The sequence below is a fragment of the Carex rostrata genome, chromosome 17, assembly GCF_964058835.1.
Source record: "Carex rostrata chromosome 17, lpCarRost1.2, whole genome shotgun sequence".
NCBI classification, from domain to species: Eukaryota; Viridiplantae; Streptophyta; class Magnoliopsida; order Poales; family Cyperaceae; genus Carex; species Carex rostrata.
In genome coordinates, this window is record NC_135934.1 from 1,911,666 (window position 1) to 2,021,490 (window position 109,825).

Sequence of the window (109,825 nt, forward strand, 5' to 3'; positions counted from 1 at the left end):
TTTTTGTACCTTACTGTTAGAGGACTTGTATTGAACTTCCGGAAAAAAAACAAAAAAGAAGGCCTTTTTAAATAATACAAGTACTGATGCTTCATCTGACCTGAATCCATGTGGAGTTGCCATGTAGATTACTGTTGCATTAGACTAGCCTGATCTGATCCGGGCCTCTTTAAATAATATAAATATGTGGCCAAGTGGCACCCTTGGTTTGATGTGACCATAGATTTAATTAGTTTGGGATAATATGAATATCAGTTCTTGCTTCAAATGCAGGGAAAGAAAGCAACATGCCATCCTTCCATGTTTGAAAAATTATCTGACAAATCTGAGAGTAATAACCGAGTGGTGGTAGATGGAAACCTAATCACCAGCCAGGGCCCCGGTACCGCCATGGAGTTTGCGCTGTCCATAGTTGAGAAATTATATGGCCGTAATAGGGCAATGGAACTTGCTAGGATGATGGTTTTTGTTTGAAGTCTCTTTTAGATTTGTAGAGAGAGGTTCAATGCTGGAGAAACTCTCATATAATTACTTAAAATTAAGCTTCAATAAAGAAAAGAAACATAAGATTAAGAAACACATTCTGTATTATTTGCCGTAATTTTTCACATTCAGTAATGTATGAGGATGCCTTTTATGATATCATGATATTTTGTTGGCATGTGAACATTATATTATCCCTGTTAGGTTCTTGCACTGGTGTGTACTTTACTATATATATATATATAGAGAGAGAGAGAGTGACTAATGTGCATTCGAATGTATATGGACCGAAATACATATGGTTCAAATTTGACTTTTCAAAATCCAAACGGTCGATTCGAACTGTTCATCTTGTTCTCCATATTAATATGTGTTTGGAGACCAAATTTTACATTTTTATGAATTTTTTTATTATTTATTAAGTATTTTACAAAATTGTTGATCCAACGGTGGCTTAACAAAACAGTAAAATCAGCGGCCACCATTGGATCAACAATTTTGTAAAATACTTAATAAATAGTAAAAAAAATCATAAAAATGTAAAATTTGGTCTCCAAGCACATTAATATATGGAGAACAAGATGAACGGTTCGGATCGACCGTTTGAATTTTAAAAAGTCGAATTTGAACCGTATATATTTCGGCCCATATACATTCGAATGCACATTAGTCACTCTCTCTCTCTCTCTATATATATATAGAGTAAGGTTACCATACATTGCAATATATAGGTATTTTTGTACATTGAACTATAAATAATAAGAGGAGGGTTCAAATGCCTCCATATTTTTGTGCCTCCATCTCTCTCTATCATTTTCAAAATTCAAACAGTCGATCCGAACCGCTCAACCTAACCTCCATACTAAAATATGTTTGGAGACCAAATTTTATATTTTTAGGAATTTTTTTACTATTTTTTTAGATAGGTAAAAAATCAGTAAATCTGAACCATCTAAAAACAGTATTTTTGTACCTATCTAAAAAAATAGTAAAACAATTCTTAAAAATATAAAATTTGGTCTCCAAACATATTTTAGTATGGAGGTTAGGTTGAGCGGTTCGGATCGACTGTTTGAACTTTGAAAATGATGGAGAGAGATGGAGGCATGATGGAGGCATAAAAACATGGAGGCATTTGAACCCTCCTCAAATAATAATGAGGAAAAATAACTTATCTGATTGAAAAGATATAACCAATGAGGAGGGTTCAAATGCCTCCATGTTTTTGTGCCTCCATCATGCCTCCATCTTTCTCCATCATTTTCAAAGTTCAAACAGTCGATCCGAACCGCTCAACCTAACCTCCATACTAAAATATGGTTGGAGACCAAATTTTATATTTTTAGGAATTTTTTTACTATTTTTTTAGATAGGCACAAAAATACTGTTTTTAGATGGTTCAGATTTACTGATTTTGTACCTATCTAAAAAAATAGTAAAAAAATTCCTAAAAATATAAAATTTGGTCTCCAAACATATTTTAGTATGGAGGTTAGGTTGAGCGGTTCAGATCGACTGTTTGAACTTTGAAAATGATGGAGAGAGATGGAGGCATGATGGAGGCACAAAAACATGGAGGCATTTGAACCCTCATCATAACCAATTTACATTAGAGATTAGTTTGGTGAAAAAGATCCAAGCCATCCAGCAACAATGAAGGAACTTTATGCAGTACAATGTCTCATGTCCCTCGATTAAGGACGTAGTGGTTTAAAAGAAGAAAAACATAGTGAAGTACCTAGATGATTAACCCCTGTACACGTAATAAATAAGTTTTTACTCCCTAATTTTTTTCTTCTTCTTTTCATCTTTCACTTGGGGTTGCTTGGTCTTGGTGGTCTTTTATAGAGATACAAGTTAATCGAGTTTGGTGAACTTTTCTTACGAGAGATATCTCACATTTATGTGTTGGTACTTCTATTAATTAACCAAGCTAGGGACTCGAGGAATCATTATACCAAATGGCGTACATATCGGGAACAATTAATAAAGAGTAAATTCCATTTGTTATATATATAGCTTCTTGACTGATATTAATTGAGCATAGGATGCGGGTGCAAATAATCCATAATGAGTTGTGAAAGTTACAATGATATATAACTACGTAACAATGCATAATCTGGCATATTAAAGATTCTTCTCAGAAGTTCCAAAAAACAAAAGCATGCATAATATGGCACACCATACATTACATGATCATTCTCTTTGAGAGTAATGACTCAACTTCTACATTTAATTGCTATTAATATGAACTAACAATTTTGCATTCATACTTGCAGTTGTGAACTGCAACCAAAACTTTCAACTACCTGGGATATGAAGGATGTAAGGAGGCAATTATTTGTAGAGCATTCAAAAAATCATGTACAAGGTTATTAACCAACTAATCTCCAAAAATATATAATACGAAAGAGATTAAAAGACTATTTCCATCAGTGATAAGATGTGTTGTTTCACCAGAAGTATAATTGCATATTTGAAGGTTGCCATAACAACATCAGCATTATTTATTTTGTTATTGTAAATAATATTTCGTTTATTAATTATTCCTTAGCGTAGCATGCAATTTAGTTAGCAGATAGGTACTACTCAGAACAGAGTGGCACATATTACTATCCAATTGATACAAGGTACATCATACTTTAAGAAACTAAAGTCTTTATGATGATTAATTTGTTCTCAATGCAGTGCTACTATGCCATTTGGACAAATTAATCATCATAAAGACATCTTAACTCAGTTCAGTTCGAGAGAACAATTAAACTCCAAACAATACATGCCATAATATCATCTACATAGGAAGGAAGCAGAGTCACTAATATGAACCTTTTCAGCAATAGACAATCTACCTCGATGATACAAACTATTATTCTTCTAGCATAAAATAACCCCACAACAGATTGGATAAGAAAAGGAAACTTAATACAACCCTAAAAGAAGGATGTCTTCCCCTCCCACTTGCGAAGTCATCAGAGTTGCTCTTGTCAGTTGGCATCAACCAATCCATGTTGAATTCATTGCATCTTTCAGCTTCAAGAAAAGAAAAAAAAATAGTTAGAAGGGTGGGTTTTATTTCAAAATAAAACAACAGCAGGTTAGATAAGAGAAGGAAACTTAACTTCGTGCAATCCTAGAAAAACGATGCCTTCCCCTCCCACTTGCGAAGTCATCAGAGTTGCTCTTGTCAGTTGGCATCAACCAATCCATGTTGGATTGATTCCATCCTTCAGCTTCAAGAAAAGAAAAAAAAATATAGTTAGAAGTGTGATTTAGTTTCAAAATACCGAAATTAATTATCAAGGTTTTTCAAAGAAATAGAAGCCATTCGGTGAAATTTACTTCTCACGCTAGCATGCAATTTAGTTAGCAGGTAGGTACTTCAAAAACAGAGTGGCACATATTACTATTCAACTGATACAAGGTACGCTAAATTTATAGAAACTAAAGTCTTTATGATGATTACTTTGTTCTCAATGCGGTGCTACTCTGGATGTCATTTGGACAAATTAATCATCATAAAGACATGTTACCACAGCTCAGTTCGAGAGAACAATTAAACTCCAAACAATACATACCATAATATGATATGCATAGAAAGGAAGCAGAGTTGCTAATACGAACCTTACCAGCAACAGACAATCCACCTTGATTATACTAACTATTAATCTTTTAGCATGAAATAACCCCACAACAGATTGGAGAAGAAAAGGAAACTTAACTTCGTGCAACCCTAGAAGAATGATGCCTTCCCCTCCCAGTTGCAAAGTCATCAGAGTGGCTCTTCTCAGTTGGCATCAACCAATCCACGTTGAATTCATTCCATCTTTCAGCTACAAGAGAAGAAAAAAAAATAGTTAGAAGAGTGGTTTTATTTCAAAATAACCTCACAACAGGTTAGATAAGAGAAGGAAACTTAACTTCGTGCAATCCTAGAAGAATAATGCCTTCCCCTCCCACTTGCGAAGTCAGCAGAGTTGCTCTTGTCAGTTGGCATCAACCAATCCATGTTGGATTCATTCCATCCTTCAGCTTCAAGAGAAGAAAAAAAAAAAATTATCAGGGTTTTTCAACGAAATAGAAGCCATTCGGTGGAATATACTTTTCACGCTAGCATGCAATTTAGTTAGCAGGTAGGTACTTCTCAAAAACAGAATGGCACAAATTATTATGCAACTATTACAACGTACGCCAAATTTATAGAAACTAAAGTCTTTATGATGATTACTTTGTTCTCAATGCGGTGCTACTCTGGATGCCATTTGGACAAATTAATCATCATAAAGACATGTCACCTCAGTTCAGTTCGAGAGAACAATTAAACTCCAAACAATACATGCCATAATATGATATGCATAGAAAGGAAGCAGAGTTGCTAATACGAACCTTACCAGCAATAGACAATTCACCTTGATTATACTAACTATTATTCTTTTAGCATGAAATAACCCCACAACATATTTGGACAAGAGAAGGAAACTTAACTTCATGCAACCCTAGAAGAATGATGCCTTCCCCTCCCACTTGCGAAATCATCAGAGTTGTTCTTGTCAGTTGGCATCAACCAATCCATGTTGAATTCATTCCATCTTTCAGCTTCAAGAGAAGAAAAAAAAATAGTTAGAAGAGTGGTTTTATTTCAAAATAACCCCACACCAGGTTAGATAAGAGAAGGAAACTTAACTTCGTGCAATCCTAAAAGAATAATGCCTTCCCCTCCCACTTGCGAAGTCATCAGAGTTGCTCTTCTCAGTTGGCATCAACCAATCCATGTTGGATTCATTCCATCCTTCAGCTTCAAGAGAAGAAAAAAAAAATTAATTATCAGGGTTTTTCAACGAAATAGAAGCCATTCGGTGGAATATACTTTTCACGCTAGCATGCAATTTAGGTAGCAGGTAGGTACTTCTCAAAAACAGAATGGCACAAATTATTATCCAACTATTACATGGTACGCCAAATTTATAGAAACTAAAGTCTTTATGATGATTACTTTCTTCTCAATGCGGTGCTACTCTGGATGCCATTTGGACAAATTAATCATCATAAAGACATGTTAACTCAGTTCAGTTCGAGAGAACAATTAAACTCCAAACAATACATGCCATAATATGATATGCATAGAAAGGAAGCAGAGTTGCTAATACGAACCTTACCAGCAATAGACAATCCACCTTGATTATACGAATCTTTTAGCATGAAATAACCCCACAACAGATTGGAGAAGAGAAGGAAACTTAACTTCGTGCAACCCTAGAAGAATGATGCCTTCCCCTCCCATTTGCAAAGTCATCAGAGTTGCTCTTCTCAGTTGGCATCAACCAATCCATGTTGAATTCATTCCATCTTTCAGCTACAAGAGAAGAAAAAAAAATAGTTAGAAGAGTGGTTTTATTTCAAAATAACCCCACAACAGGTTAGATAAGAGAAGGAAACTTAACTTCGTGCAATCCTAGAAGAATAATGCCTTCCCCTCCCACTTGCGAAGTCATCAGAGTTGCTCTTGTCTGTTGGCATCAACCAATCCATGTTGGATTCATTCCATCCTTCAGCTTCAAGAGAAGAAAAAAAAATAATTAATTATCAGGGTTTTTCAACGAAATAGAAGCCATTCGGTGGAATATACTTTTCACGCTAGCATGCAATTTAGTTAGCAGGTAGGTACTTCTCAAAAACAGAATGGCACAAATTATTATCCAACTATTACAAGGTACGCCAAATTTATAGAAACTAAAGTCTTTATGATGATTACTTTGTTCACAATGCGGTGCTACTCTGGATGCCATTTGAACAAATTTATCATCATAAAGACATGTTACCTCAGTTCAGTTCGAGAGAACAATTAAACTACAAACAATACATGCCATAATATGATATGCATAGAAAGGAAGCAGAGTTGCTAATACGAACCTTACCAGCAAAAGACAATCCACCTTGATTATACTAACTATTATTCTTTTAGCATGAAATAACCCCACAACATATTTGGACAAGAGAAGGAAACTTAACTTCATGCAACCCTAGAAGAATGATGCCTTCCCCTCCCACTTGCGAAGTCATCAGATTTGTTCTTGTCAGTTGGCATCAACCAATCCATGTTGAATTCATTCCATCTTTCAGCTTCAAGAGAAGAAAAAAAAATAGTTAGAATGGGTGGTTTTATTTCAAAATAAAACCACAGCAGGTTAGAAAAGAGAAGGAAACTTAACTTCGTGCAATCCTAGAAGAATAATGCCTTCCCCTCCCACTTGCGAAGTCATCAGAGTTGCTCTTGTCAGTTGGCATCAACCAATCCATGTTGGATTCATTCCATCCTTCAGCTTGAAGAGAAGAAAAAAAAATATAGTTAGAAGTGTGGTTTTGTTTCAAACTATCGAAATTAATTATCAGGGTTTTTCAACGAAATAGAAGCCATTCGGTGGAATATACTTTTCACGCTAGCATGCAATTTAGTTCGCAGGTAGGTACTTCTCAAAAACAGAATGGCACAAATTATTATCCAACTATTACAAGGTATGCCAAATTTATAGAAACTAAAGTCTTTATGATGATTACTTTGTTCTCAATGCGGTGCTACTCTGGATGCCATTTGGACAAATTAATCATCATAAAGACATGTTACCTCAGTTAAGTTCGAGAGATATATTAAACTCCAAACAATACATGCCATAATAAGATATGCATAGAAAGGAAGCAGAGTTGCTAATACGAACCTTACCAGCAATAGACAATCCACCTTGATTATACTAACTATTAATCTTTTAGCATGAAATAACCCCACAACATATTGGAGAAGAGAAGAAAACTTAACTTCGTGCAACCCTAGAAGAATGATGCCTTCCCCTCCCAGTTGCAAAGTCATCAGAGTTGCTCTTCTCAGTTGGCATCAACCAATCCATGTTGAATTCATTCCATCTTTCAGCTTCAAGAGAAGAAAAAAAAATAGTTAGAAGAGTGGTTTTATTTCAAAATAACCCCACACCAGGTTAGATAAGAGAAGGAAACTTAACTTCGTGCAATCCTAGAAGAATAATGCCTTCCCCTCCCACTTGCGAAGTCATCAGAGTTGCTCTTGTCAGTTGGCATCAACCAATCCATGTTGGATTCATTCCATCCTTCAGCTTCAAGAGAAGAAAAAAAAATATAGTTAGAAGTGTGGTTTTGTTTCAAAATAACGAAATTAATTATCACGGTTTTTCAACGAAATACAAGCCATTCGGTGGAATATACTTTTCACGCTAGCATGCAATTTAGTCAGCAGGTAGGTACTTCTCAAAAACAGTGGGGCACATATTATTATCCAACTAATACAAGGTACGCCAAATTTATAGAAACTAAAGTCTTTATGATGATTACTTTGTTCTCAATGCGGTGCTACTCTGGATGCCATTTGGACAAATTAATCATCATAAAGACATGTTACCTCAGTTCAGTTCGAGAGAACAATTAAACTCCAAACAATACATGCCATAATATGATATGCATAGAAAGTAAGCAGAGTTGCTAATACGAACCTTACCAGCAAAAGACAATCTACCTCGATGATATTAACTATTATTCTTCTAGCATGAAATAACAACACAACAGATTGGATAAGAGAAGGAAACTTAACTTCATGCAACCCTAGAAGAATGATGCCTTCCCCTCACACTTGCGAAATCATCAGAGTTGTTCTTGTCAGTTGGCATCAACCAATCCATGTTGAATTCATTCCATCTTTCAGCTTCAAGAGAGTAAAAAAAAATAGTTAGAATGGGTGGTTTTATTTCAAAATAAAACCACAGCAGGTTAGATAAGAGAAGGAAACTTAACTTCGTGCAATCCTAGAAGAATAATGCCTTCCCCTCCCACTTGCGAAGTCATCAGAGTTGCTCTTGTCAGTTGGCATCAACCAATCCATGTTGGATTCATTCCATCCTTCAGCTTCAAGAGAAGAAAAAAAAATATAGTTAGAAGTGTGGTTTTGTTTCAAAATAACGAAATTAATTATCAGGGTTTCTCAACGAAATAGAAGCCATTCGGTGGAATATACTTTTCACGCTAGCATGCAATTTAGTTAGCAGGTAGGTACTTCTCAAAAACAGAATGGCACAAATTATTATCCAACTATTACAAGGTACGCCAAATTTATAGAAACTAAAGTCTTTATGATGATTACTTTGTTCTCAATGCGGTGCTACTCTGGATGCCATTTGGACAAATTAATTATCATAAAGACATGTCACCTCAGTTCAGTTCGAGAGAACAATTAAACTCCAAACAATACATGCCATAATATGATATGCATAGAAAGGAAGCAGAGTTGCTAATACGAACCTTACCAGCAATAGACAATCCACCTTGATTATACTAACTATTATTCTTTTAGCATGAAATAACCCCACAACATATTTGGATAAGAGAAGGAAACTTAACTTCATGCAACCCTAGAAGAATGATGCCTTCCCCTCCCACTTGCGAAGTCATCGGAGTTGTTCTTGTCAGTTGGCATCAATCAATCCATGTTGAATTCATTCCATCTTTCAGCTTCAAGAGAGGAAAAAAAAATAGTTAGAATGGGTGGTTTTATTTCAAAATAACCCCACACCAGGTTAGATAAGAGAAGGAAACTTAACTTCGTGCAATCCTAGAAAAATAATGCCTTCCCCTCCCACTTGCGAAGTCATCAGAGTTGCTCTTGTCAGTTGGCATCAACCAATCCATGTTGGATTCATTCCATCCTTCAGCTTCAAGAGAAGAAAAAAAAATATAGTTAGAAGTGTGGTTTTGTTTCAAAATAACGAAATTAATTATCACGGTTTTTCAACGAAATAGAAGCCATTCGGTGGAATATACTTTTCACGCTAGCATGCAATTTAGTCAGCAGGTAGGTACTTCTCAAAAACAGTGGGGCACATATTATTATCCAACTAATACAAGGTACGCCAAATTTATAGAAACTAAAGTCTTTATGATGATTACTTTGTTCTCAATGCGGTGCTACTCTGGATGCCATTTGGACAAATTAATCATCATAAAGACATGTTACCTCAGTTCAGTTCGAGAGAACAATTAAACTCCAAAAAATACATGCCATAATATGATATGCATAGAAAGTAAGCAGAGTTGCTAATACGAACCTTACCAGCAAAAGACAATCTACCTCGATGATATTAACTATTATTCTTCTAGCATGAAATAACCACACAACAGATTGGATAAGAGAAGGAAACTTAACTTCATGCAACCCTAGAAGAATGATGCCTTCCCCTCACACTTGCGAAATCATCAGAGTTGTTCTTGTCAGTTGGCATCAACCAATCCATGTTGAATTCATTCCATCTTTCAGCTTCAAGAGAGTAAAAAAAAATAGTTAGAATGGGTGGTTTTATTTCAAAATAAAACCACAGCAGGTTAGATAAGAGAAGGAAACTTAACTTCGTGCAATCCTAGAAGAATAATGCCATCCCCTCCCACTTGCGAAGTCATCAGAGTTGCTCTTGTCAGTTGGCATCAACCAATCCATGTTCGATTCATTCCATCCTTCAGCTTCAAGAGAAGAAAAAAAAATATAGTGAGAAGTGTGGTTTTGTTTCAAAATAACGAAATTAATTATCAGGGTTTCTCAACGAAATAGAAGCCATTCGGTGGAATATACTTTTCACGCTAGCATGCAATTTAGTTAGCAGGTAGGTACTTCTCAAAAACAGAATGGCACAAATTATTATCCAACTATTACAAGGTACGCCAAATTTATAGAAACTAAAGTCTTTATGATGATTACTTTGTTCTCAATGCGGTGCTACTCTGGATGCCATTTGGACAAATTAATCATCATAAAGACATATCACCTCAGTTCAGTTCGAGAGAACAATTAAACTCCAAACAATACATGCCATAATATGATATGCATACAAAGCAAGCAGAGTTGCTAATACGAACCTTACCAGCAATAGACAATCCACCTTGATTATACTAACTATTATTCTTTTAGCATGAAATAACCCCACAACATATTTGGATAAGAGAAGGAAACTTAACTTCATGCAACCCTAGAAGAATGATGCCTTCCCCTCCCACTTGCGAAGTCATCGGAGTTGTTCTTGTCAGTTGGCATCAATCAATCCATGTTGAATTCATTCCATCTTTCAGCTTCAAGAGAGGAAAAAAAAATAGTTAGAATGGGTGGTTTATTTCAAAATAAAACCACAGCAGGTTAGATAAGAGAAGGAAACTTAACTTCGTGCAATCCTAGAAGAATAATGCCTTCCCCTCCCACTTGCGAAGTCATCAGAGTTGCTCTTGTCAGTTGGCATCAACCAATCCATGTTGGATTCATTCCATCCTTCAGCTTCAAGAGAAGAAAAAAAAATATAGTTAGAAGTGTGGTTTTGTTTCAAAATAACGAAATTAATTATCAGGGTTTTTCAACGAAATAGAAGCCATTCGGTGGAATATACTTTTCACGCTAGCATGCAATTTAGTCAGCAGGTAGGTACTTCTCAAAAACAGTGGGGCACATATTATTATCCAACTAATACAAGGTACGCCAAATTTATAGAAACTAAAGTCTTTATGATGATTACTTTGTTCTCAATGCGGTGCTACTCTGGATGCCATTTGGACAAATTAATCATCATAAAGACATGTTACCTCAGTTCAGTTCGAGAGAACAATTAAACTCCAAACAATACATGCCATAATATGATATGCATAGAAAGTAAGCAGAGTTGCTAATACGAACCTTACCAGCAAAAGACAATCTACCTCGATGATATTAACTATTATTCTTCTAGCATGAAATAACCACACAACAGATTGGATAAGAGAAGGAAACTTAACTTCATGCAACCCTAGAAGAATGATGCCTTCCCCTCACACTTGCGAAATCATCAGAGTTGTTCTTGTCAGTTGGCATCAACCAATCCATGTTGAATTCATTCCATCTTTCAGCTTCAAGAGAGTAAAAAAAAATAGTTAGAATGGGTGGTTTTATTTCAAAATAAAACCACAGCAGGTTAGATAAGAGAAGGAAACTTAACTTCGTGCAATCCTAGAAGAATAATGCCATCCCCTCCCACTTGCGAAGTCATCAGAGTTGCTCTTGTCAGTTGGCATCAACCAATCCATGTTCGATTCATTCCATCCTTCAGCTTCAAGAGAAGAAAAAAAAATATAGTGAGAAGTGTGGTTTTGTTTCAAAATAACGAAATTAATTATCAGGGTTTCTCAACGAAATAGAAGCCATTCGGTGGAATATACTTTTCACGCTAGCATGCAATTTAGTTAGCAGGTAGGTACTTCTCAAAAACAGAATGGCACAAATTATTATCCAACTATTACAAGGTACGCCAAATTTATAGAAACTAAAGTCTTTATGATGATTACTTTGTTCTCAATGCGGTGCTACTCTGGATGCCATTTGGACAAATTAATCATCATAAAGACATGTCACCTCAGTTCAGTTCGAGAGAACAATTAAACTCCAAACAATACATGCCATAATATGATATGCATACAAAGCAAGCAGAGTTGCTAATACGAACCTTACCAGCAATAGACAATCCACCTTGATTATACTAACTATTATTCTTTTAGCATGAAATAACCCCACAACATATTTGGATAAGAGAAGGAAACTTAACTTCATGCAACCCTAGAAGAATGATGCCTTCCCCTCCCACTTGCGAAGTCATCGGAGTTGTTCTTGTCAGTTGGCATCAATCAATCCATGTTGAATTCATTCCATCTTTCAGCTTCAAGAGAGGAAAAAAAAATAGTTAGAATGGGTGGTTTTATTTCAAAATAAAACCACAGCAGGTTAGATAAGAGAAGGAAACTTAACTTCGTGCAATCCTAGAAGAATAATGCCTTCCCCTCCCACTTGCGAAGTCATCAGAGTTGCTCTTGTCAGTTGGCATCAACCAATCCATGTTGGATTCATTCCATCCTTCAGCTTCAAGAGAAGAAAAAAAAATATAGTTAGAAGTGTGGTTTTGTTTCAAACTAACGAAATTAATTATCAGGGTTTTTCAACGAAATAGAAGTCATTCGGTGGAATATACTTTTCACGCTAGCATGCAATTTAGTTCGCAGGTAGGTACTTCTCAAAAACAGAATGGCACAAATTATTATCCAACTATTACAAGGTATGCCAAATTTATAGAATCTAAAGTCTTTATGATGATTACTTTGTTCTCAATGCGGTGCTACTCTGGATGCCATTTGGACAAATTAATCATCATAAAGACATGTCACCTCAGTTCAGTTCGAGAGAACAATTAAACTCCAAACAATACATGCCATAATATGATATGCATAGAAAGGAAGCAGAGTTGCTAATACGAACCTTACCAGCAATAGACAATCCACCTTGATTATACTAACTATTATTCTTTTAGCATGAAATAACCCCACAACATATTGGATAAGAGAAGGAAACTTAACTTCATGCAACCCTAGAAGAATGATGCCTTCCTCCCCTCCCAGTTGCAAAGTCATCAGAGTTGCTCTTCTCAGTTGGCATCAACCAATCCATGTTGAATTCATTCCATCTTTCAGCTTCAAGAGAAGAAAAAAAAATAGTAACAAGTGTGATTTTATTTCAAAATAACGAAATTATTTATCAGGGTTTTTCAAAAAAAATGAAGCCGTTCAGTGGAATATACTTCTCACGCTAGCATGCAATTTAGTTAGCAGGTAGGTACTTCTCAAAAACAAAGTGGCACATATTACAATCCAACTGATACAATGTACACCATATTTATAGAAACTAAAGTCTTTGTGATGATTACTTTGTTCTCAATGCGGTGCTACTCTGGATGCCATTTGGACAAATTAATCATCATAAAGACATGTTAACTCAGTTCAGTTCGAGAGAACAATTAAACTCCAAAGAATACATGCCATAATATGATATGCATAGAAAGGAAGCAGAGTTGCTAATACGAACCTTACCAGCAATAGACAATCCACCTTGATTATACTAACTATTATTCTTTTAGCATGAAATAACCCCACAACATATTTGGACAAGAGAAGGAAACTTAACTTCATGCAACCCTAGAAGAATGATGCCTTCCCCTCCCACTTACGAAGTCATCAGAGTTGCTCTTCTCAGTTGTTATCAACCAATCCATGTTGTATTGATTCCATCTTTCAGCTTCAACAGAAGAAAAAAAAATAGTTAGAAGGGTCGTTTTATTTCAAAATAACCCCACAACAGGTTTAGATAAGAGAAGGAAACTTAACTTCGTGCAATCCTAGAAGAATGATGCCTTCTCCTCCCACTTGTGAAGTCAGCAGAGTTGCTCTTGTCAGTTGGCATCAACCAATCCATGTTGTATTCATTCCATCTTTCAGCTTCAAGAGAAGAGAAAAAAATAGTAAGAAGGGTGGTTTTATTTCAAAATAACCCCACAACAGGTTTAGATAAGAGAAGGAAACTTAACTTCGTGCAATCCTAGAAGAATGATGCCTTCTCCTCCCACTTGCGAAGTCATCAGAGTTGCTCTTGTCAGTTGGCATCAACCGAGCCATGTTAAGTTCATTCCATCTTTCAGGTTCAAGAGAAGAAAAAAAATTGTCAGAAGTGTGGTTTTATTTCAAAATAACGAAATTAACTGTCAGGGTTATTCTACAAAAGAAAAGCCATTCAGTGGAATATACTTTCTCATGCTAGCATGCATTTAGTTAGAAGGTAGGCACTACTCAGAACCGAGTGGCACAGATTACTACCCAACTGATACAAGATACGCCATATTTATAAAAACTAAAGTCTTTGTGATGATTCATTTGTTCTCAATGCGGTGCTACCCAGGATGCCATTTCGACAAATTAATCATCATAAAGACATGTTAACTCAGTTCAGTTCGAGAGAACAATTAAACTCCAAACAATACATGCCATAATATGATATGCATAGAAAGGAAGCAGAGTTGCTAATACGAACCTTACCAGCAATAGACAATCCACCTTGATTATACTAACTATTATTCTTTTAGCATGAAATAACCCCACAACATATTGGATAAGAGAAGGAAACTTAACTTCATGCAACCCTAGAAGAATGATGCCTTCCTCCCCTCCCTGTTGCAAAGTCATCTGAGTTGCTCTTCTCAGTTGGCATCAACCAATCCATGTTGAACTCATTCCATCTTTTAGCTTCAAGAGAAGAAAAAAAATAGTTACAAGTGTGGTTTTATTTCAAAATAACGAAATTAATTATCAGAGTTTTTCATCAAAAATAAAGCCGTTCAGTGGAATATACTTTCTCATGCTAGCATGCATTTAGTTAGCAGGTAGGCACTACTCAGAACAGAGTGGCACAAATTGGTACCCAACTGATACAAGGTACGCCATATTTAAAGAAACTAAACTCTTTGTGATGATTCATTTGTTCTCAATGCGATGCTACCCTGGATGCCATTTCAACAAATTAATCATCATAAAGACATGTTAACTCCGTTCAGTTCGAAAGAACAGTTAAACTCCAAACAATACATGCCATAATAAGATATGCATAGAAAGGAAGCAGAGTTGCTAATACGAACCTTACCAGCAATAGACAATTCACCTCGATGATACCAACTATTATTCTAATAGCATAAAATAACCCCACAACAGATTGGACAAGAAAAGAAAACTTAACTTAATGCAACCCTAGAAGAAGGATGCCTTCCCCTCCCACTTGCAAAGTCATCAGAGTTGCTCTTGTCAGTTGGCATTCCATCTTTCAGCTTCGAGAGAAGAAAAAAAATTTGTTAGAAGTGTGGTTTTATTTCAAAATAACGAAATTAACTGTCAGGGTTTTTCAACAAAAAAGCCATATAGTGGAATATACTTCTCATGCTAGAATGCATTTAGTTAGCAGGTATGTACTACTCAGAACAGAGTGGCACATATTACTATCCAACTGATACAAGCTACGGCATATTTATAGAAACTCAAGTCTTTATAACAATTAATTTGTCCAAATGACATCCAGAGTAGCACCGCATTGAGAACATGAATCATCATAAAGACTATAGTTACATACTGTTCAGTTGAGGTACATAGTAAGAAAAGGTCACATGAGTTGCTAATACCTTTTCAGCAATAGACAATCCACCTTGATGATACTAACAATTATTCTTCTAGCATGAAATAACCCCCCAACAGATTCGATAAGAGAAGGAAACTTAACTTAAGGCAACCCTAGAAGAAGGATGCCTTCCCCCCTCCCACTTGTGAAATCGGCAGAGTTACTCTTGTCAGTTGGCATCAACCAATCCATGTTGAATTAATTCCATCCTTCAGTTTGAAGAGAAGAAAAAAAATATAGTTAGAAGTGTGCTTTTGTTTCAAAATAACAAAATTAATTATCAAGATTTTTCAACAAAATAGAAGCTATTCAGTGGAATATACTTCTCACGCTAGCATGTAATTTAGTTAGCAGGTAGGTACTTCTAAAAACAGAGTGGCACATATTACTATCCAATTGATCCAAGGTACCCACATATTTCAAGAAACTAATGTCTTTATGATAATTAATTTGTGCAAATGACATCCAGAGTAGCACCGCATTGAGAACATGAATCATCATAAAGACTATAGTTACATACAGTTCAGTTGAGGTACATAGTAAGAAAAGGTCACATGAGTTGCTAATATGAACCTTTTCAGCAATAGACAATCCACCTTGATAATACTAACAATTATTCTTCTAACATGAAATATCCCCACAATAGATTCATTAAGAGAAGGAAACTTAACTTAATGCAACCCTAGAAGAATGATGCCTTCCCCGCCCACTTGTGAAGTCATCAGAATTGCACTTGTCAGTTGGCATCAACCAATCCATGTTGAATTCATTCCATCTTTCAGCTTCAAGAGAACAAAAAAAATAATCAGAAGTGTGCTCTTATTTAAAAATAACGAAATTAACTATGAGGGTTTTTCAACAAAAAAAAGCCATTGAGTGGAATATACTTCTCAAGCTAGCATGCAATTTAGTTAGCAGGTAGGCCCTATGCAGAACAGAGTGGCACATATTACTATCCAACTGATACAAGCTACGGTATATTTATAGAAACTAAAGTCTTTATGATCATTAATTTGTCCAAATGACATCCAGAGTAGCACCGCATTGAGAACACGAATCATCATAAAGACTATATTTACATATTGTTCAGTTGAGGTACGTAGCAAGAAAAGGTCACATGAGTTGCTAATATGAAGCATTTCAGCAATGAACAATCCACCTTGATGATACTAACTATTATTCTTCTAGCATAAAATAACCCCACAACAGATTGGATATGAGAAGGAAACTTAACTTAATGAAAAACCCTAGATGAAGGATTTCTTCTCCAACCGCATGCGAAGTCATCGGAGTTGCTCTTGTCAGTTGGCATCAACCAATCCATGTTGAATTCATTCCATCTTTCAGCTTCAAGAGAACAAAAAGAAATAGTCAGAAGTGTGGTCTTATTTCAAAATAACGAAATTAACTATCAGGGATTTTCAATAAAAAATAGCCATTCAGTGGAATATACTACTGATGCTAGAATGCATTTAGTTAGCAAAAAGGCACCACTCCGATCGAAGTGGCACATATTAATATCCAACTGATACAAGCTACGGCATATTTATAGAAACTAAAGTCTTTATAATAATTAATTTGTGCAAATGACATCCAGAGTAGCACCGCATTGAGAACACGAATCATCATAAAGACTATAGCAACATACAATTCAGTTGAGGTACGTAGCAAGAAAAGGTCACATGAGTTGCTAATATGAAGCATTTCAGCAATGAACAATCCACCTTGATGATACTAACTATTATTCTTCTAGCATAAAATAACTCCACAACAGATTGGATATGAGAAGGAAACTTAACTTAATGAAAAACCCTAGAAGAAGGATTTCTTCTCCTCCCGCATGCAAAGTCATCGGAGTTGCTCTTGTCAGTTGGCATCAACCAATTCATGTTGAATTCAGTCCAGCTTTCAGCTTCAAGAGAACAAAAAAAAATTGTAAGAAGTGTGGACTTATTTCAAAATAACGAAATTAACTATCAGGGTTTTTCAATAAAAAAGAGTCATTCAGTGGAATATACTTCTGATGCTAGAATGCATTTAGTTAGCAAGTAGGCACTACTCCGATCTGAGTGGCACATATTACTATCCAGCTGATACAAGCTACGGCATATTTATAGAAACTAAAGTCTTTATAATAATTAATTTGTCCAAATGACATCCAGAGTAGCACCGCAATGAGAACATGAATCATCATAAAGACTATAGTTACATACAGTTCAGTTGAGGTACATAGTAAGAAATGGTCACATGAGTTGCTAATATGAACCTTTTCAGCAATAGACAATCCACCTTGATAATACTAACAATTATTCTTCTAGCATGAAACAACCCCACAATAGATTCGATAAGAGATGGAAACTTAACTTAATGCAACCCTAGAAGAAGGATGCCTTCCCCTCCCACTTGTGAAGTCATCAGATTTGCACTTGCCAGTTGGCATCAACCAATCCATGTTGAATTCATTCCATCTTTCAGCTTCAAGAGAACAAAAAAAAATAATCAGAAGTGTGGTCTTATTTAAAAATAACGAAATTAACTATCAGGGTTTTTCAACAAAAAAAAGCCATTGAAAGGAATATACATCTCATGCTAGCATGCAATTTAGTTAGCAGGTAGGCCCTACGCAGAACAGAGTGGCACATAATACTATCCAACTGATACAAACTAAGGCATATTTATCAAAACTAAAGTATTTATGATCATTAATTTGTCCAAATGACATCCAGAGTAGCACCGCATTGAGAACACGAATCATCATAAAGCCTATAGTTACATACTGTTCAGTTGAGGTACGTAGCAAGAAAAGGTCACATGAGTTGCTAATATGAAGCATTTCAGCAATGAACAATCCACCTTGATGATACTAACTATTATTGTTCTAGCATAAAATAACCCCACAACAGATTGGATATGAGAAGGAAACTTAACTTCATGAAAAACCCTAGAAAAAGGATTTCTTCTCCACCCGCATGCAAAGTCATCGGAGTTGCTCTTGTCTGTTGGCATCAACCAATTCATGTTGAATTCATTCCAGCTTTCAGCTTCAAGAGAACAAAAAAAAATAGTCAGAAGTGTGGTCTTCTTTCAAAATAACGAAATTAACTATCAGGGTTTTTCAATAAAAAAGAGCCATTCAGTGGAATATACTTCTGATGCTAGAATGCATTTAGTTAGCAAGTAGGCACTACTCCGATCTGAGTGGCACATATTACTATCCAATTGATCCAAGGTAACCACATATTTCAAGAAACTAATGTCTTTATGATAATTAATTTGTGCAAATGACATCCAGAGTAGCACCGCATTGAGAACATGAATCATCATAAAGACCATAGTTACATACAGTTCAGTTGAGGTACATAGTAAGAAAAGGTCACATGAGTTGCTAATATGAACCTTTTCAGCAATAGACAATCCACCTTGATAATACTAACAATTATTCTTCTACCATGAAATTACCCCACAATAGATTCATTAAGAGAAGGAAACTTAACTGAATGCAACCCTAGAAGAATGATGCCTTCCCCGCCCCCTTGTGAAGTCATCCGAGTTGCACTTGTCAGTTGGCATCAACCAATCCATGTTGAATTCATTCCATCTTTCAGCTTCAAGAGAACAAAAAAAAATAGTCAGAAGTGTCGTCTTATTTAAAAATAACGAAATTAACTATGAGGGTTTTTCAACAAAAAAAAAGCCATTGAGTGGAATATACTTCTCATGCTAGCATGCAATTTAGTTAGAAGGTTGGCCCTACACAGAACAGAGTGGCACATAGTACTATCCAGCTGATACAAGCTACGGCATATTTATAGAAACTAAAGTCTTCATGATCATTAATTTGTCCAAATGACATCCAGAGTAGCACCGCATTGAGAACATGAATCATCATAAAGCCTATAGTTACAAACTGTTCAGTTGAGGTACGTAGCAAGAAAAGGTCACATGAGTTGCTAATATGAAGCATTTCAGCAATGAACAATCCACCTTTATGATACTAACTATTATTCTTCTAGCATAAAATAACCCCACAACAGATTGGATATGAGAAGGAAACTTAACTTAATGAAAAACCCTAGAAGAAGGATTTCTTCTCCTCCCGCATGCAAAGTCATCGGAGTTGCTCTTGTCAGTTGGCATCAACCAATTCATGTTGAATTCATTCCAGCTTTCAGCTTCAAGAGAACAAAAAAAAATAGTCAGAAGTGTGGTCTTATTTCAAAATAACGAAATTAACTATCAGGGATTTTCAATAAAAAAAAGCCATTCAGTGGAATATACTTCTGATGCTAGAATGCATTTAGTTAGCAAGTAGGCACTACTCCGATCTGAGTGGCACATATTACTATCCAACTGATACAAGCTACGACATATTTATAGAAACTAAAGTCTTTATAATAATTAATTTGTCCAAATGACATCCAGAGTAGCACCGCATTGAGAACATGAATCATCATAAAGACTATTGTTACATACAGTTCAGTTGAGGTACATAGTAAGAAAAGGTCACATGAGTTGCTAATAAGAACCTTTCAGCAATAGACAATCCACCTTGATGATACTAACAATTATTCTTCTACCATGAAATAACTCCACAAAATTTTCGATAAGAGAAGGAAACTTAACTTAATGAAAAACCCTAGAAGAAGGATGCCTTCCCCTACCGCTTGTGAAGTCATCGGAGTTGCTATTGGCAGTTGGCATCAACCAATCCATGTTGAATTCATTCCATCTTTCAGCTTCAAGAGAACAAAAAAAAATAGTCAGAAGTGTGGTTTTATTTAAAAATAACGAAATTAACTATGAGGGTTTTTCAACAAAAAAAAAGCCATGGAGTGGAATATACTTCTCATGCTAGCATGCAATTTAGTTAGAATGTAGGCCCTACGCAGAACAGAGTGGCACCTAGTACTATCCAACTGATACAAGCTACGGCATATTTATAGAAACTAAAGTCTTTATGATCATTAATTTGTCCAAATGACATCCAGAGTAGCACAGCATTGAGAACATGAATCATCATAAAGACTATAGTTACATACTGTTCAGTTGAGGTACGTAGCAAGAAAAGGTCACATGAGTTGCTAATATGAAGCATTTCAGCAATGAACAATCCACCTTTATGATACTAACTATTATTCTTCTAGCATAAAATAACCCCACAGCAGATTGGATATGAGAAGGAAACTTAACTTAATGAAAAACCCTAGAAGAAGGATTTCTTCTCCTCCCGCATGCAAAGTCATCGGAGTTGCTCTTGTCAGTTGGCATCAACCAATTCATGTTGAATTCATTCCAGCTTTCAGCTTCAAGAGAACAAAAAAAAATAGTCAGAAGTGTGGTCTTATTTCAAAATAACGAAATTAACTATGAGGGTTTTTCAACAAAAAAAAAGCCATGGAGTGGAATATACTTCTCATGCTAGCATGCAATTTAGTTAGAATGTAGGCCCTACGCAGAACAGAGTGGCACCTAGTACTATCCAACTGATACAAGCTACGGCATATTTATAGAAACTAAAGTCTTTATGATCATTAATTTGTCCAAATGACATCCAGAGTAGCACAGCATTGAGAACATGAATCATCATAAAGACTATAGTTACATACTGTTCAGTTGAGGTACGTAGCAAGAAAAGGTCACATGAGTTGCTAATATGAAGCATTTCAGCAATGAACAATCCACCTTTATGATACTAACTATTATTCTTCTAGCATAAAATAACCCCACAGCAGATTGGATATGAGAAGGAAACTTAACTTAATGAAAAACCCTAGAAGAAGGATTTCTTCTCCTCCCGCATGCAAAGTCATCGGAGTTGCTCTTGTCAGTTGGCATCAACCAATTCATGTTGAATTCATTCCAGCTTTCAGCTTCAAGAGAACAAAAAAAAATAGTCAGAAGTGTGGTCTTATTTCAAAATAACGAAATTAACTATCAGGGTTTTTCAATAAAAAAGAGCCATTCAGTGGAATATACTTCTGATGCTAGAATGCATTTAGTTAGCAAGTAGGCACTACTCCGATCTGAGTGGCACATATTACTATCCAGCTGATACAAGCTACGGTATATTTATAGAAACTAAAGTCTTTATAATAATTAATTTGTCCAAATGACATCCAGAGTAGCACCGCATTGAGAACATGAATCATCATAAAGACTATTGTTACATACAGTTCAGTTGAGGTACATAGTAAGAAAAGGTCACATGAGTTGCTAATATGAACCTTTTCAGCAATAGACAATCCACCTTGATGATACTAACAATTATTCTTCTACCATGAAATAACTCCACAATATTTTCGATAAGAGAAGGAAACTTAACTTAATGCAACCCTAGAAGAAGGATGTCTTCCCCTCCCACTTGTGAAGTCATCAGAGTTGCACTTGTCAGTTGGCATCAACCAATCCATGTTGAATTCATTCCATCTTTCCGCTTCAATAGAACAAAAAAAAATAGTCAGAAGTGTGGTCTTATTTAAAAATAACGAAATTAACTATGAGGGTTTTTCAACAAAAAAAATCCATTGAGTGGAATATACTTCTCATGCTAGCATGCAATTTAGTTAGAAGGTAGGCCCTACGCAGAACAGAGTGGCACATAGTACTATCCAACTGATACAAGCTACGGCATATTTATAGAAACTAAAGTCTTTATGATCATTAATTTGTCCAAATGACATCCAGAGTAGCACCGCATTGAGAACATGAATCATCATAAAGACTATAGTTACATACTATTCAGTTGAGGTACGTAGCAAGAAAAGGTCACATGAGTTGCTAATATGAAGCATTTCAGCAATGAACAATCCACCTTTATGATACTAACTATTATTCTTCTAGCATAAAATAACCCCACAACAGATTGGATATGAGAAGGAAACTTAACTTAATGAAAAACCCTAGAAGAAGGTTTTCTTCTCCTCCCGCATGCAAAGTCATCGGAGTTGCTCTTGTCAGTTGGCATCAACCAATCCATGTTGAATTCATTCCATCTTTTAGCTTCAAGAGAACAAAAAAAAATAGTCAGAAGTGTGGTCTTATTTCAAAATAACGAAATTAACTATTAGGGTTTTTAAAAAAAAAGAAGCCATTCAGTGGAATATACTTCTCATGCTAGCTTGTAATTCAGTGGAATAATTCCATTCCATCTGAAAATTAATTTTGTGTTGGACATTTTTTTTCTAAAAAAGGTCCCAACCTTAATGGCAGCTGCTTTAGAGGGTACTTAAGTGGAAAGGTTCTACTCATCGTGTTTTCAAGTACCGTACAACTATAGTTGCTTACTGTTCATTAATGTTAGGACAGTTACAAAAAAATATTATACCTCCAGTGTGGCCGAAACTATGGCGGCCATCATCTTGGTCTATATTGGACCGTACACCAAGTCCAGTCAGGAGCAGTAATCCACCCGCAACGCACCCAAAATATTTTGGAAAATTAGTATAAAAGAGGTTAGAAATGTTTATCTCCTTGAATGTGTTTCTATCCTTCTCTTTTCTTTTTGTTATTCATCTTGAAAACATGATAATTACCTAGACAGAAATGTTGCAGAGCCTGAAGCTGTGAGGATAAGAACACCTACAACAACAAATGCTATGCTCATAGCTGCTAGTTTTCACCTTTTCTCCTCTTTAATCACGTCTGCAAACAAAAAAAATTATATTATCATACATTTTTTTTTTTAAGTAGAAACCACTAAACACTACAAATCTCAAAACTAGAGTAAAGTTGAGGTATTTTAGATTTCCTTTTTTTTCTGTTTATTTAAGATATCAAAAAGAACATTTTTTATTTTTTTTTAAGTAGAAACCACTAAACACTACAAATCTCAAAACTAGAGTAAAGTTGAGGTATTTTAGATTTCATTTTTTTCTGTTTATTTAAGATATCAAAAAGAATTACATCCATAATTTTTTTCTTTGACAAGGAGGGGTTCTTTCTCTTCAGAAGTGCCACCTAGCGGCAACTCTTTAATGCCGTCAAATTTATCTGCATCTTCTTGTGAGCTGAAACGAAGCGAGACTGAGTCAATCGATTCTCTCAACGATGAAGGCAATGGTACCTGTTATCCATAACAAAATACCAAATCAAGCACACAAAAAAAAAATAGAACAGGAATAAAAAAGAAGAAAAAATGTTACCTCGTTTGGAAGGACAGATCTGAGTATCAGGATTGAAACTGCAACTATCGTCAATGCGAGAAGTGTGCCAACACTAACCTGTATAATTTAAAAAGGAGTTGCAATGATTGCATGCGAATATAATTCTACGAACTATCAAAAGACTATACAACAAGGTGATTACTGGTACCATACCATTCCAGTTAGCTGAGAGACCTCCATGAAGAATGAAAGGACAGCTGCGCAGATGCCGGTAAGAACAGTACTCTTCACTGGTACTTGGGTTCTTTGATTTACATCAGAGAAGAATGGCGGTACAAAATCTATCTCTGGCCATTGCCATTAGTATTCTATATTGGATTTATGAAACAAAAAAACAATTCCTTTGTCAGTTCGGAGCTGATTGGAATCTTGCTTGATTATATGAAATAAAGGAAATAATAAAACACTAGTATCGTTACTGGTACTAGTCTAAGTACTTGACGAAGAACTGAGCCCATGAGAGTGGAGCAAAGGGCAGGAACTGCACCACTTGTAGCAATGTCCCTGAATTTTACAGAACTGTACATAAATTTGTGATTTAAGGACCATATTTCATTTCTCACTTATGTACCAGTCACACGAGGGGTACTAAAGCTATACCTATAGCAATTGTACAGTACAATTTAATAAAACATAGAAAATTCGACTTACATAGCCCAGTGTAAGCCATGTCTGGTAAAGGCAGATGAGATAGGGGTATCTGGGTCCATAGCAAAATACGGTACCAGCTTAGCAATCACCACAGAAACCATCATGTAAAGCACGCAACATGTTGACAGTGCCAAGCCGATGCCCCATGGTAAATCCCTCTGAGGATTCTTCACCTGAAAAATTAATTCTGTTATTTTATCTTGTTTTCTCTGACTCTATATGAAAATGTAGGACATTATTAGATGCATAATGAATATAGTTAGTTTTTGATGCATAATGAAAATAGTTAGTGGTACAATCTTGATATGTAAAGGCATGTACAATTAATATAATGCCTAATGTGTAAATTAAAAACCGCTAATAAAAAAACCACAAGTAGATTGTAAAACAAATTGACCAAGCTAATAAAACAAATTAGCTTGTGGTTTTTAATTTACTTGTGCTTATTCTTCACCAAGCTAATAAAATTTTCATTTTTCTAGAACAATAAGCAATAACTAAAAGTAAATTAGAAACCACAAGTAGATTGTAAAACAAATTGACCAACAGATTTAAAAAAAATAAAAAATAACTCACCTCAAGCCCTTCAACTTAGAACCAGGGAATTTTTTAATTACTTTGGAAGATTTATTACTACCAGGCAACTGAGATAACCTGGATTCTGCAACTATGTAAACCGCTTTAGAAACTGATGACCAAATCATAATTCAAAGCACATAGGAATGGTACAAAATCTCACATATGTAACCTTGTCGTGTACAGAAAAGCTAACCTTGACATAGGTTAGATTGTGATTTACACAGAGGGCAAGGTTGCTAGGCAAAGTCCAAGGGGTGGTGGTCCACGCCACAAGAGCGGCAGCATCAGAATCATTGACTACAGGAAACGACACCATCACTGCCGGATCAGGAACATCCTTATAATTTAGTCCTGCCTCAAAATTTGAAAGAGGTGTCTCGCAACCAGTACTGTACGGCATAACCTACAACAGAAATAATTAGTTTACTAGAATTTTTTGTCTAAATTGGTTTACTATGTTTGGTTGCAAAACAAGTATAGCTAGAAAGCCAAATCAAGAATAGCTATTGTTTGTCTTATTAGAATAGCCTAATCTCAAAACCCTTATGAATTAGCGACCAAGAAAAGAATCAGGTTACAACCTAATTAAAGAAAACTATTGAAGTAAACTTGATCAGTGATGTGCTCCAGTATAGTAAAGTAGTAACCACAAGGTTCAGCACATCACTCCAAGCAAATTGGATAACTAAATGCAAAAAATATTGTTAGAAGGGAAATTGAGCAAAATTTCCAGCACATAACAGTGAATTCTAAGAAATTAGCCCAAGCTATAGATAGAATATAACAGTGAATTCTAAGAAAAATCAACAATATACCGGATTCAACAGTAACTATAATTAAATGCCTAACTAGAGAAGAGAGATGGGGGAATATCAAGTTTGAATTACCATAAACAATAAAAATTCAAAAAGAAATGAAATATATTGCTTACCAGCTCAACGTATCATGAAAACAATTGACAATAATGATCAATTGAGAAATAGAATGAGAAAACAATACCTAACAGGTTTAATGAGACAATTTTGATGAAAATTTGTAGTTATACCTATCATCTTCTATCTCGATGTCTCTTACACCGACTGTTCCAGTGTTTGCCTTCATATGTCTAGCTTGATCCACATCTGCAATAATTCAAGTTTATTTACCTCTAAAGTGAAGAATTTAGAAACTACGTAGTTATGAAGGACAACAAAGAAGGACAAATTAGTGAAAAAGCTCTTCATGTTTCAACCAATTATTTTCAGTGTTTAGACTTTAAGAGGGTTCTGAGCCAGTATAGTTTGGAATACCTTATCTAATCAAACATAAGGGTCAAACCGAAAAATTCCCAGCAGCACTTCTAAACTCTAGACAAACTTGCCTACTACCCAGGACCAAACTTTAATGAACTCAATTCACTCAACATAGCAGCCAAAAACCAGCCACAAAGCATCAACTTAATTTGAAAAGTGACAGAAATTCACTATTCTAAACAGTGCCAATTAGCACCATTGTTATTGTTATAAAGATTAAACACAGTTAAAGGTTCTTAAAATTCTTGGAAACTCCCTGAGGTTCTAGTACAGCATGCAAACCATAACCATGCTTAAACCAGACTAAAACACCCATTTTGACAATTTAAATCTTGGATCAAGGAGACCTAGACGTGATCTACCTGCTGTGATTTTAATCCATACGTTTTTTCTCAATTTAAGGGAAGAAATCTACCTGCTGTGAGTTTGATCTGTGCATACAAGTTTGATTCAAATGATGGCTTTGTGTTAGGAGTGTAGCCTCCTCTAACAGCACCAGATGGTGATCCGACTAGATCAAACCCTGAGATATACGATTTCTACGAAAATAATGATCAAATCAAAAGAGATGCTATCTCACCGCTCAAAATCGAAAGAGATGCCTACTCTAACAGCACCAGATGGTGATCCGACTAGATCAAACCCTGAGATATACGATTTCTACGAAAATAAAGATCAAATCAAAAGATATGCTACCTCACCGCTCAAAATCGAAAGAGATGTTATCTGTGCGCGTGAGAGGTCTGAAAGGCCGGCTCCTCCTGATGCTCGGCTTCATCTCCGTCTTCCTCCCCGATCTCTTCTCCTTCGCTCCCTTTCTCCTTTCTCCTTGGCCTCCTCTCCCGCGATTTCTCTCCTCACGATCCCGCGATTTCTCTCTTATCTCGCTTGCTCTCTCTCTCTCTCACGAGCTCTTATCTCTTTCTCTCCTCACGCAAGACCTGTCTCTTTCTCTCCTCCCGCGATTTTGTCTTTTTCTCTCCCAAAGAAGAGGAAGGAGCTAGAATTGGAAAGGAGCTAGAATGAAGTCGGGACTGGAGGAAGTCGGGACTGGAGGAGACCTTATAACCCGGCCATTTTTACTTTTTACGGTACCTCTATTTCTCTTTTTTCAGTGAGATTACTTCCTTGACACGCAAACCTCCTGTGGCTCCTTGACACGCAAACCTCCTGTGGCGGTGCGGTGAAAATATACGGAGATGATTTTATTCTCTTTTATTACCGTTTCAAAACAATATTTATGTATTTGATTTAATTTGATTTAAAACTATATCTTTACATAATCGTACGACATAATTAAATAAGCAAAAAAATCAAAACGAAATCTCTAAAATCAGTAAGATAATATATTTCTTTGTTTGATTTAATTTGATCAGTAGTAGTTAAAACTATATCTTTATATTATCGAGCGATATAACTAAACTAACAAAAAAATTCAAAACTAAATCTTTAAAGTCAGTAAGATAATAAATAATATGGCTTGTATTTATCGAAATGTGCAAGTGAAAAAATAAAAATAAAATCCTCAATATCGAACTTTAGTACATATTTTGTCGTATATAGCTTATGGGAAAGGCATTAGACACGCTTCATCGAATTATCAGTTCAAATCTCCATTAATCTTTAATTAATTCGTTTTCTTTTCAGGATGAGAATGGTATTTTTTTTTCCCTTTAGAGAGGACTGCAGGATTTTAGCACCGCTTTTTTTTATCAACATGACATTATATAAAAACTTCTAATAAATAGACAATTTTATCTTTTATTAATTATATCATTTAAATGCTGCTCTCTCCTATGTTATCGTATATTATTTTTCCTTAAATGTTACTTTTAAGGTTATAAATATGTTATTTTGTTTGAAATTTATTTTTATCTCTTGCATTCTAAAAGGATTTTCTTTTTCAAAGTTAGACGTAAAATAAATAAATAAATATTCCACAATATTCATTATTTGTATTTCATTAGATCTTTGAGATTTTCAAAGATATTACAAGAGGAAATATTTTATTATATTACGAAAGTATATCAACATTAATTATATATGTTAATAATTTATTCTGGCTCTACAGATTTATTGACAGATTACTCTTGAAAAAAATATTTTAGCAACTTACATTTAATTATTATGTTAGTCAAAAATCACTAGAGAAAATAGCATATTTACTCCGAAATTCAGATGTAGGCGGTCAGGTACCTGATAGAATGCGAAATGGACTAGATATATATTTATCTTAAAGACCTCTTACGCATCTAATACAAGTCCTAAATAAAATCATTTGTTAACCGGTTCAATGCAATAATTGATGCACATAATTTAATTTCATGCAAGGACATATCACCGTATATATTGTATCCAATACTATCATGCAACATAACTTTCTACGTAAATGAAAGAGAAGGTTCAATGCGCAGGTAGTGTATTGAAATTATCCCCGGGTTCAATCCAGACCGGTTTGTCCGTCGCCCGTACCCGACCGAACCGGATCGGACCCGTGCCCGGGTTTGAAACGGATACACAGGTAACCCGGGTGGGGTTAAAATGAGCCGGGACCGCTTTTTTGGAAGAAAAAAAAAACCTGTGATAATCCGGACTGTGTCAAACCCGTACCCGCCCGGACCGCCTACCTCCCGAACCCGTCCGGACCGAACCCTCCTACCCGCCTACCCGTACTCGCCCGTACCAGCCCATACCCGCCCGTACCCGACTATCCGCCTACCCGTACTCGAAAATTCAATTTTTTTAAAAAAATGTTTTTTTTTAATACAAATTTATTTTCCCCCAAACCCGTACCCGCCAACCCCCGGAAATTCAATTTTTTTTTTTTAGAAAAACATTTTTATTTTTAAAATTCAAATTTTATTTCCCCAAAACAAACCTCTTTAAATACACCCCCCAACCTTCACAAATTTTCACATCTCATCTTATTATTTTCCATCTATTATTCTCTCAATCTCAATATTTTCATTATTTTCAAATTTTAAATTTATTGTTAAAAAACAACATAGTTATAAATTTAATTCATTTTACAAATACGCAAACGGAATTACGAATGTATTGAAATTACGAGCCTATTGAAATTTAATTCATCCTACTATGTTGTGCACTTTTTAAAAATTGAACAACAAAGTAACCTCAAACTTGCTTAAAAAGCTAATCAAGTATATTAAAGGACAGGAAAAAAAAAACTTTGAAAAAAACGGAGTTTTTTTTTTCTGTATTAGTTTGGTGATATTGAAAAAATATATAATTATCTTCTTAAACTCTTTCCCAAATTTTCTTTCTAGTCATGTTACATATGTTACATAGCTTTCTAAAAATTGAAACCCATAATTTAATAGTTGCAATGAATAATTCAACCGATACATAATATATACATTGGTTTTGGTTTTAGCAGAAGATTTCTTGATTAAATTTAAGTTATATATTTTTATTCACTGTATCTTATATGAAAATAAGAAATTGTTCTATGTAAAAATAAGAAAATTAACAAGAAAGAATTCAATATACACAATTTTTACTCACGTTATGTTATCATAAATAGGTATATCTTTAGCCATTGTATCTTTAGACAGAACAAGCAAAAGTTAACAAAAAAATAATCAACGTTCCAATATTTACTTAGTTATATATCATAAATATGCATATCTTTGTTCGTTGTATCTTAGATAGAATAAGAAAAAGTTAACAATAAATAATTTAATGTTTCCAATTTTTACTTGTGTTATATACCATAAATATGCATATCTTTATTCACCGTATTTTAGATAAGAATAAATATTTCTTTCCCCTAGTTTATTTTTCCCATCCATCCCCCAATCATTTATTATATGAGGGGACCACAACTTCCAGCACAAAAAGATAAAAGAAAACGTGTATCGGTCATTAATAATGTGGGGGACCGCTAATTAACTGGGGACCACTTATATTTGGAAAACTTTACAACTGATGCACATAAATATGTATACTTATACACGCAAGTATTAATATCTAATATAGTAGGTATTCATATCTAAGATATCAAGTATTTCTTTAAACAATCTTTTTTATTACATACTCATTTTTTACACATTTTATGGTTTTTTTTCTTACTTCAATGTCGTCCATATTTCTGACAATCTGTGAATTTTTTTGCGAATCTAAAGTCACAGACGTTTTCTACGTAATTTTCTATTTCAAATGAGATCCATGATGAAGTACTTTTGAGTTGTCCGCTGCGCAAATATTCATACTTGATATATTATATATTAACACCTGCACGCATATGCATTTACACGTGACAGTTGTAAAATCTATCAAATATTAGGTGGTTACCTAAGTAGTTAGTGATCCTCCACTTAATTAGCGGTCCCACGGGTAATACATTACGAGGTATGAATACTTGCTCAACAAGATATGAATACTTACACGACAACGTATGAATATTTTCATGACGAGGTATCAATACTTGCACGACGGACAACCCGAAAGTATGTCATCATGGATCTCATTTGAAAGAGAAAATTACGTAGAAGACGTTCATGGTTTTAGATTTACAAATTTTCTCACAGATCGTCATAAATATTGATGAAATTGAAAGGAGAAAAAAAAATTAACTCTAAAAACGTGTAAAAGATGTGTGTGTGATGTGTCCAGTTTTTTTTTTCAAAATACTTGGTATCTTAGGTATAAATACTTGATATATTATATATTAACACTTGTGCGCATAGATATCCATATTTGCACACGTCAGTTATAAAATCTATTAAATATTAGGTGGTCTCTAAGTAATTAATGAAGTTCAGTTAGTGAATGGTCCCCACAAGTAGTTATTGACTGGGGGATGAATGGGGGAAATTGACTGGGGGATAGTTAGTCGATCCCTTTAGATAAAATAAGAAAGTATTAACAAGAAAGAATTCAATGTTTTCAATTTTTACTTACATCATTATCACAAAGATGCATATCTTTAACCACTGTAACTTAAATAGAATAAAAAAAAAAGTTAACAAGAAATAATTCAATGTTTCTAATTTTTACGTACATTATATATTATAAATATGCATATCTTTATTCACTGTATCTTAAAAATAATAGAATAAGAAAAAAAAATAACTATGCATATCTATATCATAAATATGCATATCTTTATTTATTGCATCTTAAATAGAAAACAAAAGTTAGCAAATAATATTTCATTCTCTATTTTTTACTTACATTACATACTATAATATACATACCCTTATTCATGTATCTCAGACACAATAACGAAAATTAAATATAAAAAGAATTTAATGTCCCTAATTTTTACTTACTTTATATGTCATTTATTGCTCGTAAAATTCATATAGCGAATGAGAATGACAATTATAAATCACTGGATATTAATTATGAACAAATTATGTCCATAAATGATCATGATTTCTCTTGTTCATTTTATTGAACATTGCATGACACGTCAAAATCATTTAAACCGTTATAATTGTACAATGTTTATAAATGCAAAAAGCAAACACTTCAGATTGAATTTAATATTTAGTAACATTATTTGGAATTTCAACTTAAATTTTTTTTTTTTTTTGAAAATCTTCGCAGAAGCTGCAAAGTCGTGAGGGGGAATCGAACTCTCGATCTTTGGGTACAACAACTCTAGAACTTATTCCCAGCCAATTGTACTACCTCCCCTTTTTCAACTTAAATTATTAGCGGTGAAAAAATATTATATGTTTTGTCAATAATCTAGAAATGAAAAAGAACAAAACCAAAATCATTTTAATTGCTGGAGATAATTTTGTCCAGGCTCTTCATCAATGAACGCACATCATTTTATTTGCAAGCGTTAATTTTATTTTTGAAGTAAAATTATATATAAATTTTAAATTTTCACACAATTCGTGTTTAACACAAAATACGTTTCATACAAAGACGGATTTAAGTAAAAAGTTAAGATCAATTAGTTTCCACTTAAAAAATTATATATATATATAGAGGTGGGCTACGGTGAGTTGCGAAGTAAAGCGACTATTTTACTTCACGCTCATATTTTGCGATTTTAAAGTTCAAAATGTCGATCCGAACCGTTCATCTTGTTCTCCATATTAAAATGTGCTTGGAGACCAAATTTTATATTTTTTGAAATTTTTTTACTATTTATTAAGCAATTTTGAAAGTCGCTGATCTGATGGTCCAGAAAATTTTACTGTTTTTTACTGTTCACAGCAAAACAGCAATTTTCAAAAATGCTTAATAAATAGTAAAAAAATTCCAAAAAATGTAAAATTTGGTCTCCAAGCACATTTCAATATGGATTAAACATCTAACGGTTCGGATCGGTCGTTTGGACTTTCAAAATAAAAATACGGCGTGAAGTAGAAACGCGTTTTACTTCGCAACTCACCGTAGCTCACCTCTATATATATATATATATATAATTTTCTATATTTATAATAAAATATTATTGTGTTTTCGTAAAAAAAGTCATATATAATTCAAAATTCTGACTACCGTCTCTGATTTCATGCATCACAAGTTCCAGAAATTATTTAGCTTCATAACAAAGCAACCATTTTTACGGTGGATTCATCATTTGGTTAACCAATTAATTCAATTTCCTCTGTTTACCAACAATTAATAAAATATATTTCTGGAAACCATATAATACAAAATATACACACACAGTGTTTCTCTGGAAACGGGTCAGGTTAACCAACCGTCCACTGGACTAGTTGCGTCTCGGCTGAGCTGTATAACGGAAATGGTTCACTGTACCCGTGTACCGCTACCACCCGCCCACTGCATGGTCCATATATTGGTCCTTACCAATCTGCCCCTCTTTCAATTCAATTTAACGCTTAATAAAAAATATTAAGAGAGCGCTTCCGACTTGTGCAATTACACATTTTCGGTCCACAACTGTCATTCTTTTTCTTTTCTTTTTAAAAAAAAAAAAAATATGCATGCCATTGCCACCCTGGTTAACGAAAAGTTGTTCTTCTATTATATTAATTGTACCTTAATTATCAAGGTACGTTGTTTTGCCCCTACCCGGAGCTAGCAGGAGGTCCAATGACCAAAATCGCGAATCATCCCATCCCTAGCCTGCACTTCCACTTCCCGATCGGGATAGATAGTAAACTATCAAACAAAAATGTCTTAACCATACAAAACTATATATACTACATGTATTTATATTTTCCAAAGTTATGTGATTTTTCTGAAATAACATTTTAAGTAGAACCTTAATTTGACCTTCTTTCTTACTTGAGCGGACCAAGAATTAGAATTATCCCTTTTTTGTTGCATTTTTCTAGCAACAAATATAAGGCCTGTAAGGTCAAACTCGAGTGAATGTCGATCTTCTGCAGTAACTTAAATTTTGAATTTGTTTAAAATCCAATTAGTTATTTAATTCGAACCAAACTTAAAGCTTTAAGAAATATTAATAAACAAATACTAAATTCGGACCAATTTGAAATTTCAAGAAAAATGTCTTTGATCGCACCAATTGATATGATTTTCTCTAGAACAAACAGTGCACCAATTGATATGAAATTTCGAGTTACGTTCTTCCCAGTCCCTTCTATTCTTGGGTCATAAAATCTTTGGACTCATATCAAACATAAAAATACAATAATTTTAACATTATAAGTTTTGCCAAAAAAAATTTGAGCTTGGGTCGTAGAATTTAGTGTTCGCTGGTCTTACAATAATTGTTCAAAAGCTATTTGCTTCTTGAACATACAACCTCACTTAAAAAAAGAAGAAGGCATATTTGAGGTTATCATTGTGAATAAAATTGGCAGTATTACAAGGATTGCTAAAGAATATTATAGAGCATGAGAATTGCTAAAGAATTATAAGGATTTTAGTTGTCAGTATGAACAAAAGGGTCTAAACCGAAACCTTCTTTATCTCAAAAATAAAAGAATTTAAATTGTGATCATGATTTACATTGTAAGCGAATCTCAATCGTCTATTCGTCTATCAAATGAACACCAAATCTGACAATGTTTAGTTAACTTCTTTCTCAAAATTGATGTCAAATCAAATGAATAAATGAAAAGAATGAATCTCATCTCAGTGCTCTCCAATATTCAGAGCATGCAATGTCAGACATCTGTCATATATATGCAACAGATCACCTTGATTCTAGTTTAATTTTATACAACTCCAGTCTCAGAATATCCATATATAATCCTATGCCATATGATTTATATATATACAATTTAGTCACTTGTATAAAGTCAAGCGGTCAAAAAATATTCAAAAAATGAATGCATTAAAATTAATTTATTAACCTTCTAATTTTGACCAATTGTCTTTGTACTAAATTAACTCGAATATTTAAAAATTTCACATGTAGACGCATCACTCGTAAGGTAAGCGGGTTTCAATAGTTCGGATACATCATTTGAAACCGATTTGATAGGTTTTAGACTTGAATTCACCAAGAAGCTTGATGAACTTAAGAACACCCTAGTTCTACTCATGTATCTATATATAAATCTTTGAACAAACATTTCTTAGAAAATTAACACTTGTTTACATTCTCCCAGCCCTTCTACTTAATAATTCCTTTTCTTGTTTATATCAAATTTTAATTTAGGCTGGTGTACTTACAAAATTGAATCGAACTTTAAGTTTTCTTTTTAAATAAAAATTTAGAAGTCTAATCTATCAACTTTTATTTTTCTATGTTCTGCCCTTTGTAAAAATTTAAAGTTAAATATTTTAATTTTAAAGCTAAATTCATTGTGAAATAAGATTTATTAATTTTAATTATCTTTTAGATAATTAGGCAGCATCAAATTGGTGTAAAATGATTAAACTAATTAAATGGTGCCCAATGAAATTAATTTCTAGGTAGCATAGTAACAAGATTTGCGATTAATTCGCATTTAATTTGTTTTTTTTTTACGTTTCCGAACCGAACTACGAATAAAAAACAAAAAAAACGTATAATACGTTTTATTCGCGAATAAAATACGAATCACAAATTATTTCGTGAGAAAAACGCCAAATTTTTTTTCTGGAAATTTTTGAAAATTATTTTTCTTGGTTTTTTTTTTGCTTCCTTATTGTACTTTATCATTTCCAAATTATACCCGAATCATGAAGTTTTAAACCCGCCGAACCAAACGCGACCTTTTCGTTTGTTACTATGCTAGGTAAATTAGTTTTTCCAGAGAAGCTTCATGCAATTATTTTAATTAGGTTAGGTGTAAAATTAATTAGAAACGTGGCACCCACAGGAAAGCTCAGGGTTTGTGACTGAGCATTGGCCAAGAGATGATATTTGACCAGCAAAAGAAGGCCACGTGGCAATACGTGTCAGTATGGATGCGACATCAGCTTGAGTCTGTCTATCCATGTTGGTACGCCAGGGCCACGCAGTATTTTTAATTTTATATATCCAATTCCAGTATAGGTTGAAGAACTGGAAATGGATCGGATAATAGTAATACTAATAGCGAAAGATTGATTGCTTTGCTTGATTGGATCGGGTTGGCGGGTGCATTCAGATCCCAAATCCAATCCTAATCACCACACCAATATTGTCCCCGTCCATCCCTTCCTCCGCCGGTGCCGGATCACCTCACGTGGGTCCACCCTGTCAGTTTTATCTCCCTCTAGGTCTAGGTCTAGGTCTAGGCCTTCTCTTCTCTTCTCCTCAAAAACACACACCAGATCGATCGATCGCCCTTCTCCTACTGTTAACCAACAGGTTCCAACTGCTGCCTTTTTTTTTCCAATTTCGCAGGCGATCTACTCATAATTAATTAATTAATATTGTTAGTAGGGGTCCCAGTCTCAGCTGTAAACCAATGTCGGAACAACTGGCAGAGGGGTCCCACTCCCACTCCCACGCAACAGCAGGGATACTTGAAGTGGCTGTGCCGCACAACCCGCGGGCCCGGCTCCTTCATTCAAAATGACTTCTCAAAGGAGCAGCTGCCCGACGGCACTTGTGTTGCAGTGTGCCACCATTGTCACAAGCAACTCACAGCCAGCAGCAGAAGTACAACTACTCATTTGAAAAACATAGTGAAAAATAACTTATCTGATTGAAAATTGTCCGAACTGCTAAATCGCATTATGAGCCCAACTTTGTACTCCTGGATAACATACCAAAATATTTTCAAAAATTGTGAAAATTGACCGACATGCAGTCTTGACATCATAGAACAAGGTTGTGAAGTTTCGTATGAAATCTCCAAACAGATCGTGAGATATCAGGTCTCAAAAATTGTCCAAACTGCTAAAGGAGTGTATTATGAACCCAACTTTACACCTCTGGTTAACATAGCAAAACATCTAAAAAAATCGTGAAAATTGACCGACATGTAGTCTTGACACCATAGAACAAGGCTGTGAAGTTTCGTACAAAATCTCCAAACAGATCGTGAGATATCAAGACTGTATGTCGGTCAATTTTCGTACAAAACTTCACTCAATTCCAAAAAAAAAAAAAAAATTCGGACCGTAAATATTCTGTGCGGTTCGGAATTTTAATTCCGGTCCGCAAATTTTTTGTGCGGTTTGAGCATTTTTATAAATTTTTGTAAAATATGATTATTTTTAATAAAATATTTATTTAAATGGGTAAAAATAAAAATCACGGGTCCCTAGTTAACTGGCTTCCATTGGTAAGTACTTTTTGACTTCAGTAGAAGCTGGATTGGAAAAAAAAAACGTGCTGAGTAAGACGACGTGATTTTCGTCTCGTGCAATTGTTATAATTAAGTTATTTTTTAATATTGTGCTATGATTAAAATGTCAAAGAGTGATCACGGTACGCGAATGATCACACCACGTGAATCACGTTGTGCTCAATCATATCGTGATTCACGTGACTTGCGTGATCATTTAATCATAATTTAAGTTAGTTTATTCAAGATTATTATTTAATTAAAATTTAATAATCCTAATTACATATGACTCACATAATCATGTATCGTACTATGCTATAATTAGATATTTCGCGTGCGGTACTGTTCTGTCAAATTTTCTAAAAATAATTATGACACACAACTAATAACAATACGAGTTACACAAATCACAAGAAGTAATCCACACGCATGCTATGTGTGCTGTACCATAACCGTTTGATAAAACCGGCTCCGCCATACCAGTTTTCCAACTCCAAAAGAAGCCGTCTTGTCTCTTTTCTTGATAATCCCGGTGTAATGGACCTCAATTTCGTACCGAACCTTTTCGACATCTAATTTTTAAAATCCAGGTGTATATGGAATATTCACCCATGCTGCCATGCACGCGGAACGGGGACAGGTCACAGGATGGTGCCGGTTTTTTTATTAATAGAAATAAAATAAAAAAAATATTTAAAAAGAACACTACTTTAAGTTTTTTGCGAAAACTAGGTAGATCGGGTTCTGTAAACCCGTCCCACCGGACGGGTCCAATTGACCCGTTCCGGTTAATCGTCGTTAATTCTTAACCAGCATCACGGAAGAAAAAAAAAAAAAAATCCTGGACGGGTTTAATGGTCCCGTCCCCCTCAGTAAAAAAAAAAAAAAAAAAAAAAATTACGGACGGGTTCTCTCAACCCGTCCCGCTCCTTAAAAAAAAATAAGGCTTACCTCTTCCTTCGCACTAACCTAATGACGCCGGTTGATGCATATATTGCAAGATGTTGGGTCTTGCATATGTGAAAAGTGTTCTGTTGGTCAAAGGCCTGACTTCTCATTCCAATCCCTTATCTTGCACTAAGGCCTAGGTTTCTCATTCCTTCATGCTTGCTTTTCAGGGAAAGTCAGGTACAAGTTTGCATCATTTTGGAATAGAAATCACACCTTTTTTTGATCGAAATAGAAATCACACCTACCGATCTTTACAAAAGGCTGTCAAGAACTACCACACGATGTTGGAGGCTGAGAAGCAGGTACTCTTTATGCTAGGAAGTTTGCAAAAGTGGCAAAATTTGTATGAAGTTTCAAAAAGTTCTTTGTTTTCAATATTTCCGAGGAAGTCTACCCTCTTTAGGAGGGTGATTTTTCTGTGCTATGTTAGAAGAATTCACACAAATGAAGGGATAGAATTAAATGCCGAATTTGGGTAACCAACTGAGTTTTTTTTTTTTTTTTACGGAGCGGGACGGGATGCTTAAACCCGTCCAGAATTTTTTTTTTTTTCGTGGTGTTGGTTAAGGTTTAATGATGATTAACCGGGACGGGTTGTGTAGTCCCGTCCGGCGGGACGGGTTAACAGAACCCGATCTACTTAGTTTTCGCAAAAAAATTAAAGTAACGCTCTTTTTAAATATTTATTTTATTTTATTTCTATTAATAAAAAATTCGGCAGGATGGTGATAAGTGATAACACAATCAAGGTCAAAGGAGGGTCTCCTATTTTTCAATTCAAAACTGTTCAAAATCGATCACATAACTTTTACATTTAATTCGTTTTAATATATTATATTAATATAAAAAAGATAATTAAAGCTGATCAATTTTGAACAGTTTGAATTAAAAAATAGGAGGGTGCAGCAGATTTGAATCCCACAATCAAATTATTTTAGAAAATAAATCTGATGTTATTGCGATCTCATTCATTGATCTTCGTTGAGATGAGTAAAAAAACACCTTTTTTTATTTGCGCCATTATTTTTAAATTCATATCAATGTAAAACGGGTATAAATTGGAGATAATTGCTCCATTATTTTTAAATTCGACAAAGCTTGTCATTGTTCATTTTTTTATACTTGGGAGATTCGTACGGCTGATTATATATAAAGTCTACACATTTTTAACAAGCTCTCTGGGCCAGTACATGATGTGTACGCTAGCTTTGGCTTCTCAATGTTCATTTTGATTTGGATTGAATTGTAGAGTTAAAAAGTACAGTTAATTTATTCTTATTGGAACCAAATTGTTAAATTTTGTTTGTCTTTTGTTTTGAGTTCTGTTTAGTATCATATATAATGTTGTTAAACTTGTGTGCTATAGAGGTTAATTTGGGAATAACCTTTGCATTTCTCTTTGGGGAACCGAATCTCCTGCCCGAAGTCACTGACACGTGAATTTGGATGAGTTTTGAGACAAAATTATATCTCAAGTCAGTTCTAATTTTCATGCTGTCCACCTGCATCAATATAATTCTGTTTTAATTCAGAAGCAACTCAAGCGGTCAAGCTTAATCATCATCTTTTTTTCTTTCTTTTTTTAATTTATAATTTACTACTTTTGAGCTTTGGCCGCTCCATTTTTATCAAGATTACTACAAAATTTTGAAATTTGCTAACATTGAAGGAGCTGAATTGATCTCTCACAAATTTTGAACACAAACTGGTTTTAGCCTGCTATGTATTACTTTTTTTGTACTTTTTAAAGATAATTCAAGAATCTTAGTTTGATCAATATAGGCATGCAGTACATTATGAAGAGCAGCAAAATTTTGAAAATTTTGAAATATCAAATATAACATCCTTTGTCATATATGGATTGAATTTGGTGAATAACAGCAAAAATCAAGGTTGTATGCAGCAATTGTATACATCAGTTGTCATATTTACTGCTCAACTCTTTTCTCTCTTTCCCCAAAGAACATCAAAAAAATTAGTTGTCAAAATCCTCCTCTTTCCAAATCATTAGCATCTCTCTATATCAATGGCACTGAATACTTGAAGCATCTTCAAGCAACTATTATTTACACTTTCAAAACCTACAATGAAAAATCCAGCATACATGTCAAGTAAAAATAAATAATTAAATATATGCAGTAAAAACAAACTTCTTCCTAATGGCACATACTTCTTCAGTAAAACCTATAATTGAAGTGCTTCACATAGTGGTGCATTTGGATGCAACCCCGAGAATAGCAAGAATAGTGCTAACCTGAGATTAGGATGGATTAGCAAGAACAGCACTAACCCTAGGAATAGCTCTATTCTTAGGGTGATCCAAATGTAGAATAGTCACTAACCCAAGAATAGTGCTAATCCCATGCTATTCTTAACGATCCAAACCCTTAAGTGCTAAACCTTAGAAGCACTTCAATTATATCTGCTTAATATAATATCAGAGTCAGGCACAGGTGCGGTTTAGAAATAGTGGAGCTTTAAATAACAAAAAATCCACCATAATCCAGTTAAGTTGGAGAAAACACTCTTATTAAACTGTTAAGAAGCACCAGACATGTTATGTACACATTCCATTACCTTACATCAGAAGATATTCTAGAACAGATTTCCAACTTCCTCTACTAAGTCCTTGTAAGTAAGATCTGAAGAAAGAACAGAACCATCAGTTCTAACGTCCATTCAAAATTTTAAAAAGTTCATTTAACCTAAGCACTTCAAGAACTTAATGTAAAAAAAATTGTATATCATTGCATGTGATACTAGCCAAACAATATAGTCCGTTTATAAAAAAAATTCTTTGTACCCGACTGTTGCTGCTGTGGCTGCTGTTGATCAGGAGGGAGGATGGTGTTGCCTTCAGGGGGCCCTGCCAGAGGCTGTTCCTGTTTGAGGTAGTAAACAGTTAGTTTCTGGCGAACTAGCATCTTAAATAACCTAACACATGAATTATTGGGACTCCTACTAAACTGGCCATGTGTAACGCCATGATGGAGGATTTGATCTATGTTGCAACCTCAAGGAGTTGCCAAAGATGAATTACTGTACAGAAAGTTATAATAAGAGATAAGATGAAAAAAAAATGGCTTCTCTTTAAAGAGAGATCGTCAGCGCCTACGTTGATACAATCAGAAAATATCCGAATTCAAAAATGAGAGAAAAATCCTCATCTCATCAATACGCGGGATCAGAATTGCAAATTGACAAAACAAGATCTGAAATCTTAATGTAAGGTTATGGTCCCAGTACGATCAACATATAACAAAATGAACCAACTATTTTATAAGTTTCATAACATCGAATAGATTGAATTCTCAAAAAAATAATAATAATAATAAATAAATAAATACTAACATGGATTGGGAGTATAAAACATAAGCACCTTTCGAGAGTACTGTACCTGAGAGTTATCCTGGTGCCCCATCTGAGAATTCAAATCTGCTGGTGCAGCTGATTTTTTTAGAAAACAACAACTGGTCAACACTCTTGTTTAAGATAATATCTCAGGAACAGATTTTTGTATGATGAAAAACAGTCTCTAAGAGTTACGGTTCTCTCTCTAATTCGAGATTGTTGGTCTTGGGTTTTGCAAGATCTTTTTAATCTTCATGCTATATTGTTTTCTTTTTGCAATTCTGTAGATCAACTTTAGGCTAAGAGTTTAGTCTCTCTCTCTCTCTCTCTGTTTTTTTTTAAACCTTGGCAGAGAGCTCTCTGTCTTTTTTTCTTTTTTTAAATGTTGGCAGGAGCTTCCAAAGCCTCTCTCTCTCTCTCTCACACACACACATACATACACTTTAGGCTAAGAGTTTAGTCTCTCTCTCTCTCTCTCACACACACATACATACACTTTAGGCTAAGAGTTTAGTCTCTCTCTCTCTCTCTGTTTTTTTTTTTAAACCTTGGCAGAGAGCTCTCTGTCTTTTTTTCTTTTCTTTTCTTTTCTTTTTTTAAATGTTGGCAGGAGCTTCCAAAGCCTCTCTCTCTCTCTCTCTCTCTCTCACACACACACATACATACACATTGTCCGGTTTAGAAATCCGATGTAAAAATTCCTAGTTTAAACACAGAAAACACACAGCCACACATACCTTGCAAAATTCCTGGAGTATCTGGTATCTTTTGGATATAATCACTAATCCTTGCTTTGTAATCATCCTAAGAAGAGGAATAAGAAAGGACGAAAATTACAACAGCTTTTACTTAACAAGAGAGAAGGTAGAGAGCGAAAACATTTTCAATAGAACTACTATGGATCTTAATCAGTCCAATCTAAGTCTCGCCGATATAGATGGAACATATTATAAAAAGTGCTAATAAAAAGATAAAAAGATGAACAGAATTTATTATCTTTCTTTTGTTAACAAATTATGATCAAATCATATTTAGGACTAGGGCTTTTAATTAAAAGATACTTCCATCTAAGCAGTAGATAAAAACTAGAATTTGAGAACTTTTAAACAATTTTGTACCATATGATAGGATAACCTATCACTTCTCCCTATGCAATAATTACAACAATCACTGTTTTGGCATAAAATTGAAAATCAAAATCTAATTCAGGTTTGCCACTTGAGTGTAAGCAACTTCATGAGGCTTATTAGCATTTTCAGAATTAGGTCAAACATAGAAGGATTAAAAAACAAACAAGTAATAGTGTTAAACTTCCAACATGACTAACATTGCTATTTCTAAATAATGCCTGGACAAACTACATAACAATTCATAAATTGATTTTGAAAAGAAACAACAAGAACCATACTTGACTGGTTGCCTCCTTATAAATCATTCCCTCAACCGTTTCTGATGTTTCCTTATAAAACAAAGGACTCTCCATTTTATGTAATTCTTGTATACCATGCTCTCTACAACCAAACAACAATTTCATCATCTAATTTATCAATAAAACCAATTAAATATCTTAAAACACAACATCAATTAAAACTTTGCACTCTTTACTCTCCAGTCCTTAAATTTTACCAAAAAAAAAAAAAAAACAATCACAAGCAAGAAAGTATCCCAATTAAATTCCTCTTAATAGAAAGTAAGAATGTATGAATGTAACAAAAATAGGTTATTAAAATGTATAAAAATAACAAAAATAGAAAGTATGTGGTATCAACCAACCAATGGGCTTTGAAACAATCCTCGCATTTGTAGAAATAAGTAGAGAAAATAAAGAAAGAAGCAATCTTTTTGTCACAAGTCCGTGGAATTCCCGCGCAGAAAACATTTACAGAACTCGATCCCCGCGCATAAAATTAATGAAATAATTAGATATTAAACAAAACAATCAAGTCTGAGGAAAATCTCACATAGCATTCCTACTTTGGAGGCGAAGATCTTGGAGATCTCTCTCTCTCCAAGAATTCGGATCCTCATCGAAAGCGCTGTCGGGTTGTTTACGCTTCTTCACAGAAGAGGAACTCGGATCCATAACTACACAGAAGAGTGTGAGAGAGAGAGAGAGAGGGTTCTTGCGAGAGGGAGAATGGGAGAAGTCACAATACTAATTAATGAGAATGTTTAAGCATTGAGCTGTTATTAAGCGCTGGTAGAGTGCGTATCCTCTGAGATATCGCATATTTTGAATGACCGACGTGTCCGTTTCCTATTGGAGGATAGCGCAGGGGACCATTTTATTGAGCTTTGAGAGCCGTGCAGATCGTATTTGAACGCTTGAGATATTCCAAAAGGTCATGCAAAATATGAGGTATCTCGGAGGATACGATTTCCATGTCAATCACTCTAAAGACTTCCATGTCGCGGGTCAGAACAACTCGATTGAAGGTGAAGTAAACATAAAAGCAGTATGTTTAGTTGAATGGGAGACGCCACATCCAAACAAAAATATATCCGAGATATTCGCATACGAGGTTAACTGAACGTCTGAACTCTACGATTTTCCACTGTAGCAATTTTATGTGCCCGAGTCAAATAAGAAACACTTATTAATTCAATATCTGCAGCTGCACGTAGTAATAAAATTTGTAAATCAATTCAGATTTCAATAATAAACGAAAAGTTTAAGACATTTTTTTTAATACATGAACTATTCGCAATTTAAATAATTATAAAAAATATTCATAGTTTATTTCTACATAAAGCATCTCTCGAATCTTTTACTTTGACGGTTTTAAAAGGTTTTTTTGTTGTCATGTCATGTGATGCTGATATGATAATTTGCAGAAAGCAGTTGGCTAGATGTGTAGCTTTTTCTTAAACTATATTATGTACAGTAAGCATCAAGTATGAAGTACTGGAGCATTTTTTTTACTCTATTATTAGTCGATGCATGCCCCCATATTAGAGTAATTAGTCAGATTAGTTACTGTTAGCATGTTGTCACATTTTGACTAAGTCAAAGGTTGTCATAGTGAGCTTAACAGAATCAGTTACAGAATTAGAAGATTAGACTCATGTACCAAAGAACATCAAAAAATTTAGTTGTCAAAATCCTCCTCTTTCTTTCCAACTAATCATTAGCATAATAGCATCTCTATATCAATGGCACTGAATACTTGAAGCATCTTCAAGCAACTATTATTTACACTTCTAAAACCTACAATGAACAATCCAGCAAACATGTCAAGAAAAAATAAATAATTAAATATAAGCAGTAAAAACAAACTTCTTCCTAATGGCACATACTTCTTCAGTAAAACCTATAATTGAAGTGCTTCTAGTGGTGCGTTTGGATGCAACCCCAAGAATAGCAAGAATAGTGCTAACCTGGGATTAGCGCGCTATTCCATCATATGGGGGTTAGCAAGAACAACACTAACCCTAGGAATAGCTCTATTCTTAGGGTGATCAAATGTAGAATAGTAGAGAAGAATAGTCACTAACCCAAGAATAGTGCAAATCCCATGCTATTCTTAACAATCCAAACACTAAATAACAGAGTCAGGCACAGGTGCGGTTTAGCAATAGTGGAGCTTTAAGTAACAAAAAAATCCACCATAACCCAGTTAAGTTGGAGAAAACACTCTTATTAAACTGTTAAGAAGTACCAGACATGTTATGTACACATTACATTACCTTACATCAGACGATATTCTAGAACAGATTTCGAACTTCGTCTACTAAGTCCCTATAAAGCTCATCGGGATCTGAAGAAAGAACAGAACCATCAGTTCTAACGTCTGTTCAAACTTCATTAAACCTAAGCACTTCAAGAACTTAAGGTAAAAAAGAGTGTATATCATTGCATGTGATACTAGCAAAACAATACGGTCCATTTATAAAAAAGTTCATGTACCCGACTGTTGCTGCTGCGGCTGCTGTTGATCAGGAGGGAGGGTGGTGTTGCCTTCAGAGGGAAGCCCTGCCAGAGGCTGTTCCTGTTTGAGGTACTAAACAGTTAGTTTCAGGCGAAGTAGCATCTGAAATAACCTAACCCATGAATTATCGGGACTCCTACTAAACTATAACGCCATGATGGGAGATTTGATCTTTGTTGCAACCTCAAGGAGTTGCCAAAGATGAATTACTGTACAGAAAGTTAAAATAAGAGAGAAGGTGAAAAAAATGGCTTCTCTTTGGAGAGAGATCTTCAGTGCCTACGTTGATACAATCAGAAAATAACTAAATTCAAAAATGAGAGGAAAAGTCCTCATCTCATCAATACGCAGGATCAGAATTGCAAATTGACAAAACAAGATTTGGAATCTTACTGTAAGGTTATGGTCCCAGTACGATCAACATATAACAAAATGAACCAACTATTTTATATGTTTCAGAACATTGAATAGATTGAATTCTCAAAAAAAAAAAAAAATTACTTCCAAATAGAGCCAATATTAACAACATGGATTGAGAGTATAAAACATAAGCACCATTTGAGAGTACTGTACCTGAGAGTTATCCTGGTGTCCCGTCTGAGAATTCAAATCCACTGGTGCAGCTGATTTTTCTAGAAAACTACAACTGGTCAACACTCTTGTTTAAGATAATATCTCAGGAACAGATTTTTGTACGATGAAAAACAGTCTCTAAGAGTTACGGCTCTCTTTCTAATTCACGATTATTGGTTTTGGGTTTTGCAAGATCTTTTTAATCTTCATGCCATTTGTTTTCTTTTTGCAATTCTGTAGATGAACTTTAGGCTAAGAGTTTAGTCTCTCTTTCTCTCTCTCTCTGTTTTCTTTTTTTTAAACCTTGGAAGAGAGGTCTCTGACATTTTTTTCTTTTCTTTTTTGAAAGTGTTGGCAGGAGCTTCCAAAACCTCTCTCTCTCTCACACACACACACACACACATACACATTGTCCGGGTTAGGAATCCGATGTAAAAAATCCTAGTTTAAACACAGAAAACACACAGCCACACATACCTTGCAAAATTTCAGCAGTATCTGGTATCTTTTGAATATAATCAGTAATCCTTGCTTTGTAATCATCCTAAGAAGAGGAATAGAGAAAGGACAACAATTAGAACAGCTTTTACTTAACAAGAGAGAAGGTAGAGAGCAAAAACATTTTCAATAGAACTACTATGGATCTTAATCAGTCCAATCTAAGTCTCGCCGATATAGATGGAACATATTATAAAAAGTGCTAATAAAAAGATAAAAAGATGAACAGAATTTAGGACTAGGGCTTTTAAATAAAAGATACTTCCATTTAAGCAGCAGATAAAAACTAGAATTTGAGAACTCTTAAACAATTTTGTACCATGTGATAGGAATAAAAGGGATAAATCAATTCAACAAGTGTTAGTGTGCTAGAACCAAGTAGATTACAACCTAACACCAAGTCACTTCTCCCTATGCAATAATTTCAACAATCACTATTTTGGCATGAAATTCAAAATCTAATTCAGGTGCAATGTGGAACGGAAAAGCATTAGACTGATTTAAGAATTTCTTAAAAAGGGCAAGCTAGCAATATTCATTGTTCTAGGTTTGCCGCTTGAGCGTAAGCAACTTCATGAGGATTATTAGCATTTTCAGAATTAGGTCAAACATAGGAGGATTAAAAAACAAACAAGTAACATTGCTATTTCTAATAACGCCTGGAAAGCACCCAAGTTGTCTACCAAAAAAAGAAAATGAGACAAACTAAATAACAATTAATAAATTGATTTTGAAAAGAAACAACAAGAACCATACTTCACTGGTTGCCTCACTATAAATCATTCTCTCAACCACTTCTGCTGTTGACTTTATGAAATGAATCTCCCCATTAAGTACTTCTTGTATACCATGCTCTCTACAACCAAACAACAATTTCGTCATCTAATTTGTCAATAAAACCAATTTAATATCTTAAAAACACAAGATCAATTAAAACTTTGTACTCTTTACTCTCCAGTCCTTTAATTTTACCAAAAAAACAATCACAATCAAGAAAGTATCCCAATTAAATTCCTCTTAATAGAAAGTAAGAATGTATGAATGTAACAAAGATAGGTAGGCAAGGTAAGTGTCACCCCAAGTGCAAAAGAAGTAATTAAAATGTATAAAAATAACAGAAATAGAACTGCTTTAAAACAATCCTCGCATTTGTAGAACTGCTTAAATAACTTCAATCTTTGAAATAAGTAGAGAAAATAAAGAAAGAAGCAATCTTTTTGTCACAGTCCGTCGAATTCCCGCGCATTAAACAATTACAGAATTCGCCGCGCATAAATTTAATGAAATAATTAGATATCAAACAAAACAATTAAGTCTGAGAAAAATCTCACATAACATTCCTATTTTGGAGGCGAAGATCTTGGAGATCTCTCTCTCTCCAAGAATTCGGATCCTCATCGAAAGCGCTGTCGGGTTGTTTACGCTTCTTCACAGAAGAGGAACTCGGATCCATAACTACACAGAAGAGTGTGAGAGAGAGAGAGGGTTCTTGCGAGAGGGAGAATGGGAGAAGTCACAATACTAATGAGAATGTTTAAGCATTGAGCTGTTATTAAGCGCTGATAGTGGTAGTACCGAGTGCGTGTCCTCTGAGATACCTCATATTTTGCGTGACCGACGTGTCCGGTTTCTATTGGAGGATAGCGCGGGGGCCAGTATTTTTCAGCTTTGAGATCCGTGCAGATCGAATTTGAACGCTTAAAATATTCCAAAAAGTCACGCAAAATATGAGTTATGTCGGAGGATGCGATTTCGGTAGCACCTGGCTTGCCTTGAAAATTGCCGTGTCAATCACTCTAAATTCTTCAGTATCACGGGTCAAAACAACTCGATTGAAGTGTAGGAAACATAAAAGCTGTATGGTTAGTTGAATGGGAGACGTCACATCCAAACAAAAATGTATCCGAGATTTATGCATACGAGGTTAACTGAACGTCTGAACTCTACGATTTTCCACTGTAGCAATTTTATGTGCCCAAGTCAAATAAGAAACACTTAAAATCAATTTCTGCAGTCTGCACGTAGTAATAAGATTTGCAAATTAATTCAGATTTCAATAATAAACGAAAGACTTTTTAATACATGAACTATTCGCAATTTAAATAATTTTAAAACCTATTCACAGTTTATTTCTACATAAAGCATCTATCGAATCTTTTACTTCGACGGTTTTAAAAAAAAAAAATTGTTGTCATGTGATGATGTTATGAACTTATGATAATTTGCAGAAAGCAGTTTGCTATGCCCCCACAAAAATCGAAGTACGCTTTCACTATATTTTATATTTTATGGTCAAATTAAGTCGTCTCAGTCAAAATTTTCTTTATCGCAGCCGATTTTTGAATTTCGAATCAAGGGTTACAACGAGCTGAAACTAGCTCGTAATCAGATTCTCACAGCAACTGAATGAGCTGAGCTACAATCTTGACTCATAATTTCTACGAGTCAAAAGTAAGCTGAATTGAGCTGGCTCATTAGAAAATTAATGAATCAAATATTCAAATTAAGTGATTTTCTACCCATTTAAAAAAATAGTAAAAATATTCTAAAAAATATATAATTTATTTTACAAATACATATAAATATGAAGATCATATTGAATGTTTCGGATCAATTTTAAAGATTTTTAAACTAAAAATTTGAATTCATATTAAGAACCAATTTGCGCTATTTATAATCACATAGCCTCACTCCATAATAATTCATGATTTATATAAAAGAAGCAGATTATAAACTCTAAAAAAAATAAGGTAACACAAACTCTAAAAAAAAAAAAACAGATTGTATACTACTGTGTTACCTTCTTTTCCTTTTTTGACTTGAGTATAATACTCTGATCATGATAGTGTGTAATGCACCCGAACTCGACCGAGTTCAGATCCAGTGAAGTAATTCAATATTTGGGTTTTAAATCTGGACCGTCTGATTTGAATCCGTGATAATCTATCCGAAGTGAAATGCACAGATCTCAAGGGATAAATTCAAATCACGAAGCAATCTCGAGCGACAGATTCGAATCGGACGTTCTAGATCCAAAACTCAAAGATTGGGTTACTTTAGGGGATGCGGACCCAACTGGGCCGGCCCTTCTAAATGTAGGATTTCTTTTTAGCAAACGGGACTCAAGCAAATTACAAACGGACGGATCAGATTAATCTCATCAGGATCAAACAATCCTTGCCTCTAAAAACTACGTTTGACATTCTTGCCAAATTAAAAGAACTAATCTGGTCCGTTCGTTTGTAATTTGTTTGTGATCAGGTACCTGGGGTTATCCAAATTCCTTAAAATGCTCCATCAAACAATCAAGTTTAAAAGACACGAGTCCCTCTCTTTCTCGCGCTCCCCAAGTTCACCTGGCATGCCACGTAGCCGGTCCGCACCACCCATTTGATGCAATCTGCACCGTTCATCTCCAGAGCGGGCACCAAATTATCTCTCTGACATTAGTTTTGACTTGTCAAATCTAGGTCTTTTCGTCTCCAAAATCTATTCCCAACACCAAACCAAGAAATCAAGAAAAAACATTGAAGATGGCGCGTCTAATGGTTCGGTTTTCTCGGTTTAATGGTTTAATGGTTTAATGGTTCGGTTCGGTTTTCTCGGTTTAAAGTGTTTTTTAAAAACGAATTATAACTTCAGTTCGGTTTTCTCGGTTTAATGGTTCGGTTCGGTTTGCTTTTTAAAACCGAATTATAACTTCGGTTTGAAAATTTTCAAAACCGAAATAACCAAACCGACCGAACTTTCTGCATTTGCTGTTACTTGTTTGATGTGAATATCATTTTTCTGTTTTCTGTTTTATTTATTTTCAGATATAGTTTTTTGAAAAATTTGTTTTGATTGAGTAGTAAAGATATTTTATTGAAGTAAAAATGTAAAAATGGGTGGATACCAGCAATAGTGTGTCATCTGGTACAGTGTACCAGTATCATACTGAACAGTACCGCATGTGGTACTGTTATTCTGGTACAACGTGCCAGTGCCGTACTTAATAGTATCAATGACACAGGAATTATTCCTTAATGATTAGTCACCTAATTAGCACCATATTTTCAGCAATTAATGACTCCAATTTATTGTTACACTATTTTAATTCACTTTTACATGTTGTTTCTCTAATGATAATGATGGTTATGTGTCATGCACTTTTTTTATTCATGAAAGTTAGAACCCCAAAAACGAAGAAGTCAAGAAAGCCTTCTGGTATTTCCTTTGTTACTTTTAGTTGACTGCTATGGAAATGTTGAAGCAATTGAGATCAATTATTATAACACTTGAAACAATTAATTTCTTTGAGTGTCTCTTTACATAATTTTGATTTGATTTTCGGTGTACCTGGAACTGGAAGAATATTATTTTGGATGTTGATTTTTAGTATCTGCTATAGTGACAACTCTACAGTGTTGTCTGAATTATTTCTTTGCAATAATTTCAAACTTCTAAGAAAAATTCAATTATAAACAAAGTTTATGAAAAAGGATAAAATTAACAGAGAGATCGTTTTTCAGTTACAAATTAAGTTCCTTTCAAGGACTTTTGCTTCTTGCAAAAAACAACCTTAATAAATGATGCTCATGTTGCTTGAACTGCTATTTTAAAGCTTGTGCAATTGTTAATTCAAGTAACAATTTCACCAGTTTACTGAAGGATGCATACAACTTTAGAGGGATTCTGGAATTAGAATTCTTGAAATTATGAACTGGTTATAACTGGAAATGGGTCCAATAAATCTCTCAAAAATTGAGGCCTAAATAATAGTCACACCCTTATCCAGGCTTAACTACCCATCCAAAGCACTTTTGGCACCTATGAAGGTGCATGCTCTCATCATGACCAACCCCCCTTAAAAAAATTATAAATAAATCTATAAATAAATAAACAAGTAAATACTGAAAATGAAATCCAAACAAATTTCTCCTAGCTATATATATAATCATACACACACAAAAGCACAAGTTACTTAAAACATATACCTCTCTCACTGACACTCTCCTAATGGCAAGAAGCCTTACAACCCTTGTACTAATTCTGACTGTTGCACTATCATGTGTTTATACCTACACGGTTTTTGCGGCATCAATGCCGTGCAATGAGGTGGCTCGAATGATCACGCCATGTGCATCATACCTTGCTGGACGGACTACAATGCCGTACCGTCTATGTTGTGGTGGGATGACAGTGCTGAACCGAACAGCTGTGACCCAGGCCGATAAATTGACTGTTTGCAACTGTCTCAAGGGAGTTGCCAACCATTTCCCGACTGTCGATTTCACACGTGCTGCTCTCCTCCCGCGCCTATGCGGCATTGCGGTTAATGTTACCATCACCCCTAGCATGAATTGCAACAGGTAAGGTTTGTTTTAGGAGGACAGGTTACTTAGAAATTCATTTTAAAAAATGAAAACATATACAAATTATCTTGTTGTTGCATTTCTCTGTTATGATCCATGTTTTGGCCCAAATTAGTTTGGGTTAAAATTAATTGTTATTGGGCTTATGTAGGTTATTCAGGGCCATTATGAACTTTGTTTTAATCAGTGTTGTAAAAAACGTCCGTTTAGACTGATTAGTCGGCTGATTAGTTGTTGACGGTAATTAAACCGTTATGGATTTTCTCGATTAATTGGCCGATTGTTTTCAAAATGACCTATTATTTCCGATTATTCCCGATTAATCGCTTAGCGGTACATTGTCTGCCCGATAAACGCATACCATTATTTACAACACTGGCTTTAATATATAGGCCTAACATGATAAAATAATAAATGTGGAAGCAACCTATCAAAATTCCAAATATGTATTGTTTTTGTTGATCTGATATTTAATTTTCACGGTGCAGTGCATTCCTTGCTTATATGGCATAGATATCTGAAAAAATAATAATAGTGAAGCTGCTGGAGCATATTAGGAGTTGCAGTGAAGAATGAAGTGAGAAATAATTCTAGTGATGTTGCATTTATTTAATTAGGCAGTCACATTTAGATATATATGTACCTTTCATTTATGTTGACTAGTGTGTAGTAAGCGTAATTTGGAGTGTCCTTAAGAACTAAATAATGTAATTTTATTTTAATTATCGTTCCTATGTTTGATATTATTTTCCTTCAAGTGTAGTGATTTCATTTTCAGTTTTATTTTTAAAATTTTATTCTAATTTGTTCCAAAGACCATATATGCAAAATCCATCAATTAGCATAAAAAATGGATTTATTCTAATTCTATCTGCCATTAATTTACAGAAAAAAAATGGATAATTTGACACAATAAAAATTAGTAGTATTGAGATTCGTGCTCTGCGGTGGATTTATTTTCACTTGATTTGTATATTTTTGAGAAGAAAATATAAGTATTTTCTTTTTAACCCGAATTAGACTTACTCGAAACATTAAAAAAATTCAAAATTCAAATAATATATATGGTTCACTTTAAAATCTTCAGTCACATTTTCTGTATGTAAATCCTTACAATTATAAGAAGAGAAAAACACATTATCAATTTTTATGTAAATTATTTTATACACTTCTGTATCGATTTACTTTTTGACCATCCGATCAAAATCAGATGGGTGACAAATGCTTAGAGCGAAGTTCATTCTTAAAGAAATAGGCACATCGGAAAATACTGCAGTAAGACAGTACATGCATGTTCACAAATGAAGCGAATAGAATTACTTCTGAAAATCGCTTATTACACGCTGGACTACACAACAGATGGAATAAAAGAAATTCAACAAACACATTCGACACTCAACAATATGCATCTTGTCATCTCGTCATTTTGAAGGATTTAATCCAGCACAATCAAAAGAATAGAGTGCCTCCGTTCTAATATGACACGCATCTTAAAGCAGACCCCCCTCCATATTCCAAAGGTGGATACTCCCTCCTCTGGAAATTAACCGTTCGATTACCGAATCTAATGGTTGATATAATTTACAGATCTCCAGTTCTCCATTGAAAATAACTCACCAGTCACCACAACGATTTCGTATCCTCTGCAGTAACTCAAAAAGGAATCTTTTGAGTTAATGCATATAGACCGTCCGATAAGCTTTAAGATTCGTGTGAATTAGATCCGCACTAATATTAATAACTACCTTATGTTATAGGTGGGAGCCGGATGAGTTCCGTTTATAATCGGATGGCCAATATGTATTAACTTCAAAAGACGCTCTTTGGAGTTAATGCAGATGGTGTGGACTCCACCACCACGTCCACGTGTATTCACCTCGTTTCCAAGGAGAATAGGAGAGATGTGGAATCTGAGCCGGTCGAACACACTCGAGCGTGAATCTCAAAGAAATTACCGAGGCCCTGCCCTGAAGCAATACATTTTTAGAGCAAGTTGTATTATTGATTGATCTTTTTTAATCAATTAATACCTCATTTCAACTTTCAAGTCATAAAATTAACATAATTGTATATATATTTTTTTCATTTATAACCAGCAATTTCCTGAAATATTTTTTTATGGGACATCAATTTTCACGCTCATGTATGCTGCTATAATGTATTTACAACTATTCTTCATATATTACCAACTGCCGCATAAATAATTTATTTGTGCCAGTTCTTAATAATACTTTAATTTTATTCAAACATATGTTGCACGAGTGCAAGTCTATTGATATCTCACTTCATGAAATCACAACAAAACAACAATTATTTATTATAATATAATCAATTACTTTAAAAAAAAAATTATGGTGATTTTGAATAAAACATCAATTGTTATGCCGGCATATTTTTGCTGTAAACTATTTATGGTGGAGATAATTTCTGTTATTCTTTTGTATTTACGGATGAACAAAAGTCTAACTCAAGTTACTCAACAAAGATAATTCAAAATATTTATTTTTTTAAAGCAGTTTCAAATTGTTCCTCTTTTATTAATTGTGTACATAATTGATTCAAATGAGAAATAATTATTTTATGTATTCTTTTGATTACTGGATGGATATTGATTAACATTTAGAGCAAGTTGTATTATCTATTGAATTTTTTTAATCAATTAAAACATCATTTCAAGTCATAAAATCACCATAACTGAATTAAAAAAAAATCATTTATAATCAGCTATTTCTGAAATAATTTTTTGTGCAAATTTTATATGGGAGATCAAATTTGTATGCTTATGTATGCTGCAATAATGCATTTACAGCTGAAATAATTTATATATTGTCAAGTGTCTAACTACCGCTGAAATAATTTATTTCTGCCAGTTCTCAATAATACATTAATTTTATTTAAAATGTGTTGTACGAGGTGAGAATCTATTGATATTATATTATGGAAGCAGCTAACAATCCTCTAACTCCAGTTCCTCAAAGATTTCCGGAGATTTTCAACTAATTCTGTAAACATCAATACTAAATCCTGTAAACTAATTCAACAAATCCTGTAAACATAAAAACGCGTGAAAGTTGTTAAAAACGCGTGACAGCTGTTGAAAACGCGTGACAGCTGTTGGGGACCACCTTCTGTGAACATACACATATTATCCTATAAACATACACATATAATCCTATAAACATACACATATAATTATGTAAACATACACAGTGTACTTGAAATTATAGCAGTTGAAATTATGGCAGTTGTGACAGTTAAAAACGCGTCAGAACTAAGTTAAAAAGGGAAGGCTTTTATATACAGAGATTTTTGAGAGACTGTAGCTCGGAGGACATTACCTTTTCTTTATCTCAATTCATGAAATCACAACAAAACAACTATTTTTTATTATAATATAATCAATTACTTATGGTGGTTTTGAATAAAACATCAATTATTATGCCGGCATATTTTTTCTGTAACATATTTACAACGATGTACATGCATTTATTGGTACTTCAACAAATTCAAGTCCCATGAATTTGAATGCATTTATTTGTTCAATTGAGTATAAAATTGATTTGAAAAGGAATAATTAGTTGAGAAAAGGATGTCATTCTATTTCTCCAATCTCTGTCTACCACCTAAAAGCCCACCAAATCATATCTGATTGAAGTCATAGTTGGGCCAACAAATGAAACTTGACTTTGTTTCTGTTTTCATTTCAGGTTTGTTAGTTTGGTCACCAAATAAGTCGTCAACTCACCACGCCACGTGTCATAACTTTTCATTAAAAAGGTGGCAGAAAATAAATAAATTATTCAAAGGTTACATCAGCAAAAAAAAAAAAAAAATTAACAAGGTGATATAAATCATGTGGCTCCTTACAAGGCTGTTAATTATACAGACATCCTTACAAGGAATTGTTGCTTGGGAAAGAAAGGCATAGAAAAATTATACAGACATCCTTTGTGAAGAGATGAAGCACTTGGTGGAGGTAGAGAAAGAGGAGGAAGGCGTCGATGGCCGACCGAGTGTGGGCCCCGCATACCGCAACGTGTTTGCAAAGGACGGGTTCCCTTCTCCGAAAGCCGGTCTGGCCTGCTGCTGGGATATATTTCGGTACTTATTTCTTTCTGGTTTAGAATATGATTTTGCTGACCAATTTGCACATAGAATTGAAATGTATATAATTTTTTTGTTTGGAGAGAGGATATATAAAATTTGGATTTTGGGCTATATATAGGAGTGGCTTGTTGAAAATTTTGAGATTAAAAAGTAGGGGTGCAAACGAAATGGGAGCAGATCACCTGCCCCCCGGGGTGCAGGATTTTCCTGCCCCCTCAGTCACTGTGGGGTGGGGTCGGGTTTAGGGTGGGTGGGGCCGGGTTTAGGGTTTGGGGTGGATGGGGCCCACTAACAGTGACTCTGGGGGCAGGAGATTCGATCCCAAACGAAATTGGATAGTGGGAAAATCATATCTATATCCACTTTTTATTTTTCGGATACAGATACGGATCAAGTATTTAACGGATACGTACAGATACGAATCAGATATCCGTATTCCGTAGATATATACATAAATATTTTTATAACATATATTAAACTATATGGTATATATTTATTATTCAGATACAAATAATTAAAATTCAAAACCTTTCGAATTATGGGAGTGGTATTGGCAGCAAATACGGAGATATGTGAGTATGTGACTCAATTCATATATAAAAATGAAAGAAAATATTACTTGACAATTCTTAGTATTGATAATTTCTAATAAAATTTAAATTTAGAACTAAACTTATTACCATGATCCATGATCAATATATACATCATGTCTATAGAATATGATGATATTTTGTATATATTTCATTGTATGTCATTGTCAAGTGCTTCATTCTAATGTTGTGAGGATAACCATGTTGATGCATCATCAAACAATACTTAAATTATATGAAATTGATTGTTCAAATAGCGTATTTATAAAATAATTTTTTAACTTTTATCTTTACTTGATTATTTAAAAAAAAATTTAAAATTATCAAAATAAATATCATCTCTCTCCTCGATAAATAAAACTTCGATCGCGTCTGATCGGACGGGGAAACGATTTCAAATCACCAAAGGTAACAGAATATTTATGTCTAATTTTAAACCGTCCGATCAGAATCTGCACGAATATTAAAATACTCCGTGCATTTCAGACGGTCCGGATATAACATAAATATTCTGTTACCTCAGAGACTTGCTCTCCGCCACTTAATCACTCGAAAATCGAAAGCTTGTCGAAATGGCGAACGAGATACATTTTGGATTTCATCTGCGTTTCAAAGTTCATTTCGGAATTTGCTGAAGCCTTTCTACTGAGAGAAATATGAGGATTTACTTAACTGCTGTCCAAATTTGTGTTACAGTGTATCAGTGGAGACGAATCCGAAAAATCGGATGCTTGGTCGTCGCCAGATCGTCGATGGCAAGGTAGCTCCTCCTTTCGCTATTTCTTTTATTGCAATCACAAAAATATTTTTTATGCATTTTTCTTTGTAATTTTCTATTTTGATAGGCTGGTGAGTATGTGTGGCAAACATATGAAGAGGTATATGATACTGTGATCAAGGTTGGCGCCTCTATGAGAGGCTGTGGAGTTTCAAAGGTGCATTTTTTTTTAACAAATTTGAGTTTTGGAATTGCAAAAAAGACCCTGCATTATCATGAAATTTCAAAGCTCTTTACCAGTAATGGATTGAGCTTTTATTTATTATTTTGTTCAAATAACATGCTTTTAGGGAAATAGGATAGAAAGGTGATATTTTAGTTATGCAATCTATTTGTCTCACTTTGTAATAATCAATGGGGTATAATTGAAGTGAGATGTGAACTAAATAAATATCCTAATATCCTAATTATGACCCTTTATGAAATTTCTTAATTAAATTGTTTGCAAATTTTACGTAAAATTTGCACACAATATGAAATTGCTAGAGGTTAATTACTGCTAAGCTACTTTCCTTACTATGTTTTCCTTCTCATTTTCTTAGGGAGGGCGTTGTGGCATCTATGGTGCCAATTGTCCTGAATGGATCATAAGTATGGAGGTACCTTACATGAAATTTACCAGTAAAATAGCATGCATGATATAAAATTATATACATATATAATAATAATTAACTATTGTTTGATTACTCAGGCTTGCAATGCTCACGGGATTTACTGTGTTCCCTTGTACGATACCCTTGGTAGGCCGTCATCATTACTATTGATAACTTAGTTATTATTGCTTGCTCAACAAGATTGGCTAATTTATGAGGATAAAAAGAAATTGGCACATTCTAATTGCTTTCCTTTTATTTGTATCTAGGGTCTGGTGCTGTTGAGTTTATCATATGCCACGCAGAGATCGAAATTGCCATTGTAGAAGAGAAAAAAATTTCTGAGGTTTTTTCATCTTCTCTAAACAAACTTTTGTCTAAATTGATAAAATGGCTATGCTTATTACACTAATAATTTGCTGCCAATGGTAATACCCATGCGTTCCCTTTTTGATAGAATCTCATAGTTTACAAACTATTTAAGATCATTTTTACTAATCATTTATCATTTTTCAGCTTTTGAAGACTCTTCCAAGCACAATACATTATCTAAAAAGTATGCTCTAATTGAAATTTGTTAAATGATGATGTGTTTTTTGATTTTTTTTTTATAAATAGAATTCCTTTTAAACTTTTCAACAGAACAAGCACAGTGTTTTTGGTTTTTTAGAGAAATAGCCTACCTACCACAACATACTGCACAGTTGGCTACACCATATACCTCCACCGATCTTGTGGATCAGTGGAGCCTCAAAAAATGTCTCACCGGTCCTATGGATCGGTGTAGGTTTTACCACATCAACAAATCCATCGACCAATTTTGTAAATCAAGCCTCCGCCGATCCCTAGGATCGGTGCAGGTAAATATGGGATCTTCTATGGCACTGCTCTAGCGGGGTGCGAAAATGGGTAAATCAAGCCTCCACCGATCCCTAGGATCGGTGGAGGATATTTCTAAATTTCACACAAAGTGTGCTTGTTCCATTGAAAGAATTAAAATGAGTTCTATTTAAAAAAAAAAAAAAATTCTTTTTTTTGTGTGCCACTTTCACAGAGAAGAAATTTCATTCTTTATATTTTTCTTAAAATTTATTGCAGCAATTGTCAGTTTCGGAGAAGTCTCAACAGAACAAAGGCAAGAGGTTGAGAAGCATGGCTTGTCCATTTATACATGGGATGAGTTCCTCCTCCTGGTAATTAATAAATATAGACATGTAAATTTATATTTTTCATTTTACCAGTAGAGGTGCAGTGCACAATTGCAAATTTTATTATTTTTCTCATTATATTTAATCTTTCTCAATATTGTTACTATTTCAGGGGGAGAACCAACAGTTTGACCTTCCCGTTAAAACAAAAGAAGATATTTGCACAATAATGTACACAAGTGGGACCACAGGGGATCCCAAGGGTGTGATGATGTCAAATGAGAGCATTCTTGCACTTATTTCCGGTGTCGATCGGCATCTAGAATGCACCAATGAAAAGGCAAATTTTTCATATTGCACTTATTTTTTTGGTCTTTTAATAGCAATTCATGATGTGTCATTCCTACAGTTAACTCCTAACAAAATTAGATTATTTGCAATTTTGCATGTAACACCCAACCATTAGGCTATTTGTTATAGAAAGTACATATTCCTGATAACTTGATTCTGATTTTAAATGGAAATTAAATTATGCCCCCACTAGGGCTTAGTCTATATAAAGCAAATATGTGAAAGAGGAAGGTGACAGCAATTTAGTGACCTTTAATGAATGCTATTTTTTACTTTTTTATCTTTTATTAATATTCATGCACAATCACTTATTTATGCAGATGTATGCAAGTGATGTATACATGTCATATCTACCTTTGGCACATATTTTTGATCGAGTTCTTGAGGAGCTGTTCATTTACAATGGTGGCTCAATTGGATTTTGGCGTGGGGTATGAGAATTTATCGGAATTAATATAACTTGATGAAGCATTTTTCTTCTTGTTGCATGAAAAATAAACACGACTAATTTTATTCTTGGTGAATTGTTTATTTGCAGGACGTGAAGTTATTATTTGAGGATATTAAAATGCTCAAACCAACATTCTTTTGTGCAGTTCCACGTGTCCTGGATCGTATTTATTCAGGTGAATTATTTATTTTTGAGGTGCTTTACAAGAAATTTTGCACTAGTCCCTGCAATTAGTTCCCTGATGTCCATATTAGAGTTGTCCTCACCTAAAATTCTAATGGATACTTTTTATTTTGATGTTTTAAATAATTAAAATTTGTAGCTTTATTCAATTATAGGCATGCAGGAAAAAATTTCATCTGGTGGCCTTCTGAAGAAGACCTTATTCAATTTTGCTTTTGAATAGTGAGCTTTTACTCTAATTATTTCTTGATATTACAGAATTTCACTCAACATCAGGTTGTTCGCTGTTGATTTCAAATTTTTTCATTAGAGTATTACAAGTTTGTTTATGTTTGTCACCATGTTTTATCAGCAAACTGCGCAATATGAAAAAGGGATATAAACATGAAGAGGCAGCTCCCTATTTTGACAAACTTATATTTAGTAAGGTACACACAAATATGAATACTTTGTTAGCAATCTAGCTGTTGAAAAAACTAATTTTAATTTCTATTTTTTCTCTCTCATATTTCGATCAGAGATGATTTTATGTATTAACTTCATTATTTTGTCGATCTGTTGCAGATAAAAGAAGCAATGGGTGGAAGGGTGAACCTTTTATTATGTGGGGCTGCTCCTCTCGCACCACATGTTGAGACATTCTTGCGTGTTGTGATGTGCTGCCATGTTTTACAAGGCTACGGTATGAAAACATTTATCAATTATAAATTACACATATGACCTGACATAAGAGCTATTGTGTTTGTTCATTAAGTTTCTTTTTTTTTAATGGAACCAGGCAGTGGCTGCCAGGTTTGATATTATATAAATAACAGAAAGTTTATACATGAATTACAAACCAAATTTGCATCAGCCCTATATGGTTGACTGCCCCAATTCATTACACAATACCAGTATAGCACTAATTCCTGTATAACTACCCAGTGCTTCAATTAAAAGTATCAAGTCATGTAACAATTTGGTCCCTATTATTGTTCTGTCGTACAAAATGAAGATTACATATGGGGTCCCGGATCAAATTATCCTTGATGTGCATAATTTTTAAATTTGTTAAATTCAGGCTTGACTGAGAGTTGCGGGGGCTCATTTGTCAACCAACCAAATGACCTAGCAATGCTCGGCACAGTGGGCCCACCGGTACCAAATATTGATGTGCGATTGGAGTCAGTACCTGAGATGGGGTACGATGCCTTGTCAATTGTACCACGCGGAGAGATATGTATAAGAGGGAAAACACTGTTTGCTGGGTACTACAAAAGAGAGGATATGACAAAAGAAGTCATGGTCAATGGCTGGTTTCACACAGGTACACTTATTTAGATTTGTTTTTCCAAATTCAACAGAACAATATAACATTGCTGCAAAATTCCATTAGATCTTTGTGTCAATTGTTAAAATAGACTGTTTAGGTCTAAAGTTGGCATGTAGAGATGCAAGATTCTACTAATACAGTTCAATTCATAACTGTATTGTCATGGTTGACATGGCATTGTCAAGTTAGGAGCTATCATCAATACCATGTGTGCTTGCAACCATTATTTGCAATAATCTCTGGAGTTTGTAAATGTAGGTGATATTGGCGAATGGCAGCCAGATGGATGTTTAAAAATAATTGATAGGAAGAAAAACATTTTTAAGCTTTCGCAGGGAGAGTATGTTGCAGTGGAAAACTTAGAGAACATTTACAGTTTAGCCCCTACTATAGACATGGTACATATCTCAAAATCATCTTTTTACCCACTGTGGTTTAAGCTTTCTTTAACAATTTCTTTTGTTGTTGTAAATATTATTATTTCTCTAGATATGGATATACGGGAACAGCTTCGAATCATATCTAGTAGCAGTGGTGAACCCAAATCAAGAAGCCCTTGAAAAATGGGCACAACAAAATGGAGAGAAGGGAGATTACTCTGATATTTGTGCAAATTCCAGAGCAAAAGAATACATCCTGGAGGAATTAGCAAAGGTTGCAAAAACAAACAAGGTATGAGCTGCTGCTGCTCTTGCTAGCTTTTTTTTGTTTCCTGAGCGCTACCTGTTTTCTTCAATAAATAAATAACTGTAATTTTTTTGGGGAGCAGTTGAAAGGATTTGAAAACATAAAAGCTGTGCATCTTGATCCACTGCCATTTGACATGGAACGCGACTTGTTGACACCGACTTTTAAGAAACGGCGGCCTCAACTTCTCAAATATTACCAGGTTTGCATAATTAATTAAATGCTTTTATTTTTATGTTTAATATTATAACTACTACTACAACAATTGATTCTTGTTGTAGTCTAATATTTTTGTTTTTGTTTTTTTTCAGAACATCATAGATGATCTGTATTCAAGTACCAAGTAAAGAATCTTATTGTAATTAAACATTTTTTTTTAACTTCAGTTTATATTTTTGTGATTTGAATATGGTATAAATATTATTAAACATGGGGACATCATTCCACTATGTATATACCAAGTAAATCTTACATCCTTGATTTGTACTTACAAGACACAACAAATGAAAATCCTTTGTAGAAAATCTTAACAAAATTGGTGAATACATGAAACATGACAAAGCAACAATAATTTACAACTAAAAGTCAAGTGTAGCTTCACCAATACTCATCACAAGAACAGTGGCCATTACTAAATCTATGAAATCTATTAGTGTCCCTTAGGATTATGTCCCGTTTTGTGGCTTTCGAAATAAACTTGATAGCACTATGACAATCTGCACACACTCGCAAGTTCTTAAACACCCTTATTGGTTTTGAACCCGAAACTGATATCAGCCCGAATGCAACTGCTATTTTCTCACTGTGTTGAAGCAAAAACTGTTCCTTCAGTTCATCTTCTATATCATGCAACACACAACTCACATCAGGCACATATCCCATTTCCTTAATTTCTCTGATCAAATCATGTAACTTTTCATACACCTCCTCGGCACGCGGGTGACACGTGTCACCCACGTGGAATTCATGTATAACATTCTCTATTTCTAGCCAACTTATCCCGGCCTCTTTATTCACGTTACGTTCCTTCATTGAAACCCTAATTTTAGCAACCTCATCCCATTTGCCAGCCTTTGCATATATATTTGAAAGTAAAACATGTGCCGCCGAGTCTTGTGGCTCACTTTCCAATATTTTTTTAGCAGCAACTTCACCGAGTTCGACATTTCCATGAACCTTGCATGCACCGAGTAGTGTTCTCCAAACCAACACATCAGCCTTAATAGGCATTGAATAAATAAAATTTGTAGCCTCATCTAGAAGGCCTGAGCGACTTAATAGATCAACCATGCACGCATAATGCTCCATTCTGGGTACAATTTTGTGCACATTTTGCATGGAATTAAAATATTCCTTTCCTTGGTGTACTAGACCTGCATGGCTACATGCTGTCAGCACAGCCGTATATGTAGCCTCATTTGGTCTCACACCAGTAGAAATCATTTCATCAAACAGCTCAAGTGCTCTCTCGGCATAACCATGTTTTGCATAGCCTGTAATCATGGAAGTCCATGATATAAAGTTTCGGCAGGACATTTCATCGAACACTCTGCATGCATCATCTAAATACCCGCATCTTGAGTACATTGAAATAAGGGAGTTGCAAATGGGTAAATCAGACTCATATCCCGCTTTAAGCAACTGAGCATGCAATTTCTGACCTTTACTCAGTAGACCTACACGAGCGGCCCCACTTAACAAGCTAGCAAATGTAAATGCATTTCCACCCCTTACCGTACTTTTGGACTGACGTGCATTCCCAAGGGCTTCTTCTTTACAGGCATTTGTCACATTGTCATTTAGTATCGCATTGTAAGAGACCATATTTTGGGTATGAAGTTGATCAAAAGCCTTACGCGCCTCTTCCATGGAACCAGAGTTCGAGTACATGTTGATCAAGGCATTGCCAACAACACTAACAGAGGAGAGGCCCCATTTTGCGAGATGGGCATGGATTTGCCGGCCTATAGCCAGGTCCGACATATTTGCACAAGCTTTTAGGATGGTTGAGTAAGTCAAAAAATTTGGTTTCACGCCTCCCTCCAAAATCATCTCAATAAACAAGTCCAGAGCTTCCTTGTTTCCTCCTTTTTGCACATAACCTGACATAAGAGCTGTCCATGATATAACGGTTTGAACAGGCATTGTGTCAAACACTTTACTTGCATCCTTCAAATTCCCACTTTCACATTTTGCATACATGTCAACTAGGGTGCAGCCCACAGATGTATCAACTTGGCCAGTTCTAATTGCAAAAGAATGCAATTGTCTCCCCAATTTAATATATTCTAACTCTGTGCATGCCGATAGAGCACTGCTTAATGTAAACCGGTCGGGCGGAAACTCACCATCAAGCATCATTTCTGTAAATAATTCAACTGCCTCTTTTGCAAACCCCTTTTGGCCATACCGAGTTATTAACTGAGTCCATAGAAGCACATTCCTATGAGACGATGCGTCAAACACCTTGCGTGCAGATCTCAAATCATTATTTTCAGCAAACATGTCTATCAAAGCAGAAACCACAGCCCCGCTTTCCCTCAATGACCCAGTCTTTATTACAAATGCAAGAACGACCCAACCTAACCAGAAAAACTCATGACTTGAACATGCCTTTATAACCGCACAAAACGTATAGACCTCTGGTGCAAGGCCTGAATCAAGCATTTTGCAGAACAATTTAAGTGCATCTCTTTGCCTTCTATTTTCAGCAGCTGAGCTGATAATAGAAGCCCAAGAGACCAGGTTACAATCGACACCTGATTTAAATATAAAAAAAAAAAACAAATCGGTGAAAACACAGTTTCCAGATAGTTCATATTCCGAAGCATTTATTTTCTTATATCCTGTGCAAATGAAATCTGCAGGAATACCAGCATATCTTATCCTTTAGTCAATCTACTGTTATCAAATTGAATATTGTGTGTTTTAAGCAATATTTTGGCAATACTTTTGTCATACTTCTATCTAATGAAAGGTACAAATTTTCTAGCATAAACACCAACTTACAGCAGCTATTACACAACAGGGAATAGCAACAGTAGAAAATATACCTAATTTGTTGAAGATTGAATACGCCATGCCGTAATCGCCTCCTTTTGAGTACATAGTAATGAGAGAATTACAAATAGCGGTGTCAAGTTCAAGTCCAGAGGAGAGCAAAAGCCGATGCAATTCTCGGCCATGGCGTAGGTCTCTCTCACGAATGCACGATCGAATGAGAACAGAGAAGGATACCAGATCAGGTTTAAATGGCATTGTTGAGAGGGTTTTCACGGCTGCGTCGAGCTGGCCCCCCTCGGCCAGGCGGATGACTTGGTTTTTGTACTGCTCGAATGGAGTAGTTGGTGCTCGACTCGGTTTAGGTTTGGTGGAGGAAAGTTTGGTATGGGGAAGAGGCGATGGGTGGGGAATGGATGGTAGGGAAATTGGGGTCGCCATGGCGATTAGCAGGAGAGATGTAGGAGGTGAAGTGAGCAGTAGAGACGAGCATTGGTTAATAGTAAAAGTCTAAAAGAGAGAGATGAGATAGCGGGGCCAAGTATTCTCTCCAATATTGTAAAAGTTTCCCTTCACTTTACGGTTTGAGATTAACTTTCATCCGCTTTGAGATTCGGGCTAGTGCTGGAGCAGTATTATTGGGCTTTGTGATTCGTGCCAAGTTAAAATGAACGGTCTAGATCAAATAATTCTAAAAGATTCCCTATTACGGTACCGGGGAGGATCTGAATTCCGGGGCCAATTGAAATCAGTGGCGTAAAATACGGAAATTTTTTATTGATAGAAATTAATAAAAAAGTTGAAAAAGAAATAGAAAGAGTACATGAATTGTAATATTGATAGAAAGATCGGTATAAATTTTACCGATCCTAAAATTTAAAAGAGTTTTACCGATCTAAACATTCAAACATTTTAATATAAAATGATTGCTTCTATCGGTAAGAATCTCTTTTGTAGCCGATTTTATATTAAAATAATATTATATACATTCAAACATTGACCGGTAAGAATCTCTTTTGTTATATTAAAATATTGTTTGTATCGGTAAACAAATTACCTATCAAAACCTTCAACCAATCATTTCATTTTGAGAACTTTCAAAATGTACATATGGACCAATGCATGGCATGCATTGACATCACATGAATAAAGACTTTCACCATGGACCAATTACCGATGGGTACAAAATATTTCAATGTTTAGATCGGTAAAACTCTTGCCGATCTAAACTCTTTTAAATTTTAGGATCGGTAAAATTTATACCGATCTTTCTATCAATATTACAATTCATGTACTCTTTCTAATTCTCTTTCAACTTTTTTATTAATTTCTATCAATAAAAAATTTCCGTAAAATACTAAGGAATCCTAAACGGACGGACAGGATATGCCGCCCATCGATTAAACGAAAATGCTTACGGATGATAATGCAACGACATACAAATATCTAGTACAATTTTAGTATTTTACTGTTTTAAATAAATAATATGTAACAACATAAGTAATTTATTTAAAAAAAGTAATCATTTTTTTGTTTGAAAATAAAAATAATCATGAGCAACAATAATAAGAGTATAATTAGGGTGTTCTTAAGCTCACCAATTTTTTGGAAAGCTCAAAAAAAAATATCATAATAACTTCAAATGACAAATCCAAATCGTCAGAACCAATTTACTCTATGAATAATGTATTTATATGACTAATTACTTTTTCTTTAAAATGACTTCAAATGAAAAATCCGAACCATTGGATCCATTCTAATTTGCAGCAATGACAATATGGAAAAGTTACTGTAAAATTTGTTTAAAATGCCGCAACAGACCAAAAAAGTTACTGTCATATACTTGGTACACTTAACCACCAAAAGGGATGGTAGCCCACAAGAAACATGAACTGAAAACATGTACAAATAACAAGTACTCCATTAAAAACTTAAAATACGTTTGCAGTTGCATATTATTCAACACCCGATGACAAATCCAAAACATCGATTGGAAAGAACTCATCTCATTCTTGTACTGAATATAGAGATTTTACATTCAGATAACAAAATCCTATTATTCAGACATCTGTGAACATTCTACCCCACTCTTCTACTGAATATAGAGATTTTACATTCTGGCCAAAATCCATCTTTTGCAGATGGGTAGGTATGAGAAATAGCTCACTCTGTCCTCTTCAACTCAGGTGGAATATGAGGGAGGTCAATGTGATAACCAGGTTCCGTGGAATGTTGCAATTGTATTAATTCCTCTCTTGTATATCTTATTCTCTCATCTATTCCAAAGAAAAGAAAATGCTCCATCAGATGTGTCTACAAATTTATATGAGTGAGGCTATCGTAATATTCATAGTGCAGATCGGTCCATACTACGAATCAATATTTTCATTTTCTAAATAGTCCATCTGAACTGTTTAACATGATTTTTATATGAAAATTATTTGCAGATTAAATTTTACATTTTTTTAATTTTTGTGCTATTTTTTAGATAGGTAAAAAATCACTACTTTTGAATGGTCTAGAATCTTTCGATCTAGTGATTTTCTACCTATCTAAAAGAAAGTAGTAAAACAATTCTAAAATATGTAATATTTGATCTACAAGTACATTTTCATATAGAGATCATGTTGAACAGTTCAGATTGATTGTTTGGACTTTGAAAATAAAAATATTAATCCATAGTACGGACCAATATGCGCTATGCATAGTATCACAGCCTCACTCTTCATATAAGTACAAGATTTAGAACAGATCTGCAAAAATGAAGCCATAATTTTGTTGATATAGAACAGATTAACAGTAAATTGACCTGCAAAGGGAGCGTTGGAAGCCCCATTTTGCTCTTCCCTTCTTGCCCTTCTTTGTTTAACTTGGTTTTGATCACGCATTGTGTTTGAATTAACTTGGAAATCATTTAGCTCATGCACCAAGTCAATCTTAGGATATCTTTTACAAAACGAGGATATTGCCTCTTGAGTTAATAGCCAACAATCTCTCAAATCAAGTTTTTTCAGGTTTTCATGGGGCACATAAGAGAGAAATCCCGAATCGGTCAAAACAGCCCCTTGAAATCCAAGACACTTCAAGCCTGAGAAAGGTGCCAATGTTTGGAAGGATGAATCTGACAGGTGTTCACTTTTCAAATATAGATATTCTAGATTTCTAAGATTTAGTAAGGGGTTTATGGCTTCATCTCTCAGTTGGATCCCCTCCAAATTTAGGCTCTTCAAGTGAATTAGGTCCACAAGCCTACAAGAAGATGGCATCTTAACTGAATTGTCACCTTGGTGCATATAACCTGGCATGGGTAAACAACAACCATTTAGTTATTTGAAGGTAACCATATCTTATGTAGAAAATAAATAACTGAATTAAAAAAACCTTTAATTCTTGTTTGGCTCAAATCCAGAGTTTGCAAAGAAGGCATCATGCTGATATAAGAGAGAGCAAAGTCATCAATCATCGTGCTAGCCAAAGAGAGGAATTCTAGTTTTGGTACTGCACCAGCCAAAACTGAAATCCCATTGGAGGTAACCTTTGTATGCTTCAAATCCAAATATCTCAAACCATCTCCATTTTTTGCGATAGTTTCTAATGTAGCGTCAGTAATCCCACAGAATCCCAGATTCAAATGCTCTAAATTTTCCAATTTTTCTAAGAAACCAAAGCTATTGGACAAACTTCCAGACAAGTCAAGAGAAGTCACACAATTCAAGTCTACACCAGAAAGTGCTTTTTCTGCATTTTTAAACATGCATCCTGTGACAATGAGTTTGGATAAGGGCACACCACCCGAAGAGTGGGGCCCCATAAAAATGGAATTGATGGTGCAGTTACTCATGTTAAGGGTTCTTAGCGGAGGGAGCAATGGTAAGGTTGTGACAGTGGTCCATAGCAAGCTGAGAGAACCAAGTCTAGTGAAGGCCTTTAATATGGGGGCACCAGCATCAGTGATTCTGCTTCCCCATAAATCCAAGTGCTCAAGTTTTGTTAAAACCTAAATCAGAAGAAAAAGACAACTCCAAGTTAGTCTGGCTAAAATATGTAGGCCAGATTATATGCACCAAGGCAACAAAACACCAAATATGCAGAAGTGAACATTTGGTATTGTATGAATGAATGATATTTCTCCTCAAATATGTACCTCGCATTTTAACTTAAAATATGTAAGCCAACAAAACACCAAATATCATGCATTCATACAATACCAAAACTACTCTTTTCTTCCGCAAATATGCACAAATGAACATTTTTAGGAGAGATACTCTGAGTGTCTTTTAGTAAACAAATGCAGGAGGATGAAAGGACATTAAGAAAATCAGGACTGATAGCCTGACTATCTTCAAGTAAATTGCAAGCATCCTTTCATGTTATATGGGGGTTATAATCAAATATGTTCTACAACTTCCAGGGTTAACCTAAAAAAAAACTTTCAGGGTTAAGAAGCATAATGCGGGTATATCTGATACTCTGCATTATGCACGGATATACAGAACAAAGTCAACATGACATTTACCAAAGATATGACTAATACAACTTGCCCGATAAGGAATATCTCTCTAACATTTTATTCACCTCATCTCTTGAGTTCAACAACCTCCACACCCCCCCACCCCCCCACATTTGTCAAATACAGTGCTAAGAAAGAGGGTACTATTGCAAGGTACAGGATCAATCTAGGACATAAGTGTTGGGTTGCTAGGTTATACCTGTAATGATGAGAGAGCCTCGTCTGTTACATAAATGCCCCCCAAATCTAGAGCAGAGAGGTTGCTAAGTGTAGAAAGGAGCTTGACTCCACTAGCAGTCACACCAGTCTGGCACAAGTATAGTTTCTCAAGGCTTTGAATTGTTATGATGTGATTGACACCAGCATCAGTAAATTTTTCACATCTTGATAGGTCTAACTCTTTTAGTGCATCTATTCCTGTTAAGAAAGCGATGTGCTTGTAAATAGCTTATTCCTGACATTTTATATTAACAATAACTAAAATTTCAAGGTCAGGATAGAATCCTTGATTTTCTTATAGGTTTTGGTCAATATTTAATCTGTGTTACAACAAATTAAGGCTAATTTCACCACGGAACGGAACTAAACACAAGGACAAAATGTTCCACCAGTTATGGTAACAAATTGTTTGCAAGTTGCAACCAACTCCAGAAGAACTAGTTAGTAAGTTTGAAAAAAAAAAATTTAAAACCCACCCAAATCTCAAAACACAAGGTAAGCATACCAAGAGAGAAATATTAAGGTGAGCAAACCAAAAAAGCAAACCTTCTGATCCCCTAATCCAATAAAGTTAACAAGATGATAACACTAACCATACTTCTTTTCTATTTGCCATTATGTAAACTTAGAATAGGATTGGTAAGTTTTGGAAAAATTTAAGAAATTTGGAGAGATACACAACAAAATCTATCAATGGACAAACCAAACACAGTCATACCAGCAAGTGGCCATATTGAAGAACTACTGACACCTCGGCAATCGGCAAGTTTTAGTGAGTGCAAGCACCGAAAAGAACCAAGGTAGGCTAACCATTCACCATCTACGATGTACTCTCCAGATAAATTGATCTTCTCAACTGAATGCTGAAAAACTCTGATATGATAGAAAAAATAGGCATGAAAATTAAAAGATGTATCTATAATATATACAATAATTAGGATGAAAAAAGTTAATGGGTTGTACAGAAGTTATACAATCCACAGTAATAACAACACAACTTATCTCTTGAGAGGGATCAAGGTGAATCCGCTTTCTAAGACTACGATTGCATAGATCAAGGTGAAATGAAAAAAAAAATTTCTTTTGTATCTTGATAGCAAATCTAAATAGGCGGGGAGGGCAAAAACTCATTATTCCCAAACCTAGCACCCCCACATTCCTAAACTATCTGCACGCCAAGGAAGAATTCAAGTAGTATATTACTTAGCAAATAGAAGGAGAGAGGAAGAGGCGCATACTCTAGCAAGGAGGGGAAGACGAGCTTGCGGCTTATTAGGCGTGCAAGGAGTTGATCGGCGAGGTGGGAAGGTAGTCGCTCGAGGGTCCGCCGCAGCCTCCGCCACCTCTCCACCGCCTCCGCCGTGGCCGTCGCCGACTCAATGCACTTATCCACCAGACTCGGCGCTGCCATGAGTGATGATCTCAGATTGACAGATTGTTCCCTGTAACAAGTTTTGTCAATTGCAGCTGCTAGTTATCAATTAATGGAGAATCAAACTGATTTATCAGCGACTCACATTATTTACGAATAGATTTGGTTTATTAATTGGTGGCAAGAACAGTGAAGTATTTGAGTTGTGGGGTTGAGCGTGCAGGAGAAGAATATAGGTAAAGGTGCGGTAATTACGGTTTACACCAGGTACATTTATCCCTATTCATTGGAAGCCTCAAATGATTAATTTGGGCCGGGTTATGTTCTGGCTTGTGGAGTTGGATCCTCTACCGGGCCGAAGTTTGGATGTTAACACGATTAAGGTTTTCTCTATGACATGTATTGCATAACACCTGAGCCGTTAAATTTTTAAAATAAAATAGTTATAAATTTTCTCAATAAAATGATGTCTACATACTACAGTAGTTAATAGTAAAAAGAAATAAACTGCGACATATTATTTGGCACAACTAAAAAAAGTAATAAGACGAGTTAGATGTATATAAATCGAGTAAGATACTAATGAAAAGACGAAGATGTTATTATATTGGGAAAAAAAAGTACCTTTGCAAATTAGAGCTGCTTTGCTGGGACCCACGGTAAATGGACTTACGCAGTTACGCTACCTGAGTTTTGCTGCACCAGGCTCTGTTGACACTTGGCACAGAGCTAAAAGTTCGAGTCAGATCCGAATAATTAAAATTTAACGAGCCGATTACGGGAGGGCCTTTTTAGGCCGTATGGCGTATGGGCTCGCATTCGATTCATTCCGTAAACTCTTTAACACCCTCGGTCGGACGAGGGACTCGGACTCCTCGGCGACACAGGTTGACACTTGACACCTGTCCAGTCTCTTAAGAGTGTTAACTCTTAAGCCGCCTCTGTCTCCTCACAGGTTGACACCTGTCTGAGCTGTCTCTCGCTTCACCGCTTGTGCAACCTTGTTTCGGTCGCGTGCTTCCCCCCAGATTTAAACCTCACCTTTCTCTCGCTTCGTGTGCCCATGTTTCGGTCGCGTGTAGCACCTTCCCATGGTTCAATACTCCCCTCTCTTACATCACTGTAGCTAGGTAACCTAGCTAGCTCCGGATTCAAACCTCACCTGTCTCTCGCTTCACGGTGCGCGCCCATGTCTCGATCGCGTGTAGCACCTTCTCAGGTTCAAACCTCACCTATCTCTCTCTTCCCCGGTCGTGCAGTCACATCTCGGTCGCATCTAGCTACCCCTCATGTTCAAACCTCGTCTATCTCTCACGTAATGATTGGTGCTCCCACATCTTGGTCTAGTGTAGCCCCCCAAGGTTCAAACCTCACCTCTATCTCGCTTCACTGTTCGTGCGGCGACGTCTCGCTGGTGTCTACCTCCCCTCCAGGTTCAAACCTCACCAGCCTCTCACTTCGCGGTTCGTGCGGCCACGTCTCGGTTATGTCTAGCTCCCCCTCAGGTTCAAACCTCACCCATCTCTCGCTTCACTGTTCGTGCGGCAATCTCTCGATCGCTTCCCCGTTCGCATGGCCGTATCTCAATCAGTCTTTAGGTATATATGATTATCTCCCTCTAATTAATTTATTCTTAATTTTTGTTAGGTCTTATCTGAAATTTCATTATTTGTTAAATTTGTTTTGTTTTTGAAATAGCTAGATAGGCTGACTAATCAATTTGTTTGATTCTTCTTGTTATATAACAGTACTGATTTATTGTTCGGGTAGACGTTATATTTTACTAACTTTTAATTACTAAAAGTTTGTAAGGTTTTGGATCCATTGTGGATATATTAATTGGCAATGTTTTAAACTAGCAAATACAATTGCAAATGACATTCAGTACGTTCTATGTTAGTTATTGAATCTCATTCATTTTTAATTTAAGGAATTGTTGAAACTCGGATTCCATTTAAACTGGCGCTATTACTGAATTATACTTGGTTTTCAGGCGCTAAGAATGGAATGGAGCATCGATTCAAGTAGACAACATGCAGGAGCTAGCGGTGACTGTAAACTGTGTATAGATTTTGGTATAGTCTATATGTATATATGTATATATATACTTAATAGTACAGTCGTCGCGCTTCTACTTGTGGTGTTTTGTTGCTTCTCGATCGTACGTAAGCTATCTTTTTGTTCATGTTTGTACGAGTTATCCCATGTACATTTTCAAAACACTAGCTGTATAACATATATTATATGTTTGTGTTGTTCATGGTAGTGTTGAGTGTTATTAATTGGTATATATATTATATATATATTAATTTTCCGTTCGTAACCTTAATTATATATGTATTATTTCGCCTTGTGACATCTTGTCGAGGGTACTGTCGGCCACTTGACGTAGGTGTAACAACAAGTTGTCTGTTTTTGGTGAATAATGACAACTTTGATATGAATCTAATTAATTAAGATTGTATATTCTCTGTTGTACCAATTAAATGTGGTTTTAGAATGGTTCGTTTATTCTTTCTTAAGCTTAAATCTGGTTTTTATTACTCAGTTTTTCTATATGTGCTTTCAGTGCCATGTGGAACGTAACTTTAATCAGCTGTGAAATACTGGTATTTGCACCTAGCATCCTTTTTTGTAGATTTGTTACAAGCCAATTAAGAGAAATTTTCTTAGAAAAATTCAAGCATTATTCCGATAGGTTTATGAAAAAACAAAATAAATATGTAAGGTAGCTTATGACATGTATCATGAAAAATTGCACTGTACGTAACATGAATTAGAATTAGTTTACTTATATGATGCTATATTATGCTAATTTTTTGTTGGATATTTTATATTTACTTAAACCTTGGAAATATTATGTTATATGGCCGTCTATATATTACACCGTATCTTAATTTTTTGAATCCGAATCCTCCCAGTTTCTGACTCAAGCAAATTGAAACGGACGGTCCAGATTAAATCAAAAACAATGCCTATTCGGTGATAGGCGTATAGCGCAGGGAGCCAGTATTTATTTGTGCTTTGAGATTCGTGCCAAGTTAAATGAACGATCATGAGCCGTCCATTTCAATTTGCTTGCGTCAGGTACCTGGGGTGATCCGAATTCATCTTTATTGACCTTTTGCTGATCCTAATGTAGGGTAAATTCTACATTTTACTCTATTTTTTAATCCTTAATTGATTGAGCTGGATTAGTAACAAGTGGCTAAAAGGTGTTTTCGTTCAGCTTAGAAATTTCTTTTGCAAAATTAAGTCTTTTTGGTCTACTTAGAATTAAATCTCATATTCACATCACATGTGCAGCCAGTGAGACTTGTAAAAGATCAGGTTATATAAGTTGAATAGTTGTCACATAATGTGGGAATATTTTGAACCGAGTCGAACTTGGGCTTTTCTCAGGCTTTGTTCGGACATGGGTTTCACATGGTCAGGGCTGACCTTGGGCTTTTCTCTACAAATTACAGAAATTGAAATTTGTCCGACTGAACAAATTTCCTATCTGCATTAAGATAGTGTGCCAACGATTTAAAACTTATTAACTTCAATATAGAGCGTTGTAAATTTTATGTCATTTTAGTTAACGATACACTTACATAAAATATTATCATTTTCATGAACATGATATTAATTAATATAGGGTAGATTATATACTCTAAAAGTCAAATTTTAAAATTATAAGCTATATTTTATTGTTCTTGAAATTTCTCAAGTAAATACATATATTATATTATGAAAAGGAGGGCTCAAATATTCCATTACTTCATGTCCCAATTGTACCTCAATATTTTTATCTTCAATTTCAAAGTTTAAACAAAAGATTTGAACCGTTCAACATGATATCCACATTAAAATATGCTTTGAGATTAAATTTTACATATTTTGAAAAAAAAAAAATTTACTATTTTTTAAGATAGGTACAAATTACTTATTATTTCAAAAAATATAAAATTTGATCTCTAAACACATTTTAGCGTGGATATCATGTTGAGCGGTTCATATCTTTTGTTTGAATTTTGAAATTGAAGATAAAAATGTTGGGGTATGATTGGGGCATTAAGCAATGGGGCACTTGAGCCTCCTCTAATGAGATGCTGATCAAGCTTAAAAGCACAGCAATCAGCTCAAATAGTATTTTGATTAACTGGTATTACTCAGATCTTTCAGACTCAAAAACAAAACAATCTCCTCATAATTTGTAAGAGCCTTTGCAATTTCCAAGCAATAAGGGCAACATTCTTCCAAATAAAATAACTTAAAATAAAAAAACTCAAACTACCTAAAAGCAGCAAAGAACACATCCATTGTTGCTTCAATGCTGCTTCACACAAGAGGAAATGGAGGATGAACATCTCAACAAATTTTTTCCATCCCTCCAAACCCTTCCGAAACCTAAAATTAATGCTAAATGCTATCATTTTTCTTAAATAAGAGAAAGAGGATGAGCACTTGCATCTCTTCTCTCCTTTCTCCATATATAAATATTCTAACTATCCTACAAGCCTTAAACAAGCTTGTAACCTGAGACCCATATATCAGCCGGTGATGCTGAATGAATGTACACAAATTCAATGCTCTTTCCAACGGGTAAAGACTCGAGCCAGGATGGGAAGCGGTACCCATAACGCGACTTGGTTAGACCCCAGAGCGGACCGTACAGCTTGGAGATGCTGATGTGGAGATCCTTAATGGTTTTTGGTGAATTGTTGGTGACTATCACGGAATAGCGGTAGTAGATTTTGCCTCGGTTACTCCATGATGTGGTTAAGTTTTGTGATATGTTGATCGGTGAAGGAGCTCTGCTCACTAAAGAATAGACAAGGGGAAAAAAAAATCTATCAGAATAACACTATCTTTAGAAATATAGTAAATAATTTCATTTTGATAAAAAAAAAGAAGAAGAAATAATTGCTGTATTTCATGATTTACCAGGTGTTGGTGAAGGCTTTGGAGATGCAACTGGATTTTGCTTCTTGATTGGTGTTCCAGGTGCAGGGACCATAACTATAAACAAAGCTTATTGTCAGAACACAAAATCAACTGCTCCACAATTTTCCAAAATTTGATCCTTTGGACATAATAACAAATTCAATTTCCAATTTCAAAGAACACATAAATTACATGTGTTAATTAATAAGAATTTTAAATCTGTGCAGTATTGACAAACAATTGATCCTGATTCCTAACTCAGCAAGTGATAATTGTATAAAGTCATTTGCAGGGAACTGTACTTACCAGGAAGTAACTGACTCAATCCACTACTTCCAGCATTAAGTCTTGCCAATACACCAAGCAACGGTGCATTGTTGTAAGTAGTAGGTTCGGTCTGCTCATAATTGTCTCTCTGGTCTGCAAAGTCGTCATATGCACCAGGTCCACCCACAATAGCGCCATCCAGAAGATTTGGATCCCCGGCATTGCGGCCGAACCAGGTAGCATACCCATCTGAGCAGCTTACAAAACTGGGGTCCACCTTGATGGATGCTATGGATGAACCGCGGTGGTGCACTTGTTGTGGGTACGTGTTACCATAGCCTACCATGTAACTTGTTGCCCTTGGGTTATCTCCCAGGATATAATCCACCTACAAAAAATATTATCATATCAGAACAATCACAGATTTATGTTATCATAGATATTCATTTCATATTTTAATTTTCTTTTGCATTTCTGCAATTGGCAGAAATTTAATTCACTAGAAACTGCCAGCGTGAAAAATCTCGATCAAATTTCAAATTAGTAATTGAAAAACAAAACTACCTGAGATTTAGCGAAGTTGAGGAGTTCAGACGGTTGCACGGGTCCAAAGTCGCACTGAGCTGTCTTCCCAACGGAAGCGAGGTAGTCAGAATAAACAGAGAGGAGGAATGAAGCACTTGTGACAAATTGGAGGTTGTTCCAGCTCTGCCTGTACAACAATCCGCCAGGTGTCCTCTGTACACTTTGGCTTGACTTGCCAATGCATGCGCACATAAATGACTCAGCCTTTTGCTGGTACTGTTCAAGTACCGCCGCGTGCTCCCCTGCGTTGCCTTGCAGTAGGAACTATACAAATATATAAAGATTGTATTAGCTTCAAAAAGTATTAATCTGTATCCAATCTCTCATTAATTGCTCAAAATTTAGCTTCAAAAAGTATTAAACAAAGTATTTTTTCTTTACCTTGGTTGCAAGGACCTGTGCACCTGCATACTTCACATCCCAACCAAACTCAGCCACTGACCAACCGGTCCCACCAAGAGCATCGCCGTTATTGGAGAGGTAATCCAGGTAATACCTATCATTGGTAGCCTGGTACAACCATGCAGCAGCCCAGAGCAACTCATCCTATAATATATACAAAAGAGAGAAAAAGATAAGCAAAATTTGGCAATAAGTGTGGAAAAAGAATATCAAAAGATCTCAGCCATTCAATCATTTGTAATTATCGACTGGACTTACATCATAGCCGCTGATCGACATGTAGTATTTCTGTACAACAGTGATGCTGCTGTCGTACTTGCCCCGATATTTATCAGCAAAATCAAACAACTGCAACAGTTCAGGTTCTCTGTTAGTTTCTAATCATGTTGTTGTTAATTATTAATTGGGTATTTTGTCTGTGTTAAGTAATACATAATATCAAGAAATGTCTATATGGGCTATGTAGCAATGGCCTTAAAAGAAAATGTTTAATTTTAACTGGGCCTGAAAAGATATAATAGTTGCAATGTAGAGTCTTACAGGCCCACAATTGATGTAATAAAGTAATAAACAAATTTGAGGTTATAATAGTCTTTTTTCCTCCAACCAAGATTCCACTAATAGTCTAGTGTGAAACAATACTAATTACTAACTGAAGCATGACTCAATGGAATGAAACCTAATTTAAAATTTTCTAAACCTTCCAGGAACCACTCAACAGTTTCAATTAGTGGGCCCCTAAGAAGTTAATAACATCCCGTAAGTTAGTTACCTAAGCATGTTCTAATATGAGAAAGAAACCAACTTTGGAAAGAAAAAAAAAATTGTTACAAACTTTACAAATGAAAAATGGTATTTCTTTCTTTGGAAGCTACACATTAGTACCCAAAAATATAACACTTCAGCTAAAAATTACCTGTTTAGCATGTTCGAGAAGCTCATTTGAATATGCCGGATCGGACTGATGAAAGACCATAGAGGCTGATGCCATAGCTGCAGCTGTCTCAGCTGCAAGATCAGATCCAGGATTTGCAGCATCGATTCGGTACGCTAGACGGCTTGTGGTCATGTCCTCCGGACGTTGCCAACATTGATGGTCTGTGTTACCGTCGCCAACCTACAAAATCATGCATCATCTCATGTCAAGTTACAATAATATATCACAGTTATGATTGTATTACTAAGCTACAAATTCAAAATAATTAAGAAAAATATTTTTATTTATCTTCCTGGCAAACATAATTGTCTATTTAAATGTGTGTACTTTCTAATTAACTTCTTTTGTTTGTGTTGGTTTTTAATCTTTCAACAATTCAACCCTTGTATTATGATGATTTAATCCGATGGTTGAAATTTGGATTTTGTAGGGTTGTACTATGCAGTCTTAATAAAAAAAGGTTAGATTCATAAATTATAAGACTCAACAAGTCAAACAGAGGGACCTTAAATTGATTTCTTCCAAGTTGGTTAACAAAGCACAAACTATTTTTAAAGGACTGAATTTTTAATGAACAATAATAAAAAACTTGACCTCGTACAAACAAAGCCCATGAGCCCATGACTTTGTTACTTCATACAGTAAACCATACCAGGTTTTGAAGGAGTATGCCAACACTACCATCAGTGCCATTTGATAAGGGCATCTAATAAATAATTAATGATACCATATTTGCCGAAATTTTTATTTATATCATATTCCCAAAAAATAAAATAAACAAAAAAAAATCATGTTTTGAGGGGATTTTGAAAAATATCAGAATCTCCAAGTCAATATGTGGCCTCCAAACCAATCTGCGGCCCTCCAAGAATGAGGCCGCAGATTGGTTAGGAGCCGTGTTATTTTTTGAAATCCCCATAATTTAGGATGTTTTGGTTTATTTATTTTTATACGGTATAAATAAAAATTTCGGCCATATTTGACCAAGTTTGTACCAGTCTTAATGTAACAGGGTTGCTAGGTTCAGCCTCTGTTTTTATGCCCTGATGTTAATGACTGCTATATATCTCTGATTTTAAAGAGACTTATAACTGTTTCTGTTTGATCATGATAGAAATATAAAATTTTAGAAATTAATCAATGTTAGAAATCAGCGAGTTATTTTGAGTGCAATACAAATAATTAAGCGATATATATATATCTGGTTTCCCAAAAAAGAAATAAAGCTAGGATTTATTATAGTTACATTTTTCTAAGATATTGAACTCAAAACAAGAAAGAAATAAAGTGGGATCCATTGTAATTATATATTTTTTTTTCAAATATAACTAGGGCCAACCGTACAAAGCCCATTGCCCTTTTGACCTTATTATTTTGATTTGTAATATATTATTTTGACTTGTACCATATTTAGTATACTACAAAAGACAAACAATCAAATATAATCTTTGTCTTTACTCACAAAAACATTAATTAATTAAAAAAGGAAAAAATAATAAGCTTGAATGCATGTACCTCTCCGTAGAGAACATAGGGCTCAGGATGGGCCTTAATGAAATAGTCAGTGCCCCATTTGACAGCATCCATTGCATGGCCAAGCTCTCCACTGGAGGCCATCTGTTTACCATACTCTATGATGCTCCATGCCATCATCGTCACCGTGAATGCCATCGGTAACCCGAATTTCACGTTGTCTCCCGCATCGTAGTACCCTCCCACAAGATCTATCTGCTCATTTTTGTGTCACAAGTATATATATGGTGTTAAATTAATACCATAATTTTTGTACCATCAAAATCATGATAACAACTTTAAAGAAAAACAGAGAGAATATATGTGTGTGTGTGTGTGTGTGTGTGTATACCCCATTGGCTTTGCCATCTTGAAGGCCAGAATTAGCTCTCCATGTGATTCTTTGAGTATCTGGCAAATACCCAGATCTCTGTGCTTCAAAAAACAGTATACTCTTTGTAAGAGCCTTTGCATAGTCATGCCCAGCAAATGCCACTGGTGTAATCAAGAGCACCACCATGTAAACAATCAATTTCATCACATCCATCTTATTTAATTTTTTTTGTTGCTTGCAATTTAGAAGTGTAAAAGCAACAAAGAAGTTGGAGAAGTAAAGAGATGATGAGAGGGAAGGTAAAGAGGCAGGGTTTAAATAGAGAGAGAGAATGAAATATTCTGGTATTACCACATTAAATTGTGCGTTATTAATTTATTATCTTTATTTCTTTTGTTTTGGCGCCAATCCTCTCTCTGTTTCTCTCTCTATCGGCGCCGAAATTTGGTGCTTAAAAGAGCAAAATTTGCATGTGGCGCTGCCCTTTTTTCAGTTCCAAGTTTAGACTACAGTCATGTAGGAATCCGAATCACCTCAGGTACCTGAGGTGCAAGTGGTGATTTGAACCGTTCATTCACTTGGCACGAATCTTAAAGCAGCTCCCTACAGCTTCAACAGCCTGAATAAAATTAATCTAGGCCGTCCATTTGTTTCAATTGCACCTCAGGTACCTGCGGGGACTCGTCATATAGTAGCCCCATGCCTAATCCTTGTTTCAAGGTACTTATTAAAGGTGCCATTTTTTAATGAAGAAATATTTCACATGTACATAATTTTGACCAGTTTAACAATCAAATAACTGCGCAGTGATGATCAGTTACTGTAGCTATCAGCTCTTGTGATTTTTTTTTTTTTTGGTGGGGAAAATTTATAATATCTTGGAATTAACGAATCTTTTTTCTTGGATATGAATTCATGAAATCTATTAATTATTACTTGCCTAAATTACTCCAAGAGACAAGGAATTAATTACCTTCCCTCAAAGCTTCTCAGAGAAATATACTTTTCTTTAAATAAAATTAATACAACATAATGTTCCACCATGTAACTTAAATTTTCATGCCTTGTCCTCAAATCATGTATTAATTATTGCAATTATCCTTAAAAGTTTGGCCAGCTTTTACCAAACCAAGTAGGTTTAATTCCAAAAAAAAAAACCTTTTTGAAGAAGAGAATATGCAAATTCAATTTTTCTACAAAGAAGAGGGAACGGTTGACAACGGTCGTTGGTTTTTCAAAAGTTTGGTCGATTTCATATTAATTTTCTCAGTAGTTTCAATTTCAAATGGGAAGACCCCTCACGCTCATTTGACTTCTAATTGACACCAATTATAATATTTTCCTTGCTAATTGTTTTTGTGTTTAAGGCGTATACGCTTAATTGGAATTAATGTTCTCTGACCAAATAAATTAAATTAATGTGATTCTAACAAATCTCTTTACAAAGTTGTCAGATTTTAAATTGACCAGAGAAAAAGGACTGATGTACACTAGCGAATGACAGGCCAGGCCAGGGGCTTTTTAGTCATTTCAGCGACTATTTGCGAGTGCTAGTGGGACGAATTCGTATCCTCTGAGATATCTCAAACTTTGCGTGACTTTATGGAAAATCCCAACCGTTTAAATACGCTCTGCACGAATGTCAAAGCACACATAAGAATAGGCACCGGACACGTAGGTCACGCAAAAGTTGAGATATGATACGCACTCTGGTGGGACCACTTCTCAGCTATTTGAAATAAATATAGTAATAGAGAACTTGTAACAGGGAATCTTAATCCGAATTAATAGTACTTAAAAAGAAAGGCCGATAATTGTGCATGCAGTTTCTTTTCTTTTTTTTAGAATTGTTTTATATCATATATATTGCATTCATTATATATTTATACTTGACATTGTAAAGTGAAATGCAAAAAATAGCATGACACAATTATTGAACGCAGGATTATATAGTTGTTTATATTTAGAATTTAGATTACCTGTGCATATCAAATAAGCAAAGGATCTATCAGTTTTCCATGATATATAACTATGTTTATAATAAAATTTGTTATAATTACAAAATCGATTAACACAATATAGAAATATTTTTTATAAGCTAATTAAAAGTTCGTTTGACACAGTTCAAAGTGGGACTGTTCTTAATCAATTAGCAAATTAAAGTCAAAACTTAGATAAAAATTTAATTGAAATATAAGTTTGAATAAGGCCCAAAAAGTACGACCGATCCATTTTCTTAGAATTGTAATAATAGGTACCACCATCAGATCTTTCTTGTTTTCTTCTTTTCTTTCATTTTAATTATGAAATAAAGCATTGTATATCCGGAAAAAAAAATACGCAAAATCGACCAAAGATTCGATGAAATCATTTCAAAAATCAGATTAATTCGAGTCAGGAATAGACACTACATCAAGTCAAGGGTAGATACATTAAATAATTAGTACTAGCTCAAAAGAAGAAAAAAAATTAAATTCAGAAGTAGACACTTGCTGATCCTTATATCTACTTGGATTCGCCAATAATTATAATTTATAAGTCCAAGTTAAATATAAAGTCGATCAAGTAAAAATATAATTATCAAACTTTTCATTCATAGTAACAAAGGTAAAAATATTTTCATCGTCGTATATAAAAAATATTGAAAAATATAAACATATTCGGATGCAAATATAATAATACAGATAGGAATGTACAATTATAACTCTTTTTTCAAACAGTTGATTTTGCAAGCAGTTTGAGATTTTTTTTTATTTTTTTCTAAGATAATATAGAAAAATAGAACGAGTATCATTATTTTTAGATTTATAGAAGGATTTGAAAAAAAAAATTCATCTCCAAACATTGAATTAGAAATTTCTTTTTTTTCTGAAATTCAGGAGTAAAATAACACTAACTATACAAAATTTTGGATCTCTAATAAATTCGAAAAAAAATCGGATACAATATTTAAGATTAAAATGGCAAAAATGAGAGAGAATTTGAAAGAGGGTGGGGAGAGAAAGGAAGAGAAAGCGAGAGAGAGAGACTCAGAGGGTGGAGAGAAAGATACAAGAAAGGGAAAAATATTTAGATATATGGAGAGAGAGGTTCAGGAAAAAAAAAAGTTGATATATTACTATTGCTTAGGCTGTGCTTCACAAAATGGGGTTAAATCGTCATTAATGGAAGGAGAAGGGAAGAGAACGCATTCATTTCACCTCCATTCCACCCTAATTTGAGAGTGAATGATTTCGTCAAAACTCAACATAAAACTCCCCTCAGCACAGTCTCTTTCCCCTTCGCTCGCTTTCCATTTCGCCTCTTTTGGAGCAGGTGAATTGGAAGATCTGGCGAAATTTCTCCTCCGCACAGTGTTTCTCCCTTCCCTTCCCTCTACGTACCCCTTTTTGGAGCTGAGTCTTAGTGTAGTTGGTAGTGGTATAAGTCCTCCTACAGAATGACAAGGGTTCAAATTCTATATGTGTGGGAATGTGGTGGGGAGAATGATATAGGAGAGGGGGGGAATTCAGATATGTGGAGAGAGAGGTTGAGAAAAAAAAACGCTGATATGTCACCATTGTTTAGTGCAGTTGGTAGTGGTATAAGTCATTCTGTAGAATGACAAGAGTTCAAATCCTATATGTGTAGAAATGTAATGTGTAAGTGTGTGAGTGGATAGAATCTACGGGCTATCATTAAAAATAAAAAAAATAAAAAGGAACAAAGAGGGAGAGAGAATGACAGGAAAAAATGAATTCCATGTGTTAAGTTCATATAACAAATGTGATGCGGTTTATCTTGATATATAGTCTCTATCAAGCATTCTCACACAAAAAAAAATAAAAAAATGTGATGCAGTTTAAATGTTTTGGATTCAAAAAAATTATCAACTCCAACCTTTGTATCTGAATTTATTTACAGATTCTTCTACCACATCGAAAAATAAAGCAACTTATTCTATTTCCCTTTATTATTTCATATAAATTTCTATATATACAAAAGTTTCAGCAGATTTATTATATTCAATATTAAGAAAAAAATTGATTAATGAAAGAATCTTCTTCTATGAAAAGATAGTAAATAAGACTATTTCCTTAAAATGTATTGGAATTATAATTAATACAAGAAGGCCAGATCCTGTATTACAATTTATTTCCATAAGAATTTGAATCTACAGCCTCTGGTTTCAAAAAAAAAAAAAAAATTGAATCTACAAGCGATTTAAAATCATCCTAGTATTTCATAACCGTCTCACTATTTAAGATATTAAACAATTTGCACGGAAGTTTAAACGTACAAATTAAGGATTTTGAGAAAGAAAACTACAGAAAACTAGTTGAAACTAATTGTATATGTTAAAAAACAAAACTATTTTTATATGAAATATTTTTTCTTAATGACAATAAGGGTCGTGCTCTTATTTTGTATTAACTTTGTTTGGTTATAGTGCTGAAAAATTGAACCTAATTTTTATCTAGGGAAAATTTCTAAGTGTACCCATTAAAACTTTCAAAATAGTCAATTTCCTATCAAAACATTGAAATTTCTTATTTCTCATTCTAAATTGAAATCTTTTCTAATATCCCCATGTGTTGATTAAATATGAAAATTTAAGATGAATTTATAATTTAATTATGTTTTCAAGTTTAAATACCTATTTTTCCCCTCTTCTAGTTCTAGAGATCTCATTTCTTCTTCTCCACCTCTATTTTGCCCCTTCGCTGCCATTAGCATAGAAATGATAAGATGTCAAAATTAAAGGCAATACTGCAGCTCAAACTGCACAATGGGCCCATGGAGAAGCGAAGGAATCTGGACACATACAAACATACTACACAGATACCACATTAAAAATAAAAATAAGAAGTAAAAAATGACTCAAAAAGCAGTAACAATCACGTTAATTTTTTTTTTTTTTTTCTGATTGCATCAAAGTCCAATGTCTAGACGGAAAATATTCGAACGAAATTGGACTAATCAGAGCAAATTTATTCGAAATTGAACTGCCATCTTATGAGTTTGGAGATAAATTACAAAAGTAACGACTTAATATTTCATTTCATTTTTCTCGTGCAGTTTGTACAGTTAATTCTTGATATCTTGAAAGCTGCTACGGAGGAGATGAAGGCAGAAAATTGCTAATTCATTTGGTGTGCTAAAGCAACTAAAAGGGGTATTCGAGAAATGTTTTGCTGGGAAAGAATTTTTTGGTGAAGATACTATTAACAGAAGCAATGGAGTGGGTAAGAAGAAAGAAAATCTCATTTTTAAAAAGGGCAAAGTAGATATTTAAACTTGAAAACATAATTAAATTATAAATTAATCTTAAATTTCAGCTTTAATCAACACATGGGGATATTAGAAAAGATTTCAATTTAGAATGGAGAAATAAGAAATTTCAATGTTTTGATAGAGAAATTGACTATTTTGAAAATTTGAATGGGTACACTAGAAATTTTTCCATTTTATCTAAAGTTTGATGATTTTGTCAAAATTGGTAAATATATCAATTTTGCTCCACTGATGTTTTTCAAATTTTGCACAAAATGAGGAGAGCCCAGCATTTCGATATGTTATTTCAATATAATTGTTATCAAATTTCTCAATTTTTTATTCCGCACTATCTATCCGCCATTATTATTGTACAAAATGAGGTCTGGAGAAAGTAGAAACCGCTAAGCACATTTTATTTATACAATGTAGATTTTCTAGTTAAGATGGGGTCCAAAGCTGCATATCTTCAAAGGTTTAGTTTGACCCCATGGGTAAAGATTTTAACAGAGTAGTTTTGGCTTCATGCAGCACACGGACTATAAAATCAAAACAAAGAAGCATATGGTTTGTGCGCTGCATGAAGCCAAAACAGCTCTGTTAAAATCCTTACTCTTTTTGAGGCATTTGCAAAAGAAAAAGAGTAAGCTAAAGATTGCTTCAGTGGGGAATAGGGATAGACAAAAATGGCGGAGAACGCGCCACTGGCTCCGCCATTATCGCCCCCCAAATTTCTCCAATTCTATTTTCTTTGCTTTTGTTTTTCTAAACTTCTCTTTTTGGGACCCCATTTGCTTCAAAAAAAATGTTTTAATTTAGTTATCACGTGATCCTTGAGAAGGCAACATACAACAACAGTCAACACTCAATTAATGCTAATTAAAACAAAAGATATGAATCTCGTCTATTTTCAGTCCCGGGTAACAGCGGGCGAGTTTGGTGCAAAATTCATCATAGGATAATCCAATAAATTAAATGATGATTTACTTAATAAGGAACAATAAGCAGAAATTATGGCTCTTTTATATTACAACGATACAATTCCGGAGCAGCACATGCACGGCACTCCTGCAGTTAAGGTCGTTTGTTCTTTTCCTTTATTTTTTATTTTTTATTTTTATTTGTTTTTGTAGAACTTTTTTTCATATCCAATTTGATGTTTTTTTTTTTTTAGTAAAGGTTAAAGTGCAAGTTATTCAACTATTTAATATTTACAAATAATTTTTTTTTTTCGAATTTCAAATATATATGTGATCTGCTACACGAAAAATATTATCTTCGCCAATAGATCAATGACTAATTCTCAATATCTAATTTGTATATTTTATAAGATCTTTTTAGTAGCATTTTTATCTCATTAATTTGCAAAGAAATTGTGCATGGTGATATATATAATGAGAAATTTACAATATATTAGCTCGCCATTTCTAGCTACTAACATCCTGAAAAAACAAAAATTGATGCCAAAGCAATTTAAACTAAAAGAAAAGGTTGAGGCAATCTTTATACTTGTAATGCACTCAATAGATTAATTAGATGGATAGATTTTTTTTTTTAAATTCATTAACGGTTTGAACTATATATCATCTAAAAACAAATATATACTGGTATTAACTAAATTCTTATTTAAAAGAAAACATTAGTGGTTTAATTCACCTCAAATTATCACTGAAATATACAAATATCCTAAACAGTCATTCTTAATATTTTAAATATTATTTTTGCTAGTCACTAATAAGTAAAAAAAGCAACAATTGTATCGTTGTAATATATATAATTGCACTTGTTCTGATTTTTATTAGTTCATGAAAAATAAAATTAATTAATTAAATTGTACATGAGTGCTAGAACTAGAAGTATATTTATTCGGCACCTTTGTAGTGCTACACTGCTACGTGATCAATTGGGTATTTTAAGGTTTAATTACGACGTTACATGCACGAATTACTTGAACTATGACAACTGACAAGATGATTTGATTTGAAAAGTATTAAACTAAACTTCCTAATTTCCGTACCAATTAAGCCGGATGCCTAGCCCACAAATTAATATCATGACCCGGCACTGGCAGTCAACAAAGGCAAAATAATTAATTAATTTATTAATCCCTCTGTGTTCAAAAAAAAGGAAAAGGAAGCTCATTACTTGTCACTTCTCAAAGCAGCACACCGTCTGACCTCACACACCTGATGGAGTTTACCCTAGGCCTAGGGGTGCAAACAGATCGGATATCGGATAGTGACAAAACTATATCCGTATTTGCTTTTATTTATTGGATACAGATACGGATATCCGCATTTTATAATAATAAATAATATGATCTTTTTCTTAGTATATATTAAACTATATACCTATATATATAGTATATATCTATTATTCGGATACATATAATTAAAATTTAAACCATATTCGTATATGGATCCGCGCAGATATTCAGATATTGGATATCCGAATCTAATTTTCGGATAGAATCATATAATATCCAACCCGTTTGCACCCCTAGTTTACTCTGCAGTATCGCTAGGAGCAGATCTAAAAAATTGAGATTGAAGAAGCTAAAATATCAAATGTAAATGTAATTTCATTTTATAAGGGAGGCTGACAATATTGACATATACAAAATTTAATGAACAAATATATAATTTTTTAATTTATAAGAGTGGCTTAGCACCCTTTTTCTTATATTACCATCTGTCACTAGATACCGGTGTCAACAGGCAAATATTTTGACAAAACAATTATTGATTCATGAAGCGTATGAGTTATATGCAGTGTTGTTTTAATTTTATTATCTGTGTGCTGTATGAATTAGAAATTGTTCTCAAAATCTTCACCGGAGTCAACACCGTCTGATTTGAATGGTTAAGTACAAATTTTAAAGTGTTCCTTACAGCCTTAAGTTACACCATAAAGTAATTTTTTTGAGGGACACTATAACAACTTTTTTTTTTAGTTCTATAAAACCTGGTTTTGAATGTTTACTGAATTTTAAAAGAAAATAGAATTTCTTATATTCAATACTGAACCGAAAATTAGTTGCCACTGGATCAGTCGAGTCTTTCCAAACGTCTGTAAAAAGGCTCTTATGTTAATATCACCTGGTTCTGATTTCCCCCAAACCAAAGAAAGAAGATAACTTGATCAAATTTTACAAAAAGTGGGCTATCGCAAGGCCCAAAAATGATATTACAAAACAAATTCAACCCGTGAATTTAAAACAAATTTTGACAAAATAGCATTTGCCATGAGCCCATGATCCAAACATTGGATGCGTTTGGGTAGGGGTGTAAACGGATCCGATAGTGCTCAACCCATATCCGTATCCGTATTTTTTTTTCGAATATGGATACGGATACGGATCGGATAGTAATCGGATACGGATACGGATCGGATAGTAATCGGATACGGATACGGATCGGATAGTAATCGGATACGGATACGGATTGGATAGTAATCGGATACGGATACGAATACGGATCGGATAGTAATCGGATACGGATCGGATATTAAACCGATACAGATACGGATCGAATATTTTCGAATACGAATACAGATACGGATATAATTCAGATTTCTAATTCAAAATATATATCTAATTAATTCACCAACATAAATATAACTTTAATTAAAAATACCAACACAAAAGATCCTCTTTAAAGATATTCTAATACAAAAGATAAATAGACAAAAAAAATTCTTTCATGGTGCAAAAATTCGAATATGGATTCGGACGGGTAATATCCGACCCGTTTGCACCCCTGCGTTTGGGTGAAAAATAGTCACTAAACCGGATTAGCACTATTCTAAACTACTATTCTCCATTTGAATGTGTTTGGGTTGGTAAATATAGATTGTTCTTTGTTTGTCTTTCGTGAATTAGCTCACCATTTTACTGAATAGCGAGAATAGCGAGAACAGTGCTACAGCGAGAATAGCGTTGTTCTCGCTATTCCTACAAAAACATGAAATAGCAAACTACTCTCTCAAATGTTCAATCGTTGTTCTCGCTATTCTAAATGTTCAATCCAAACAACATTCCGAATAGCTTTTGAGTTAGCGCTATTCTTAAATAGTAGCTATTCTAACTATTCTTAACCTACTATTCTCAACAGTAGGTATTATAGCTATTCTCTAGTGAAGTTAGCTCACTATTCTCACGAATTTAGGAATAGCAAGAATAGCACTAACCTAAAGTTAGCACTATTCCATCGTTTGGATGGGTTAGCAAGAATAGCGCTAACCCAGGAATAGCTCTATTACGTTTGGATGAAACAAAGAATAGAGCAAGAATAGAGCTAATTTCAAATTTGAGAATAGTAGCTAACTCAACTTTTGATTGGGTTAGTAGAATAGTGAGTTAACCCATATAAGACAAACAAAGAATAGTGAGTTAGTACTATTCTTGCTCTATCCAAATATCAAACTATAGCTGTGCTATTCTCGGGTTAGTGCTATAATAGTCACTAACCCAAAAACAGAATTAATGCTATACTTGACGATCCAAACGCATAGTAACTATACCTTCTACTCCCCTAAACAGATAGTCCAACAGTTCATTTTTGTTTGGATGAGAATGAGTTAAAAGGAATCAACTGTCCCAGTGTCACTGCATCAAGTCACTTAAAATCAAGAAAAAGAAAACAGTTTGAAGTATTCCATCAGTTCAGTGTATATATTAGGAATAATTATAGCTCTTTAGTTGCTACAAAATTCTCAGACAGACAAAATACAGCAAGAATAAGTGCCCTCAATCCTCATCATGCCACAAATATAGAAAGCATGAAATTGAGGGGATGATAAGATGTAACATCTCAACTAGTTGCCGTGGGCAACACTAGTTCTAGTTCATGCTAATTATATAACCTAAAATCATCAGATCTAAAGAAGCTTAAATCTTCTTTGTCTAGCCCTTTCTATGATTTTTCTTCATCTGACTGAGTTGGCCCAGTAATTGGATCCGCAAAATACTCCTCAACTAAAAGTAAGAAAAATAAAAGATTGAATATATGCAATTAGAGCTAATACATCTTCTGTTATTATATACTACCATTTTAAGAGTTTCTCAAAATACCCCCCCACACAAATCCAGAAAAAAAAAAAAAAAAATGTGCATGTGGATGTGGATTTGGGCGTTTCAAGGTGTGCAGTATGTACAGATCCGCTATATGCAAACCAAAAGAAAATATCATTAAGAAACTTACCTATATCATCGTGGTTCGGGGAGTCAAGTAAGATGTCAGTATCTGATGGGAGGAACTTACCTATATCATCTTGTTCCGGGGAGTCAAGTAAGATGTCAGAATCTGATGGGAGGAATGGAGTTCCTGTGTAGTTCTCAAGTGCTCCTAAATCTGCCATATAAAGTAATATGACGAATTGGATGAGTAAAAATAAAGGTCTACAGGAATTAACTGTCCCGTTTTGTTTTCTTTTGACCGGACCAGATGGAATCAGACCTGATGCTGTGGAAAACATTCTAGATTTAAAAGTTTAAAATACCAGTTGATGGCAGTACCAGTATGTGGCTCATGATCATGAATGACGTGTGCCAGGTTCAAACAACAAAAAATGAAATAAAAAAGAAGGAATTACCTCCCAAGCTAGTGAGATCGGCAGTCAAATCTGAAAGGCTGAAATTCCAAAGCTGCCCAAATGACCGACTGATAGAATCCCTCGATGAACCGACCCCACCGTCAGGCCCAAGCTGTAGGCCTCCTGGATCCGAGGCAAAAGTCGGGTCCAAGGCTGATGGGTCCATGCCCATGCCCGATATTTCCGTTGGGGTGAAGGGGAAGTGGTTGCTTGAAGCAGCTGATGAAGGGCTCACGGCCATATCTGACATAGCTGACATTGTACCAGTGGCAGGTCGGCCCGCAGGAGCAGTTGGTTCAGGTAATCCTGCTCCATTGTCTATCACCATACTTCATTAAGCAAAGAAAAAAAACACTTATTATTAAAATGTCGATACCGTGGAGAAGAAAAAGTTACTTGTGCGACTCTGAATTTTCTGTTTCAACATTCATTGCTGTCCCAATTTCATCTGTTTTGAGTTTACATTTTCCATCTTATATTTTTCTCTCTGTTTTGAATTTAATATTAACACTATTTGTTTGTTGTGCAGTGGGTTTCTATATCTATTGTACCTTCCTATCCCAGCAGACCAGTTCAATACCACACAAAAAAAAAAAAAAAAAAAAAAAAAAAAAAAAAAAAAAAAAAAATAGGAAAGGAAAGGAGCAAGATCTAATCTGAAAGGAAGAAACCACCCAATTAGTATAGTAAATCTTGATTGTGTATTTTTTTAGGCAATTGTTTGCAAATTTACAGCTGTTAGTGAACTTCATCAGATTATCACAAGGTACATCCCCCCTGATAACAAAAAAAAAAAAAAGGTACCACCCTTTAATTAAGGTATACTACAAACATTTCACCCCATCAAAACCCTTTTGGATGAAACAAAGAATAGCTCGGAATAGCAGCTATTCCTGAGTTCGGAATAGCAGCTAACCCGACATTTCTAAGGAATAGCGGAATAGCAGCTAATCCGAGCTATTCCTTTGTTGATAATAGTGTTTTTTTTCACCCAAACGTGTTGTTGAGAATAGCTCGTCAGGAATAGCAGCTATTCCTGGGTTAGCGCTATTCTTGTGTCACCCAAACGCACCTTCAAGTCAGATAAAAAGGTAATTAACAGAAAAGGGTGAATTTCCATTGAAAATTTGGGGCTAAATTTAGATCTTACTCATTTCCAGAGTTCATACGGATAGGATGGTAATTTGCAGGAGCAGGGATGCCGTTGACAACATGACAGCTGGACATTCCACAGCCAGATGGATCAAGCTGGTGGGGCCCACCAGCAGGTGGTATTGGAGGCTGTTGTAGTACCGGATATCCCATTGGTAGGTTGTTAACTGTACTGCACACACCACTTCACTTTTATGCTTAATAGAAACTCCATACTAAAATTTAAACTTGTGGCTGAAACTTCTATTTTGTTACAGTACTTGTTACAGATATTTTACTGTTTCTTTGCCAGTGGTACCAATAAATATCACATAACACCCAACATTTTGGGTTAATACCAAAAAATAACCCACCATCTAAATCAAAGGTTAAACAACTAAAATTGACAAAAATACCCCGATAGTTTGTCCATGATAACTCAAAAAGTTCTTGTAACAGTTCAGAAACACTCGCAATTTCTAATCAAAATTGGTCGACTTTATATTGTCAGCAAGTTTTGTGGAACACATCTTTTCCACCATGCTAATCAAACAGTTGGCTTTTATACGAAAATATCTCACTAATCATGGGTGCAAGTTTCAGATATAAAAACAGTAGGGGTACTTTTGAATATACTGTGAATTATTGAGTGTAATTCACAAAGTTTCCAGTTTAATGAAAAGGAAACGAATTTTATATCAACTTTTGATTATTGAAGGGAAAAGGTATAGCAACTCACGTGATACTACAGAATATTTCAGTACTTGACTTTAAACATGCATAAAGTTGAAGGGGAAAAATTGTAAAAAAAATTAATAAAAGGCATCATATGAGAAGGGGCAAGGCTAAGGTGCTATAGGTTGCATAGAGGCCTATGGTGCTACGGCTCAATATTCGAGTTTTCAAAATTCGAACGGTCGATCCGAACCGTTCATCTTGTTCTCCATATCAATATGTGTTTGGAGCCCAAATGTTATATTTTTTGGAAATTTTTTACTATTTGTTTAGATAGGTAGAAAATCAGTTGATCTAAAAAATTCTGCACCATTCAGATATTTGATTTTCTATCTATCTAAAAAAATAGTAAAAAATTTCCAAAAAATATAAAATTTGGTCTCCAAACACATATTAATATGGAGAACAAGATGAACGGTTCGGATTGACTGTTTGGATTTTAAAAACTCGAATATTGAGCCGTAGCACCGTAGGTCGCTATGCAACCCATAGCACCTTAGCCTTACCCTATGAGAAGACAACAAATTACCAGGCATTGGATGGATCCCATTTTGCATAGGAGCTAGGGGGACCTTAGGTGGGACAGGGTACTTCATCAAATGGTACTGATGCTCCAGTAAATGGTTAAACATTATTATTTGTTTTTTCAATTTTAGCCTTATGTAATATGCCCTGAAGAACTCTGAATTCTCCTCCTCCAGCTTTTGCCATACTAAACACAGAGAAAAACATATATTTTTTAGCACATGTTACTGGTATAGTATCAGGAGTTCAGTGTGGAAATTGGGTGGCTCGGCAAAGGTTTCCAAACAAAAGGATTATTAGAACACACACACACAAATTTAAACCACAATGCAATTGCCGCATGAATTAAGAAATGAGAAAAACTAACCTAAAGTAGTAAAACCAGGCTCTATTCGAGCGCGAGTAGAGAGAGTTCGAACCACCTCTCCTTTATTCATGTAAAGCTGGAGACAGCGTTCTATTAAATTTTGCACCTGTAACAGAATCACAGGTTGTCAGAATTTAGAAATGAACCCAAAAAAAGAAGAATTTACAACAACCAACTACCAACTAAATGGACAAACTGTAGTATTCCATATCAGGAAAAATCACCCAACTAAATTACATTAATTGCCAACAAAATTGAATGCAAAACGTGAATGCAACAGAAGTGAATTTCTTCAGTACTCTTCCAAAAACCTTTAATATCAAATATAACCCTGTAAAATTTAAATATTGTGTATATTTATCAATTTAATCCAATAAAATCTTCCCTTGAAAAAAAAGGAACAAAAAAAAGAAGGAACACCATCTCAATTGAAAAAAAAAAAAAAAAAACTTAAGAACAAAAAAAAATCTGAGAGTTACATAAAATTAAGCATTGGAGCGCATTTCTGACATAATTGAATTCATTGAGTACGTGCCTGAAATCTGAGATTTCGGAGAAATAGGCCAGAATTTTCTTTTGAGAAATGGAAAACGGAAACAAAACAAAAAAAGGAGAAAATAATTGAATCTTACAAGCTCAATATCTTCACGAGAGACCTTTCTATTATCACTACTCACAACTGATAAAGAGCCTGAATCAGCTGTTGGCGCCTCAGCAGCACCTACTGGATTTGACTGGTTACCTTGCACTTCATGCGCAACTTGAGTTGTCGGAGGTTCTTCTGCAGCAACTGGAGAATCCTGTAAATGATAATCTACCCTTGTTGAGTTGTTATCTAATTAATTTCTCAAAATATAGTTTAATAATGGCGATACCTCACCTGTGATGTCTTCATTTATTTAAGGGGAAGCTGCTGGCATCAGATTCGCCAGTATGCGAAAAAACTGGAATTAAAAATCGCCAGTACGAAAATTTGAAGCATTTAATCGTTGAAAGACAGGCAGGCTTTCACCGGAGAGAGGAGAGAGGAGAGAGGAGAGAGAGAGGAGGAAGAAAGAGAGATTTTCTCTCTACAGTGATAGTGCCATCCTTTAAATACAAGTTACGAAGAAACCATTAAATGAATTTAATAAAGGAGGTTAGAAAGGTCAAGCTGTATTTTATCAGAATGTGGCATTTTTCAATAAAGACAGTGTACTTTTTTGTTACGCAGACGTCAAACGGGATGCAGTAAACAGTGAATTGCTTTTATGGTGAAAATACTGGCTCCGCTTTAAGTATAGGAGTCCGTTTTGAGATTCGTGCCAAGTTAAAACTTACGACTCAGATCTAACTTCACTCAATCAGGTATGAATTCATATCCTCTGCATTAACTCAAAAGAGAATCTTTTGAGTCTGAACTATCTGATCTGTTTCAAAATTCGTACAGACTAGATCCGCACTATCATTAAAGGACCCCTATACAGGCAAGAGCAGGATTTACTATATTTTTGTATAAGATAATTTTTATAAATAAAATTATATATATAGATAAATATTTGTATGAAGATGTTGCGTGATACGATAAAGTTTTGTATTTTATTAAATTTTCATAATACAAATTAGTTTTATTCATTTATTCTTTTTTTCTTGTTTTAAAAACTATTTTATCGACAACACAAATCAAAGTATTAATGGCACTTTTTTATCCATTTGTCCGACCCGTACCATATTCAAAAAGATGGATAAAAGTTAAAAAAAAAATTGTTATCATAACAGATACGAATATGAAAATATCTTCATCCGGCCCGTATCGTACCCGTTAACACCTCTAATTCAGGCATTGCACTGGATCTGAATTCATGTTTCGTCGAGTTGTCGACTTGCTTGCAGAACTCCGTTTTTCGATTAGAAAAAAAAAATACGATGGCTGTTACTGTTACCATTACTATTTTTTTTACTATTAATATTATTAATATTATTTTTATTTTATTCGAATCCGTTCTTCAATTAGGAAAAAATGTGAGGGCCGTTACTATTTTTCATTATTATTACTATAATTAGTATTGTTGTTACTATAATTATTGTTGTTGTTGCTGATGCTGCTATTATTTTATTTTATTTCTGTTGCTAAATTAAATAAATTGTTCCGTGTATATCTTGATCTATATGATATTAGGAGTGCAAACGGGTCGGATATTACCTGTCCGAATCCGGATCTGTATCTGAATTTTTGCGGATTCGAATTTTCGAATACAGATAGTTGCAGATTCGGATATGGATACGGATTTTTTTATGCGGATTTGGATACGGATACGGGTTGAGTTTCGGAATCAGATACGGATACGGATAATTATCCGGATCTGAATATTTTAATTTTTCGGATATCCGGATATGTTAAGACTTGAGAGAATTTTTTTTGTGTCTATTTATCTTTTGTATTATAATATCTTTAAAGAGGATATTTTGTGTTGGTATTTTTAATTAAAGTTATATTTATGTTGGTGAATTTTAGTTAATTAGATATATATTTTGAATTAGAAATCCGAATTATATCTATATCTGTATCTGTATTCGTATTCGAAAATATCTGATCCGTATCTGTATCCGTTTAATATCCGATCCGTATCCGTATCCGATTACTATCCAATCCGTATCCGTATCCCAAAAAAAATACGGATACGGATATGGATTGAGTACCATCCGATCCGTTTGCACCCCTATATGATATAGATATATGGTAAGTGGTTGTATATTGGACCACATAAAAGAGTAAGAAGCAAACAAGAAAGTTTGATGGATCTTTATGGAATAATTAGTTGATATTTACTTGTCAGAAATAAAATTTTAATATATTGAAATTACACCAAATGATATCACACGAGATTTAGATATTAAACTAGCCTATATAAATAGTATTATTGGTTCCAGTGAAATAAAATAAATATATTATTTTCTATATTGGTATATCTTCCAAATAAAGTAAGTTCAATAATCCAAAAATACACACACACACACCCCATCCCCAAAGCCAGAACCACCGATTTTATGTTTCCGAACAAAATTAATAAAATATTTAAAAACAGCAACAGCAGTAACAACAACAACAACAACAAAATAAGCTAAATCATGATAAATAGTCTTCGAACACTATTTATGTTTGAACAACAATATTGTTGTTCAATTTGATCTACATATAAAAAAATTGTAACGTAAACAAAAACAGTGTAATTTTTTTTTATTGGACGGAAATTTATTGATCCAGTTTTTTGGAATGTCCAGTGACAATATTTTTCTTCTTGCAAAAATAGAATAGTATAGACAATCTAAAAAAAATATAAAGTTTTTGTTTCTAGTAAGATTTAATATTTTTAGGGAGATGATATGAGTACCCGCACTCTCATCCCTCCATTGTACCCCCAATTTTATTTGTTCAATCTTGTCCACATTTCTCAAAATCTATAAGAAATTTTGCGAATCTAAAACTACGAACGTCTTCTACACAATTTTATCTTTCAAATGAGATCCATGATGACATACTTTCGGGTTCATCATCATACAAGTATTTATACCTCGTCATTTAAGTATTTATACCTAGTATTTTTTACATATAACACTGCTGACATTTAAAAGTATTAATATCAAGTATTACAAGTATTTATATCTATGCACTAAAGTATTTATACCTATGTGGTCAACTATTTTTGTTAGAGAAAAGTTGACGCAGGGACGATTAGGGAAATGTGATGCGGAGATGCGGGGTCCACGATTGGAGATAAATACTTACAATTATATGTATAAATACTTGTATGATGCGATATAAATACTTGCACAATGAGGTATAAATACTTGTGTGATGATGAATCCGAAAGTACGTCATCATGAATCTCATTTGAAAGATAAAATTGCGTAGAATACATTCGTGGTTTTAGATTCGCAAAATTCCTCATATAACGTGAGAAATGTGGAAGATATTGAAAAAAAGAAAAAAAATAATGACATATTTTTACTTCGTGAAGCACAATTCTATATGAGAGGCTTCCAATGCCTCATTTTTTTTTTATACCTCATCATACCTCATATTTTATATCTTCATTTTCTTCATATTTAAAGTCTAAATTATCCATCTGAACCGTTCAACATGATATCCATACTAAAATATGGTTAGGGATGAAATTTTATAATTTTTGGAAATTTTTTACTATTTTTTATGATGGGTAGAAAATCACTGTTTTTTTAACGGTTCAAAAACAGTGATTTTGTACATATCTTAAAAAATAGCAAAAAACTTTCAAAAAATATAAAATTTCATCTCCATGCATATTTTAGTATAAATATTTTGTTGAACGGTTCGGATCGATAATTTGGATTTTAAAAACGAAAATATAAAATATGAGATATGATGAGGTATGAAAAAAATGAGGTATTGGAATTTTTTGAGCCAGAGAGCGGGCAACTGTCAAATTTTTTGAATTCTATCAATTAGGAGTAGAAGTTAGAGCATTGAAAATTATCTAATACCTAGTTAGATAATGAATTTGAACTCGATTAGTTATTTAAAACCAATTCGCTACTTTTGACCCTCTCCTGATGAAAATAGTGAATCCGCTCCTGCATATACACAAATGTATGTATAGTATCTCTTGTCACCTGTGATGGTCATTAAGAGATTTTTATAAATTTCTACTCGAGCAAATAATTTTGAGTGAGTCTATGGTACTATGTATATCACATGTTGTTACCGTGCTACGGCTCTATATTCGAGTTTTCAAATCCTAACGGTCGATCCGAACCATTCATCTTGTTCTCCGTATTAATATGTGTCTGGAGACCAAATTTTACATTTTTTGAAAAAAATTTACTATTTTTTTAGATATTTAGAAAATCACTTGATCTGAAAATTCTGGACCATCCAAAAACAGTGATTTTCAATCAATCTAAAAAAATAGTAAAAAAAATTCAAAAAATGTAAAATTTGGTCTCCAAACACATATTAATATGGAGAACAAGATGAACGGTTCGGATCGACCATTAGGATTTAAAAACTCGAATATAGAGCCGTAACACAGTAACAAATCGTAATATGCATAGTACCATAGACTCACTCTACTTTTATATAAAATATTTTCTGGCTTGTAAAACTAACATTAAGCTTATTTGTGAGTATGGCCAAAATTTGAAAAATTAGGCGCAAACGATTGAATTGAAAAATGTTGAGATTAATCTAGAATTTTGTTATTTATTAATTTAAAGTCAAAGCTAGCAATAAATAAAAATAAGTATTACAAGTTTATCTTAATTTGTTCATTTATCATCAATTTTCATGAATTCATATAATTTAAGAAGTAGGTCAATTTGAAATGTTCAAATTCTAGAATTAAGCTGACATACATAATTAATATTTTGAGTGTACACTTTCCATATTGTTCCTCAAATTAAACTCAAAATACCACAATATTTAACACTCAAATGTGAGAATGACTTAGAATTTAAGGTGATAATTGGCTTCGTGATTTCAAGAATAAAACAAGTTGGTATAAACTAATGCAACTTAGCGCTGCAAACGAATTGAACTAAATCCAACTTATTCTAATTTGAGTTCGAGTTTAAACTAAACTAATCGAAATTCAAGCAGGATTTGGAACTGAAAAGAAGAGTTTGAGTTTGATTCGGTGCGATTCGAACCAGTTTCGAACCGAACTGGTTCGAAATTGAAGCAGAGTTAGAACTGAAAAGAAGAGTTTTGAACCGAGTCCATACTCAATTTGAGTTCGATTTGAACCGAACTGTGTTTAATTTATTTTGAATCAAATTTTTTTTTTAATCGAATCACAAGTTACGAGTTTTTTGTGCACTCCTAAATGCAAGAGATTAATTTTTTTCTGTAGAGAAACGCTGACGTGTCACTACGCACTTGGTGCAACTGCAAACCGATGGTGCACCTGGTGTAGGGTATTTCCTTATTGGATCACGAGGGACCGGTGATTTAGTGATGGGTTCTGCACGACACATCATCAACCAAAATACGCGGATTACGGCTAGCTGGTCCAGGCAAACTAATTGAAACACAACTTCGATCTTCTGTGGCAGTTGCCTCTCTAGCTTATTGTATAGCGATTAATGAGCCGCAACTTGTGTATTTTGTGGATCTTTATCCGTTGTTTTTCTTGCTAGAAAAGCAACTTCCTGCTATTACTTTCCGTATTTTGTTTGAAAGCACCGGATCTCATTCCGTATTTTGTTTGAAAGCAATGTAGCTTGTATCATGTGAACACAAAAGGCTACATTAAAAGTCAAAAGCAGTGTTGCAAAATGCGGTATGCGGAAGGTATGCGGAAGGGCACCGCATACCGCATATGCGGATTTTTATGCGGACTAATATATGCGGATTTTAAAATAAGAATTCATATATAATTTGTATCATTATATGCATAATCTCACAACAAAAATAAAAATACAAACATAAAAACACAAACAACATATACAAACATATCAAAGAACATAAAATAACATAATACAAACATATCACAAGTCAGTTATCACAACATAATACATAAATTTTATAGCATACAAACATATGCGGCCGCATATGCGGAACCGCATAGAACCGCATATGTTTTTTCCTATGCGGTTTCCAACCGCATACGCATATGCGGCTGCATATGCGCCGCATAGAACCGCATTTTGCAACACTGGTCAAAAGCAATATATTATAATTCATCCAATTTTGTTTAAATTTACGTCTTTATCTATATTTTTATTGTTATATTGATGTAATTAAAGGGAGAAAGGAGCAGTGGCCCTCAAAGGCTCAAATCATGGGTCTTCCAACCCTTTTGATTTTTTTTTATTAGATGATTTACTTTATAAAACTTGATTTCCAAATTAAACTTAATAATTGAATAATCAAGATACGCATCAAATCAATTTTTGATGCTAGTGACATTTTTACACACTAACAAAAATAATTAATACCATTTAACTTAAAATTTATCAGTATTGACTTTTATCACGTATCATAAAATTAAAATCATTTTAATCATTACTTGTGAATATATCTTTCACAATAAATATTACAAGTTAATATAAATGATATAAGAAATGGCTATTTCATCGTATATATGTGAATTTGTTGTTAGGAATTTAAATATAAAGTAATCATATAAGATTTTATCAATAACAATTATGTTTTCTAATTGAGGAGGGTTCAAATGCCTCCATGTTTTTGTGCCTCCATCATGCCTCCATCTCTCTCTATCATTTTCAAAGTTCAAACAATCGATCCGAACCGCTCAACCTAACCTCCATACTAAAATATGTTTGGAGACCAAATTTTATATTTTTAGGAATTTTTTTACTATTTTTTTAGATAGGTACAAAATCAGTAAATCTGAACCATCTAAAAACAGTATTTTTGTACCTATCTAAAAAAATAGTAAAAAAAATCGTAAAAATATAAAATTTGGTCTCCAAGCATATTTTAGTATGGAGGTTAGGTTGAGCGGTTCGGATCGACTGTTTGAACTTTGAAAATGATGGAGAGAGATGGAGGCATGATGGAGGCACAAAAACATGGAGGCATTTGAACCCTCCTCTTTCTAATTATACCATTAATTGGACCAGATGGTCGATTAGAACATGTTCGGTTTGTCAAACAACATGAGAATATTTGTAAGAATGCATTGGAATTGATGTTCAGTTGTACTGAAAAATAAATATTGGAAATTTAATTTTTGTTTTTAAGATCCTCATGGCAATATTAATTTTCTTTCTAATGTTTACATGCTGAAATTTGATTTTATATTTTGACAGTTTTTTTTATATCAGCCATGAATGAATTAAAAATTATAATTAATTTTCATCAAATGAACCTTGTTTTTATCATTCTAAAATATCAAAGGATGACTTTGATCCTCATTTTTCACCCAAAAAAAGATTAACTTCCTTTTCATAATAAAATAAGATATAATTAAGTTGTCATCTTTCAAAGGCCCGTAATTAATATTAATTGATATTTTTGACACTATTTGAGACAAATACTTTTCTAAAGATGGTACTTGTGATCTCATAAAAGGAATAGGTATGCTTTCATTGTCTACAATAACACAATCATTTGAAGTAAGCATGAAGATATTGAAAACATGATGCAACCGACAATACTTCATTTATCACTCTTTGACTTTTCAATCTCTATTTAATTTAATTTTATTAATTTTTAGACTTTTTTTTTTTTGTTCCAAGAGAGTGAAGATGATGCAATAGAGCATCTCTATCTCGGATATTATTATAATTTTTAATATGAAGTGACAGTTTTTATTTTGATTTCACGAATGGACGAGAGTTTCTTATTCATAAACTACGTAGGAAAGTTTTTTCATTAAAAAAAATATTTATAAACTTTATGCTGGCGAAATTATTGGCTAAAGTTTTTTTTCTCTTGCAAAAAAATTTCTTTATCGTTGACGTGGTCTTAATAGAAATTCTAAGTTTAATTTCAGGGATGTGGAGGTTTATAAATTAAGAGAGACTTAATTTCTATTTAGTAGTTAATTGGTATTTAAAAATCAATTAGAGTTGTTGGGATGAAGATGCTCTAATAATTAACTTGAATTACTTAATATGGTTACATCGAGAAAGAGAATGTATGTAAACATAGGTGGAGTCAGATTTTTAAGGTATGAGGGTGAACAATACATTATAAAGTCAGTCATAAAATTCTAATGATATGTATGATGTCAATTTTACAATATCAGTGACATTTTAATCTAAAATACATAAAAAATTAAATATAAACACAAAAAAATTGAAAATAAATAAAGGTTAATTAACCCCATTCAGTGTAAGTGATTCCACCATGTACACAAACAGTGGCAGAGTCACATGGAATCAGTGGTGAATACTTGCCAACCCTTGGCTAATTTTTTTTTTTTTTCGAAAATATACCTCTATTTTTATACTTTTGTTAGAAAAAATTATAAAAATACACTGAAGACACAAAAAAAAATTCTAAAAAATTATAAATATAATTCGAAAATTGTGTCTCAAGCACAGTTAGCTGTCAAAGCACACCAACCTCGGATTATAGCGTGTGTCCCAATCACGCCTTAAAAACTTCTACTAGCGTAACATAATAACATGTTACCAAATCAAATAAATGAACCTGACTTAACTAACAAGATATTTCCTGGTAAACCCTGGAACCAAGTCCATTTCGACGTGGTTTAAAAAATCCAGGGGCTACTGGTACGAGAATTGTTTCAGGTCACCATCAAGACCCAATCAATCAAATCACCAAAAACAGGATAGAAATTAGCAAGCTAGCAACTTACAAATTAAGCATCACGATCCTATCAACAGTAGTAAAACTACAGCCCTTCACCTTCTTACAGGAGCAAGTGTTTGTTTCGAATTGGCACAAATAACAGAAGGGATCCGTGAATTTTCAAATTGATCAGGATTGGCTCAAATTTCACGTTATTATAAAAGACACGGACTAGTCCTCAAGCCTTGTTGACACGAATCTTGATGCAATATGAACCCTGATGAATATTCAATCAGTGCTAGCTATTATTTTGTCGGCATTGTCAAGAATTTCAATCCAGATTGGAATGATAATTGAGTAATTGACGGATTTTAAATGTTAAAATTCACTCCGGATTCATGTGTGAGTGATTTTAAGGACATCAATTTTTCATGTGTGAGTGATTTTAAGGACATAAATTTTCTACCCACAGAGAGGTAGGTGATTTGATTTCTTTTTTCAAACCATATTATTGTAACAGTATTTTTATAGAACCGGATCACCTGCCCCTCTCTGGACAGAAAATTCTTGCTCCTAAAATCACTGACATGTGGATCCCGAGTTAATTTTAACATTTCAATATTAGATATAATTTTGCCTTAAAACTCACTCTGGACTCACATATCAGTGACTTTAGAGACATAAATTTTCTATCCACAGGAGACAAGAGATTCGATTCCTTGAAAAATTTGTAAGTTTCATCTTAAAGTAACTTCATGAGATAAAACTTTCTTCTTAATTTACAAATAAGTTTCTTCTCCTTTCCCATTCTTTTGCTACTAAAGTTATTTGACACAATTATTATGTGATCTCTAATCTCTAAATCTTTAAAACCAAATAATCCTTTCTTTTTTCTAGAAATTTTATTTTTACGAGGACCGCAGATTCTCGTTATTCTTCAACCTAAAATGAGTTGATTACAAAAAGTAAAAGTTTGTTTTTTAAAACCTTTGCAAAAGTTGCAAAGTCGTGAGGGTGAATCAAACTCTCAACCTTTAAGTATAAGTAACAGTCTTAGAATTTTTTCTTAGCCAACCATGTTATATCTCGTTTCTTAACAAAAATTAAAAGTTGAGGTCACAAATTCAATATGTGATCCTGATAAAAATGAAATTTCGCGAAAAAAAGTTATTTGATTTATTTTATTTTTTTGAAGAAGGTAAAAAAAAAAATTCCGGCTCTAATAGGTAGGGAGAGAATCAATTTATATATGTCTAGCTCAATTTAATCTGGTACATTCATCATAAAGTTACCTGAATACATTATAGTGTGCTTTTGATAATTTTTAGTTACTAAACCTTTGGAGTATTTCTCTCATTAGTTGTGTACCACTGTAACAACTGTAATTATTATTTTAATTTGTTTCGTTCATTAGTTACAGTTGACAAGATTAATTTTCATAATCAATCTCCATTATCAGACACATGATTAGAATTCTTTTTAAAACAACCACCACATGATTAGAATTATTTTCAATTATTATTCTCTACTAATAGCTAAATCAGATTCAGTACATGATTAATATGGATGATTAAATTTAGCACAATTGTTCAAAATATTGTTCTCTGTATAAAAATAAAAGAGCGAGTTTATGGTACTATGCATATCACAGGTTGGTTCGTAATACGGATCAATATTTTTGTTTTCAAAATCCTAACAGTCGATCCGAACCATTCAATATGACCTCAATATAAATATGTACTTGCAAGCCGAATTTTATATATTTTTTAGGATTTTTTTACTATTTTTAAGATGGTAGAAAATCACTTGATTTGAAAATTTTGGACCATCCAAAAACAGTGATTTTCTACCTATCTTAAAAAATAGTAAAAAAAAATATTAAAAATATAAAATTTGTTTTGCAAGTAGATATTCATATGAAAATTATGTTGAATAATTCGGATTTACCATTAAAATTTTGAAAACGAAAATAATAATCCTTATTACGGACCAAATCGTGATATGCATATTACCATAAACTCACTCAAAATAAAATATTTAAACTCAATGGATACTGCGTAGAGTTCAAGAAGGTATTCAAATAATCCACCATAGACGGAAAAACAATATTTCTATTGATATCACATAGTGTGTATTAAAATACCATTATCAGATTTATAAAACATATAAATCCACAATATATATGCATCGCCTAGAGATGCTGTGAATTTCATTGCTACAAAACCACTAATTTTCTCTTTTTTTGTGCTTTATGTTTAATATTTTTTGTTTTAATTTTTCTTTGGAAAATTTCCACAGGATTGCAATGACAATGATGTGAATTTGTATTAATCTTCTGAGACCATCAAAAGAAATCTAATGTTGACACTTTGACCTCTAGAAATTAGACAATCAACCGAGACAGAGACAACATGATTCTCTGTTTTTTTTTTTCTTTTTTTTTTTTTGAGAGAGAGATACTTGGTAGTGGGCTAGTGGCTACCAAGTGGGTAAATAAAATATTAAAATCCAACATCTGTACACCTACCCCATGCAAAGGAATGCATGTATACTACATCCCATATACATCAAAGAAACAACATGATTCATGCCCATGAAATGTGCTCAGAGAACATATTCTAGGTACTAATCCGGTACCAGTTGTAACAGCAATACCGGTGTTTTTCAAAATTGGGGCGTTTTGGGACTTGGTATGAATGGAAATTTTATATGGGAACCAACTTTGTACAAATGAAATTTTCATAATAATATCACAACAATTTGTATTGTAAGCATTTTATTCACAACATCATTCTTATTATTATTTATTTTGTATAATCAATGCCTAAGGGCCCTTTTCAACCAAAAAAACAACTCAAGAATAAAATAAAATAAAAAACTATAGATCTATGCATCATGCATGCATGATTGGTTTATTCTGTTTGTTTTTGCATTTTTTTTTATATATAATTTACTAAGTTTATGTACAGGTTAATTTAAGGAAAAATTTAATGTATATTTTTTAAATCTCGAAATTATGAATTTTTTATTTATAATTCATAAATATTCTATTTACTATTATAAAATGCATAATATTCCATTTATTCTTCTGAACTTTCCACTTTCCACTTTACCTTTATTTAAAAAAAATGTATGTAGCTTGTGCAAGAAAAATGTTTAGTCTTATATATAATTGGTATGTTTCTGAGGACATTGGCATTTTGGCATATGTTGCATGTTACGAGTAGAGAAGTGGACTATATTTTTACAAATTGGTCAATTAGAAGACTAAACATTTCTCATACATTGGCTACGTACTTATTATTTAATAAAGATAAACTTTGAACTTCATATAGATTTTTTGTAGAAATCGGTCAATTTGGGAGTTTTTTTAAATTTAGAAAGAGAAATATGATATTCTGGATTTTAGAATAAGAAATACATAATTTTGAGATTTTTTAATGGTATATATGAAATTTTCTTGTTAATTTATGTAGCAAGAATACAAGACATGCCTCAGAATGTATGACAAACCGGATATATTCTCCTTTTTATTTTATAATCAATTAAACTTAGCCATCTATCATATGCATTTATTTTGGTTGCTTTTCATGCATGCCAATTTGACAAGTCATTGGTTCTGTAATTCTGATTTGATCAAACTGCCAGATAGGTTTATACAATGTATGGCTCAATTAAATAATTTCTTATATACATTAGATATATTTTTGCTGTATTGCTCTTGCTTTTGAATTACAAGGTCTGAATTTGAACAACAAAATTATTCTAGTAACAACAATGAGAACTAGTATTTGATCTAGTGATAAAATATAACATTATCTGTGTAATAGATTTCGGGTGTGTTTGAATGGAGGAGTAGGTTAGTGAGAATAGTAGCTAACTCAAAAATGAAGAATAGTTGTTAATTCAACTTTTGATTTGATTAGTAGAATAGTGAGCTAATTCATAAAAGACAAACAAAGAATAGTAGGTAGCTCTTTATCTAAACATCGAATATCTCAAAAAAATAGTACTACTTTCAGTTAGTGCTATTCTTTCTCTATCCAAATCCACCTTTGATGTTCAAAATCTAAATTTTTGAATGAAAATTCAAAATAAAAAAATATCTTCATTTTTTTAGTAAGAAAAAAATTAGCAACAAATGTACGGACATCCACATGTCTGTTCCCTATCATGAATCATGAATCATGACTCATGACTCATGAATGATTAGTGTGATGCCTCAATTTCAACAACTAACACAAAAATTAATTCCATCCCTTGAGAATGATTGTTGGAAGAAGTTAATTAGTGAGCTGGCTAAGGTGAATTTGTTTTCTATTAAGACAGAATCTTATCATTTCTAGAAATATGTAAATTTTTTGTCCAGAAAGAGAAAGATGAAAATTTATTTTGATAATATACTAAAAACCGAATTATTAATTCAGTTTCTAGAGTTAGTATGCATATCAAAATCCCTAGCCATAAAAAATAACTTATTTGTATACAAACTATAAGTAATTCACTGATTGATCAGTTTATTCTATGACATTGAAAAAACTATCTAATTTTCTGATTATTTATAAATATTTAATATAGTTCTAAAAATAAAAAAATGGTGGATCTAAGAACAAAAATAATAAGGTGGTGATGTTTAGACTAACAAGTGTCAAGGAAGCATGTTATCCGGACAGAAGGTAGGGAAGAGTTCTTGTCCTGTTGCTTTCTTCCTATGTGTTCTTGGTCTCTATTATTAAATAATTATTTAATCATTCGTACATCCTTTTGCTGAATTTTAATACATAGTGATGTCAACTGTACATGATTATTATTATTATTATTATTATTATTATTAAATGGGTAGATTCAGGATAAAGGTATAATTATTTCTTACGTATTTTCATGTAGTAATATTCATATTGCATCAGAAATTATCAACATACGTACATATGATTGTACATAATTTTTCAAAAGTTTCAATTTATAATTGATGATTTATTGGATATGATAATGTAAGCAAAATTATGATTTTAAAACATTTTGGATATGATAATGTAAGCAAAAAGAATAAATAAAAAGTGTATGTATTGACATGCAAAGAAAGTTATTGAATTAAAACGCGCTGTTATTGTTTTTTTTTTTTTTACTGTTATTTATTATTTATTTCTTTTTTAATTTTAATATTAAATTTTATAATATGTTCCCGTTGTAACGTACAGGCACGATATTAGTATAAGGTTGTTGTTTCTTTTACTGTTATTTATTATTTTGCTTCTCTATTTAATCTTAATATTAAATTTTATAATATATTTCCGTTGCAATGTACGGACAACGATACTAGTATAGGATTATACATCCATTTTATTATTTTATTTGTACATGAGAGCCTCTTTATTTGACTCATCATTTCAATTAGCACCTAAATGGAAAGTTTCTAGAAGGCGGCACACAGAATCATGGGGCAATTAATTAATTTCTAAAATGGCCAATTGGCCAATTGGCCAACCAGACAATTATTCTAAAGTGTCATCCCAATATTTCAATATTTCATAGGAATAACACTACTAACAAGGATGTCCCATCAATATCATTTCATATGTTTTTTTTTTCTTTTTATTAACAAAAAATAAAAGTAGGGGCTCAGTTCCTCTCTTTTCAAGTTTCAACGGACTTCTTGAGAAAGTTTTTAAAAATATCCATTGTTTTTAAAAACTTTCATATTTATCAGGAAGCAAATCTGTTGCAATCTTACAGGATTGTAGAATTCTGCAATTTCAATTTCAACCCTTTATTTAGAAATCTTAAAAAGAGATAATTTTTATGCACGAATCTCAAAATATATAAACGGTTGAGATTAGAATCGCAACATATTTATTTCCTATTTACCAAGTTAAAATAGCGGTTATATGGTTTTTTTTTTTTATTTAAGATGGTAAGTTCAAAATTTTCGATTCTTAATTATCATTTCCGAGGTAACTTTATCCGACTTAAATCTTTTTGAAAACAAAACTTACCATTATCTACTATTAGAGAAGCTCAACAAAAGAATAAGAGAGAATTTCATGTATATCTCTCAAACACTAGTACACAATAAAATTACGTATTTCTTTCTCTAAAGTTCATAATATTAATTTAATTTATTAACTTTTCAATTAAATTTTATTTTGAATTTATAACACATCCATTTTATTCTTATTAAGAATATAAAAAGGTAGTATGTGTAAGAAAACTATTATGTTTTTTAAGCAATCGGTTACGGTGATAAATGAATCATTTATCTGCTTGTGATGCATATACAGTGACATTTCGACATATACTTATGTGTGTGTTATATTAATAAAATAAACTATTTGCTCTCAAAATTGACAAATTAGAAGGCTAAATATTTCTCTTAAACATATTACATTTTTTTTTTTAATAAAAAGTAAAGTGGGTACTTTATAAACTTAAAATAGTTTTAATACAAAAGTCACTAAATTGAGTAAATTTGTGAGATTTTAAAAATTAGAAAGATAAGTATGATATTATGAATTCTAGTGGAGAAAATACGTAATTTTGAGATATTCATGAAATTTTCCGAAGATTAATGAAGTGCACCAATCTATTTTCTCCCAAATTTGTATTTATTTTCTAAGATGATAAAATAAAAGTGCAACGAACAGACGCTGAGCCTCCTGTTTTGGCAGGAGAAGATCCGATCCATTGTCATTGTCTAAGGTATCTATTATGTCACCACCACGTGGCCGATTGACACGTGACCCCACATTCAATCATGGCCGTACAAATTATTGTAGGATTGTAAACATTCGCGATTCAATTGCATCTGACAGGTCAGACTATAGTTTTGTTTCTCCAAACTTCACTTTAAAAATACAAATTTATATATTACAGAAAAAAATATATTAATTATTTATGCATTCTTTATAATTTATAAGTTCAATGAAAAATTATTTAAAAGAGTATAGACATGTTCATGAAATTTTATAAATTGAATTTGTTTTTGTAAAGCTGAGACTTATTTAAAACTTGAAACTTGACCACCACATAAAAAAATATTTTATATGAAAAGGGGTAAGATCATCCGTACCCAATAAACTAACGAAAAAAAAATCTTATCTTTATCTGTACTTTTGAATACGATATGGATCGGATAAACGGGTAGAAGGGTGCCATTGACACTCCTAAAAAATATATTATGAACAAACTTTTAGTACATGCAACGGTTA

The 109,825-nt window shown here is 33.9% G+C and overlaps 9 protein-coding genes and 1 long non-coding RNA gene across 13 annotated transcripts in view; 3 read left to right on the forward strand and 7 right to left on the reverse strand.

The window, feature by feature from the left end:
* Positions 1-661, forward strand: part of LOC144568301 (protein DJ-1 homolog B-like) — a 1,081-nt gene extending 420 nt beyond the window's left edge. Inside the window, exon 2 of the mRNA XM_078318602.1 lies at positions 274-661. Coding sequence (XP_078174728.1) covers positions 274-474 — 201 coding nt within the window. The 3' untranslated portion in view covers positions 475-661. The remainder of the gene's footprint in view (positions 1-273) is intronic.
* Positions 662-23,414: 22,753 nt separating this feature from the next.
* LOC144568459 (cationic amino acid transporter 2, vacuolar-like) lies at positions 23,415-24,014 on the reverse strand. The gene is made up of 3 exons (XM_078318815.1): positions 23,857-24,014; positions 23,683-23,760; positions 23,415-23,603 (listed from the first exon to the last, which is right to left on the reverse strand). Exons 1-3 carry the CDS (start codon positions 23,881-23,883, stop codon positions 23,430-23,432), a joined length of 279 nt encoding a protein of 92 aa, XP_078174941.1. The 5' UTR covers positions 23,884-24,014; the 3' UTR covers positions 23,415-23,429.
* Positions 24,015-39,640: 15,626 nt separating this feature from the next.
* LOC144568516 (uncharacterized) lies at positions 39,641-47,645 on the reverse strand. 2 transcript variants are annotated; one of them, XM_078318878.1, is made up of 7 exons: positions 47,487-47,645; positions 46,912-47,011; positions 41,893-41,959; positions 41,202-41,251; positions 40,608-40,686; positions 40,382-40,446; positions 39,641-39,885 (listed from the first exon to the last, which is right to left on the reverse strand). In XM_078318878.1, the coding sequence occupies exons 1-6, from the start codon at positions 47,606-47,608 to the stop codon at positions 40,400-40,402; spliced, it is 465 nt and encodes a 154-aa protein (XP_078175004.1). In that variant the 5' UTR covers positions 47,609-47,645; the 3' UTR covers positions 39,641-39,885; positions 40,382-40,399. The 2 variants fall into 2 exon arrangements, with proteins under 2 accessions (XP_078175004.1, XP_078175003.1); XM_078318877.1 differs by lacking the exons at positions 46,912-47,011; positions 47,487-47,645 and adding exons at positions 42,564-42,666; positions 43,117-43,276.
* LOC144568517 (uncharacterized) lies at positions 44,226-45,873 on the reverse strand. Its single transcript, XR_013515675.1, has 4 exons — positions 45,658-45,873; positions 45,063-45,144; positions 44,843-44,913; positions 44,226-44,363 (listed from the first exon to the last, which is right to left on the reverse strand). It is a non-coding gene; the product is annotated as an uncharacterized LOC144568517 (long non-coding RNA).
* Positions 47,646-51,139: 3,494 nt separating the features above from the next.
* Positions 51,140-52,122, forward strand: LOC144568152 (non-specific lipid-transfer protein 2-like). The gene is made up of 2 exons (XM_078318397.1): positions 51,140-51,506; positions 51,998-52,122. The coding sequence occupies exons 1-2, from the start codon at positions 51,154-51,156 to the stop codon at positions 52,020-52,022; spliced, it is 378 nt and encodes a 125-aa protein (XP_078174523.1). The 5' UTR covers positions 51,140-51,153; the 3' UTR covers positions 52,023-52,122.
* A 3,282-nt stretch (positions 52,123-55,404) lies between these two features.
* LOC144568151 (long chain acyl-CoA synthetase 4-like) lies at positions 55,405-62,162 on the forward strand. The gene is made up of 19 exons (XM_078318396.1): positions 55,405-55,610; positions 56,903-56,966; positions 57,052-57,141; positions 57,527-57,583; positions 57,676-57,724; positions 57,847-57,923; positions 58,094-58,133; positions 58,676-58,770; positions 58,898-59,065; positions 59,397-59,507; positions 59,615-59,702; positions 59,866-59,932; positions 60,063-60,138; positions 60,275-60,392; positions 60,771-61,016; positions 61,281-61,420; positions 61,512-61,694; positions 61,792-61,911; positions 62,021-62,162. The coding sequence occupies exons 1-19, from the start codon at positions 55,468-55,470 to the stop codon at positions 62,054-62,056; spliced, it is 1,968 nt and encodes a 655-aa protein (XP_078174522.1). The 5' UTR covers positions 55,405-55,467; the 3' UTR covers positions 62,057-62,162.
* A 55-nt stretch (positions 62,163-62,217) lies between these two features.
* EMB2261 (Tetratricopeptide repeat (TPR)-like superfamily protein) lies at positions 62,218-65,249 on the reverse strand. The gene is made up of 2 exons (XM_078318395.1): positions 64,763-65,249; positions 62,218-64,468 (listed from the first exon to the last, which is right to left on the reverse strand). Exons 1-2 carry the CDS (start codon positions 65,148-65,150, stop codon positions 62,307-62,309), a joined length of 2,550 nt encoding a protein of 849 aa, XP_078174521.1. The 5' UTR covers positions 65,151-65,249; the 3' UTR covers positions 62,218-62,306.
* A 1,365-nt stretch (positions 65,250-66,614) lies between these two features.
* LOC144568552 (Leucine-rich repeat (LRR) family protein) lies at positions 66,615-70,899 on the reverse strand. The gene is made up of 6 exons (XM_078318916.1): positions 70,677-70,899; positions 70,157-70,311; positions 69,419-69,636; positions 68,091-68,706; positions 67,519-68,007; positions 66,615-66,985 (listed from the first exon to the last, which is right to left on the reverse strand). The coding sequence occupies exons 1-6, from the start codon at positions 70,847-70,849 to the stop codon at positions 66,873-66,875; spliced, it is 1,764 nt and encodes a 587-aa protein (XP_078175042.1). The 5' UTR covers positions 70,850-70,899; the 3' UTR covers positions 66,615-66,872.
* Positions 70,900-74,967: 4,068 nt separating this feature from the next.
* On the reverse strand, positions 74,968-80,065 carry LOC144568153 (endoglucanase 19-like). The gene is made up of 9 exons (XM_078318398.1): positions 79,795-80,065; positions 79,446-79,658; positions 77,910-78,110; positions 77,252-77,341; positions 76,973-77,137; positions 76,571-76,855; positions 76,046-76,394; positions 75,740-75,814; positions 74,968-75,616 (listed from the first exon to the last, which is right to left on the reverse strand). Exons 1-9 carry the CDS (start codon positions 79,987-79,989, stop codon positions 75,315-75,317), a joined length of 1,875 nt encoding a protein of 624 aa, XP_078174524.1. The 5' UTR covers positions 79,990-80,065; the 3' UTR covers positions 74,968-75,314.
* A 9,592-nt stretch (positions 80,066-89,657) lies between these two features.
* LOC144568223 (uncharacterized) lies at positions 89,658-94,534 on the reverse strand. 3 transcript variants are annotated; one of them, XM_078318489.1, is made up of 8 exons: positions 94,260-94,534; positions 94,012-94,179; positions 93,380-93,485; positions 93,017-93,199; positions 91,772-91,940; positions 90,622-90,950; positions 90,291-90,380; positions 89,658-90,004 (listed from the first exon to the last, which is right to left on the reverse strand). In XM_078318489.1, exons 1-8 carry the CDS (start codon positions 94,272-94,274, stop codon positions 89,943-89,945), a joined length of 1,122 nt encoding a protein of 373 aa, XP_078174615.1. In that variant the 5' UTR covers positions 94,275-94,534; the 3' UTR covers positions 89,658-89,942. The 3 variants fall into 3 exon arrangements, with proteins under 3 accessions (XP_078174615.1, XP_078174614.1, XP_078174616.1); XM_078318488.1 differs by having other exon boundaries at positions 90,231-90,380; positions 94,260-94,496; XM_078318490.1 differs by lacking the exon at positions 93,017-93,199 and having other exon boundaries at positions 90,231-90,380; positions 94,260-94,417.
* Between the last annotated feature and the right edge of the window lie 15,291 nt (positions 94,535-109,825).

Bases quoted from the DNA above. Each gene is read 5' to 3' on its own strand.
- LOC144568459 (XM_078318815.1), bottom strand. From the start codon at position 23,883: ATGGAGGTCTCTCAGCTAACTGGAATG. The intron at 23,761-23,856 runs GTATGGTACCAG...TAAATTATACAG, and splicing joins TCTCTCAGCTAACTGGAATG to GTTAGTGTTGGCACACTTCT. The intron at 23,604-23,682 runs GTAACATTTTTT...TATGGATAACAG, and splicing joins GATCTGTCCTTCCAAACGAG to GTACCATTGCCTTCATCGTT.
- LOC144568516 (XM_078318877.1), bottom strand. From the start codon at position 43,238: ATGGATCCGAGTTCCTCTTCTGTGAAGAAGCGTAAACAACCCGACAGC. The intron at 42,667-43,116 runs GTGAGATTTTCC...GTTTGGTTGTAG, and splicing joins CTCCAAAGTAGGAATGCTAT to AGAGCATGGTATACAAGAAT. The intron at 41,960-42,563 runs GTATGGTTCTTG...TCCTCTTCTTAG, and splicing joins ATAAGGAGGCAACCAGTCAA to GATGATTACAAAGCAAGGAT.
- LOC144568152 (XM_078318397.1), top strand. From the start codon at position 51,154: ATGGCAAGAAGCCTTACAACCCTTGTACTAATTCTGACTGTTGCACTA. The intron at 51,507-51,997 runs GTAAGGTTTGTT...TTCACGGTGCAG, and splicing joins CCTAGCATGAATTGCAACAG to TGCATTCCTTGCTTATATGG.
- LOC144568151 (XM_078318396.1), top strand. From the start codon at position 55,468: ATGAAGCACTTGGTGGAGGTAGAGAAAGAGGAGGAAGGCGTCGATGGC. The intron at 57,924-58,093 runs GTTTTTTCATCT...ATCATTTTTCAG, and splicing joins AAGAGAAAAAAATTTCTGAG to CTTTTGAAGACTCTTCCAAG. The intron at 61,017-61,280 runs GTACACTTATTT...TTGTAAATGTAG, and splicing joins CAATGGCTGGTTTCACACAG to GTGATATTGGCGAATGGCAG.
- EMB2261 (XM_078318395.1), bottom strand. From the start codon at position 65,150: ATGGCGACCCCAATTTCCCTACCATCCATTCCCCACCCATCGCCTCTT. The intron at 64,469-64,762 runs GTATATTTTCTA...TATTTAAATCAG, and splicing joins TTCAATCTTCAACAAATTAG to GTGTCGATTGTAACCTGGTC.
- LOC144568552 (XM_078318916.1), bottom strand. From the start codon at position 70,849: ATGGCAGCGCCGAGTCTGGTGGATAAGTGCATTGAGTCGGCGACGGCC. The intron at 69,637-70,156 runs GTATGACTGTGT...CTTTCTTAACAG, and splicing joins TTCAATATGGCCACTTGCTG to GAATAGATGCACTAAAAGAG. The intron at 68,008-68,090 runs GTTTTTTTAATT...TACCCATGCCAG, and splicing joins GAGCCAAACAAGAATTAAAG to GTTATATGCACCAAGGTGAC.
- LOC144568153 (XM_078318398.1), bottom strand. From the start codon at position 79,989: ATGGATGTGATGAAATTGATTGTTTACATGGTGGTGCTCTTGATTACA. The intron at 77,342-77,909 runs GTAATTTTTAGC...GAACTGTTGCAG, and splicing joins TTCTCGAACATGCTAAACAG to TTGTTTGATTTTGCTGATAA. The intron at 75,617-75,739 runs GTAAATCATGAA...TCTATTCTTTAG, and splicing joins AAAGCCTTCACCAACACCTG to TGAGCAGAGCTCCTTCACCG.
- LOC144568223 (XM_078318488.1), bottom strand. The intron at 93,486-94,011 runs GTAAGATTCAAT...ATTCTGTTACAG, and splicing joins CTCGTGAAGATATTGAGCTT to GTGCAAAATTTAATAGAACG. The intron at 90,005-90,230 runs GTAAGTTTCTTA...TCTTACTTTTAG, and splicing joins CCCGAACCACGATGATATAG to TTGAGGAGTATTTTGCGGAT.